This window comes from Harpia harpyja, chromosome 5 (assembly GCF_026419915.1).
Source record: "Harpia harpyja isolate bHarHar1 chromosome 5, bHarHar1 primary haplotype, whole genome shotgun sequence".
Taxonomy (NCBI): domain Eukaryota; kingdom Metazoa; phylum Chordata; class Aves; order Accipitriformes; family Accipitridae; genus Harpia; species Harpia harpyja.
Genome location: NC_068944.1, coordinates 45,994,232 through 46,138,410, shown reverse-complemented (window position 1 = coordinate 46,138,410; position 144,179 = coordinate 45,994,232). Strand labels below are relative to the sequence as shown.

General features: G+C 36.4%; 3 long non-coding RNA genes across 4 annotated transcripts; all 3 read right to left on the bottom strand.

The window, feature by feature from the left end:
* Window positions 1-51,326: 51,326 nt before the first annotated feature.
* LOC128142254 (uncharacterized) lies at window positions 51,327-73,006 on the bottom strand. The gene is made up of 5 exons (XR_008235327.1): window positions 72,157-73,006; window positions 71,626-71,768; window positions 60,403-60,540; window positions 52,777-52,860; window positions 51,327-51,490 (listed from the first exon to the last, which is right to left on the bottom strand). It is a non-coding gene; the product is annotated as an uncharacterized LOC128142254 (long non-coding RNA).
* Window positions 73,007-73,149: 143 nt separating this feature from the next.
* On the bottom strand, window positions 73,150-88,372 carry LOC128142185 (uncharacterized). Of its 2 annotated transcripts, XR_008235292.1 has the most exons (4): window positions 87,935-88,372; window positions 78,909-78,993; window positions 78,468-78,613; window positions 73,150-73,279 (listed from the first exon to the last, which is right to left on the bottom strand). It is a non-coding gene; the product is annotated as an uncharacterized LOC128142185 (long non-coding RNA). The 2 variants fall into 2 exon arrangements; XR_008235291.1 differs by lacking the exon at window positions 73,150-73,279 and having other exon boundaries at window positions 78,199-78,613.
* A 1,334-nt stretch (window positions 88,373-89,706) lies between these two features.
* Window positions 89,707-134,958, bottom strand: LOC128142453 (uncharacterized). Its single transcript, XR_008235404.1, has 2 exons — window positions 133,601-134,958; window positions 89,707-91,216 (listed from the first exon to the last, which is right to left on the bottom strand). It is a non-coding gene; the product is annotated as an uncharacterized LOC128142453 (long non-coding RNA).
* Between the last annotated feature and the right edge of the window lie 9,221 nt (window positions 134,959-144,179).

Here is a 144,179-nt window from a genome sequence, read left to right as displayed (position 1 = left end):
GCCATAGATTGTCAGCTACGAGGCTTATAACTTTAAAATATTCACTGGTTAATTCTAAAATTATTATGTTATGAATGTGTGTATGCAATGAAATTTAACAACACAAATATTAGTCATAGCTATTATTTTTTACACAAGCAAGGCAGAATTAACCCTCTCACACATAGACATTTATGATGGAGACACCTAAGTCTGAACGAGTCATTTACATTCCCTGTACGGTCAGTGAAGAAAAGTGAATATCTCTGAAAGGCAAATTGTTAGCCTAAAGGAGGCAGCCAAAGTAATCCAGAAACACCTCCTGTAGTATCCCTCAATTGCCTCTCTTTTCTTATCGTCTTTGAGTTAGACAACTCTGATATAGACATCCACTTGGTAAATGAGATGAACCTTTGTAAAAAGTTATACACCTTTATAAACCCAAGAGAAATATGTTATGTGTAATAAGAAATTATTCGTAAATATGCTTTATACACATTTCCTCTTGATCAGGTCTCTGTTTCTCTGAAACTATTGCAAATTCCATTTCTAATTGTTTCTTCTTTTCACTGCATTTTCTTGTGACATACAACTGGAGTTTCCTTCCCTGATTAAGTAAATTTTTTTGCAGAAGTTTCTACCTGAAAATTAACGAGGCATTAATTTGACCACAGGTTATGTTATTAATTTTATTGTTTTGCTAATCTATTTTTAAAATGTTACAGACATAAAAGAAGCAAAATAATTAATTTATAACAAGCACCTTAACAGTATCCATTAACCTCTTCATAGGTCTTGACTTTTTAGAAAAGACTGGAAATGTATTTTTACTTCTTGAATTACCTTGATATAAAAAAGACACCAGAGGGAATTGGCGGCTCTTGGTTTGTTTGGGGGATTTGGGTTATTTTTAACAAGGAGAATTTGCCAAGCATAGCAAAATTGGAAACAGACCCTAATGAAATCTCAAGCCTCAATGTAGGCTAATGATACTTGAAAGTGACATGGTTATATCTCAACAGGATAGCACTGGGCTTAGCCTAAATGTCAGAAGTTTGACAGGCAGGTATCATAAAGATACATCTTGGTCACCTCTAATGAAAGAATAAGTGATGAGCATTGTCAAGAATGTCCTTCATCTTTCCTTGGCAATGAAGGCAAACAGGGGGCCCAACGTCTGCTCTGCTGTTCCATTCACTTTCTCCTTTCTGCTATCTACTATCTAAGCACTTACTGTTCCGTTCTCCTGCTCAACAAAATGGTAAGGTGAAGACAAGAAAGGAAGAAGGAAATAGTTAAGTCTTCTTCACTTCAGTGGTACTGACCCATTATTTGGTATAGAGAGGGAAAAAGAAAATGGTTAAGTTCCAGAGTACTTGTAATGTTGTTATTTTTCATTGTTATTCTACTCACGCTCAAAGCTTGGTAGCTCTGTAATACTGACTTTGGCAGCAAAGGTGGTTCTGGTTCACAACCTAATCCTCACCATCATTTCTACCCTGAGTAGTTGAGGTACATAAGCAACAATGGATAACCGGCAGTAAGGTTGCTATCAGATAGAAGAGTAAGTTTAAAAACATGCTAATTTCATGTGGGAAGGAAACAAGACTGGGAAAGAGAAATAACCAGAAGGAGTAAAGGCTAAGAAGAGGCATAGAAATGAGAACTGTGACAGAGAGGTGAGAATACCAGTCAGCTATCCGAATCAACCACCAGCTTGTTTCAATCATCAGTCTCCCAGTGAGGGCTTGTGTTCCTGGAACTGTGTGAAATCAGAGGCACATTGCCAGGATGGCAAGAAACTGCCTCCATGCAGACTCCTACCTCAGTTGAATGTTCCCCCTCTTATTGTGTTGCAAGGGAATAGGTAGCTATGATAGTGGATTAGGGCCAAAGTCAAGGTGTATGCATCACCCAGGCAAACTGTGATTCATTATAGCTGGGAGCAGGATGTACAGCAGATGAGCAGCATTATTTCTAGCCAGAGCTATTCACTGGCTGATAATGAGAACAGCACCCTAGGGGAACTCAGCTGCTTTGATTTTTCCAGTTTCTGCACCAGCCTGATTCCTTCCTACCCTGCTAACTGTGGGCAGAGAAGAGATGATTCTTGCTTCCATGCCTTCATGCTTGATTTAACCCACAAACCAAAGCACCCCAAGGCTCTCCAAGTTTGGGTTACTAACTGTTCTTGCAATTACACATAGCACATTCCAGTGCTTCAGTTTCCTCAATGCTAGGGAAAGGAAATCTCCACAGAGCCCATCCACTCCAGCAAGCCCGTCATGTAGACAAACATTATCTCACTGAGAAAAGCAAACAAGGCACGTTGCCTTACAGACACACAAGCCTTAGAGTAAAAGGAATGTAAACAGATTCCCACCTGCCAATTTATCTTCACAGGAAAGATACCCCAGCATAGACCCTTGCCAGCAAACAGGAAAATGTAGTTGCTTTATAACAGGTAGTCAAGGCCTGAAAGCATCATCAGTGTCCCAGCAGCTTAAACTGCTGTAACTGTCTCTCCAATTCTATTATCCACATTTCAGACATGTTTCATACGTTCCTTTTCAAATGCATAACAGAAAACAATGGGCAATTAAAAGTAAGTAGATCTTATGGGCATCTGACCATCAGTTAATCTCAGCTGATCAAAGACTTAGTCTGTAGCTATTTTGTAGTTGCTCACGTTAATAGTTTAAGAGTTTTTCTTCTATGATCCAGTGTAAAGTTTAACTAGTCATGATAGCAATGATAAATAGCAACAATTCACATTTTTAATGTTATTACCCATGTCAACTAGTCTTTGATCATCAATGAAAACACTTAGCAGTTACTAAAATTTCTTGGAGCATGTTTTGCCAGAGTGTCCCACTTTAAAGCTGGTGTTCCATTAAAATTCACTAGGTCTGGAGTTCAAAAGTAACTGGACTCTGCAGCCTGAGAAGGAGAGAGGATAGAAAAAAGAGATGTGGTATATCCCATTCAGTTGGAGACACCATATTTGCAAAGCCATGAATACCTAGTGAAAGTTTACAGTCTTATGACAATAACAAGCCTTGCTTTAATTTTGGTGTTCAGCGTCTTCCTTGTGGATCTGCCAAGCCAATATGCCCATGCCAAACTAGTTACAGAAAACTAAGATCTCTCAGGGCTTGTTTGCTTCTGTAGTTATAGTCATTTAAGAGAAATCTGCTGGTGGTGAGAATTTTTGTAAGTAAGTCTGAAATTAATTCTGGATAGGTTTCTGTGAATCTTACCTTTCTCATACTACAGTTCTTACAGCACTGCTGGACATTTCATATCCACTGTATGGCTTTATACCATACTGTTTTCCAGATTTTGAATCAAAAAGTCTTGAACTTGAAACACTCCAGAGCAAGCACTCCTTGCTTGCTGCATGAATACTTTTATCATCACAGAGCATTTCACCAGCTGCCCATTGATAAACAATGGACAACTATTCATGACCATGTAACAAGATTGGTTAATGAGAATCCTTTGCTGTTACTCCTACAGATTTTACAATCACACACTGATATAGCTGAAGACTTCCAGTGAGGTACTTATATTTTTTCTTGCAGTGGTGCTGAGGTACAAGACATTCATGATGCTATTTGTATTGTCAAAAAGTTCTGTAATTTCCTTCCAGGGAAGAGGATGGTTGGGTAACTTTGGGATTTTGGGTAGTTGGATCCTGAAAGTTTAAAAACCCCACTGGAAAGGACTCCTGGGCACAAAAATTGCTTGCCGTTTACAGAACTCAGGACACTGAAATGTGAAAAATGTTTGTTGGTTGAGTGCAAAAGTAGGACTGATTACTCTTAACTCTTTTCAGGCTCTGAAGAATCCACACCTGGATTCTTGGGTATTGACTCAATATGTAAAAACCATAAGAATTATAAGTGAATGAAGATTAACAGAAACTGTACAGAGCTATAAGTATGGAACTGGACCTGTATTTGAATCTACACAGAAATATACACAAGGTGGCAGGGGAAGAGGCACCAGCATAAGGAAAATCAGTAGACTTAGGCCTTAATAACCTTTCTGAAGTTGTCTATAGTATTCCACATACCATCTCCAGTATTTTCAGTGGTCATTAAATGTTAGCTTTTCTAAGAAACTGAAGGGTGTTTTCTTTGAAAAGGCAACTGGGAACAGTTACTGCCCAGTTGTTAGGATTTTGCATACAATAGGCCCAAGCATTTATCTTCTCAGAACTTTCTGAAAAGGTAGAAATTCTGTCTGTAATTCATCCAAGTGAAGCTGCAGTGAAGAGAGAATGGTGCATGAAATACCTTCACAAATTATGGCCTCAGTATTCTTCTGTATGATACAGTGGCACATTATCTTCTTTTAGGTTCCTAAAGGGTTAATTGTCTCTTCTTTTTCCTTCTGTTCTGATGGGAAGTGACTATAAAATGGGATTCTGCAGCAACAGAAGGAAAGTTGGGTGAAAGAACAACTATCTACAGATGCTTTGAGGACTGCTTTCATCATGGAGCTTGGGAAGTTTTTATCATTTTTCTTTTCCTTTCTTTTTTTTTTCTGCTTCTGTTGCCTTAGCTTAAGATTTTTCACCACTGAACATACCTTACTGCAGGTTTGTGCAGCTGTGTTTCAGGACCCAATTCTAACATCTTGAATTCAGCAAGGACTTCTCAGGCTATCCCATCTCAGGTATTTTCAGCCATCCTCTTCTTTCCCCTCCCCAGTCCCGAATTCTTCTCAGTCTGTGCTCAATTGTTTGAAATGGAGGCAAAACAGTTAATGTAAACTTCTGAGAGGGAAAAAAATAGAAAAGCCTGAAAGTGGCATGTTGTTTGTGAGATGTGTGACATCAACTACAACTATCAGTAAGCCATCCATGTTTTTGTATTGGTCATACAGATAAAAGAAAAATCTATTTCTTAGAGATAAGTATTCCAAATGTGTATCTTTAAAGTAAACCATACAACTCAAATGAGAGCAAAAATGTAATAATAACTTGAATTGTAATAAGAGGACAGCAAGGAATTGTATAAGGCCTCCTATTAAATACATAAATAATTAAAAACCTTCAAAGAAAACAAGATATGGCCTAGAAATAAATTAATGCCTCTACAAAGTAGGGAAGCTTATTTTTCTTGACCCCCTCAAAATATATAAACATAAATAAATGAAGACCATTATGTTGTGAAATGATATTCAAGGAATTGTGTTTGGTAAATAAATGGGGGGGGAGGGGGAGGAGCGGAGCTAAAGCTAAATCCCAAATCTCTTCAGTGACCATATGCAGGCAAGTGGTAGAACAGAGGACTTGTTTCCCAGAGAACAAACCTTGCATATGGCTTGAATTTGAAGTCATCAACTTCATGCTGGGGATGCAATTAGCTCATCAGCTCCTGATGTATGTGTAGTACGATATCATCACAACTTTGAAATGAATTTAGGAGATTTCCATACTACTGCCTTGTCTTTGTGCTCAAGTATAATACATATTTCCCAAGAGATTCTTTTCTGTAAGAAGTACCACCTCAGAAGCATCAAGCATGTTTAAAAAGCCCTTCAGATGTTCAGTTTTCTTAATTAGTTATTTGCCAACCCATAACATGCAAAGATGCAGGGGAACAATAAAATAAATTATTCAAGCTTTTCCCAAGATTTCCATCTCAACAGATTTTCAGCATTAGGGCTTGTAATGTTTCAGCCTCAATGGAGGAAGGCGTGAGAGTTTCTGCTGCACAATAATAAACATAGCCTGTGACGAAGTCAGGAGGGAAAAAAAAAGAACAAGGATTCTAATAATCTATTGTGACAAACTTTGTATGCAAACAGAAGGGGATGCCAATAGCTGATCTCATCATGTTGATATATTAACTGGCACACAAAAAGAAGTTCCAAAAAAACTGTGTACCCAGAGTTTGAAAGAAGTAATCTTGATTCATATTGATTCTAGTCAAGCAGTTCAAGGCTTTTTTTGCTGCTTGAAAAAAAAGTCTGCCAGAAGTTACCTCTCTAAATGTAATTAACAGAACACATATTACATCCAGTTCTGAGGCACTATTCAAAAGCATCCTGAAAAATAAGAGCTCATGCAGATAAGAGCCAAAAATTATTCAACATTTTGTTTAACTCATCAAAAAGAAAATATTGAGATTTCACTTCAATACACTTTACAGGACTTTTGCAGAGATAAAATGCTGATAACTAAAGGACAATCTGAAAAAGGCATACCACGACCCAACAGTGGGAAGCTGAACACAAGCAACTTCACATTAGAAGAAGGGTACATTTTTTAATACTACAATGGTACTAACTCAGTGAAACAAGCTAACAGTGGAAGCCATATATCTGTTCAGCTCTTGAAGACTGCAGGTGTTTCTGGAAAAATATGTTTCTGCAAATAGAAGTTATTGGGTTAAAGACACAAGTAACTGGATGAAATTCTATGGCATTTGTTACAAAGGAAGTCAGATTAAGTGAATGAACTTCAGATCTACTTGTCTACAAAAAATATGCATCTGAGTATGTAATTATGCAATAGGGGCCCACATGTGACTTCTTTTAACTGAATGAGTTCCACAATAAAACTGTTCCACTATCTCCACTTCATCTAGCCAAGTAAGGGTTGGATATGACTTCACTACTAGTTTATTTAGTAGCTGGTTTTACCTCTTTTATTTATGTTGAAGGTAGACAGTCTTTCAGAGAATGTGAAGGGGTTTATTCATCTGATACCTCTATTGCCAAATGATTTTTAAATAAGTTATAAATGATTTTTAAATAAGTCATAAATGATAGCTTTGCTGCATGTTATGTATTAATCATGTATCAACACTTCAAACATGTTAACAATGGAAGTCTTCAATGTAAAATTCCTGAAGTAGAGTTGTATATACCTTTTATGACATGCCTCTCAAAAATATGTAGGCTTGACAAGTTGAGCATTGTCAGCAGGGAATAGTGGATGAATTGGTCCGGACAGTGGCCTGAGTGCAGAACTTCTCCATTTCCTTTCTCCCCTAGTAGTAGAGATTTTTAAAGAGTACACAAAAAGTGACTAAAAATATATTTCAGCTTTAAATATTTATAGTTCTTCATTTTATCATATTTTATATTCTGATTTTTTATATTTTATTTCTTCTCCTTTTATCATATTTCCCTCTCTCATAACCATTGTGGTTAAATTTTTTTGTATTTATTTTCTTTTCTTTTGGTCTCACACCCTCTGTTGGCTTTTACCCTGGCAACATGCCCTAACCCCTGCAATCTTTTTAAATAAATGGAGATGTTGAGATCCTGTCAGGCCGCAGTAAACTCAATAAAAAATTCTAGAACTTGGTTTGAAAAGAAACTTAGGTGGAAGTTTCAAGGTGAAGTCCTTCTCCTAGTGAAATTGATTAGAGTTTTTTCACTTCTTTTAGGGGTTGTTATTTTACCTTTATACTCATAATATGTATCTTCATTTCAGTGATGGTTTTTTATAAGAGAGGTATGAACAGTGCATCTGCTTTTGCTTGTTTAATTGCTAGAAGAAAAGGCATAGATTACCTAGGGGACATCTCCATTTAAATAACAGTACCATACACCAGTAAATTCAGGTTCCCTTCAAAGTAGTATTGAATATTTTATACCTAGTACATATAATTTGCTTTTATTTCTCATATTGCCTATTAGACTGTTTTCAAACAAAATGTTCATTCTATGCTTTACTGTAGTATCTCCATGTACAGTTCTCCCTATCCTGATTAGTAGCTGTTCAGCCTGATTCTCATCAGTGCTTTTCTGGAGTGGAAGAGATGACAGAAGCTTACGGACCTCTATCCTAAGTGACTGTATGTTCTTCCCAGCCTGATGCCCTATGTTCTCAAAAGAAATAAATAAAGCACAAATTGAATCTTAACTGGATTACAGATTTCTGTTTTCTTATGAGTTCAGGCCACTTACATTGAAGTTATGGTCATGGAGAAATAATTAAGCATTCCATCTCTCATAACAAAATAGTTACCCATGAAAGTACAGGTATAATAGCATAATAGCATAGTTAATAAACCATCTTTAAAATCAAGATTTTTAGTTATTGATACCTAACTCTTTCACAAACCACTTCCTGCATCGAGGTCTCTTGCCAGGGTATGAGATGCTCCATCATGAGGTTATATATAATTCTGTCAAAATAATCTTAGAAAGTGTATAATTTTGAATCACTGTTGGAAGCAGAGATATGAGCAACTGCAAATGTGTTCTTCTAAACTGGGAATGTAATATAGAATTAAATGCAAATGACTACATTAATGTAACATTATGATTGAGATATGACACAAACAAATGTCATTAAATTCAAAGTATGGTTCCCACAGCAACCATAATTCTGCTGCTTTGCACTTCCTTTACATATTATATTGTATTTCTATGCCATATACCGTGCAGTATTAACTTTACTGTATTTTCATATATTCACAGTGTGACTGAATGATGGTTGTTCTGGGAACCAAAACTGAGTTTCCTCTTTTTGTTAATGTAAAATCTCCACAATACTGTTGCATTTATTTTTTTTCCATGTTTAATTTCCTTTGATTTTGCTGGTTTGTTTTTTTGTTTGTTTTTTTTGTTGTTTTTTTTTTTAAAGAAGATGATGGTGTATTATTTCAATATATCTGGCCTGGCTAAAAGTCACTGCTTTTCCAGATAAGTATGTATTTGAGCTACAATCAGAGCCATGAATACATTTAAATTCATTTTATTTCACTAGGTTTTAGTCAACTTGAGGTTTTTTGCACTTTTGGCCTTTTCCTTCCCAATTTCACAGCTTGAGCCTTAGTTTCAAACCAAGAAGACAGAGGTCTTCTTTTTCCACCATGTTAACCTACATATAAGGAAAGATCAGCAGGAACTCAGCAGGCTATCTACTGAGGCCATGACACCAATTTAAATTTGACAGGTTCATTAAGGTGCAAATCTTGGACTGAGTGCCTAATTAACATTCACACATTCAAATGAATAACAAGAGAACAAGAAATATCTTGTATTGGCCAGCTGCTTTATTTTCGCCAATTTGTTTTCATATATATCTTCATATATACAGTAACCGATGAGAGAGACTAACCATATCATACATTAAACTTAGTACTTGCTAATATCAAATTAGAGCTCGCACACTATTGTGATAAGACTCAACAGGAAAACAGATCAGCAGTTTTAAACAGGTTTCTTTTCAGCAGTTTTCTGTTAAAATATAGATGTCTACCATCATAAGAAAGAAGCAATTTAAATTATTTTTTGAATTCCAGGAAAGACACATGCACAAAGTCATTTGAAAGATGGGTGGGGGGAAGGGATTACTGTTATTTCTACTTTTTCAGATCTTTAAGTTTTCCAGATAATACAGGGATTGACAACTCCTGAAGCATGATTTTTTTTTTTTTTTTTTTTTTGCTACTATTAAAATTTTGAATCACTAGTTTTTATTGGTACTTATTTCTATAAGATTGGGGAATGCCTATGCTTTGTATTTATTTCTTCAACTACTTTGAAACTGAATGTACCTCAAAAATTAAGGGAAGTTTTCTGAAATTTGTATATAGCAGCTTTCAGTATTTTTTCCATGTATATGCCTATTATGTCATGATATATAAGTAGTCTTCGCAAATTTTTCCTAACATCTACTCATGAAGACTATAATTCTGTTTGATTTAATTTTGCTGAAATTCCTTGGATGCAAGTTCATGCTAATGATGTTTTATAAGTAGAGGAGCACACATTGGACAACATTTGTCCCGGAGTCCTTCCCTAAAAAGTTCTGAAACGCTTCTTCCTATTTTTCCATTTCAGGGCTTACCTATGAAGAAAGCTAGAGAGAGAAAAAAAGTGTTTCACAAACTATGATAACTTGTGATTTACACTGGTCTGATTAGAGAATCTAACTCAGTGTAAGGCATAAGTAGTGAATACATAGTAAAGTACAGGTAAATTAAATTACAAGATTTTGAAGACTACAGTAAGACATATTTTTGAAAACAAATTACTGGGATATTATGAATGTCACTTTGGTTTATCCAATTTGAGATTCTGAGCATCGTTTTAATAATTCTGTTCTGAATAGCTCTTCAAGTCTAATAAAATTGCCTATGCTTTATTTCAAATTGTTGCCCATGGCAGACCTTGAATAATATTTCTAAAAGCAATGAATGAGATATTATGTATGATTTAAAAAAAAATTATGTTAAATTGAAAGCACACCTTTCAGTGCTAAAAATAGTGATAGATTCTTCTAAACTAATAGAATTATATTGTATGTTCTATCACCTTTAATTAAATGCAGCAAGTGAGCTGAGATACTATAAAACATGCATTTGTGTTCTCCCTATGTAAGTTTTCATTTGTGTTCCAAGACTGGTCTCAGTATATTATTATGCTCTATCTCAAAAGGGGTTTGGGGGGTTTCTTTAATGAAATGATGCTGTTCTTTTGTAACATTTACATATATTTGTTCTTGTCTTTTTTCCTTTATTTTCTCTATATTTATACACTGAAGCACAACTTAAGTTAGCAAAAGGATTACCTACTCATAACATGCAGAGTATTGGGACAGATCTAGCAACAGTTCTTGCCTAGAATTCCAAGTTTCTTTGTTTTGTGTAACAAATGGGAGAAAAAAATGAACCTATGTGGAAAAGGAAAAAATATTTAGGACTTTCCAAAATACAGGTGAAGTAGTAGCTTGTTGGCATTTTTTTATTCATTACAAAAATAAAAACAATTAAATCCCTAATTCTTACCTAACACCAGTACCATTAGAATCAAAGATTATACAATCAAAGAGCAAGTTCTAGTTACACACAGAAATGCCTGTGGATTAAAGTTAAACTCCACAAGTCACACAGAAATGTGTATCTGGTGGTACACATTCTAACAACACAGTTACCATACACACCTTGAAAGATCAAGACTAAAATGCACTTCAAGATTTAATCCTTGCAAAATAAATATGAAACAAAAATGTGGTGTAATGCTTGGATTTGCATCAATATCAAATCGGAGCAGAAACAATTCAAAACCATACACCTGAATGCATCGTGGCATTTTAGAACATTGCTTGAAGAAAACATAAAATACATGTCAAAAAATAAGGCAAAATATAGCATAAAAATTAATGCAATATAAATATGAAAAGGTAAAGTATAAGTTGAAACAGATACAGCATTTTAAAATCATTTAGTTCATGTAAATGAGATACTGGTGTCAATGAACACTTAAGAATGAATGAGCTCTTCAGGAGATTCAAACACAAATGCACCTTGTGTGCTATAAAAGGTTTCAATTTTGCTATTTTCTAAACACAGAAAAATGTATCCCCCCCCATTCAGAATATTGAATGTCTTATGAAAAGTGAAAGGTCATTTGTAACTGTCCAAAGGATTGATGGAGTTGAGATACCTCCTTGACCTTCACCCTGCACTCATAAAGAACAGTCTCAGATGACAGAGCATCAGGCAAGTTTTCAGAAAATGTCTTTTCTTATTTTATATTGCATAGCAGGCTTGTTATCTGATATTCTTCATAATTGTATGTCAAGATTTAATTACTTCATGTCTTCCCTCATTAAGAGTAAACTGTCATCTAATACCACTCAACTATGTTTGTGATTTTCACTAATTCAAGCATTTCTGTCTGCTTTTTTGCTATTGTTTTCCATCTCAGTTTCTACAATAATTGCTTTGGAGACCTACACAAACAATGTCAAGGTCAAACCTTACAAATACAAAAATTCTTTTCCAATTACTTATTGTCAGTTAAGGATGCACATTATAAAAACTGGTTCAGAGGAGTTTCTTTTTTTTTCTTCATATTATAATCTTCATGTAATGCAAGTGGGAATGCAAGCGGGAATGCAAGCTTAAGTTAAGATTTTAGAACAAAAAACTTCAGCAAGACTTGTGAAAACATGAAGCATATCACATTTTAATACTTCTACCACATTTTCAATCATGTAGTATATTAGGGAAATTGTATACAAAATATATTATTAACCATATGCTGGAAGTAAAATAAAATTTACTCAAAGGTAAATCCTTTTGTTGTTACATTCTTTCATCCTACCAACAGGGAGAGTCAAGGACATACAGCTTAATGGTCCACTTACCAAGAAACAAGAAGGCAAAGAATTCATTTATCAAGCTTCAGTATAAAGTGTCACTCTCCCTACTTCCCTGCAGAAAGCATGAGAGTACCAGGCAGCAAAAGACTGAAATGAGAAGGAAGATGCAAAGAACAACAAAAAAAGTGTCTTTGCTGAAGAGGATGGAGATATGTTGGGATAAAATGATAATGACAAAAAAAATTGAGAGTGACTATTGTTTCTTTGCTAATTATTTTCTCACTTGTTATAGAAGTACTAACATGAATATAGTACATTGTCTGGAAGCAAAAATTTTTTAATGCTGTTTTGGAGAAACCAAGCAAATCTTCACTGAAAAGTCAGAGATTTAACTTTTATTTGACATGTTACTTGCTTTATGAACATAAGTGAAAACTACTATACTGTTACCTAGCTGCAGAAGTAGTTTGGATCCACACGACGCGAAACAAGGACCACGGTAAGCAGTTGTTCTTGACCAAGCTTACTCTAATTTTTCAAATGCCAAATCTGTCACTTTTTGCCATCTCAAAATGCTTCCTTGACGCTGTCATAAAAAGGTCTGTGAACCTGTCATATGAAAGTACCTGTTTTCAGAAAATCCCCCCAAATCCTGTGTAATGTACATTTAACTTTCTTGTACATGGACTACAACATCAGAAACTATATTTTCATGAAAAGCAATTTTAGCATTTGGGTTTTATTCATTAATTTGTTAATTTTGTAGTATATAAAACAAATTACTATCCGATTTTTAGACCATTCTTCCACATTGTGAGAAACCTAGATTTAATTCCTTCTTTTCTCTCAAGAAACACAAACCAATTTCTCTCATCTCCTATCCTTGACTACCAACCAATAAACTCTGGTGGAGAACAGAATGGTGAAGGTCATCTTCCAATTTGTGAGAAGTTAATTCTGAATGGTTACTTCATTCCAGCAAAACTCACTCAAATATTTGTTACAATTCTCAGAATATTTAAAAAAAATATAAAAAAAAATTAAAACCCCCAAATCTTCTGCAAGGCAAAAAAGAGGTCTTGGTTTATTTCAGGAAGACACAGGACTATAAACCATTCAGATTGGACTCTTTGCTTAACTTTTCCATTATAGCTCAGCTGCCATATCACTAAAAAGGAACAGGAAACAGAAGCCATTGAAGTATTTCAGTCAGTGAAAGGAAAAAGCATCTAGAATCCCCAAGTTAATGAAGAAGCAGAAATCACTATAATGATTTGGGGAGGAGAGAGGTGCGGGGGAGGGGGGAGGAATAAAAATCTAAAACAACATCAGTTTGTACAAGAGCATTCAATATGCTTACATTAGCAGGAAGAGTATCTAGTATTAATATATACGGTCTCGGAAAACTATTTGGATCCACAGTGTCCAAGAGTCTAAACCAAGAGCATCTGGTACTACTGCACAGTTTCCCCAACCCCTGTGTTTCTGACTGGAGACATATGCAGGTTTTATTCTTTATCTTTTTTTTACAGACATTGTGCTTCCAGTATCTTAACTAGCTTTTAGTCAAGTCCCACATGATTTGCTATATGGATTCCCAAATTAAAAACATTTGAAGTATAAAACATTTTGGTTTACTATGTCTTTTTGGTCAGATGAGTGGAACCACCTCAAGGTGACAAAATATTTTTTTTTCTTCAGTCACGTATGGAAACGACGATTTTTTATTATCTATGGACAAATGCTTTGACTTAAAGAACAGTTGATTTTTTATTATCTTTTGTCATTGGCTATGAAATCACAGTTAATAAGTTTCACAGATGATTGCAATAAAACCCTTGAGAAACTGTGTGCTATCTGTCAAACATGTAATTTTAAGGTCTAATAATATGCAATATGTTTACATAGGTTATTGAAGTGCAGTTCTTTCCCAGCATAGATATTTATTAAAAAAGATAGAAGTGTAGCATCTCAAAACTAATAGAATTCAATATATTTATTTAAATACAAATATAAACGTTAGAATATATATTTATACAACATATGCAGCAAAATATGCTTCCGTAATGTACAAATATAAATGTTAGAATATATATTTATACAACATATGCAGCAAAATACGCTTCGGTAATGTAAGAAAATTGTTTGTGGAGACTGTCACTACTGCAAGATTTTAAGGACATATGACATTACCAGAACTGATCTAAAACTTGTTAAAGTCAAAGGAGCCCTTGGAGAGTCCTGTGCAGTTTAATCTACTGGAAAAATATTTAGTTGGATAGCATGTGTGGATCAGTGTATATGCAGGGGACTCATAACACGTAATTTTGTTCTTCTGGCTCTTCTGATCAACTTAAGTTCTTCCACATTTTTAATTCTTATTTTTAGATGTACCTTTACATTAGAACTTAATGTGATTGAATCCTTCCATTCTATGAAAGATTATAAGAGCATTTAGTGTGAGATAATGACTTTTTTATTTTTTGTTAAGGTACTAGCAAATATAAAATTGATGTTTATATGGTACTATGCCTTTTAATACACTACCAAATATAAACAACATCAGGGTAAAATGATAAACAACTAGCATTTTTTAACTACTTCTAACTGCTGTTTCCCATACTTTTTTTTTTTTTTGTATTTTGAATGCCTCCAGTGTAGTCTTAACTATTACAGAAGTACTTTTACTTGAATTTTATTTGTCCTTCTAGTACTCATGAAAAGAGTTGGCTTGGGTTCCCCAGCAGTGTAGTTAAAGCTGAATTTTGTTATCAAAAGGATGGGGCAGTATGGGAGATGGGTGAGAATGCGGATCATTCCTGTGAAACAAAGAATATAGTAGAGGGGTAGAGGAGGGAGCTCTGGTGACTCAGAGTTAGTGGTGTTGCCAGGCAGAAGAAAGAAACAGAGGCAACAATCTGCTGCTTCCGCTGTTCATTAGATGCTGTCCTCATTCCTATACACCCCGGTTGTCCCTTAGCAGCATCTACCACTCACCCGAATTTACGATGCGCTGACCTAGGTAAACAGCAGTACCTGTGGCCATTTTGCTATGCAAATTTCCATTGCTCTAAGCATAAGGGCAATGCTTTGCCTAGTCTTGCAGAAGTTTGAAAGTTATTCTAGAAAGTACTATATGATTGCCTATCCAAACCAAAACAACGCAAGTTTAATGACTTTTGATTACCAACACCATGTAAGGATAATAACAAAACATCCAAAATGTTTCCTTCATACTCACAATCCTTTTGGCTAGTAGAAGCAAAATAAATAGTACATATCAGTCCAATCTCTTCTCAAGAGAACAGTTCCTTCTGCAATACCGCCCTTAATCATTTTGTTTTATCCCTAAACAATCAAAAGTACATATGAATTTCTGAACTACATCTGCTGGCCATCTATCTTATAATGCAGATAATAGACCTTATTTTACTGGTTAAGATGACATTTACGTAATTTTTACATTGCAGTATCGCCCGAATTTCACTGTTGTTAAATCTAGTTTTCAAAGTGTCTTGAAAAGCACCCCACATCTTTATAACTGTCTTATAAGGATGCTTGATGTAACACATCCTTATTACCTCATTTGCAGACTTTCCATACCTAACACATTAGCCATAAAATTAATTGCTGCTGTACTCCATTAACAAACATGATTGATAGACTTTTTTTTTACCTCGATGTTAACCATTACATTTATTTCACTTATATATTTTAAGAGGAATTGTGACAGTAAGCAGTATCAGCCAATTCTGTGTAGCAGTGTTGGAAAACAATCACCACAAAAGTACATTAATCCTGTGCTGGAAGATTCATCTCTAGGTACAAGAGGGTAGCTCAGTTTCTTTGACCATTTATCTCTCTGAAATGATCAGCAAGGATGCCAATTAGAAACACTATTTATCACTGTGGCTTAACTTGTGATGTTTACACCTCCCTACCAGAAACCAGACTGAAACAATTTCTCTTTTCTTACAATTGCTCATTTGTATCTGTATCAAGATCAAAAGATTTGGATAGGTATTTTGTTCATCTGGCTCAGAATCCTGCCTCCACTATCAGCCTGTGTTGAATACTTATAAAAGTGTGCAGAAACATTTAAAGATACAGACAACTGTGTAGAGTTTCCATTTAAATCTTAATGGAAAATTAAAATATTGGTTTATCCCACAAATCCAAACAGCATATATTCCATTCATATACAGTATAACAATGTAAGATGATGGAAAAAGTGTCAATCCAAGCACATTTTACAATAGGTACTATCATACACATTCTCATATGTAGATACTGTCTCCCCAGATCACTGTAAATCTATGTCCTTAGTTACAACAGTCTTTCTAACTCTTTTGGTAAAAGAAAGCACCAAATGACACCAAATAAATTCATATTGTGGTAAAGACTAAGATAGCATAGCTAGTAGTGAATATAGATAGACTCCTTTCTGAGAAATCTTGCCTAAGTTCAAAGACTTAGATGTGATGACATTCCTGTTTGGAAAGCCTCTATATTCAAACAAACAGACTATCAGTACAAGAAAAGTTTCAAAAAGCCAATTCATAAAATCAAGTTTAAATTATCTTGTAAGAGATGGTAAGTTACAATATAATGCCTTATTACTCACAGTCCAGAATGTAGATCAAAAAGCAGAATGCCACAAATTAACTGAATACAAGGTTATGTTATATGATTGCTTCTTATGGAAATTCAGTAAGATTTTATGAAACTATAATATAATGGGAATTTTTTACTATCAAATGTTTAAGCACTTAATACCATTAAAGCCTATAACGTTTACATATTTACACAATTATGAGTATTTAGTCAAATAAACAATACAACATGTTAAGATAGCAACTGTACTTATGGCCTAAGCATTACCATACAAGACTAAAAGGTATTCTAGGAGATCTAAGGAGATTAACACATTTTCCTTTATGTGTTAGGATATGAATTTTATGTGAGCTTGTATAATTTATTTTCAATTTAAACTCAAACTGCATACTTGAAACTATGTTGGGAAGGTGTAAAGACATTCCTTTTCTCTATAGGGTTTGCATTGGATTGCACCTCCAAGTGGGTATCCAGTAAAGCAAATTCCACAAGTTCTGCTCAAAGCATTTTCTTCCACTTTGAATTGTATTTAACAGGGTAAGATTAAACTCAGTACCACCTTCAGGAAACTTTAGGTTCAGGTTAGTTTTTGCTGATTGCTGGTAGAAATATTCTTGACAGCTAATTCATACAATTTCATTTACTTTAATTATCAGTACTATATTAAGATGATTTTCATTTAACTTGCAATACATTTCATTTATATATTTCACGTATGTGAAACTTTAAAAAGCCTAAAAGCCTTCAAACTATGAGGTAAAATCAAATTACACGATCTTCCCTTTCACTGTGACTACATCTCCAACAACTTCTGGTATTAAAGTCTCTTGCAATGTTTCCTACCAGGCATCATGTATTATCCACAGACTCATCTCTTCAACATAGCCACCCTTCAGGATTTCCCAGCTCCAGAATTTCAAGACTCTATAGTTCTATAGGTAGAGGACTACAAAAGGACAAAAATAAGATGGGTACCTAAGTTTTTAAACCCATTTCCAGCTTGTGGAAACAAGACAAGGAAAAAAAATCAAAATCCTTGCTAGGAAAAAAGCCTCTGCTAGGAAAAGTTAGCCCAATGCCTGCAAAACATGATCTGAATAAGCAAGCCACTAAGCCAATGAGAAATCAGCAAAGCCGTGAACAAGATAAGAAGGGAACGGGAAGCCTGCTGATGGAAGAAGCAGGCCAGTTTTGGGGGGGGGTTGGAAGTGCAGACAGAGATTTTAACTTTGAAAACGTGGTTGGAGTAAAGAGATACAGAGATTGGATCAAGACCAGGAAACTGGTAGAGTATCCTGCTCTAAAATAAAGTGACTATTGTTTAAATCAATCAGTGCTTTAACACATTTAGACTTCAACACTAAGCTGCCAGATACCCACTCTCAATCAGTCAAGCTGACTGACATGAAGACAAGTAGGATGCAAAGAAGTTTGTGAGAATATGTGAGGAAGTATTAGAATTTCTTAATTTCAGCTTTCTCCTTTGTTATACCATTATATGATTTCATTGCAAGGGTTAATTTTACTGTATTGCCTCAAAGGTACTGACCTTTGAATTCCTTTGTACTGGTTAGTAACATCAGTAACTTCACAAGTGAAAACACCTTATGTACTGAACTCAGGGAGAACTTATTTCAACATGCCAAGAAAACAAATAGTTTAGGAGGTACTAGAATTAATAAATTTAATTTTCCATAAATTTGTGCCTTGTAGCAGATAAACCTTGGTGTCTAAGGTGCTATAGTCCCCCTCTTTTTCTTCCTACTTGCATGAAACCTGTAGGAACATAGCACTGAGACCTTATCTTTGATTTTTCCATCAAATTCCAATGAAATCAGTTAGCATCCAGTGATACCAAGTCATTAATATCTAGCTACAGAAAGACTTTATACTACATGAAAATCTATATACTACTTATATAGTACTATACATTTAAAATTTTCTCTGCTAAGTTGTTAAAAGTCTTCTTTAATGCCTAATTCTATATCCATTCATGGTGGAACTGAAACTGCAAGGGCTCACTGTTGTACTGCACAGTTCTGGCCTTCAGTCTTAAAATCTTTAACCTTTTCCTTATTTCTGAAGTTGTTTAGTAGTATGAAGAAATTAGCATACTCATCCAAAGATCAAATGAAAGTAAAATTCAAATCCTATGTACATAACTAATTGCCATATATAAAAGAGACCGTCTGTATGGCAAATATTTTTTCTTGAATGAGTTAATACTTATAGCTTTTGTAACCTGTCTTTTTCTTAATCAGGTACATGACTCTCTGTAAACTTTCTTTGCTTTCAAAGGCAAACATAACTAATAATTTCTGTAAAGGTCTTGAGCCCTTCCAACATCTGGTTTTGGTTTACTACAAAAACTGTGTCTCTGATCTCATGTGTTGAACTACTGTATGTTTGCCACTGTCTATTTCCTGTGAAAAAATACGCTGAACAATAATAGCTTTTGTTCCTAACCTTCCAGTCACTAAAGCAGCTGAACAAATAATTTTTGTGCTTTCATTTGAAATAATTTATTCCATGTATATGTTTGTGTAGGGTCATTTGGGTTATTGGATGTTTCACCATTTAAAAATCAAATATTAGAAACTTAAATTACTGAAAACTACATCTAATAGCTTCCTTATGCTTTTAGCAATTCTCTTGACAAAATTTCCTTCCAAAATATATTCCAGTCTATATATAGCTTTGTGTGAATGGAAGGAGCGAGGGAAAAAAAAAAAAGCAAACCCAAAAAAACATTATGAAGAAACACGTAAGCATCATAAATAATCCCACTCAATAATAAATCACAGGTGTCAACTTATAGTTCTGCTTAGAGGTTGATAATTTTGGTGTATTATCTACATCATGATTAGTATACTGTAAGATTAAATTGCTAAATTTAAATACTGGTTTCTTCCCTAAATGATAAAGAAAATATATTTATATCTGTACACACACACATATACACTTGAGTAACTCCTTTCTTGTTCAGCAACCCATCTATTTTCCTTCAGACTGCAGGAAGAGACTTGGCTCTTGCAACTGCTCGGGCTTGCAAATGCCCTTGCATTCCTCATCATTTTCTGCTCCTCGTCTCCCCAGCCCTTTCATTTGCAATGTGCAGATTCCTTCCTTCCTCTTCTTTTAAACAGAAACCTTTACAGTCATGATGCACTCTGTGTGCATGCACTATATCATGACCTGCTTTGTTTCCAGGGTTCTACATTTTTATCAAGTCATGGATTCTTACAGTGCACTTTTACAAGTAACTAATTTGTTTTATATTATTAAATCACTCAACACTGTCAGGTCCTGCTATGTCTTTGTCTTTTTTTCATTACAACTTCTTACTGAAGCCAGTGCAAACTTGGTGTTGCACCCAAATTGTTAAAATTAGGTTAAGAACAGCTTAAGTTCTAGGTTTTCAAATTTTTCATTATCAGTTTTGGGTAGCTCCATCCTACCTTAAATCTAAAAATAAATTTTTAAAGCATTAAATTCATACTTATATTTCTAGGTTTTATTTACATTATAAATTATATAGTCCTATTTTTATAGTCCTATTTATTTATATTCTATTTGCATTTAATGCATAGGAATGACATTATTTTCCCTTACTGTTTTTGATGTATTTCACACTATATTTTAACTTCATTAAGAAAAAAGTATATAAATGTTTGAAATTTATATTGTACACATAATAATGTATGTTTTATTTGGAAGGTAAACATCATATTTCTATTTATTTACTACCTGATTGGGATTTCTCATGTCTTTAAATTGGGATATTGGTATACACTGTATTAGTTATTCAGAATTTTACACGGTTTTCTAGCTCATATTTAAAATAAAAAATGTTGAGAAAGTCTTTTTTTAAGACTACTTAAAAAGGGCTAATTTTTACAAAACCTCGTGACTAGTTTCTATTTTAGCTATTACTGTGATAGAGGAGTTTTAAAATAATATTAACATGAAGGAGTAGAGTTGCATGTAACTGAAGTGATTCCAGTGCCCCAAGACTCTATGATCTTAAAAATATTATTGAATCAGAGAAACCATTAGTTTAATGTTAATTGGTAAACCTAAGCAAATTTGTAATTTAAGGTGAAAGTAAAAGCAAAAATAATCCAAGTAGTTTCAAGATGGAGCATGCTTAGTGTCCTGGTTTCAGCTGGGATAGAGTCGTCTTCCTAGTAGCTGGTATAGTGTTATATTTTGGGTTCAGTATGAGAAGAACGTTGATAACACACTGATGTTTTCAGTGGTTGCTAAGTAGCATTTAGTCTAAAGTCAAGGATTTTTCAGCTTCTCATGCCCAGCCAGCAAGAAGGCTGGAGGGGCACAAGGAGTTGGCACGGGACACAGCCAGGGCACCTGACCCAAACTGGCCAATGGGGTATTCCATACCATGTGATGACATGCCCAGTATATAAACTGGGGGGAGTGGGGGTGGTGGGATCACAGCTCGGAGACTAACTGGGCGTCAGTCGGCGGGTGGTGAGCAATTGCATTGTGCATCACTTGTATATTCCAAACTTTTATTATTACTATTGTCATTTTATTAGTGTTATCATTGTCATTATTAGTTTCTTCTTTTCTGTTCTACTAAACTGTTCTTATCTCAACCCATGAGTTTTACTTTTTTTTCTGATTCTCTCCCCCATCCCACTGGGTGTGGGGGGGAATTGAGTGAGCGGCTGCGTGGTGCTTAGTTGCTGGCTGAGGTTAAACCATGACACTTAGTTTCTAGGGTGTATTTTAAGACACATCTGCAACATCAGGGAATTATGCAATGACTTAGGATATGCCCTCCAGGGTATTTTCCTAAAGTAAAGAAAATGTAAACCAATAATTGAAAAATACTGCTATTCCTCTTTTTGCCTTGACTGAAAACTTCTGAATATAGAAGATAGTCCTTTTATAAACTGTGTAGACACATTTCAGTTAAGTTTAGCTGAACGACTCACTCTTGCCTGGCACATTGACTCTGTGTTAACTTCACAAAGGACAACTTGAAAACACATACAGTACTTAACTGACACCATGAAGATTGAGGCTTATGATATCACGAATTAAAAATAACTTTTTTTTTCCTCAAAGTTGCTACCTTATTTGCAGGAGTCTACATATTTTTAGCATCTCACTTACTGTACTCAGTAGGTACTGTTTCAGAAGTCAACATTTAAGATTTTTATAGTTGTCTTCTTTTCCCTACAAATTGTGTTTCAATAATCCAACCTTTAAACTTAATACATTTTATTTCTTCACTGATATTGGAAAACAAAAAGCATATATTGAAATCATTTCAGTTAAGACCTTGAAAGCTATACAAACAGCTTGCGTAGGTTTTACAGTGGAATACAAACTGCACATAGTTTATATTGTAAATACATAACACATTTTACCCAAGTCTACTTAAAATTTAGTATTTTTCCTATATTCAGTGTATATATGAATGTATTCAGTTTATGCAACCATAAAAATAGCAAAGATCTATTTTCCTGAGACAACATACTGTGGTGGGCTAACCTCGTCGAACAGCTGAACTCCCACCCAGCTGCTCACTCACTCTCCCTCTCAGCAGGACAGGGGAGAAAATAAAAAAACCAGAATGTCCTGGTTTCAGCTGGGATAGAGTTAACTGTCTTCCTAGTAGCTGGTACAGTGCTATGTTTTGAGTTCAGAGCGAAGAATGTTGATAACACTGATGTTTTCAGTTGTTGCTCAGTAGTGTTTAGACTAATGTCAAGGATTTTTCAGCTTCTCATGCCCAGCCAGTGAGAAAGCTGGAGGGGCACAAGAAGTTGGCACAGGACACAGCCAGGGCACCTGACCCAAACTGGCCAACGGGGTATTCCATACCATGGGACGTCCCATCCAGTATAGGAACGGGGAAGTGGGGGGGGCAGGGATTCACCGCTCGGGGACTGGCGGGGTGTCAGTCGGCGGGTGGTGAGCAATTGCACTGCGCATCATTTGTACATTCCAATCCTTTCATTATTGCTGTTGTCATTTTATTAGTGTTATCATTATCATTATTAGTTTCTTCTTTTCTGTTCTATTAAACCGTTCTTATCTCAACCCACGGGTTTTGCTTCTTTTCCCGATTTTCTCCCCCATCCCACTGGGTGGGGGGGAGTGAGTGAGCGGCTGCGTGGTGTTTAGTTGCTGGCTGGGGTTAAACCACGACAATCCTTTTTGGCGCCCAACGTGGGGCACGAAGGGTTGAGATAACGACAAACCTGACCAGAGCTTGTTAAAACAAATTTGTTATAAGCATTCATTATATCGGTCTAATAGTCGCTGGTCATTATGTTGATTTATGTGTTCTTAGAGTTGTTGCTCTGGTTTTTAAAGTTCTGTTATGTATCACCTCGCTTGCTGTATGTAGTCCCTCTTCTGCTGCTCATCATCCGTGGGAGGTGGATTAAGGTTTTCGCTTTGATGTATTGTATAACACTGGTTTATGGTATGATAAAGTCATCAGCTGTGGGATTAATCCGGTACTTGCACCCAGCATTGTCACCTTTATACTGTGGAAGCCATCTGTGGGAAACTATTAATAATTATACCATTTACCTTTCCTCCTTGGAAAACCAGTCTATGGGTGGGATACCTTTCTTCCCCTCTCCTTTCTCCTTCAGTCCAGTTACAATGGTGTTTGAGAATTTTGAAAAATTTGAATACTCTTGGGATGTTGGGACCAGCACGGTCCTAGCCCTACTGCTAGGAATTAGCATGCTTCTGAATGTGGTTCAGCTCTCGTTTAAGGTTAAACAACTATTTAAGAAAATCACCCAGAGATCTGCCCCAAGGCTGGATAATTATGAGTGGCAGGGTGTGTGGGGTAGTATGGGCAAGTACCTAGAAAAGTGGGCACCTCCAATGTTTTGGAAATTCACCCCTGAACAAGTGCAGAATCCAGAAGAACTAGTAAAATATTTGGAAAAGGTATGCTGTCACCCCGGCAGCTCCAGAGAGATACAAATTACTGCAACGTGCTGGGGCCTGGCCCATGCCTATCGAGCCCTGTTCGACACCACTCAGTACCCTCAAGGGGAAGAGAAGGTCTCTGGACCTAACAACAAAACGATGAGCACTGCGGTCACTCAAACCTCGGCAACGGGCACTGCGGCCCCTCCAGCCCCGGCGACGAGCACTGCGGCTACCCAAACCTCAGTGACAGACACTGCAACCCCTCCAGCCTCGGCAATGAGCACGGCAGCTACCCAAACCTCGGCAACGGGCACTGAGGTCCCTCCAGCCCCAGCAACGAGCACAGCAGCTACCCAAACCTTGGCAACAGACACTGCAGTTATCCAAGACCCAGCAAGCGGTACTGCAACTGAACCAGCGGACCAACCTGCACCAGTATCAGTTGCCCCCGTACAGAAAAAGAAATATACAAAAAAATCAGTTCGCTTAGCGAAGGATGAAGGCGAACCAGGGTCATCACAGGAACAGGAGGAAGAGGCAGAACCAGAGGTAATAACCCGGTCCCTATCCTTGAGTGAGCTGCGGGATATGCGAAAAGATTTTGGCCGCCGTATAGGTGAGCATATTATCACCTGGCTCCTCCGATGCTGGGACAATGGGGCTAATAGCTTGGAATTAGAAGGTAGGGAAGCCAAGCAGCTGGGATCGCTTGCCAGGGAAGGTGGCATTGACAAGGCAATTGGAAGAGGGACACAAGCCATCAGCCTCTGGAGGCGACTCTTGTCAAGTGTGAAGGAAAGGTACCCCTTTAAGGAAGATGTTATATGTCAATCAAGCAAGTGGACAACCATGGAAAAAGGTATCCAATATCTGAGGGAATTAGCTGTGCTAGAGACAATTCATCATGATCCGGACAACCCACAATTACCCAAAGATCCAGACGAAGTCCAATGCACACGACCCATGTGGCGGAAGTTTGTACAGAGCGCACCATCGTCCTATGCCAACTCACTGGCAATAATGACCTGGAAAGACGAAGAGGCACCGACAGTGGATGAAGTGGCTCGCCAACTCCATCAATACGAAGAAAATCTCTCCTCCTCCCTACAAGCATTTCGGCTGTGGAGAAGCTGTCCGAGGATTTCCAGCAATTCAAAGAGGAGATGTCCTGTTGCCCACCTGTAAGGACCAATGTCTCAGCTATTAGGAGTGAGTGCTCCTCTGCCCAAGAGAGAGAATATAGAAGGTACACACCGCGAGGTGCCCTGTGGTTTTACTTATGTGATCATGGAGAGGACATGAGGAAATGGGATGGAAAACCTACCTCGGTCCTAAATGCACGGGTACGTGAGCTGCGAGGAAAAAACACCACAAAAGGGGATTCTACCAGGAAAAATGCCGCTCCGGTTTCCAAACAGAGTAGAAGGGCTGATCTTATTTCTGATCCTCTTGAAGGGACTTCTGAGCCAATTTTACGAGAAGTGAATACTGGATACTCTGACCAGAATTAGAGGGGCTCTGCCTCCAGCCAGGTGGAGGAAAGGGATAACCGGGTCTATTGGACTGTGTGGATTCGATGGCCTGGCACGTTAGGCCCAGAGGAGTATAAGGCTCTAGTAGACACCGGCGCACAGTGTACTTTAATGCCATCAAGTTATGAAGGGGCAGAACCCATTTCTATTTCTGGTGTGACAGGGGGATCCCAAGACTTAACTGTATTGGAAGCTGAAGTAAGCCTAACTGGGAATGAATGGCAGAAACACCCCATTGTGACTGGTCCAGAGGCTCCGTGCATCCTTGGCATAGACTATCTCAGGAGAGGGTATTTTAAGGACCCAAAGGGGTATCGATGGGCTTTTGGTATAGCTGCCTTGGAGACGGAGGGCACGGAACAGCTGTCTACCCTGCCTGGTCTCTCTCAAGACCCTTCGATTGTGGGGTTGCTGAGGGTTGAAGAACAACAAGTACCAATTGCTACCACGACGGTGCACCGACGGCAATATCGCACCAACCAAGACTCTCTGATTCCCATCCACAAGTTGATTCTCCAACTGGAGAGCCAAGGAGTGATCAGCAAAACTCGCTCACCTTTTAATAGTCCCATATGGCCCGTGCGAAAGTCTAATGGGGAGTGGAGACTAACAGTTGACTATCGCGGCCTGAATGAAGTTACGCCACCGCTGAGTGCTGCCGTTCCAGATATGCTAGAACTTCAATACGAACTAGAGTCAAAGGCAGCCAAGTGGTATGCTACAATTGACATTGCTAATGCGTTTTTCTCAATCCCTCTGGCAGCAGAGTGTCGTCCACAATTTGCCTTTACTTGGAGGGGTGTCCAGTACACTTGGAATCGATTGCCCCAGGGGTGGAAACACAGCCCCACCATTTGCCATGGACTAATCCAGACTGCACTGGAAAAAGGTGAAGCTCCGGAACACCTGCAATACATTGATGACATCATCGTATGGGGCAACACCGCAGAAGAAGTCTTTGAGAAAGGGAAGAAAATAATCCAAATCCTTCTGAAAGCCGGTTTTGCCATAAAAGAAAGTAAGGTCAAGGGACCTGCACGGGAGATCCAGTTTTTAGGAATAAAATGGCAAGATGGGCGTCGTCAGATCCCAATGGATGTGATTAACAAAATAGCAGCTATGTCTCCACCAACTAATAAAAAGGAAACACAGGCCTTCTTAGGTGTCGTGGGGTTTTGGAGAATGCATATTCCAAATTACAGTCTGATTGTAAGCCCTCTCTATCAAGTGACCAGAAAGAAGAATGATTTTCAATGGGGCCCTGAGCAACAACAAGCCTTTGAACAAATTAAACGGGAGATTGTTCATGCAGTAGCCCTTGGACCAGTCCGGACAGGACAAGATGTTAAAAATGTGCTCTATACTGCAGCTGGGGAGAATGGCCCTACCTGGAGCCTCTGGCAGAAAGCACCTGGGGAGACCCGAGGCCGACCCCTGGGGTTTTGGAGTCGAGGATATCGGGGATCCGAAGCTCGCTATACTCCAACTGAAAAAGAGATATTGGCAGCATATGAAGGAGTTCAAGCTGCCTCAGAAGTTGTTGGTACTGAAACACAGCTCCTCTTAGCACCCCGACTGCCAGTGCTGCGCTGGATGTTCAAAGGGAAGGTCTCCTCTACACATCACGCGACTGATGCCACGTGGAGTAAGTGGATTGCACTGATCACACAACGGGCTCGCATAGGAAACCCCAGTCGCCCAGGAATTTTGGAAGTGATCACGGACTGGCCAGAAGGCAAAGATTTTGGAATGTCGCCAGAGGAGGAGGTGGCACGTGCTGAAGAGGCCCCGCTGTATAATAAACTGCCAGAAAATGAGAGGCAATATGCCCTGTTCACTGATGGATCCTGTCGCATCGTGGGAAAGCATCGGAGGTGGAAAGCTGCCGTATGGAGTCCTACACGACAAGTTGCAGAAACTGCTGAAGGAGAAGGTGAATCGAGTCAGTTTGCAGAGGTGAAAGCCATCCAGCTAGCATTAGATATTGCTGAAAGAGAAAAGTGGCCACTGCTCTATCTCTATACTGACTCATGGATGGTGGCAAATGCCCTGTGGGGGTGGCTACAGCAATGGAAGCAGAGCAACTGGCAGCGCAGAGGTAAACCCATCTGGGCTGCCGCACTGTGGCAAGATATTGCATCCTGGCTAGAGAATCTGGTTGTAAAAGTACGTCATGTAGATGCTCACATACCCAAGAGTCGGGCCACTGAAGAACATCAAAACAACCAACAGGTGGATCAGGCTGCCAAGATTGAAGTGGCTCAGGTGGACCTGGACTGGCAACATAGGGGTGAGCTATTTATGGCTCGGTGGGCCCATGATGCTTCAGGCCCTCAGGGAAGAGATGCAACATATAGATGGGCTCGTGATCGAGGGGTGGACTTGACCATGGACACTATCGCACAGGTTATCCATGAATGTGAAACATGTGCTGCAATTAAGCAAGCCAAGCGGTTAAAGCCCCTGTGGTATGGAGGGCGATGGCTGAAATATAAATACGGAGAAGCCTGGCAGATTGACTATATCACACTCCCACAAACTCGCCAAGGCAAGCACTATGTGCTCACGATGGTGGAAGCAACCACTGGATGGCTGGAAACATATTCTGTGCCCCATGCCACCGCCCGGAACACTATCCTGGGCCTAGAAAAGCAAGTCTTGTGGCGACATGGCACCCCAGAATGAATTGAGTCAGACAACGGGACTCATTTCCGAAACAACCTCATAGACACCTGGGCCAAAGAGCATGGCATTGAGTGGGTGTATCATATCCCCTATCATGCACCAGCCTCTGGGAAAATTGAGCGATACAATGGACTGTTAAAGACTACATTGAGAGCAATGGGGGATGGAACTTTCAAACATTGGGATACACATTTAGCAAAAGCCACCTGGTTAGTCAACACCAGAGGATCTGCCAATCGGGGTGGCCCTGCCCGGTCAGAATTTTTACATACTGTAGAAGGGGATAAAGTCCCTGTAGTGCACATAAAAAATATGTTAGGGAAGACAGTCTGGGTTACTCCTGCCTCAGGCAAAGGTAAACCCATTCGTGGGATTGCTTTTGCTCAAGGGCCTGGGTGCACTTGGTGGGTGATGCGAAAAGATGGGGAAGTCCGATGTGTGCCTCAAGGGGATTTAATTTTAGGTGAGAACAGCCAGAATTAAACTGTATATTAGTTGCTATATAACCCTGCTACTGTATGTTATCCTTACTATAATTATGTGCTATATCCATAGTACTATAGTAAGAATCACTTAGATCAAGCAAGAAAAGAACTGTGATAAAACTGAGCAAAGCGCAGTAGTGATGGAACCAGAACTGACTCCAGCTTGCAACAATCCAACGGTGCACACCATCCTCCTGCTGCGCCAAATGTCACCTGCTTGTCACACTGCACTGAAGCCCAATTCTGCTCTACCGACTGAGAGGACTTTGCACCATCCCTCCTGCCCAGAAAGACTGGTATGACAGATGGAGCCCAGAGTCGGAAACTAAATGAACTCAATGAACATTTTATGAACATGACCCATGAACTAAAGGAATGATATCTCTGTGTGTGTATACATATATATATATCATTGCTCATATGTCTTAAAGGAATGGAAAGGTGATGATTGATCAGGATGTAACTAAAGGTATGGGAACTGTGCATGACGTCAATGGTATAGAATAAGGGGTGGATACTGTCCTGGTTTCAGCTGGGATAGAGTTAACTGTCTTCCTAGTAGCTGGTACAGTGCTATGTTTTGAGTTCAGAGCGAAGAATGTTGATAACACTGATGTTTTCAGTTGTTGCTCAGTAGTGTTTAGACTAATGTCAAGGATTTTTCAGCTTCTCATGCCCAGCCAGTGAGAAAGCTGGAGGGGCACAAGAAGTTGGCACAGGACACAGCCAGGGCACCTGACCCAAACTGGCCAACGGGGTATTCCATACCATGGGACGTCCCATCCAGTATAGGAACGGGGAAGTGGGGGGGGCAGGGATTCGCCGCTCGGGGACTGGCAGGGTGTCAGTCGGCGGGTGGTGAGCAATTGCACTGCGCATCATTTGTACATTCCAATCCTTTCATTATTGCTGTTGTCATTTTATTAGTGTTATCATTATCATTATTAGTTTCTTCTTTTCTGTTCTATTAAACCATTCTTATCTCAACCCACGGGTTTTGCTTCTTTTCCCGATTTTCTCCCCCATCCCACTGGGTGGGGGGGAGTGAGTGAGCGGCTGCGTGGTGTTTAGTTGCTGGCTGGGGTTAAACCACGACACAGAAACAAGAAATACTGTCGAGATAAAGACAGGGAGATCACTTGCCAATTACTGTCACAGACAGAACAGACTCAACATGGGGAAAATTAATTTATATCCAATTAAAATAGATTTGGGTAGTGAGAAACAAAAAGACAAACATGAAAACAACACCTTTCCACCCCCACTTTCCCAGGCTTAATTTGTTCCTTCATTGCCAACTTCAGTATGTCCCCTGACAAGCAACATAGTGGGGATGGGACGGGGAGGGTTATGACCAGTACATAACGGCTTCTCTCTACTGCTCCTTCCTCCTCACACTTTTCCCCCACTCTAGTGTGGGTCCGCTCCACAGGCTGCAGTCCTTCAGGAGAAAATCTGCTCCAGTGTGGACTGCCCACGGGCCACAGTTCCTTCAGGGAATATCTATCTGCTCCAGTGTGGGGTCCTCCACAAGTTGCGGTGTGGACATCTGCACTAGCACCTGGAGCACCTCCACCTCCTCCCTTCTTTTTTCCTCCTCCCTTCTTTCTTCCTCTTTCTCCTGCTCTTCTCCCTTTTCCCCCTCTCTGATCTTGGTGTCCCATCTACAATTTCTCATTTCTTTCCCCCCCCCCCACTCCTCTGCCAGTGCAGTGGTTTTGCCCTTTCTTAAATATGTTTTACCAGAAGCTCCACCTGCTTGACTGACTGGCTCAGCTCTGTCCTGTGGTGGGTCTGTTGAAGTTGGCTGAAATCAGCTGTGTCCAGCATGGGGCAGTCCCTGCACCCTCCCTGCTGCCGGCACCTTTACACTTACACCCAATAACCATGCAAAGGAGAAAGAATGTCAATGCTTATCTACCTCCTTCTGACAATGCAACAAAATATTTAAATACGCCAGGATGAAAAAAATTTTAACAGTGCCATTAGGAAATATTTTAATTAAAAGAAAAATAAAATTGCCTGCATAAGATAGAAAAGACCTAAATTTTTCTATACATGTTTCTATTGTTGGAAGCAAAATTACATAACTCTAAATTAGAGTGACAAGAAAAACCTTTCTGTTCCATCCATTAGAGATATGTTAGATGACAGTAGTCAAATTTAAGTTTTATTAATTGTCAGGATTGGGTAACTTTTACTTAGGGAAATTTTTTTGATTTTTTGAGGACTCTTCTAAATAATTAATCTCAATTATCAATTAATCATTATTACTTTTCAATTTCAGAATTCTGGGGAAGCTTCCAGGGGACTAGAAAAAAAGAAAATAGTTTACCATTATTTTTAATAGTAAATGGGATAAATAGGTTAAGTCTGTGTCAGTTAGTTTCATACTGATCCCAAGCAAAATCGCGTATAAACCAGCAGAATCAATAAAAATGTAAATTGCAGAAGCATTAGCAATGACAAACTATAAAGACTAAATGAAAAATAGCTCTTGTCATACATTTTATAACTTGTTAGAAGTGTTTGATAAAAATAAATGTATTGATTCAATATTTTGATATAGAGATATATATAAAAATAATTAATAATATAAAAAAGAATTTGGCTTTGTTTAAAGTAGAGAAGCAACAACCTATGCCATTATTTTAAAAGAAATCTTGCAGATATGTGTTCTTGTCTCAGTACTATTCAATAACGTGAAAGAACATAAAAAGTAATTGTTCATAAAGTTCAGAAATGGCATAAAAAGAGTGGAGTTGTTAATACTCACAGTGGTATGATTAACATGGCTGATTTGGTAGTGTGAGTGCCTTTGGAAAAGGTGCATTTTAAGTAACAGTCAAAGTTACAGTCAGGCAGACAGAAGACTGAAAGTGATCTCAAGCTCAAGATGGGATACTGGAGAAGTTGCTTTCATTTTCTAATTTGGTATTCATTTTTGTTCTGGAATGGAGGACAACTGCAAGTGAAGAACAACTATATTAGAAAAGTCAAGATGATATAATAGTGTTTCAAATAGTTTAAAACATAAAAATTAAAAAAATGTAGAACATAAAATAATGTTGAGTGAATAGTAATTTAATTTCAAAGCATGATTCAGCACCTCTGCTCCCGTAGAAAGGAGTAAGCCATATGCCTGTCCTCTGAGGCATGTTCTCATAGGAGAATCTTCAACAGAATAACTTGACTTGTATTTTCAAAGAACTATAGGTTTACCAAATATGTTATTCAATTACCCTTGAGAACTTTGTGACTGAAATAATGGAAAGAAACAAGATGGAAGTATAAGTCAGATTTATAGAAAATTCTTTGTATGTGATTTAAAACACAGTATCTTACAGAATCTTCAGAATCCTTCTGAAAAGCTAATCAAGATTTTATATACATATAAATAGTTATAAAAAAATTTTAAAATCTTCAGTGTGCACATATCCATAATTACATATGTTTACATGTGTTCATATTTATATTGTGTTGATAATTATGTGTCAAAATAAAATACATTAAGGATTCATGGTTTTTCTATTAATGATTAAAATCATTCCAATGATTTGCATATTCTAGAATAAAGTCAGTTCTTTCATTTTCTTTTGTCCCTCAGTTGTGTGTTGTGAAAGTGGAAGGTGTTACCTTTAAGCCAATTTGCAATGAGAAGAAATATTGAGTAATAATAAGGGTTCATCCATCAATGTAAAAATCTTTCTCGTAGAAATTGTCAGGTTGTACACAGTGGTTTTATTATTTAAGTAGTAGACATATATTAGGAAATCATAACATGTATTCATACAAGTTAGGGAAAACTTACATCAACCTTTCAACATAAACATGTATTACAACAGTATCTAAATATCCTCATTCAGGATTATGATTCTATTGTATCATCTGCTGTACAAATGTACAGATAGAAAAGGCCTATTCCTCCTCCCAGCCCAAAATTTATAATCTAATTATATGTGTATAAGGATTTACTTATCTTACAGTAGTTCATCATGAGGAAGTCCAGAAGTAATTTTATTTCAATTATAAATTATTAGCAAAAAGTGAAAGATGAAATCCTGTCACTTTAAGATTACGGTAATTAACCACATAGTTTAAACTGGGATAAAATATAAATAACATTTTAAAATGAGACTCTTAGCTGCTTAATCTGCCTATCAATTTTTCTCTCTCCATATCTCCGTTAAATAACAACTCTACTTCAGGCTGGAAGCACCCACAAAATGACTAGTGGGGGCTGGAACCCAGTACTGGCTCCCACAGGAACAAGATTTGAAAGCAAACACCACCAGTAGTTTTGCTATCACTTCCCTAACTGAGAAAACCAAAACAAAATAAAAACCACCCTCTTTTATATTATCTTGTATCAGAATAAACTTGCTTGGAATTATGTGTGTATATATATATATATATAATTTCACAGACATACTACACATTTGAATAATTTGACAAGAAACAAATAGGGTATTATCTTTTATTTTCATTTAGGAAATAGGCATTTTATACATCATATTTAAATATAAAATATACACTGTGTTTAAGGGTACCAAAACCATGGACAGTTAAATAGAAGTCTTGATGTTATGTGATGACAGGAGTTAATATTACCTTATGGAGATAAAATAAAGTAAAAAGAAGAAATTGTGTTAAATTAAAAATTGATAGAATAGAAAGGAATTCACATTTAGTCATAGGTAAGCCCAGAGGCAGCCATAGAGTTTATATACATTTTCATGCATACATCAGAAAGTTTTACACTACAGTATAAAAACATACCTTTCTGGTGCCCACAGAATGTCATTGCTGGCGTTCAAAAATAATACAAAATTTTCACCCTAACCTTAGGCAATGTTAAGCAATGCATGGCTACTCTGGAAAAAACCCATATTATAGAGATGAGGCAAACCATGGGGAAACAGGAGAGCAAAACAACAGTGGGAAATGATAAAAGATAGGTAGACAAAAATCTGAACAATGGCTTGAAGAAAATAATGAGAGAAAGTTAAAGCCTTTGGAAAGGCTACAGACAGATGAATTGATAAAGATATTCCTTCTCTATGGCTAGAACAGATTGTAAGAGTCAATATAAACTTATTTATGTATAGCCCATATCTATTAGATTTTTTACACCCTTAGTTAAAATAGCCTTAACTTCTTTTCCATCTCAGCTTATCCTTTTCTCCTCCTACAAATTTTGGTAGACAACAATATCACTTCTCCTCTTCTCTTAAGAAAGGATCTGCATTTACTTATGGATTGGAGAAGTTGTTCTCTACACCTGTTCTGAATTTCAAATCTTTTGTGAATATAAATCAAGATTGTGCTAAGCATTTCAGACAGGTCTCATCAGCAAAAGACTGAAAATTCAGAGAGGATTCTGACCTATGCAAGATATTGTACTTACTCACTTAAACATAACTTTTTGCTGGAGTTTAAATTTTTTTTAAAAGGAAACTGATGCATTGCAGAGCTTTAGTATATACACCAATGCTGAATCAGTGGATCTAATGGTTACTCTGCAATTGTTAACATAGACAGTGGACTTGATTCATCACAGGGTACCTAGATGTAGAAGGATACAGAGGCCCAGAAATACTGATGAATGCTTGCTGGCATAATATGTCTTGTAATTTTATGATAAAACTATTGTCAGGTATAATTGCACACAGGATGAACTAAGATTATAGAAACAAATTTAATATTGGCAAATTATGGCTTTGAGTGCCTGACTGTAATTTGCCAGTTTTTTCAATAGGCAAACAGAAATATACATTCTGTTGGTGCTCAGCAGATAAAACGATGTCTCTGCCATTACAGGTGAAGGCCCAATATTATAAGCATGGGATATAGTTAGGAATTAGTCTCTAAAAGTGAAGCTTATATCATCTTGTCAAACTAGTAGTGGTTTTTCTGAAGGGTGAGGTTCCATGGTCACCAAGAATACCTTCCTCAAAAGTGTGTTACTTAAAATAAGAGACAAGGACAGATATTCTGGAAGATAAAGTTTCTCAAAGTGCATCATCTACTCAAACTCATATGAAGAGAGAAGTAATACAAAAGATGCAGGTTTTTATTACCATCTTTTTTTTTTTTTCTGAGAAGATGTGCTCATGAGTTTAAAAAACTGCTCTAGGCTACTGGCAGGCAGGGTGAAAAATAAGGAAGAAAAGGGAAACCAAGTGCTCAAATACTACTTCCTACAGGTGAAACAACACAGCTCATAGCAAAGACTGGTAACATTTATGACATAAGTAAAAAATGATAATCATTCATGACACAAACCTAATTGTTTTTCAGTTTGGATTTTTTTTCTTAGTTTTAGATTATCATAAAAAGAGCTAGAGGAAAGAACTTGCAAAGTAAAGTTTGTTAGAATTCATGAGTTAAGATATTGTTCACCTTTACTTCATATTTTATGAGCTAAAAATAGGGCCAAGAATCAATACTCTATATTATAAGGAGAAACTCTCTTTATGTTAAAAGAGTAATCAAAGAATATAGAAAACTTCTAGGAGTTTATTTTCTTCAAATTCTCTTTGTGTGTTTCCAATTTACTAGCTTGTTTTTATAGAACTAGTATTGGCTTTCTAGTAGGCTATAAAATCTTCCAAATTACCATTATTTAACTCCAAATAGGAATTAAAATACATACTAGGTTTATTCACTCTTTTGCTTACTCTAGTGAATGCCATAAATTGGCATATTTTACATTTATACATAATAAGATACTGGTTTTAACATAAAAACACTAATATTAGTTATGCCACTTCTCTTCATCATAAATACTTTTGTTGAGGCTGCCACTGATCGAGGAGAAAGAAGGAAGAACTCTTAGGGCTTTACACATGAAGATCATTTGGTCTACCATTTGAGTGCATATGTGTCAAACAGTCACCTCAGGCACTGATATGTGGCTAATGACTAAGGAGCAATATACAACTCACTAAGATAGGAATAGGGAAAATCCAAGCAAAGCTATTTCAAAATACTGAAGACCAATGAAAAAGTTATTGAGTAGGGCTACTCGTAGAACTAAAACAAAACCATTCACATTTCCAGTCAAGCAAGGTTTAAAATGTGGTTGTTTAAAGGTAAATGTTTTGGCGAAATGTTAAAAGATATGAGTTTGGTACTTATCACTCATACTAAGCAATGCACTGGTTGCTCAGAACTGAAAATTAGATTTATGAACAAATTAAGGTCCTATTTAAAAAAAAATAAATCCATGTGTGGTTCTTTTTTTTTAAGAACAATTTAAATACTTCATATGAGGTTATTCAAAAAATAGCTGAGAAATGTCTCGATGACATGTGCATCTAATGGCAAACCTGTGACATTAATCACACACAATATGTTAGTAGTACAAAAACTAAATAATGACTCTTCATTGTGATCAAGACAGAGGTTTTTCTCAAATAAATCCTAGAAGATTTGTGTCCTGAAAGTTGTTTCAAATATGTTTGTGAAAGTGATGCACAGAAGTTTCAGTGGATCAAAACCAACACCAAAAATCTTTGAAGAGCTGTGGCAGTTCAACTTCTAGGATTAGTGAACTCTGAGGTGTATTGACTGTCCATGGCAAAGTGTTGGCAGCAGGCGCTGCAGGGCGGCCTTTGTGAGGGGAGGCCAGGGGCTGCCCCATGTCAGACATAGCTGGTTCCAACCAGTTCCAGCCAGTTCCAATGCACCCACTGCAGGACACAGCTGAGCCCCTCAGCCAAGCTGGTGGCACCTCTGGGAAAACATATTTTAGAAAGGGCAGTACACTGGACAAGCAGAGGAGTCAGAAAAAAAGAAAAAAAAAGTGTGAGAAACAACAGTGTGAACATCCAGGTGAGAGAAGGAGGAGGAGGTGCTGCAGGTGCTGGACCAGAGCTTCACCTGCAGCCTGTTCTTATGGGTAACTTGCACAAATCACTGCTCTCCTCTGTACCTCAGCTTCCCCACTTTGTGAAATTATTTTGGGAAGTGCTTTGAAATACAGGGAGAAAAATGTATAACATGAATTTTTCATGTCACCATGTGTCATAAAATTTTGTGTAATCTTATCTTTAATCATCAGTACAATTAATCTTTTCAGGTAACTAACTTGAATAATAACATGAATCAACATTTTCAGGGATTATAGCTTTCGATCTGCTGAGCTGGAAGAATTTTCATATCAATAATAACAAAGACCAAAAAGTGGACTGTTTCCAGTCCCTTCAAATACTAACATATGATTCAAATAAGCTTTAAAAGTAATAGAAATACTGAAAACAAACAAGAAAGAAACTGCTTATGTGATCAGAGTACTGGAATATGTTCAACAACTGAAGAAACACCATGAAATTTGGTGTAACCAAAGTACTAGAAGTTAAGCTAAATAAGAAGCTCAGTGAACCAGCTGTATGAAGTCAAAAAATAAACATGCTCATTATTCCAGCTCCATAGATCCAAAGTTTTGTGTTAAATAAAACTGTATAGAAGGCCCAGGAGTATTCTAGGGAGTTCAGACATTTGAACCATTTCTCCTAAGACTTGTCCAGGGCAAACACATTGAGAGAGAGTGGGTATATAAAATTCCATAGCCTCCTATTATCAGTTTTTTATTGATCCCTCTCAACAATCCCTGAAAAATCTCAACCATGGACACTAGCATATGGAGTTACAACGGATTTATAAAGAATATCCCAATGGAAAATATTCAGTTACAATTAAATGTCCTGTATTTCATATAGCTTTTCACTGACCTTCAGCCTTTGAAAAGTGTATCTATAGAAGGAATTACAAAAAGGCACTCATGATATCAAGATTTTTCAATTATATTCAACTGTTTCTTTGTTTTATCATGGTACATACACACATTTACCTACAATCATATCCATGCTAAAACTCGTTATATATTATCAAGACATAAGGCATTACGAAACCTTCTAAATACGTGGTGGTGTTCTGTGATAGCAGTTTAAGGCCAGAAAATGCACAGAATTACATAAACACTAGAGCGCATTTACAGGAAACAATTTTGTGTTAGATACTGTTAAGCACAGAAATTAAGCTTAATCTTCACATAATATTCCTTAGATTACGTAATACATTTTTTGATTAAGCCCTTTATAAATCAGTCTGTAAGAATTTCATCAGCAGTCATTATATGCGCACCTTAAGCAAGACTGTAAAGTTTGAAAACATTCCCATTTCACGAGGAAACTGAACACTCATCTGAAAACGCTACGTGTATGTGACTCAACTGTAAAAGTACTGAAGCACTGAAAATGCAAATAACATAGCTGGGCAATCATCCATCACCACCATGATCAAACAGTGGGAAATACACATTGCCTGCACACAGTAAAAAAGACATCTACTTACTATACAGATATTTTAAATGTATGAAATGTGTTGGCCAAATGTATCCTATTTCTGCTGTGCTTGAACCCTTTGCACAAGAGTTGTTGGTTGGGGGTCTACCAACGAGAACAAACTAAATTTGCCAGGAACCAGGCAAATGAAGTTATCTGTGTAAATAGAGTTAGAGATATTTTTGCTTGCTTTATTTTTTTTCCTGTGAGTTAAGTTTAGCTATAATGTAATTGTTAGAAAGAGTTGCTTATTTATAATTAACATGGAAAAATCCTGACCTTCTTTTGAGTATTTCATATCTGATATGAAATCGAAGACATTTAATTAGACTACTATATTTATTTTTGTTTGATGAATCAGTGATTTCTGTAAATGTAACACATGTAAACTATATTAATTTAATCATGCAGTAGGAACACAAAAATGTGTTTTTACTGATTAAATGATTACTGCAACATCTTGCAGACTCAGCGTCAGGAAAAATTATGGGAGCGATTACAGGAAAAGCACTTGATTGCAGTGAACGGGGGGGGGAACTTATAAAGCAGGAGCTGGAAAAAGTTGTAAAGCAACTCTAGAGGTAATTTTACAATGCTTTAGGATGATTTCAGTGTGAGAAAAAACACATACTTTTAAGGAACACAATTGGCTGCAGTAAAAACTAACTTTTAAAAATATTGGTTGATTTTAATAATGTAACCTTCATGGGCTATTCATTGCACTACTCCTGGCATCAGTGAGTCTGAAAAGCCATCCATACATACATCATATGTATCTTTTTCTGTTGACTGTTTTTCTAAATATTTACTTTTGTATAGATGGAAAAAATGCAAACATTGGCATTTTCATAACTTTACAGTGCATGTAATCTAACAACAAACTTTTTTTAGGAAGCATATTGGGGTTTTTCTTCTGAATAATGAGTGACTCTTAGATGAACAACATAGGAAAGCACTGACATGAGCATTCTGCATCTATTAGAATTCCATTTTCAGGCAATGAAGAGAGAGTTTACAAGGGAATAACAAGGGAAGAGTTATTCAGTAAATAATAAAATGACTATAAGAAACATTTACTCTTTAAATTAAGAAAATATAAATAGAAATAAACTATATACAAGATATAAGAATGCTTCAGGAAAGGATGTGAAAAATACTTGATAGCTATCATCTGATTTTTAAAGAAGAAAAATTGTTATTTTGTATTAGTTTGTTGGATCTCAGTTGCAAAATCTTAATGTGAAGAAACCAATTAGAAATGAAGAGGTCAAACAATCTCTTCTTTAAGTTGCATTTTGAAAAAAACAATGCTAAAACCCCACATTTCATATGCATTTATATTAAATCACAAATTCAGCAAACCATTTAAGCACATAATTAGTTATAGGCAAGTGGTTAAGTACTATTGACTTCAAGTTAAGCTCATGCTTAATTGCTTTGCTGAATCAGAGTCTCCAAGAAGATGTTTAATAAGTGTTGGATTTTTTTAGAAAACAGGATAAAATCATCATAGCTTTGTGATTCTCTTGGTTTTAGTTACATAAATACCTGCTCTTATTATGTATTTCAGTACTTGTCTCATAGTCTTTGGTGTGTTTATCTGCTCAACTAGCCTTTCACTTTACAGGTAAGAAAAGAAGTACAGAGAAGCTGTCAATATGCCTACACTGATAGCTCAGTCAGATTTGAACTAGATGCAGTCTGGCTGATGTAGGTGGAAAGTCTGTGCAGCATACGTTACTGCTGCTGAAGAACACAGGATCCCAGACAGGCTTGTGTAAACTTGTCCAGAAAAACACATCTTGCTTTAGGGATGTAATAATTCAGAAGATAAAATTTATATACATATGTATTTATAGCTGTATTGTACATACACATATGTACATACATACAATGTATATACACATATACCTCTGTGTATACATTTATATATTCAAATATTTATATGTATATATCCTTATACACATACACATGCAAAACTGAAACTTAGTAAAAAAAAAACCAAAGTAATTAATGTTTCTGAGGCCAAAGAACAGCCCAATCAATTGATTTATTAAAGACTGGAGTGGTTAAAGCACATGATAATATCACATACGTATTGAAAGACCAATACAGTAACACTCTGGGGGTTTTCTTTCTATAATAGCCCTTCTTTCTATAATAAGATGAAATGCAGATGGATTTTTTTAAGTCATCATTTATTTATGAGATAGCTTAAGTCTAATGCAAAACTACTTAAGAAACCCAAATGTCCCATCTAAATTTCCAAATGAGTAGCAAGTATTATTAAAGCATTAGTCTTCCAAATGTAGACGTAACTGGCAAAAGGAAAGGAAACTGAAATCTCAGACAATCTATGTCTATCCTTTCTTTCTCTCTGAACAAGGGAACTGTCTGGTTTAAACATACAATTTCTTTCTTTGTTTCTATATGCCTCTACTGTGGACCATAGGAAGCCTCTGCAGAAATGAGCTCCACAGCATTAACTAATTAATCTTAAAGTTGCCACGCAAGGTAAATTGGTTTTATTATTGCCTATTTTCCAGATGAAAAGTAGACAGATTGGTTTACAGTAATGCAGTAAGGCAATGGCAAAGGAGAGGGAAGTACTCATGTTTTGTGTTCAAAGTTCAGACAATCTCTGCAGTAACCTGATCTATTTTAGGCATCAGTGCAATATCAATGTGCATAATGCCGTGTGGTCTCAGTCTGGACTGAGCTATCACATCAGCAAAAGCAATGTTGTAGAGAAAGGGTATGAAAACTCAGGCAGGCTACACACCCATCTGCACACATTACTGTCTTCTCAAACTGTGCTTCAAGGACAAACCCTAAAGGCACCATACCCAGTCTGATTTTAAATGTCAATAGATACCATAAAGTCCAACTGTTATCCCTCTTATCTTTTCCCTTGCTCTTTATAGGAGACAATTTCCATTTCTTCTGAATTGGCTTCTCACATATTTTAGTTGCTCCTGTAGAACAGCCTTAGAGCTGTACTCACTGCTAGATTCATTTTGCGATAAAGTTGGCTTTTGATATCATAAAAATTTGGTGATGTTGCCTGCACTGTCAGTATGGCTCACAGAGTGTCAGGACCATCTTTATGGCATACTCCACCCTTCAAAACACACAGCTGAGCCCGAGGCACAGTCTGGGGCTGACAAATAGGAGGCACACCTCTTTCTATATAAGTATGAGAAATTCTAGGAGGAAGAGCTGGCTGAAGAGTAAACTTCCAGGAAGATTTTTAGAGCTAAAGCAAAAGGTCACCATTCATTCACACTGGCAGACCCAGGAGGCAGAGCAGCAGATTGCTGGTATGGTGACAGATAGTGCTGAAGAACACTCAAGGCACTGCTATGAGTGCTAGTTCACTAGAAGTGAAGAATGATCAGTTTACAGAATAAAGGGACTTCTGAAAATCACCTTGTCCGACTGCCTGCTCAAAGCAGAGCTAACTACAAATTTAGATTATGCTGCCTAGAACCTTCATCCAGGTGAAGGGGTTGGTTGAGGTGGGGGCTATGTCCATGGCCTGTCTCTTTTTATCTACAGTCTGTGGAGTGGGACACTTCTACAAGGTTGGTGGAAGGAACGACTTGAGTTTCTGGAGAGGTAGGCAGTATGTCAGGGCCTATGCAGGGGCAAACTTCAGTCTTGGGAAGTGTTGTAGAAGAGGAGAGCCTGATCATGGAGGCCCAGTGAGCAGATGGGTGAACATATTTTTCTTGTTAAGAGAGAGACAGAAAGAATTGCTGTTGCCCTATCCTTTTCTAGAGAAGAGTCCTTATGAGGAAGCAGCAAATGGAACTGGAGGAAAAGATGTTGGTGGACGCCTGGCATATAGTAGCTGGTATGGTTAAGCTATAATTCACCATATCATGTGTGACTGGTAGATGTGGTATTTGGAGTCAGGATGTGCAGCACTAGCCAACCTTGTCTTCTTTGCCATGGGATGCAAAATAAGCTTGAGATATGTCAAAGAAACAGAAAGATGTGTTTCTGCTTTTAGTACTGTTTAACTGGTAATACACTTTGCTGTCTGTAAATAGAATCCCTACTGTTTTCCATGGCAAAAGAATGTGTAGACTGACAGGTATGATGGAATGAGAATGTATACAGAATTATGAAAAGGCTTTCAACGTATTGACTTGTGCCTGCATTTAAGCAGGCATGTAGACCTCTGGATAAATTACTGAGGAGCAGAGTGACTCCAGCTAAAGCCAAAAGCTGTAGAAGTGTTTTCCAAGGCAAAGAAGTGGACGTTAGATGGGGGCAGATAAATTTAACTGAATGAACATGTCTGTTTTGGAAGAGACATTCGCCTCAGTTTGAATGTGTTTGGTATAAATCATGGTTTCACACTATGTACTGTTGCAAACACATTTTGCTGTTACAGTCTGTTCAACTTTCATAGCTCTACAAAGTTGGCAAGATGGTGCATCCTTTGGTGTATGATATCTTGAGTACTTCGACAGCTCCAGTCAGTTTCCACAGTGAATTACCTGTGTCGTTAAAGATTTATGTTTAAAGAGTTCTTGTAATAAAAAAGTGTTAACAACAAAAGCCAAATTCACAAAATAATAGAATCATGGAATAATTTAGGTTGGAAGGGACATATGGCCCCCTGCTTAAAGAAGGTCTAACTAGAGCAGGTTGCTCAGGGCTGTGTCCAGTCAAGTCTCAGACGCCTCCAAGGATGGTGATTGCACAGACTCTCAGGGCAACCAGTTTCAGAGTTTGAGAACCCTCATGGTAAAACCAGTTTTTCCCTATATCTAGTTGTCACTTCCCATGTTCCAGCTTGTATCCATTGCCTCCCATGCTATTGCTGTGCGCTTCTGGTAAGAGTCTGGCTCCATCCACTCAGGTAGTTGCAGACAGAAACAAGGACTTCCCTGAGCCTTCTCTTGTTAAGGCAAAAAAAATCTTGTTCCCTCAGTCTGTCCACATCCATCATGAGTTCCAGCTCCTTGACCATCTTGGTCACCCTCCACTTGATTCACCTTAGTATGCTAATATCTTTCCTGAAATGAGGAGCCCAAAGCCAGATATAGCACTTCAGATGCAGTCTCACAAGTGCCAAACAGGGGGGGGAAGGATCATGCCCCTGGACCTGCTGACCACGTTCTTAATAATAGAGCTCAGGATGCAGTTGACCTTCTTGCTGCTGAATAGCATTCAACTTGATGTCCACCAGAACCCTGAATGTTTTTTTTTCAAAGGTGCTTTTTCAGCCAGCTGGCCTGCCACCAGCCTCTACTGTCGCATGAGGTTACTCCTCCCCTGGCATAGGACTTTGCACCAGCTTGTGTTGAACTTCATGAGGTTCCTGTTAACACATTTCTTCAGCCTGACCAGGTCCTACTGAACAGCAGCCCTGCCCTCCAGTGTATTGACCACTTGTCCCAATTTGGTACCATGAGCAAAGTTGCCGAGAATGCATTCTGTCCCACCATCCAGGCCATTAATGCAGACATTGAACAGAGTTGGTCCCATTACTGACCCCTGAAGGATGCCATTTGCTACTGACCACCAGATAAACTGCACCACTCATCACAGCAATTTGAGCTTGGCAGTCCAACCAATTTTCCTTCTACCTCATTATCCATTTATCCAGCATGTATGTCAGCAGTTTGGTGATAAGGAGACTCTGTAAGAGTGTGTCAAAGGCCTTGTTAAAGTCAAGGTATACACCATCCACTGCCCCCTGTCTCCCCCTTTGTCTGCAGCACCAGCACTCATCTTGTCATAGGAAGTTGGTCTGGCATGATTTGTGCATGCTAAATCTATGTTGGCTGCTCCCAATCACCTTTTTGTCCTTCAAGTGTCTGAAAACAGCTTCCAAGAGGATTTATTCCATCACCTATCCAGTCACCGAGTTGAGGCAGACTAGCTCATAGTCCCCTGGATCTTCCTTCTTGCCATTTTTGATGATGGGTCTGACATTTCGGTTTTTTGTCATTGGGAACCTCCTACAAAATTCATGACCTTTTGAAGAGGCTAGACAACAGCCTTGCAATGACATCAGCCAGCTCCATCAGCACCCTCAGATGCATTCCATCTGCTTGCACAGATTTGTGTATGCCTAATTGGCTAATCCTGGTTTTGGATAACGGAGTTGGTATTTCACCCTCTTTTCTCTCTTGAAAAGGGAAAAAGGTAAAGTAGACATTCAAGCATTATTAGAAAACAATGCAGCACACACTCAGATGTAATGTTAATGATACATTTTCCATCTCTTTGCCCAGTTAGGCCCAAATGCCACTGAAACAAATCTGACAACTTCTATCAGGAGATTGTAGTATTTTAAGGCTTTTGAAAAGAAATACAAAGCAGCTATTAAGACTTCAATGTACATATTCTGTGAAACTCAAGGGCAGTGAAGAGATTTGTCAGTGAATGTATACAACACAAAAAGATAGAGCCCTTGGTAAAAGGAGCTGAAGAATCTGGGATATTCACATATGCTGATAAAACCACTGTGATTAACAACCTTCACCTGCTCAGATAAATAAGAAATACTTCTGGCTGGAATTAATGAATAAAGAAAAGCCAACAAAACTGAGATGGCAAGTTTGTGCTTGAAAAAGTGACTACATTAAAAGAAGAATGAGGTTTGGATAAATCCATATGTGCACAGTCAATAAACCCAGTTACAGAATATCTTTTAAGCAACACACATTTTACATACCTTATTTTTCTTGTTAATAGCATTACGTATTTTCATAACTTCAGTTCTCCTCTGTCCAATTTGTACATTAAACTTACTAGGTTGTCTTTTTTAGTTCAGCTCCTAATTTATGATCATTAGGTTTTGTTCATGTTCTACTTTTGCAAGGCAAATCATGTTATCTTCATATAACACTTGTAGTTTAGAAATAAGAAAAATTTGATTACTACTAAATATACCATTATTTCTGTCCACAAGAATGTTTCAGCACTCACCTTAAAGATACAACTTTTTGAACTTTTCTTTTACAAAGGCAGTACAGCTCAGTAAAGGAAAATGACATTAATTACAATAAGAAAATTATATAACAGGAACAAACCATAGCATAAAAACACAAGGTAAGATTACAGATCAAACTACTGTAAAAATATCGTAACCAGCAATATTAAATAATTGTAATAAATGTTAATCAATTAACTCACTTTTATGTAAAGTTTAGGATAGGCTATTCAGGAATTTTATGGATTTTGGTTTCTGTTTTTTCATTTTAATATAAGCAATCAGAAGTAGACAAGTGAAGTCATGTGTTAACCTTCCAAATGTTTATTATTAAAATGAAAAAATCTTGGTTTAAGAGTGTCTGTTATCTTTATAAGACAGAACTAAAATATTAATCAAACTTTGGGAAAATATCCAAATTATTTTAGGATGTTTGGAGTTTATCAGGTACAGTTGAGATTCTGAAAATACATGGGTCTAAATAAAGGAAGAGTTATCTTACAAATCTACAGTTTTATAAATACATGCATCTTTTACACACACATACAGAAACAATTTCAGAAACTGGATCCAAATTGTGGGTAAGGTAACCATTATTTGCTCATAATCGTGCGATACAAATAAAAATGCTCAGAAAAAACTATATATTTTATATTATATGTTTTGTATTTTATTTTCCATGTAATGGTCTACTATTGAGTTCATTAAAACAATTAGCATTAGGATTCTGACAAACTCAAAAGTACTACGGTGTTAAAATAAAAAAAAAAAAAAAAGACATAACTCTGAAGAAGCCTTTGGTGAGCACATACCCAAAATGAAGTACTTTTCTGCCAACATTATGAGCCTTTGTTCATTTGTTTCTGGTAGGCAGAACTGTAGTGCTTACTCCACAGTATATACTGTAGCAGAGCAGATGCAAAGATGTGCCCACATCACATAACTGGAAGTGATGAATTCGATATAGTCCTGTTTGCCCTTCCTTTCATTGCTTTTTCTTCTGAACCATCACAGATAATCTTTTATTCTGTCCTTAATTTTCTGATGACACTCCATAACTAGGTTTATGAATCTTTGATTCATGCAATCCTTCATCTTTCTAATGGCTGGGGGAACCACCATTTTTTACAGGATTCATAAGCTAACAAATCATGCCCAGAAGTCATATGGATCTTTAATTATTGTGTGATTAACACTGAAAATTAGTTGGCTCTAATAAAATCATTTGGGCAAATATAATCCCTGAATCCTTTTAAAATACAATAAATCAATACTGTTTAGCATTTCATCAATTCTGAAACATCTGGGCAAATGTCATCCACCTTGGTATTGGTGTGTTGTACTTTCCACCAGTTAATTGAATGGAAAGCTCAAAAGTTGTTAAACTGAATGAGGAAGCAAACACCTGGAAAAAGCAAGGAAGACATAATAAAGTGTCTATTATTTGATTGGCAATGCACAAATTAATGTTTTCAGCACACCGCCAAGTGTGTCAATAGCAAAATACTTTACACCCTGAATAAATTCACTAAAATACTATTTCTAAATTATATATTTTAATCTTAGTAGGAAATATTTTTAATCACTTATTTTAATATGCCTTTTAGCTTATACTTCTCACATAAGTACCAACATGTATTAGATGTCTAAGCTTCATAACCATTGGAGACCTAGGCAGTAAACTGAACAGAAATGTTCTGAACAGCTAGCTATTCAGCTGACCAAAGTGTCTGCTTAAGAATGAGAAAAATTGGTCTAATTTCCATTAAACATTTTGTCTCTTCATGGGAACACAAGCATATTCCCCATGTGTCAATAACTACAGGTAGACACCTAAATACAGAGGTGAATTTAGAGATGAATCCCATCAGCATGAATTCAAAAGACTCTAAAAGTATATAAATTATTTATATCTTTCAGGCACCAAGGTGTTTTTCCTTCAGTTATTTATCCTGCATGCTTAACTCTTCCACATTCACCTTTACTCTTCAGTGTCCACATTAAATAACAGACTGTGAACTGTCAAAGTTTAAATCTTTGTCTAAAAATCATTTCTGTTTTCATAGTTGTGATGAAATGTGCAGCAAAGGTGTTTGCAAGTCCCTTAAGCAATCCTTGTATAATACCAAGGATGTAATTTGCCTCAACTTTAGCAAAGGTTTCAACACTGCCTCCCACAATATCTGCATTAAGTCATTTTGGTCTGCATAGATGTACAGCTAGATGGATAAAAACTGGTTGAATGTTTGGACTAATAGGGTAGTAGTTAGTGGGTCATCCTCTAACTGGACACCAGTAACCAGTGTAGTACCACAGGAGTCTGTACTGGGACATCTCTTTAATATCTTAATCAACAACCCAGAGAAGGCAATGGAGTGCACTCTCATCAAGTTGCTAGATGACACCAAACTGGGGAGACAAGTCAATAGAGTTGAGAGCAGGGCTGCTATTCAGTGGGATCTGAATATGCTGAAGGAATGGACAGACATGAACCTTATGATATTCTACAAAGCTAAGGCCAAGTCCTACACCTAGGAAGCTAGAACTCCTTGCACTGATAGACGCTGGGGATGGGCTGCCTGAGAAGCAGCTCTGCTGGAAATGACCTGCAGCTTTTGGCAAGTTGAACATGAGCCACCACTGTGCCCAGGTAGCAAAAAAAGGCCAACAGCATCCTGGGCTGTATTAGCAGGAGCACAGGCAGAAGACTGAGGGAACTTATTATCCCCCTTTACTCAGCACTCATGAGATGACATCTGTGTCTAGTTCTGAGTTCCCCAGCAGAAAAAAATACAAAGATCAACTAGAATGAGTTAATTGACGGGCGACTGTCAGAGACCTGGAGCTCTTGCCCTGTGAGGAGAGGCTGACAGGGCCTTTTGTTACGGTTGGAGAAGAGATGGCTTTGGAGGTACCTCACAGCAGCTTTCCAATAACTACAGCGAGGTTATTAAGATGGAGTCAGGCTCTTTGCAATAGTGCATGGTGAGAGGATGAAAGGCAACAGACATTATTTGGAACAAGGCAGCTTTAGAATGAAGAATCTTCATGAGGAGAATCAAGCACTGGAAGAAGTTGTGTTAGGCTGTGCAAAGCCCTGCACAACTTGTTCTGACCTCATAGCTGAGCCTGTTTTGAGCAGTAGGTTGGACCAGAGACCTTCTGAGGTCCCTTCCAAGTTGAATTTTCCTATAATCCTATCATTTGATGATTTTATATAATTTAATTTTGTTAAAGACACGGTCTTCTTGTGATTGTCAGACATACTAGCATAAAGAGTTCACATCTGTCAGCACATATTGCAGTTCTTTTCTGTGCTTAAGATAACAAAACAACCATAGGACCATGTGGTTTCCATTAGAAACTGGTGACTTTTTAATAGAGCAAAACAAGGATGACTTGTACAGTACAGCTTCCTGTCACATTTACAAGGATTCCCTGTACAGGACACTGTTCTCAGGTACTGGCTGTTTGTAAATGTGAAACACAGTTACTTGAGTGTCTGTTTAAATTAAGCCCATATGCTGAGATATCAGCTCCCTGAGGTCCAGAACGTATGGATACCTACTGTCATTCCCAACACTGACAGACATTCCACATGTAATGTAATTAAATTTAGATGTCTAGCCTTAAATAAAGATGGTTCATGGGCTGCAACCAAGTCAAAGATGTTGCAGTATTACTTAATCCACTCTCTGTGATATGAGGACCCCAAAATAGCTCACATTACCTGGACTTGCTTGGTATACAGAAACTACTGTTCTGGAAATACGCGACAGATAAAATAAATATAATTTTGATTATACTAGAACCAACATCTACATCATAAATTTTCCTAGTAACTGCTTTTCTGCCAGTCATACAAGATCCTGCATAGCAAGCAGGAGAACAAACAGATACAAGAATGCAGACTTCATCTTATGAAAGCTTCTCTCCATAAAAATGTTCTCCTCTGCATGCACAGGTTTTTAGAGAAGACACACACTTGATGAAAAAAATCAAGAAACTCAACAAAAACTACCCAGTCAATTTTTTCCTTCCACAGCTCCCTTAGATATTTAGCCAGAAAATATTATTTTACTACCAAAAGAGGTTATAGTTGTTTCTAGTATCAGAAAACCCAAATTGCAATGAGGAGTCTAGAAGGACTACCAAATCCAGTTTCAAATGCAATCATATACTACAGGCAAAAAGTCCTCTGGTACAAATGGCTGCATATGCCAATGCCATTGGGTGGAAAGATTCATATCCTCAACAGAAGGAAGTAAATCTGATAGCCTGTAAGACATGGCATAGCATTTAGAAAAAAATACTTGTCCAGCAGGGTTCAGTAGCTTTTCAGGATATGTTTATTTCAGGGGAATTGTGGCTTTACAAGAAATGATATGAAATATTTTGTTGAGATGAGGGTACCCTACAATTAGGCTGCATATAACACACAACTACTATGATGCAGCCTACTAAGAAGCCTCTTCTGACTCATGTAAGATGCTCAAAATTCAAGAGTATTAGTGCTGCAGATTTGACATTTTCAAAGTAGTCTTATGAAAAGCTAGATATCCAGTGTAGTAGGCCTTCTTTTTCCTTTGTTATTTTTTTCCTCAAAAGAAATATCAATCTTTTCATTACATGTCAATGTACTCATTGATAGAAATTTTGTGAGAAAATTTTAAAAACAACTGCTACATGTATATGTTGTTATATATGCTATATGTAGCCTACACAAGAGCAACTTTCTTATCCTACCTCACCTAGCTAAAGCTTAAAATACAAAGATGAGAAGGAAACAGTTAACTAATGAACAGTAGTGATACATTTACTTACTTTTCTACATATTTTTACCTACTTAGATAAAGGATAATGGGAAATTGAAAATGGAATCATTCAAGTTGCATTGAAGAGAGAGAAATAGCCTGAGAAGACATACTTGAAAGGATATTAATTGTTATGACAAAAGGAAGATCCACCTACCCAACAGCAGACACCTACTCAACAGCACAACCTCAGACACTATTAACTTCTGTTTGACTTAAATTTGTACAGATTTTTTACAATTGTCTCCCTAGCACCATCTGGTGTCCGCCAACTTGTAACTTGTGAGAATGCACCAAACACAAAATGAATTCAGCTCATAGCCTCATGGGACAGAAAAATTTACAGCAGGCATCTCCACATAGACTCAGAAGAATATTAGGCAGGCTGGAATGACCATACATTATGTTTATGATTTTCACCAACCTAAGTTGGTGAAACATTGAGCAAACAAATATTTGCCCATGTCTCACATATTCCCTCTGTTGGAATATGAAGGATGATAGGCGCATGGATGTTCATGTTAGCTGGATTTCACATATGCAATATTTCGTTCTTCAGTCCAAATTTTACTTAGAAGATATACTAACTAACTACATTTCAGCTAAATGGTACTTTAACCACCTTCAGCTTACATGGCATATGAAAAAAAATCACATATAATATACACTTTTCCAATAAAAACATATTGAAAAGATATTCAGTATAGCCTTAAGAACTGGAATACTAATTTTTTTTTTACAATGCATAGCTGTCGACAGCAATATCAGGGCACAGCTGTGCAGAAAATGATTCAACCTCCATATGCTGCCACTGTGTATACTATACCGTAATTCATAAATATGAAGAGTGAAAGTATCATTATTCAATGTGCCTGAAGAAAATGAGAGCCTATGGTTTTTTAGTATTCATCCATTTTGCAGAATGGTTTAATTTAATTTTAATGTATGCATTATTTTGTCTTAGGGAAAAAAAAGCAACCTTGAAATGGTAAAATAATCAAATACTGAATCAATATGCAATAAACTGTTCTGATATCACTTTCAATTTGTTTTAGTACAATTAAAATAATATATTTTCTAAATACTTTTAGAGACGTGCACCTGTTATATCTTCCTATTATTACCGAATATATCACTATTTGATAGTTTCATCAAAAAATCCTAGATAGTAGTCTATCTGAATTATGTTAAATAAAATATGGCCACTGTCTTAATTAGTCTGCAAGATTAAAATCAAATGGATCTGGGATAAAAACTGAAGTCTAAACATGCCGTATATATCATGTGTACAACAGGGCACATAGAAGTCAAAAGGTCATTATTTTTTCTGAAAATTACATATTCTCATGCAAAATCTGATAGTCTTTATTGATGGACAATGTCATAAAGCCATCACTGTGTTTATAGACATTTAATTGAAGACAGCATAAAACGATAAACTAAGAAACATGCATGGTTGACTCCTCCAATTCAAACCATAAATCATACTGATGTTCAGACAAGTCGCCCAGACACAAATTCTGATGATAGATGAACCATTTAACTTTGATTTTTGAAAGCAATGAGCTCGCTAGCAATACCTCACACTGACTAATACCACATATGGTCATATAAGAACTCATCAAAAATCCATTTTTCCCTTGTGTGGATGCTAAAATTATCTTCTAAATGATCATTATTAAAAGTGTGCAGTGTGTAACATCCTTCTAATGTGCATAGCCGGCTTCAAAGTCTGCTTGCTTCAGTAAGCAATGATTTTATTGCTGTTTCTTATCTTAAAGGCTCTTAAAATATAAATAAAAGAGATGAGACAATATGTAATATTAATTTATAAAAAACATTATAGAAAAGCTAACAAAACAAATGAAGGGAAAGAAACTTTTTTTAAAATTCCTTAGCATAATGTAATTTCTCCAGATGATAAAATATACCATACAGCACACAGTTATGACAAAACCTGAATCAAAGTATTCCCTTCTTATATTACAGTCAGCATCCAACAGTGTATTTTTGGGGACTATTTAATATTATATGCTGGTGTTACAGTAGCAGGATCCAAAACAGTACCTAAATAAATAAATAAACAAACTAACACTGGATTATATTAATGTTTGATACAATTAAATCATTACCAGATTTTAATTATAATGCTAGATTTGCACAGATTTGTGAAGAGACAAGTGACTATATCTGTGTAGTATTACAAACATACGCAAACTTTTTGTACCTACTGAATCCATTAAATCTCTTTTTTAAACTGCAGATATGAAATTTTCACTAATCAGAGGATATCTGGGTAAATTAAAATCCATTAACATCAGCCATATGGCAGATTCAGGATTTATTTTATTAAGTTGTATTTCTATTACTTCATTAGAAATATTTAAGAATATTGTGCTTTAGCCCTTGAGTAAAAATTCAACAAGCTAAAGAATCAGGCCTAACTCTGAGTTTTGGAATAAGTTAATACAGATATTTTTGCATTATTTTCCTCTGCTTACTAAGGTATGAGTCTCCAATCACTGGCTGAGTTTTGTAGCAACACGAATACCTAATAAAATAAGCTAACGATAGAAATGTTAGTGCAATTAGAACACATCAAAAGGAGATTTTCAACGGAACTGAAAGAGCTTAATATATTTGTTATTGATTATTTGCAATGAAGGATGAAAAATAAATATATGAATTCTTATTCAATAATTACTCTTCTAAACTATCAGGAGTCTAGAATTATTTTGATTTGTCTAACTATATGAATGTATTATAAATATTATAAATGTTTGAAATTTTTTGCCATTTTACTGCTACTACTAGTGGCTTCCTTCAGCTAGAAAAAGCAGCTGAATGTTTTCAGAGTATTTGAAATTAAGTTGGAACATGTAATATTATTGGGGGTGGGGGGGAATCAGCATTTCTCTGTTATAAGCAGACTTGCTATACAGCTGATACTACACAGCGTTAATGAATGAACTAGATTTATCAACAAAACTCCTCTATTTCAGTCCTCCTTTTCACAATACCAAAAGTCACATTATGAAAGTGTTCAGGTTTTTTTTTAATTTGAAGCTTTTTATTTAAACAAAATCATCATGAATAAATGGAGTTTGCAAGTTTACATATGAAGAGCTGTATCCTGATCTTATATATATGCAAATATACAATAGTGCCACTGAAATCAGTTAGTCTGTACCACTAGGAGGAAAACTGGACAGTAAGAATAACATTGCCTTCTTTTATTAAAAAAAAAGTAATAAAATTATAAGAAGCATTCATTAACCACCACCACAAAGAGGACAAACAACCAGCTGGTATTGCAGCGTTCATTCAGACGATGCTCACACACATTGTCTTACCTCAGCTCTTGCCAAATCAAGTTCCTGCATGACCATGACAAGATCAGCATGCACCTCCTCCAGTTCCTTTTTGGTATCATCCAACTGTAATAAATGAAAGAGCAGTGATATTTAGATGGATGAGTTGTGCGCCAGGAAGAGAAAACTACCAAACAAGGACCTAAAGCGATCCCCTGTCTTCACATGCTTGATTTCATTCCTTAATTAGAGCCATTAATCAATAGGTATGAGATATGAGGCTTTAGAAGGGCTTGGTGACACGACACCTTGCCACCTGTCAAAATTACAGCTTTCTGTTCATGCACCATCCCTCAAATAGTTATTTTCTGCAAGCCTGGCTGCATCCCACAATTCATTATTTACTGTATAGTTCTATCCCTGTGCAATGTCAGAAGATAACCCTTTGATAATAAGGAATGGTTTACATAAAATGGTTAAAACTCACAAAGTACTTCAATACTTTCAACAGTAGTTAAACCTTAAAAAATATAAGGCTATTGTACTATGACTTTACCAGCAAAGAAATCTTGTATGCAAAATGTTCTCTTTCCATTTTCATTTTTAAAAAGTAGTGCTTTTCCAATATGAAAGAGCAGTTTAGTATTAAAGGGAGCAGATTAAATGTTAAACAATTAGTTACTGTGAACTTCTCCTATGCTATGTTTATCCAAACATCTAGATACATTCATACTATTGCCTAAGTTTTATCCAGCCACCAACATCCATATACACATACCTATTACAGTAAACAATAAATCCAGCATATCAATATAAGGAATTTTAAACCACTTCTTAAAATCACATTGGTGAAGAGAAAAATAGCAAGCGTGTATGAACTGTGAATAAATTTCAGAGCAGTAACACTTAGATGTATATTCACTGTATCATATACATGCAAAGAAAGGCAAAGTGTTGCTTGCAGATGCTCAAGTATCTGATTCAGGGGAGTAAAAGCATAGCTGCTTCAGAGAAATGTTCATTGTACTCTCCCACTGACATGATTCAATCCTGGCCCACAGGGATCACCACCTATTCACCTGGAGTTAGGCTAAGACTAGCAACACATTTCACATAGGCCAACGACAACTGTCACATGGCAGCAACCTTCAGTCACAACTGACTCAGGTCAGACTGAAACTGGTCACTCGGAGGTTAAAGGCTCTGTATTGTATTATCAGTGATAGCCATCCAGTCACCACACTATAAATATTTAATATAATTACAGTTTGCTCCTCATAAACGTCATTCACTTGTGGATGCCACTAGTTTCCAATTTCTTGATGACAGAAACTGAAACTCAGCTGAAACTGAACCTAAAAGTCTTGCTTTCCTTGTCTTCAGGAAATTGTAATTCACTCCAGTTTGAAAATGCATATACAGAAGAGTTGCTCCTGTAAAATGGAAAAAGGTCTATTTCAAATTCTGGACAATGTCAATTGTCTGTCTCTGTTTACTTTCTCCCTACAAATTCTCTGAAGTCACACACTGAATTATAGAGTAAATCTTCTGTGCTGTAAATAAGAACATGGTCCTGGCTGGAGAGGGGACAATTAAGAAGGTATTTTCACATGTTAGTGATGACAACATATAATTGACTTCTTGCTCTGTTTTGTTATGCTACTCAGTGGTTACGCTGTCATCAATGACTTATGAAATTAACTCACTCTCTTTGCATGTATGTCCTCTTTAAATGCTTTGGGTAAAGGAAAAAAGTGGCTTACACCACCCTGGAAATATTTGACACATATGCTGTCATCACTTTAGAAATATGGTGGAACTAAACAACAAAAATGTGGAAAATGTGGTGGCTGTTTTGCATTATTCAGTGCAATTTTTAGAAAAATCTTCATTCTTCACAGAACTAAATCACAAAACTAAATATGCATTTAATATTAATAATGAAGATTTTGTCTTCACAGTCCAGAAGTGTAACTGTTGCACCTTCACAGGAGAAGATTCTGTCAGATGAGACTTTATTTCAAAGTCCTTTTGTACACACACACACACACACATATATCTTGCTACTATTACAGAGTAGCCATGGCCAAAACACAATCTAAGTTGGAGTTCCTGTTACATATTTGAGTATATAAATGCCAAAATCAAACAGATAGGGTGTTAGAATCAATTTAACAAAATTAAATAACTCCTCAAGTTACAACAAACTAATCCTGGTAAACGAGGACAAAGACTTACCAGTGGTTGCAATTCTTCAAGTGAAAGAGAATATACATGCTCATAAATATGTCCTATCATCAGAGATCTGAGAAGTTTTTCCATTGCAGTCCTTGCAGAAGTTAACACTCAAAGCCATGATCCCTTCCTTAGTATGAAGAAACACAGTGTGGAATGCATTTGGCATTGTTTCAGTTTTACTTCAACCACAGAAATAATATCCTAGAAACACTGGAGGACTTTGAAGGAGAACCAAAATTGGACTACAGCTGCAATTACAGGGTGTTATGCTATGTGTGCCATAGCAAAGCAGTCAGATTCCTTTTCCATCTTAACCAGAACATCTGATCACAGTGGAAATAATGGAAATATATACACCGATATGATGATGGAATAAGGAATGTCCTCCCAAAAGAGCCTGTATGCTCATGCAAATGGGAGCACAGGAACTGATGCCTTCTCTTCATGGTGGGAAGCAAGCAGATCTAAACAAAGTTGGTCACACACATCAAGATCACCAAGAACACTATGGAGCAGATCTCCCATTGTCTGTTTGCTATAGAACTCTACACCACTAGTGATCTTGTAAAGGGTTATTGAGTTAGCTATCATTGATTGTATGTGACAATTTTGGATATGAAATAGGAACGCTTTGCCTGAACTACAAAGATGGGACTCTGGAATACTGAAATGCAATTTCCGTTCCTTCTGAATCCAAGGCCCACATACAACAAAGATGCCCAAACAACCTTGCAATTTCACTACAGACACACTTGACATCATTGTTCTAGGAAGACACAGTAGGTGGAGGGGCATTTCTTATGAACATTGAGCTGATTTCATCACCACAGCTGAGAAACCCAACAGTGTGAAAACCAGTGACCTGCTACTTGGTGAGAAAGTACACTGAGTGTAATCATACTTGGAGACAAGCAAAGCTAAAAATGAGCATGAGACATTAGGTATATATTGGTTCTAAGAAGGCCAGGTGCTATTTTACTGAGGTGGTTAGACAACAAATAAAACAGATTCTGCTAGGAACTAGAAAAGCTCTCATCACTAAGAATCATTTTACAAATCTCCATAGTTTATGACAGTACAGATTCAATTTTTGAATGTTCACTGAGACAGAGATGTGTCAACAGAATCTGTGTTTTCCTCAGGGACTGATAATTCTTTCTGAAAAGAAAGCAATTACTGGGAAAAAACTAATATACAGAGAGCATGCAGAACCTTGAACTGGTAATGATCCCATCAGAAATCAAAACAGAAATAACAACACTGAGGTGATCTTCTCTCTATATAAAATATATGCCCCCTGGAAATCTCAAATTACAGATTGGATTTTCCTGAAGAACTCCAGAAAGTTGCCATCCTTAACTTGACTATCACATACAAAAGCTGATTTTGAAGTCCAGAACAACTGGTCAGCTCCACTTAAAAAAAATTAAAAAAAAAACCAACACACCCAGCATTGAAAGAAGTGTTGCATCTTATAGAAACCTGTATTCCACATTACATATCCTTTTGTTGAGCAAGAGCAAGGAATTAACACAACCTTTATAAATCCTCTAAAAAGGCAAAAGTTCTACAAACTGACATAATAGGGCACATTTCTGCCCATACTCTGCACAGGCAGTGTGTAAGCTCCAGTTACTGGAGGGATCCACACCGTATGTATGTACATATATGTATATATTTGCCACTAATTGGCTTTCATACTGATCAGGCAGAGAGGGGAAACAGGGTAAGACATTTAGTGCTGTATGTGTCTGTATAAGTGCTGTGTTTCCCGTCTGCATTAATCTGTGTGGCTGGCCACTTACATAGGTACATGAATTGTGCTTATGCGTGCTTGTGTGCCTATTGCAAATCTGTGCTCAGTCTTGCTGTTAGCTGGGCCTGGGGACACCCACTGCAGCAGCTTCACCTCTATGGAATGAATCAGTGTATCCAAAAGTTTCTTTGTCTACAAAAAAACCCCCCAAAACCCAAGGGGTTTACAAAACGCATAAACTCATCAATCAGAATAAACTTCTTCAAGGCATTGTAAACTGTTGAAGTACATCTGAGAAGAGATAATTAAAATCTCTATAAATTAAAATGATCACTTTTCTAAGAAGTATAACAGTCCAAATCAACACACAATTCAGAAAAATCAACTGCGATCTGCTGTATAACTTTGTAGGAAAAAACAAAGGCTGTGGGATGCCACAATAAGGCAATTTCCATTCTGTTGTTTCATCTTTTTTCAAGGACTCTGCAATTAATTACAAAAAAGGAAAGAAATCTAACCTTCCTATATCCCAAATCCACAAGGAGTGTTTCCAGAGTCTTGGTATCAAGGAATTAATTCTGCCATTGAGGCAATTTTGTTGCCATTCTGCCACTAAGTAAAATAAGTGTTAAAGAAAAAATGTGAAAGAAAATGGAAAACTTTAGAAATATAGGCTCCCTGTTCATCCTAGTTACTAACTTAGCTGGCTGAAACTGAGCCAGACCTCCATCATTCTGTTCTTCCTTCTAAAGCAAACTGCCCCAAAAGAGTAAATTGAAAAGTCCAGCAGCAGGCAATAGTATTAGAGAGGTATGGGCATTTCTGATATCATTCTTCACATTCATCCGTTTTGTCTGCAATACATAATAGCCATGACATTTATGATGAAAGGTTTAAATGGGTATAGGAGCAAGGATGAAAAAAAAGGGAGGAGAAAGACTATATAAAAGCTAGGAATTATAGCTGCAATCTGCTTCTTGATGGGGAGACAGAAAAGCAAAAATATTTATATTCATATCTTGACCTTGACTGATAATCTGGCAGGTCCATCACGTGGAGCAAGTGCAGTTGGTAACATGCTTTGCAGTCCTAATTCCCTCAACAATCAAAATTATTTGCTTTGTTTTCTTCTTATGGAAGGGCAAGGGTATGCAATTTTGTCCTGGTAGGGAGATGGGACACTGCTGAGAAATGCATATGGACATAGACCTGTGACTACACTTGTATTAGCAGTGTCACGTAGAGCTTGGCAATGACCTCTCAGCTCCATTGTAGAGATGTGGCCATTTTCTCCCCACAAATCTGTAGGGAACAATTGTCCTGTATACAGATCCCTATATCCACTCTATCTTTGCTTCCCCATTTACAACAAGGGTATGTAAAAGGAATTAAAAAAAAAAAAAATTAAGGAGAGAATCAAAGTTTCCTGTTTTAAGACAAGAGTCTCATTTGACTGACTATATATATCACAAGATATTAATCCCTTTACCACTGATTCACATTTCACAGCCAAATGATAAAGTTTTGCAATACTAGAGGAAAAATCATGAATCAGTCTTTAAGATGAAGAAAATAATAATCCACAAGTTATACACCATTCAGATTCCTGTATTCTTACACATAATAATGTATCTTGAATTATGATAGATATAGGATATTACATGTACATTTCATAGAGCAACCGAATCTACAAAATGTTTGAGTTCTTCCATCACATTTTGAAAGGATTCTCTTCTAGCACTCTCCTCAGCTGCCACTACTCAGACCATAGAAAAAAATGACCAGAGGAAAGAACACCACTTAGTAAGTGGCAGGATATTGAAAGGAAGAACAATCCATGACACCAAATTCTCACTTGTAAGACAGACAGTTGACTCACCTGGTATCTCAACTGTATTATTTTTTCTTTTACCCTGATCTATCATATGCCTAACAACGGAAAACAAAGGTTTTGGTGTCACTTAAATATTCTGGGTGACCATAATATAAAATAGTCTTGCCTGAACAAAAACAAAACAGTGGGTGCTCCTCACACAACCAAGAGGTGTTATCGCCTCTTGTTAATACAGTAGCACATAGGAGGAACTTAAAGTACATGACTGCTATCAGTTCCAAATGAAAACATAAGTAGGGTATACTGCTTGAAAGTGCTGCCATCCACAGTGGTAGCTTGTACCATGGTTCAGTCAAGCCATTCAATTTCTGTAAACATGTATCGAGAACCCATCCAGAAGACAAGAAGTGGTTGCTCCAGATGCTTATTGTGAGTAGCTGTGGATCTTATATTGCAACACTGTAGAAATGTTCCAAGTGAGTTTAAGAAAAAACAAAATAAAATTGAAAATTTTCACCAGCTATAAAAAAGTGTAAGTTTTGAAGTGACATTTATACTAGCTGAAAACTAAAGTTAATGAATGTACACTTTTCACAATGTCATTCTTTACAGCAAGTGAAAATTCAGAGACATTATGATCTAGGTTATACTGCATACACATTGTATGTAGACAAAACCAACTCAGGCTGAGAAATTGCCCTGATGATGTGTGTACACTCAGGTGAACTCTTTCTCATTTCCTCAGTGAAGCAGTTACCCAGAAGCTGATAACCTTGGATGGTGCAGTCTATGCATACTACATGTACTGGAGACAAATGTCCATCAATTTAATAATCCTAGTCTCTGTAGATTTTATTTATTAAAATTATATTTTTCCTAATTTGTTAGTTTCTGTTGGTATTGTTACCTAATTAAAAATTATTAGGTATTTTCAATAGCTTTTAGAACATTTATTCCATCTACCCAGTTGCTAGATTGCAACAAGTAGATATTTTCATTTTTATGAAATAAAAAAAAATTACTACTTTGCAGTGAAGCCTCTATGCCTTAACCAAATGCATCACGGGTAGCAGTAGTGCATAATATTATTCATTATTTAGACAATCTGCCACTAGCTTATTGTGATATGGTGGAGGTCTTGGGGGTTTAGGTTGTCAAAGATTGTGAACAGCACTGTACACAATTTCAGTGACACATCACTAGTCCATTACTTACAGCAAAGGCATCACCAACTCATTTCGCAGAGGGAAAGCAATCTATACCAACTTGATTCTGTAAAATAGTCCCAGCTTGACAGTTTTAATTACATTTTTAATTTTATTTATTCTGGTATAAATAAATGGATGTAAATAATCTGTAATAAAAGTCTAGTCCTTAAACTGGTAAGTTCGTAGACCTATTTTTAAAAAATGATTTAATTTAAATAGAGAGAAACATGCCATTCTCATATATTGCCACATTTTCTATGCTTCAAAAGTAGACAAAGTCTACACCCAGGTCTATTAATTTTACTCAGTATAAACATGAGTTACACAGTGGCACATCTTCCTTTGTAATAACTCTAGGTGTTAGGTCATAAAAGTCATATGATATTTTTACAGTAAACTAAGCAGGAAAAAAGTGGTGGTTTTAATTACAGTTTTTTCCCCACTATGTATAAATATACTTCAGTGTAATTAATGCTGTTTCCACAGTCAAAAATAAATAAAATGAAAATTTATTTAGGCTTTATACACAGTATCATTTTCAAAATACTTTGCATGTTGCTTTTGATAGTTCTGCTATGAGCTCTTTTGTCACTCCTATTTTGTGGCTGAGCTGTATTAAAGCTTTGACGTACCTTCTTTTCAAGTTCTGTGAAATCAGATTTAAGAGTGACAAAGGCATCGCGCCAGAGAGCTTCTTCAGCTGTAGGCACATTCTGATTGTCCACTGAAGGCTGCCTGTGCTGCTAAACAATTGTCTTTTGGTCTTCCAGCTGTGTATTTAAATCAACAGAAAAGACAGAAATAAGAATAAGTAATGAGATAAATATGCTACAAAGAAGTTAACCTTTCTGTCATTCTATATTGTTCCTTACTATTTAATACATATTTACTTCTACCAAGGTACCTTATTGTTCCATTAACTTATACATTATATGCACCAGAGAAATCTTTTTGTAATGAGCTTTTTAATAAATCTTTAACAAGCATTTCTTGATCTATTACAAAAATCTAAATTGGTCAGACTTATTATCTCATTATTCCACCGTATTCCTATTATAGCATGTCAAAAAAGTGCTGCCAAAATATATTTGTCTATCACCTACCATATTTTGATTTTCCATCACTGAAATACCGACTTCCAAGGATATTTTTTCTCATCAGGAAACAATTTTTTATTTTATTTGAGAATATTTTTCATTTTAGGATTTCCAACTTCTATGTCTTTGTATTTGTTTTTTCAAATCCTTTTCTTCTGTGCAAGAAAAGAAACTATTCTATGTGGCAATCTCCAGTCTGCAAAGGTCATTTATTATGAAGCTTACTGTATACGCCTAATTTTATATTGCATAATAAATCTTCAGCTACCCCTATACGTGACAACTCTGAAGGTTCAATCAGAGGTTGGAAGTATCAATGTTTAATGTATTTCTTAATAAAAAATTAGCACAAGCCTTCAATGAAAATAAGTGTTCTTGGTTTATGTGGTCCGCTTCACAGGACTATTAAAATGATTTTTATTACAGTGTTAGTATTCATATAGGCATAATAACAAAGTTAACTATTAGGTTTAACATAGCAAAATAGGCACTGAAACATGTTTGCCCTCGCAAGGAATATGTCCTCAAACACTGGCAAGCTACAAAGTACAATGAAATTCTTTACAAAGAAGAAAGAATTGACTATCTATATAAAACAATCACTCACTGTAATATAGCTTAGAAAAAATGTCATGTTTTATTCTATATTATTGTAAAAAATATGTGGTCAGCATGTTTTAAATAAGACAGTGACCAAAAAAAGGACAATTATATACCCTTAAATTTTGTATTTGACAAATTACTAAACCTGTGGTGAATACCAGTGTGTTTCATTTTCATGTAACAGATTCTGTTGTAAGGGTCTCTGATTTAATAGTCAATATTTTATTTTCAAAATAAATAGAATCAAGAAAAAAAAAAAAGTCATTTTGGACTTCCTAGAACAAAATCTTAAAATACTTAAAAATTTATTTATATTAATGTAAGTATTCTAACTGAATCTACTATGCAGAGTGTTTACAAATGAACTTTCTTCTTTTGTACTTAAATGCAAGATAGTATTTTGATGAAAAGAGATGACTCTTACATCCAGCTATTTAAGACAATAAAATTTCTTATGGTTTCACTTGTGCTGCAGTGAATTTACTGTAAATTCCACCAGTCTGACAGATTCAATCAGCCCATTTGTTGAAACGACAGGTCGTATTTGCAGCACCAAATATTTCAAGAATCACCAAAGATATTAAAAGTGACAAAGAATGCGAAAAGCAAAAAGAAGTGCATTCTGGTTGTAAAATAAAATTTCAGAGACAACCACCCTGCCCAGTCCATGCATGTCGTATGGAAATGTGTTCAAATAACATTAAGGTTAAATTCACTAAATGAAAAAATCAACAAGATATTTTAAAGTTTGTCTTTGCCATCAGCCTGATTAACCAAGCCCCTGTTATTTGCTAATCTTTTATGAACTCCAGTAATTATTCCTTAATTTAGTGTTAATGCAAGAAAACAATTTATTCATTATTTTTTGCAATAATTTATTTTTGCTATTTAGAATGTTAAATTTGCTCTTACTTTCAGAGAATGAGTAGTGTCTGTGTAGAAGCTCTAAGAAGATATCTGGGGCAGAATATCCACTGCAGACTGGTTATAGTTACAATTGTATTTGTCTCAGGAGTCTGTCATCCTGAGTGATCTAGCACAGCACCTAAACACTACTTAGCTACCAGCTTCAAAAGGGTAATTTATCTTCAAAAATAATTGATGCACAATCTTAAGCATTAAGCAGTATTTTTCATAATCAAGCTGTATGTAGCTAACATACACTTGAGAACCTAGTTTTGTGCATCCAAGTTTAAGAAATGCTGATGCTTTTAAAATTAAAATATTCTGAAAACAATTTCTAGAAAAACATTACATTATAGTTATCATTAACAAACACACTTCTGAAACTTAATCTTTAAACAGTATTACATTTTGTGGATTAAAAGGTACATTTCTCAACTCTCTTCACATTGTTCAAATTAAATAAGAATGTAGCGCTTCGATATAATTTTCCCATGAAAAGAGTTTATTCTCAATGGAGTTGTCTAACAAAGGCTAATTTTACAGTCTTGATTGTTTTTCCTCTAAGACATTAAGCATGCTAAAAACCACAACTGAGCAAAAAGAAGTTTGCAAGTACCATGACCATTTCTAAAAAAGAATTAAAAGTCTGGTAAATGACATGTCAATTAGCAACATTTTGCAACAGGCTTTACTGCAAAACTTATGTTAATTTGTTATAAATAAGCAGTCAAAAACTTCTGTAAAATCTAAGACACAAATACTGACTTCTGAAGTCAGTAGAATTTCAAAGATGGTAGCAAGGTGTATCTTGCTAAAAGTTCCAAGGTATGTATAGTTTTAAACTTAGCTGAAGTATAAATATTGTTTTTTCTAAATATATAGGTGTGAAAGAAGGCAAATAATCAAAAACATCAGAATACCTAAAAAATAAAAAGCCATTTATTGATGCCTGGGTATTGTCCCCATTACTTGAGCTCAAGATCTCCAAATACAATAAAAGTAATAGAAAGAGAAAAGCTGCATTCAGCCCAAAGTTCCTTTGATTCTAATACAACTCCTGAAATAGCAGTAAAATACTTTGTATTGTCGAGACATGATATTACCCTTCTGGTTTAAAGAAAAAAAAAACAAGGAAAGAAAAAAAACCCAAAAACCAACCAAAAAAACCCAGTCAGAATAATCATATGAACTATTGGTTTCACAAGAAGAAAGAGTAATGAAGCCTAACTTACTATAAAGTTTTATCATTCATTACCTACTTCATCTCTTTGACTCCACTGAGTTGGAAAGACTACAGCAAGGTCCAGTCTTTCACTACCCTGCGTTGGTGGGTGAGCCAGAGAGGGGCTGCTACATGGACTGTGTAATGCTGCAGTTAGAGGTAGATGAATTTGATGGACTTCAGAACTTCTCTTGTCCCATCCCCACAGATACAAGGCTCCTGCAGCTCCATGTCCCCATGTCCAGCCAGTAGCGAGGTAGAGCATGTGTTCCCAATAGGTGCATGCGCACACACACACGATGCAAACAATGCATACGTGGCTACCCACACAGATTGCAGAGTGAGAAGGGCCTATGCCGCTACCCACATCAACACAAACAGCTTTCATATAAGCATGAACAGCACAGACAGTCCCACCTTCTCTCTCCTCTCCCTCTGACCAGGACTGAAGTTCAACGTACACACATAACACAGGATTGTCCCATAGCTGGCCCCTGGATCCTGGTCTCCTCTGGTTGCTCAGCCCCTAGACTCTCAGCTTTCTGACTTGTGGTCCCACTCACAAGGCTGGCACTCTGACCTCTCTTCCTACCTGTCAGCTAGTCTGACTTAAGTTTGATAGCTGGCTTACACGCACACACACACATTACAGGCTCTCCAGAATCAGGCCTTAGACATTCTGTTTAAGTGTGTTCCCAGATCCTGGTCTATCCACTTTTTGGCAGCCAGGCCCATGGGTCCCTCAGACCGCACTCTCTCTCTCTCTCTCGTGGCTGGCACTCACACCTCTTATCCTACTCATCAGCTAGTCCAGTTTGGAGTTTGCTACTATTCACATGTACAGGCTCAGGATAGAGAGCATACCCACATATAAGGTAGTTAATTAGGATTAAATAGGATTTAATACAAATGCAGAATATGCCGAGGTGACAAAGCACAGGGCTTAGTCAGAAAAGTGTACATATGCTTCTTTATCCTCTTTTCTCTCTACTGTTCCACACTTGTTCCTACCCAGTCTACCTTGATCCCTTCCTTTCCCCACAGTCATTCCTTCTCAGCACATCCCATCATAAATTCTACACAATCCCAAAACTCTCTTTGTTGCCCTGGCATCTCACAATAAGACCCACACGTCTTTACTGCATGGCACTACAGGGATAGGATCTTTGTTGAGTCACCTTGGTGGCTGTCACCTCAAGGACAATAGGCTAATTGTTCTCCTCTGAAAGTCTAAGGAACAGCCAGTTCAATATGCTCCATTAGGTTACAAAGGCTTCTCTACCTTTCACGTTGCTCTTTTGAGCCTCACCAGGTCCCTGTGTGTAATTTGCTTAGCTTTCAGTCAGACAACCTAACACCTACCCTTCTTTCAAAGGGTGTCATATTCTGAGTTTCTATGTAGCTTCTAGTTTTCACAAAACTTTTATAAAATTATCTTTGAGATTTTTATTTCAGTTTTGAATTTGAAACCACTAGAGGATGGATTGAAAGTGTGATCACATATGCCTAATTTTCTTAGGAAATGAGGAACAAAATATTAGTGATCTTCCTTCTCTTCTCCCTTTACTACTCCACTTTCTTCCTTACCTCTCATTAACTAATTCATTTCTCCCATTGCCAGTAAATCTAAGGGCTATCATTTTCTATCTAGTCCAGAAATTCCTTTCGAGCCCATATTACTTACCTTTTATTACCATCAGCCTTTGTCCTGCTGTTGGTATTTTCCATGTCTTCTCTCATTCTCTTTCAGTTTATTACTTCAGTAGTACATATACACTACAAACTGGATTCTTCACCTTTAATCTCATTGAACACAGATCTAGAATTGTTGCCTGAATTCTTTTATGCAGTTCCACCACCCTAGATTTTTGTCAAACTTAAACCTTGAAAATACACTGAAACTAGTCAGTAGCTACTTGCCTTTTTACAAACAGTATTTCATCCCATCATTCTTAATTTGTTTGCTGTTCTTGCAGAGCTAGGAAACAAGTTCTGTTTTTCTTCCATTTTCCCCTAGTGAAAACAGATCATGGCTTGTTGCTACCAAGTGCTGGTGATATAAAAGGTAAACTACCCTTGTCAAGTCCTTTATTCTCAAATTGCTAAATGCCTAGAATACTTCTGTGGAAATATATTTCAAAACAGATTATTTAAGAAAAAGAATTCTAAAACAAGGAGGAGTGTCTTGCACTCTGAAGAGATTTGAATCTTTTGTGGGGCAAATGGTGATCTTGCTATCCTGAGTGCCCAAAATAATTAGATCTTGACAACATCAAATTTCATCAGGACAAGTGGAAAAGAAAGTAGGGTCTGCAAAGTTTTAAGATCCGTGAGATCTTTGTCTCTGACATGCATCTGCATCTTGTACAATAGTCTTCCCTTGGTTAGACTGATAAACTGCCACAGATGTTGACCTACTTCAGTTATCTGCTTGGTTTTTTATAATCTCTACTGAAAAAATACACACTATATGTGCAATGTCCTCAATCATATTTAAAACAAATATTGTGTTAAAAATACAGGCATGCAGTATTTTGATGGGTTTGAGAATATCTCATCTTAAATCCATTTTGTAAAATTTTTGAACAGTTATATATGAGATCCAAACTAAAGTCATACGCAGATTGCTTTAAATTTAATATGAAGAAATGAATATGACAAACGGCTATCATAATGAGGTTTTTCTGTAACTCAGCTAGTTAAAATAATGTGAAAAGATTGCTGGTTTTTTCTAATGCATCATCTGTATTGTCTAATGATAGACATTAAAGATGTTTGTTACAATCATTGTATTCACAGTTACTCTGATCTCCATTATAGACCTTACAATAACATATCATGATTTTTTTAAGTGTTTTGTGATTGCTGTTGGAAACAGTTAATAAATATTGCATTATTGTGATACCATAAATATAAATATTACTGAGATACCTGAAAATCAGAATGGGTGTGAATAGCCCAGGAAAAAAACTCAAATATAAAGAGAAGGAAAAAAAAGTATGAAAAAGAAAGCTGTGCCATTGATCTCTTAAGTCTGAAAGAACTTTAAAAGAATTCAAAATCTCTCCACTGGGGCTTGAAAAGCTCTTGACAAACTCTACAGATTACTCACACAGCCCACCACAGTCTTTACCAAAGTATTGAAGTATTAATTTTTACTGTTCATAAATGAGTAGAGAACTCATCAAACTATAGTTTAAAAAAAAACACTTAGAAGATGGCAGGTCATTGTGAGAAATTGGAAAATGATATGAAAATAATTCCAAACAAAATATGATGCAGTCATCACAAGAAAGTTACAATCCTGGCATATCTCACTGAAAACATTAAAAATAAGGACATTTATAATAAATACATGCTGTCATTCATTACTCAATTTAACTCATTAATTTTGTCAAAAGCACTACCTAGAATCATAGGAAAGTCTAGGTCAGGAGGGACCTTGAGCAATCATCTATTCAAACTTCCTGTTGAAAACACGTCCGTAGATTAGATTATTGAGGGCCTTGTTAAGCCAAGTCTTGAATATTTCTGATGAGGAATATTCCATCATTTTGCTGGGCAACCTATTCCAAATTTTACTTGTTCCCAAGGTGAAGAATTTTTTTCTTGTATCAGCTGACATTTTCCTGGAAGTCATCTGTGCCCTTTGCCTCTTGTCCTGTCACTGTTCACCCTTATGAAGAGGGAACCTCCATCTTGTCTATACTTAACCTTTGAGGTATTAGAAAACTGTGATTAGGTTGCACCAAGCCTTCTCTTCTGCAGGCTGAAAAAACCCAAATACTTCAACCTTTCTTTATATACCAAGTTCTCCAATACTGTAATCATCTTGATGGCCCTCCCATTGAATCCTCTCCAATTTTTCAATTTTTCTCTGGAATTGAAGGAAACCAAAACTGAACATAATTTTACAGGTGTAGCCTAACAAGCAGCAAGTTCACTGAAATAATTACATCCATTGATCCTGGCCAAAATTCTGCTCATGCAGCCCAGGACATGTTTGCCTTCATTGCTGTAAGGGTACACTACTGGTTCACATTCAGGTTTGTCTCCACTGGGATTCCCACATGTGATTCTTGCTGGCCCAGCCTTTCAACCTGTTGAGGTCTCTCTGAATGGTGGTTCTTCCTCCTGGCATATCTACCTCTCTCCTCAGTTTGGTGTCATCTGCAAACTTCGTGAGGGTGCATTCAATACATTCAATATATTCAATACTTTGTTCAATGTTTGGGGGTTTTTAAAAATATTGTTAGATTTTAGCACTTACTGAGTACAAATGTAAGAAGGTCAATTCTGTGTTAAGGAAGTACTGATAAATATTTTAAATAAATAAATAAATATGAACAAATAAATAAAAATCTACTATTCAGTGTGGGTTCCCCGTTTTGGCCCCTCTGTATACTAAAATTTGATTAACATATTCCTCTCCCAGACATTCACATTTTCAGTATGATCTGAGAAGGGGGATTAATATCATCTCAGCATATTCTCTCTCAAAAAAACTTCTACTTCCTTAAGCAGGATTACAGTATCTCATGATGAAAGATACTTTCAATGCTCTTCTGTTCCATTTCTCCAATTCCTTTTCCAAAAGGACTTACATACTGTGATGACTTCCCAAAACAGCTCTCGGGTCTCACTGACCTCTCTCACAAGTCTTCCTTCCCATGTATCACTTGCAAACCCCTGTTGTTTCCTTAGCTTGTGTTTAGTTTTAAGATTCTTGAGTTCCCTGTGTCACTTATATTTCTATGACGCCATCGTGCTTCTCTCTGCTGTCAAGCTGACTACTGTAAATTCAGGAACTCTGAGAAGGGGAGTGTCAATATAGTGTATGAGAACTGATTTTAGAATATAATTTCGACAAAAGAGAATCCAAACCAAACACAAAAAGATGGGATGGGATGGGATGGGATGGGATGGGATGGGATGGGTAGTTTCTCACTCAACCCACACAGCACTAAAATGTCTTTAAAAAGAGACTTTATTTTATTATTCCTTTTCTTATTTTATCTTTAAAACATCTAATATTTTCCCCCTTCAGGTTTTTGGTCACCCTTAATACCAGTCTGTTTGATCTTGATAGTTCTCAATTCATTACAGAAAAGTAGTGTAAGTCAATTTTTTAGCAGATTTTTTATTCACAGAAAAATCCAGTTTGGACATATCTGCACTGATTCATAAACTCAATTAAAATACAGTGATTGGCTTCAGCAACAACTGTGGAAAGGTTCTGAAATCTGATAACTATTTATTTTGATATAACTTTTCCAGACATATTTCAGGAAAGAACTGAAGTCTTTTATTCAGTCAGATGTGAGGGAGAGATGATACTTTCTCCTTCTTTGTTTGATACTGGTAAAAGTACTTGCTCGTGCAGCAAGAGTCTTGGATGCAAATCTTCCCTTGTTTCAGATGGGGGATTAGAAAGCTAGTGTGATGGTAGATAGGAGAACTAACATATATTTTTCTTTTCCTCTGTGTACCATATTGTCATGGTTCATTTCAAAGGCTGTGCAGCATGTAAGGTGCCCTAATGATGCTGTCCTGGCTGCTGCCCACTCTAAGTGGGACATTTGGGAACAGTGAAGAAAGAGGAAGGAGAAATGGAGGAGAGACAAAGGGATTGCATCTTCCCTGAAAAGACCTGTACATGGTCCAGTAGGAGAACCCTGGCAATTCTAAAAGCCACTGAAAGATTCTGGATTGGAAACCACCCTAGATGAAAAAACCTACTCTGCAAAGAAACAGTGTGTAGGGTTTAGCATGCATTTAGCATTTTTCTTGTTTAAACAATTATCTCTTTTTATTTAATTAGTTTGGGAGGCAAAAAAACCCCTAACACCATAGTTCTAAACATTAGAGTACTGTGGCAGTACACTCCCCCCCTGTCCTCCCCGCAGGAAACAAAACTTCTCCAGGCAGGGAGAAGAGGAAAAAAAACCTAAACCCTGGAGGCCGCAAGTTGAAATTTGAACTGGCCAATCGAGTGCCAGGTACAGTGAGGTGACCTTCTTGGCCAATAGGGATTAAATGACCACAGATCAGATTCGACAAGGGTATAAACGGAGTCCCGCCGAAGGACATGTTGGAATCAGTCCTCCTGGGAGCAGCGGGTCTGCAGTTGGGGACTCCCCCTCGGGTCAGGGCACCGCTTGAGGTAACTCCTCAAGGGAGAGAGACCTCAGCTTTTAGGTGAGTGATATGCGCATTTTGAGTCATCCTTTTTAAATCTCAAGGATTCTTAAGTCGGCTATGTAGTACTAATTCCCCTTACATCATTGAGCCTGTAGTTCACTACTGTTATCGGAGTTCTAACTAACTTTTCTACTGAAGAATAAATCTGAGCTTTAACACCTGTTGGGTTTGAGTGTGCGTGCATCTGTAACAAGTACTTGTGATATCTTCTGTGTATTTATTTTAAAGAAAAGGTAGAGCATTTCCACTTCAAGTGTCTGTTCACATTGAGTCACATCTCATCTCCTAGCTCCCAATAACTGCTATAACCACTACAACGTATGCACAGGAGGAAAAGATACAGTTTCTTTTCTTCAATTTTGTGAAACTAGCCCTTTTTTTTCTCTGTCTTAAAAATGAATAAAATTGTAAAAGCTCATAGGAGAAACAAGAGTTTCCTTTCCTGATGTGGTGGGTTGACCCCAGCCAGCAGCTAGGCACCACACAGCCACTCGTTCACTCACACACAAACACCACTCCCCCACCAGGACAGGAAGAGAATAAAAAGAGCAAAAGCTAGAAAACTTGTGGGTTGAGATTAAGACAGTTTAATAAGTAAGTGAAAGAAAGTGGAAGAAAAAAATAAAATAAGTCATCACATAAAAGACAATCACTCACCACCTCTCTCAAGTAGACCGATGCCCAACCAGTCTCCAATCAATGGCTACCTCTCTGTCCTAGTTTCAGCTGGGATAGAGTTAACTGTCTTCCTAGTAGCTGGTACAGTGCTATGTTTTGAGTTCAGTATGTGAAGAATGTTGATAACACTGATGTTTTCAGTTGTTGCTAAGTAGTGTTTAGACTAAAGTCAAGGATTTTTCAGCTCCTCATGCCCAGCCAGCGAGAAAGCTGGAGGGGCACAAGAAGCTGGCACAGGACACAGCCAGGGCACCTGACCCAAAGTGGCCAACAGGGTATTCCATACCATGTGACGTCCCATCTAGTATAGGAACTGGGAAGTAGGGGCGGGGAATCGCCGCTCGGGGACTAGCTGGGCGTCGGTCGGCGGGTGGTGAGCAATTGCACTGCGCATCATTTGTACATTCCAATCCTTTCATTATTGCTGTTGTCATTTTATTAGTGTTATCATTATTAGTTTCTTCTTTTCTGTTCTATTAAACCGTTCTTATCTCAACCCGCGGGTTTTGCTTCTTTTTCCTGATTTTCTCCTCCATCCCACTGTGGGGGGGTGGGAGTGAGTGAGCGGCTGCATGGTGCTTAGTTGCTGGCTGGGGTTAAACCACGACACTCTCCCAAACTCCTCTCTCCTCAATTTTTATTGATGAGCATGATGTTACATGGAATATCCCTGTGTTCACTTCAGGTCAGTTGTCCTGGCTGTGCCCCCTCCCAACTTCTTGCCCCCTCCCAGCCTACTCCCTGGTGAGTCAGAGTGAGAAACACAGAATGCCTTGATGCTGTGGAAGGACTGTTCAGCAATAACTAAAACACTGGTGTGTTATCAGCACTATTTTGCTCACCAATATAAAACACAGCATTGTATAGGCTGCTATGAAGACAATTAACTTCATGCCATCCAGACCCAGCACATTCCAGCAGTATTTTTTTTTTAGTTTTGTGAGGCAACTCAAAATGTTTTCTTTATATTTTGATGATTCAACCATTGGTTAAGATATCCATCTTACCTTCCATCCAGCTGATGCCTGTATAGTAATTTTATCTGTAAAGGTATAAGTTAGGTGTAACTCAAGTAAATCAATGAAGAATACTAGTGAAAATCCAGGCAATACTTTTGTCTGGGAAAGGCTCAAAATTCATGTACTTACATGCACAGAGCTTGGGCCTTTTTGCAGTATATTAATTTTCTTGTAGTTATGCTGTGCAGCATTCTTTGTAAGATGATATTTTGTCAGTACATGATACAATCTGACAAACTAAATGAGTATTTTGTATCTGATTCTTCTGAATGCTTATAAAAAAGGAATCAAAAAAGTTGCAGAAATGTGAGCTTCATGACTGTATGTACACCTTTTATACAGCAACATATAAAACACTAATGCTCACTTTAAAAATTGATACATCTGTCAATAAACTATCCTGATTTGTACAGCAACATATTAGTACATTGAAAAACACATATATTATAGAAGGCTTATATTAAAAGATTAAAATAATTATTCTTCTCTCCCATAACTTTTCACTATTATGGAAAAGTATGTGTGGGGAACATGTATGATGATGAAATTATGAGTAAGTTAGCCCAGAATAATAATTTTTTCAGTTATGATTATGAAAAATAGTTTAATAAAAATGCATAACTGTATAACATTTCTTTACTGTAACATCAGTGCCATTACCTATGGTTCCAGGAGTCCTCTGGAATGTTTTTTGATACAAATGTTGATAATCCATACCATATTTGTAATACAATTCTTTCATAACGACCACAGAAATTTTTTGCCAGACTAGTCCTTCACTCATTATAACTTCAAATAAATCAATGAAAAGCATTACTTCCAATGATCATATGGGAGAAATTAGGTCTCTAAAAGTAAAAGAACTAAAAAACTGAAAAAAAATCCTAGTTTTTCTATAATCAAATGAAAGGAAGAGCAAAGTTGGGAAACTGGGGGTATGCTTTTAAGCATTCTAAGAAAATGCATCTCCCAGTGGAATACACTGGGCAAGAATACAGGAAAAATTCTGAGGTCTGAGTTAAATAACTATTGGGTACAGAACCTGTATATTGTAACGGAATTCTGGATAGATTTAAATGTAGTTCTGGATGATAGAGTGGTATTATTACTTATCTGTTATGTAACTGAAGAAAAGTTACTAGTATTTCTTCGAGAAGTGTTTCTGTATAGCCTTAAAACATTGGTGGTTGGATCATAAAACACTTCAGACAATGGTTTTTTGCCAAACTCATATTTTAGGTTACATGATATATTGCACCTTGTCCAAAGCTTTCTATTTTTTTCTTAAGCGTGGGGGTTTTATTATTTTCTCTGTCAAGTTACTTAAAGCTGCTAAATCACCTTTTAGTAATTAATTGTTGTTTATTTCTTTTCTTGCTCTATTGTCTTGCAATTTTTTAATTATCTAATTGGGTTTTTCTTGTCTGATATGTCACCCTTCAGTAGTACCTCTCATAAGGCCTAAATCTGCTCTTCATTATACTTGTAGCTCAGCTTTTGAACCAGTGAACCACTCATTGATGAACTAGCTACGAACATGTCTTTGTAACTGTCACTTCTGTATTCTCCCCTAAATACTGAAGATACCTGAAGTTCTGGGTCAATTTTATTGGAATTCAGTTTGAGTCAAGAGAGCAACTTACCATTTACCTTTTTATCCTCTTGGTCCAATGCCTGGAAGGCCAAAGTGACTTTGTATCCTTTGGACAATCATACCTTTCTTTTCTGTTTTCCATTAAGGGAGTTCAAAGGACATGGACGTCTCTAGGTAGATATTGTCCAACTGAACAACAGAAAACATGATGATTTGCTGTAAGAGAAATCTGCCACAATGCTAACCACAATAGCGGCTTCACTGAAGGCTGCCAGCATTACAGAGACTGGCAGAGCTGTAACTTGGAACCGCATATTCAGTTTCACCAGTTACTCTGCCAAGATACGACATTCAAAGGATGCATTTCCTAGAGCTGTCCTATGGTTCTGCTTTTCTAAGAAGATTTCAAGATCCATTTCCAGGTAACTTTCACTACAAAGGAAATGTATTGCTAAGAACAATCCACCACGTGAACATATCTGTGAAGACGCTGCACTTGAAAGAGAAGGATACTTTTCAGTTATTATAGCTCTTCAATTGTGTTGCTTATTTATAAACTCACTACCCACATTTTTCTTCCTCCCCTTTTCAAAATCTCTCTCAGATACTTCTGAATTGCTAAGAAAAAAAATCTGTGTGCTAGTCATTAACTTTTATTATTTTGTATAATTTGAAAGATTAGACAGAACCACTGAGTACTCCTAAGTCAATGTGCCTGCAATGCAAATTCACAGAGTGTGAATATATAGATGGACAAGCATTCAAAGGATGCTACTCATGTAAAATCATGATATAATATAGCATTCAACAGCTAGTTAGTAGAAAAACCCCATCAGTGAAATGCAAATTGAGAGTTCAAATGACGGTGTGAAATCTTGTTCAGCTCTTCACAAAGCAGAGGTATTTCAGGTTTTTTCGGCTGGTTTCTTGCTGGAGAATTTTAGGAGAACATTTGCAGCATATCTGAGGGAAAACCTCCCAGGCAAACTGCTCACTTCTCTGGGAGGAAATCATACATACCCATTAGGGATAAGGTCCAACTATACCTGTATTATCTCATTTAAGAAAAATGCTTGGAAGATACATTAAATAAATAAAAAAAAACAATGTAAAGAAAACAGCCGTAGAGAAATAGAGAGTTTGTTGTGTAGAAGTGCATAAACTGATGCCTTAGGCATCTCATATTAGACATGAAGCAACTGTTTCAAAGGGAGGTTAGGAAGAAGATCATAAAGCCCTGGACATGTTCACAATACTTTGTTGCAGAGTCAAACTCTGGGCTGAAGAGTAGCTATCCAAAGTTACAGCAAAAGTTTTCGGAAAGAGAGAAATACGGTGATAAAAGGGTAATATACATGGCAACACATCCATCTGTGGGGCAAAAGCAAGATTTAAGGGTAGACAACTGAAGAAGAGAGTATTAAAGTAAAAGGCATAAATAGTTTCCTTTGTTGCATTTTCCAGTGAGCATTTTTTTTCATTGTCATATTTCCTTATCTCTTACCTAACTGACAGAAACATTCAGGAACAGACAACAGATGTAATGAGCTGCAACCTGAAAAGTTGAGTTTCTGTAGTGCACCTCTTCAAGAAATCTACAGCCCAAGAACTACAACCTAGGATGCAGGGTGATACAGCTCTAAGAGTTTTGTCAGAATGAAGGAATGATATGTTTGTTATTCAGTTTGAAAGCCTACACCCATCACTTCCTGTGATGCTGAAATATCCTTCAAGGGCAACTACAGAATTCTGATGACCTTAGCTTACATGTCAAAACTGTGCTTGAAAAGGGATTTTGGAAGCAGTCCTCCATTTCTGACAGGCATGCAAAAATCTAGGCAGAAATAATTACGTATCATTCTCTGAAAAATATATACTTCATGTGCTACACATAGAGAAACTTGTTAATCATTTAAGATGGCTTATGGTCAGACCTATTCTCAGTTTATGAAAATAATATTACAAATTCAATTTCATCTTCTCTCAGCCTAAATTGTTGCAATTGTTAGTGGAACTACTATTTTTTGTGCAAAGGAAGTGATCAAAAGTCAATCAAGATCAAGACAGACTACATCCATGCCAGTAAATTAAACGTGCCAGGAACTACTCTTTGTCGCTGAGGCCAATGATCATGGATCAGCCAGCATCCATGGTATAAAACATGTAGACTGCCTACTGGAAATGAGCTTATGCCCATACAAACTCCTGAACCATTCCTGAGAATTACTGGGGGAAGTACAGGTAGCACGAGAATCCCTACAACCAGCAGACCCTACTACTGTTACATTTATAAATAAAAGTGCAGCCTGTTATGCTGGACCAATAAAAAAATCACAAAAGTAGGCATGATTCTTGACCTAATTAATCTGTAATCCAATTTGAAGTTAACCATAAGTGAGTGTGATAAATAGGAAGAAGAGAGAACTGAACACAGTAATTAAAATATGACAACGTGAATATGCGAGCTGTAAAACATGATGGTCACACACTATGCAAAAGTCTAAATTCTTGTCAGGGAGACAAGAGTGAGAGGAAAGGGTCATTCATCAGCTTTCTTCCACTGATGCAAAATTTTGCAATCACTGACTGGCAAATTTATTTAAAGATCACTGTAAGGTGGACTAACAGGAAAAAGTTTAAGAAAAAGATGAATCCAAGAAGAATACAGCACGCTTCAGGATTCTAACAGAAGAAAGTATAAAGACAGCCAGTGAAGGAGCAGACAAATAAATTGCTATTTCACTCTGACATCACTGGAAAAAGGAGGAATTTGAAATACGTGACATAGAAAGTGACATAGCAAAAGACAAGTGTCAGAAATGAGAAAAAACCCATGAAGGTTAAGGAAAATATTTTTAATTTCATGAGACAGAAAATGAGAAGAATAGAAAGTGGCATGGTCCAAATGATGGAACAGGAAAACGATCTTACTACTTTAGTTGGAAATGTTTGCTCAGTGAGATTATGGTAGTAAATGAGAAAAGAAAAGGGATGACAGTCATGAGCATTTGGAGAGATTTCTCAGGTAACTGGGAAAAGAAGCTAAGGAAGTAAACAGTGTGGATAGCTTAAGGCTGTGAGCGGGTGGCAAGAGTTTGTGACGCCAGGGAAAAGAAACAAGATGGGTGAGGTGAATGAACTGCTTCAAATCAATTAAAAGAGAAAAGGGAGAGAAAAATAGCATAGCAGAAAAGTGTCATTTCTGACCATCTTGTATATGAAGAATCCACAGAGTAAGACCTCCTACAGAAACAGATCTAAGTCATAGATATGAGGCTTAAAAAATGAGTCAGATAATTAGAAATGGGAATGAGAAACAGGAGAGAGAAAAGGAGGCAAAGGCCTGGACAAATGTTAACAGGGAGAGGATAAAGGGAGAAAGATGCTCTAAGAGGGAAAGATCTGAGGTACAAGAAGTGAATATAAATTAACTGGTGAAGAATGCAGATAAAACAGGTGTTAGGCGAGTGGTAGAACTCATAAGCCATTTACCAATAACACAATAAATGAATCAGTAAACAAGTCAACAAAACAGTTATGGAAATTATCATATAGGAGAATAACAAGTTGCACGTGTTAATGCACGTGTCAATAAGGGGGACAAAACAGAGACTTGCTTGGTCAGTCAGTGATAGTCAAAGCAGCTGGACAGCAGCTGAGCACCAGATGTTGGGGCTGCCACTGTAGTCTAACTGTAGTGAAGTCAAGGACCTATATCAATTAACCACAATGCGTTTTGTGTTCCATGTATGACCAGTACGTACCAAAGGCTTATGGACCACATTTGAAGTCAAAGTAAGTGCTGCATATGTAGACAATGTAGTCATCTTCAATATAGGCTGGGAAAACCTCAGGAAGTATTTTAATAAGGTGATCACTGAATTACAAAGGGCAAGTTTAACCATAAATCCTCAGACGAATGCTGTGGCATAAGGTAACTGAATATCATAGGCATGCATCAAGATGAAAAACTCAAATCAAAGAATCATTACCATTTTAAAAGCCGAAAATTAATCTTATAAAAATATAGTTACATATTATAATCTATGTATATACAATTTGAAATTTTTTACAAGCTTAAAGAGAACTACATGAATAAAGACAGCAACCTAGTCCCAGGGGATGATAAGACTGTACATATCCTTCCATTTAGTGTACCATTTTTGAAAAAACGCAGATTTTAGATTAACTTTGGTCATAGAAATGTATCTTGGACAATTAAAATCCATAGAGCAGGTACCTTACCCCCAAAATTTATACTAAGAATGAGCTAAAGAAAATTTGGTTCAGGGACTCAAACATGAGTAGTCAGGGTCTTTTTTGCTAAGCACACATGATGTTCTATTTTTCTTGGTATATTAATAAACAATCTTATCTGTAGGTTTTTTTATTATTTTCTTTATGTTTAAAATAAATCTCTTTTAAAATAGAAACATTATACAAGATTCATCAGCCTGATGTAACAGTTCTACTATTACATGCTAACATTTTAAAGCTTATTACTTTTCCCCAAAATTTGCAGTAGTATTACTAATTAATAGCTATATTTTTTTCCTATCTTTGGTTTCTAACTGCATGATTTTTTCAAAGCATGTTTACAGCAGAAGTAAATTTGTAACTAAATACTAATTGACTCTGTAGTTCTGCATAATAATAATCCCTACATTAGACAAATGCACATTTTCCTTTGAACAAAATCTGTAAATATATTACTGAGATTATTTAATACACTTAGTAAATTGCTATCAGGTAATGTACGTAAGACTGTAGAAACTTCTTTTTCAAATGGAGCTTAACTAAAATGACAGCCAATGTACTTTTTTTTGAAAGAAAATATGTAACTCAGTTTATAATAAAGTGATCAGATTTTTGTGGCAATTTTCCTTGCATTTCTTTAAAGTATTCTTTTAAACAAATAATTTTATAATTAATTTCTAAAACTATTATGACTAAAATTTGGAGATGACTAGTATTTTGGAGATGATTAATCAATACTTATAATAAGTCATAAGAGCAATTTCAAAGACAAATACTGTATATGTGTTAATCAGCCATGAGGCAAAAATTATAGATTTAGATGAATAAACAATTTTCACTGGATCATTTTTCAAATAATTTGAGAGCATACAAACAGAACATTTTCAAATAACTTACTAATTTAAAAACCTGCTACAAAACATAAAAGTAAACTCCTTTTCTAAGTAGTCTCAGTCAATAGTAGAACTAATTGAAAACCTATAAATTTAGTACAGTGCAGCATGTAGTCTCTATCTTGCTCTGCCTATACATCAATAGGTCATTCTCAGTTAATTAAGTGAAGGCATAATCAGCTTAATTTATGTAGTTCAGGGCAGTTAATGATATCTTAGTACAGTACCTGAACATTTGGCCTGCCCATATAACTAGCTGGATATACCCAGTTCATTCTGTAGCTCTTCAACTTCAGTGCTCCATTTTTTATCTCAGATTTCACTTTACACAGCTTAGTCTGGAGCCACTAAGTCTAATTTCCTGAGGCTAGAGCTGAAATAAAACCAGAACAAATTAACAGGTTAACAAAGCAATATGATTGGATTGTAGTCTGTGATAGTATTTTATGCAGAAAAATCATAAAAGAAGGTGATAGTTCCAAATTAACTACTTGTATCTTTAAGTATGTAATATTTTTAAATAGTGTAATAACAACACACAAAGGAATAATAATAGACAAAGAGATAGGACTGAAAAGCATATTATTTTTCCCATAAATCATGTAGTTAAAAAAGGCCATAAAAAGCCAGAATTTTACAGAACACACTTACAACATATAGTGTGGTACCTCAATAAGAAGATCATCTTTTTTTCTGTCGCAGAGGAAGTGTTTCCTTCTGCTGTGACTGTAGCCCATCTTCTCTTTTCTGAAGCTGCAGGTTTACACACAAAGACAAACCACAATGTCAACCAATTGGACCTCACTTAAGGAACCAAGGAGATCGATTTGTAAAGCAAAGGATGAACAGGACCCCATTTCTGAAGTACGTTGCTCAAACTGCTCTTTCATTAAAAGATGCTCTCTCTTATTGATTTTGGCTTAAGTAATGAGAAAGCTTATCCAAAAATCTTTAGCATTTGGGCTCAAGTTAAGGAAATCAATAGAGTCATTTCCCATTTGAACTGCATATGTGAGTTTTATGTACGAGAGACAAGACAAAGCCCAAATCGGATAAATCGATAACATTGTCAATAGAACATGAAGCTGACAAATAGCATTTTGAAGCAATTAAAGAGCGCTGTAAACATAGAGAAGCTAATCAATTACAGTGTTCTGCTATTAACAGTTTTTAATTTATACAAACATTATTAGGAATCCCAGGAAATGAAGATAACAAAACATGTTTCTTGCTACTGTTTAGGGATTATGACAGTAAAGCTTTTCTTGTCTCCATATGTAAATCTGCCGATGCTCACAGGAAGAAAAGGAAATAATCATTGAATTCCTATACTATCATGCCTACATGTGTAATAAACACAGTGGTCACAGTCCCTGACTGCATTTTTTCACCCAATCTGGAGTACAAGGACAACTGAATTATGCACGTATCCAGTAGTACAAGGCATAGAATCATAGAAATGTTGATTACAAGGGATGTCTAGAGGTCATCTAGTTGAACATCTCACTCAAAGTAGGAACACAACCAATACTAGATTGGGTCAGCTTTGGTTTTGTCTAGACAAGTTTCAAAACACCCCAAGGATGGAAATTCCATCACCCAGCTTCATAAACTGTTCCAGTGCTGCATGACCCTCCTGGTGAAGCACTTTTTCTAATATCCATGCTGAAGCTGAAACTTGTGGCTTTTGCCTTTTATTATACCAAATGCCATTACTAAGAACAGTTAGCTCCATCACCCTTGTTGTTTACCTTCAAATTTCACTGCTATTAAATGTCTCTTTAGCCTTTCTTTTGCCAAGCTAAGCCACCTCTCATTGAAGATCATGTGCTCCAGGTCTCTAACCACATTATACTTTTGATAGCCCTCTTTAGGACCCTTTCCAGTTTTTCAACATCTTTCTTGAACTGTACGGCCAATATGAACAAAATACTCCAGTTACAGCCCCCTCAGTGTGAAGTATAAAGGAATAATAACTTCCTTTGATATATTCTCCACACTCCTTCCAATGTAGCCCAGTTTGCCTTATTTGTGATGATAGCATTCCGTTCATACTCAGCTTGCAATCCATTATAACCTCTCCTTTCAGCAGAGCTGCTACTACAGGCTGTACTGATGCACTTGGTTATTCTGTCTGAAGTGCAGGACTTTGCACTTCTCCTTTTAAACTTTATTAGGTTTCTGTTGCCCCAACCCCTAAGTTTGTCAACATTTTTCTGTCCAGCATGTCACTTAATGTTCCCTTCCCAATTTAGCCTCATGTGCAAATTTGCTGAGGGTCCATTCTATCTCGTCACTCTGATCATTGATGAAAATAACTGAATAAGAAAGACTGCAGTATTGACTGGTTGTCATCTAGAAGCTGAGCCATTAATTACTATCCTCCGAGTCCAAACGCCTGCTCATTTTTCAGTCCATCTACCAACCCATTCATCCAACACATTCATCTCAGCTTATAAATAAAAATACTGTTGAAAAGGATGTTAAAAATCTTGCTAAAGTTGAGTTATATTACGTTACAGGCTCTCTGGCCCACATAACCAATCATTCCAACATAGAAGGCAATGAGATTAGTAATCATGATGCCCATGCTGACTGTTCAGGTGCAACAAGTGCATGTGCATAACTCAACACGTGCAACCCTTCCTCATAACATAATTCTCAAAATCCAAAGACACATATTAAACTTGAAGATAACTTAGCCAAAAAATATTGAGCCTCATCAGCAATAAGAGCAGTATTTAAAGAAATGAGAGCTCTTGAAATGACCATATGTACACTAACATAAAGCTTGCACTTACACTTTGTTACTTGAAAACAGCCTTCTTTTCCTTTTCCTACTCACATAGGATGAATTCATATTCTACAATTGCTCATGCCCAGCATATAGCTATATAAAGTAACAGCATTTCTATTCCTGTTCATCTAAAAAAATGTACTTATAGAAACATCAAAGAGCTTTGAAAGAGAAAAGCAGCCAGAAAACTTGTACCTTTTGACCCAAAATCTCAAACATTTTTCTTTACAGGTATGTAACTTCTCTTTCTTCTATTGATAGTCCAAATGTACATTCACACTTCAGATAACTCCAAGAAAATGCTTTATCAACTACCTAGCGGGGCAGTGTTGAAGAACTTACAGCAATCAGCAAATGTAGAAACATACTGGCCCTCAGCAACCCAAAATAATATTGCATTTGGTGATGGTATGACAGAAAATGAAGAAAAATTTTCCCAACAGTGCCAGTAATATTGCCTGACCTCTGGTGGATTATGCCCTGATTTTATTAGGGGATCCATTTCAGCAGTTTCATAGCAAAACTCAGTTCACGCCACTATCCATTTGGACAGCCATTGAGTAGAAATGGCTAAATTTGGAAAATGAACAGCATAGGAAATTTCCTGATGTCTGTGGACCTGTGAATATCAACAATGTTCTTGACTTTGAACATATGAAAGGTAAATGCTTATTTCAGAAGTCTCAAGTTCAGGAAGGAAAACTGGAAGTTTAATTTAACCATTACAGACAAAAAGAGAGAAATTTTGGCATATTAGAAGTGAGATTCTCCCTCTGAAAACCAGATGCAAGAAGGGTCATCCTTCATATAGTTGAATTTGTCCTCCTCTTAGCACCAGTAATGGCAAGATGAAAGCAGCTTTCATAGCTAAAGGAAGAAATAAACAGGTACTTAATATTTCAAAACAAGACTCATTAATATATATAGTTCTAATTTTAAATCCCACAGGACCGTAGGGTCTTTAAAGGCTGATAATTTTAAAATACTCCTTCAGAAATGTCTGAACTGCAGGCTGAGAGAAAAGCAGAAGCCTGACCAATAGAAGAGTGGTAGATTAAAACAGACCTTGAGTGGACCTTAAAAGAGTTGAGTGAGAATGGACTCTTATCAGTTTAGGCAGATGACTCAAAATTGTGGGAACCTAAAGGGAAAAAGTAAGTCAGAAGAGCACACAAAGCTGTGAACTGATCTGCAAGAAACTTGTTTCTATTATTGTTAGCATAGAAGACTACGTTCTCATCTGTCTTGTGCAGGAGATGCACCTTTTAATTGTAGTTGTTGGCCAAAAGGTCAATTGAGCAACTGCATTTGGCAGAACAGAACATTTCTACAAGCAAAGAAGCTCTAATAACTATTGACTCTTCAGTCACTTCAACAAACTCTGTGATCTGCAAAGACATACAACTTGACTTTGAACATTCAACTTCACACCTAGATGCTTAAAAAGAACCTTAGCCTTCTACAGAGGTGTGTGTACAGTGAGTACTACTCTGTTAATCTCTTTATTGACCACTCATTTGGATAGGCATCAAGGGACATCTTTATATGTCAGTGTTCACGGGTAATTATTGTTAATGTCTTGTTGAAAACTAACAGCATAAAGGAAGACTAAAATGAAAGACCTTGAAATGATAATGATCCCTGCTGAGAACAACTGAATATATGAAAAAAGACACTTTAGAGACCAAGAGCTGTAAAACAGTTTTCAATATTTCATAGGGGTTTTTTCTGTATTTTTTATTCTTTCACTTTTCTCTTTACTGTTTTTATATTCTAATTTTATATCCTATGTTAGTTTTTATTCTCAATAGAAAGAATTTTGGTTAGTTTTAACTTCTTGACCATGAACTGGAAGATATAAAGTTTTAGCTTTCTTATATCCAAAATGGTTTGCTAACTTCTTTCTCCTCTGATATCAAAATACAGTCACTGAAGAAGACTCTTATGAGGTGTATAGGTTTAAATTCTCCAAAGGTTTATAAATGTAGGAATCATCAGTGGCCTCCACCACTAGTATAAGTAAGGTATGTATAATGCAGTCTCCTTTCTTACAGAAAACAGAAAGATGTCTACAGTGGCACAACATCCTGAACATACCATCAATGGGTATTGCAAAAATTAAAGCAGTTTTCTAATGTTTAGTGATGGGATGGAAATGTAACATCAACAGCTAAAGCTACAACAGAAAAAAACAACTGCAAATGAAAAAGAATTTTGGCTACTCCTGAATTTTCTTGCCTTAAGAGCAGGGCAGCCCCTCTGCCACCCTGCAAATGAAAAGACTGTGGTCTTAGCTGAGGATGAATACATTTTATTGGATAGGCTTCAAAGGTACTTTCTCTTTATACACATTTCTCTAGCCTAAAATGAGCTTAAGATGCCTGTATTTCATGCTGGTCTCTATAAATCGGAAAAATAACTAGCACTGAACTGATATTAGATCACAAACAATCAACAAGGAAATAGCATAGACTGGGTTATGCCTTCTTACTGAAGGCACATGGCCTTCTTGCACATCACAGTGAATAAAACAGGTGGCAAAAATAAGCCCTAAAGAGAAGGACATAAAATACATTGTTCATCATTATATTCCGGGATTCCTCAAAAAAAAAAAAAAAAAAAAAAAAGAAAGAATTTGGCTTAGCTTTTTTTCCCATCAGAACTTAAAAATACAATTCACCAGAATATAACAATCCATGGATGACACTGATTTTTTCTGTTTTCCTAACAGCTCTAAAATATGAAAAACTTAAAGATGATCAGCCATCCATGCAATTCCCACTGCATGCATGACACAACCAAACTGAAAGACTGAAAAGTTAGGAGATATTTGTGAAAGTATCCTTTCTCGATACACTTTCATAAGGGAGATACTGTACAAGACCAGACAATGGTAAGTAAAATTACTTATGTCAAGAAATATTGATATTTTAAAAATTAATTACTATCATCAGCTTCCAGTTTTTCAGCGAGGCTTTCTTGATCCCGTGAATGTCTTCTTTTAATCTGTCTTCAACTCCTTACCAGATATCTTCTACTATCTCAAAACAAACTGAGAATACAACTCTAATCTCTGACTGGTGTAGTTAACTACTTCAGTTAGCATAGTTAAGTTCTTCCTTGAGTCTTCTCAGGACAGAGAACGAGAACAAAATGAGGCGTTTACAGAAAACAGAACAAAATAAGGAGTTTACAAAATCATGTAGGTACACCTCATTACAAATCCAGCCAAGTCCAGGAGGAAACACTGGTCCTCTTAAGACAGAGAAGCAGAATTCACTTCTGTCACAGAGCCTGGTTTTCTTGAGCATGTAATTAATTGTTTTATGCCTTTCTTCCTTATCAATAAATTCCTGACAAGATTTCCCTAGATGAGAGAGCTCTTGTGTAACAGTATCCATGAATACCTGGAAAGCACTCAGATAAAATAAGAACTTTATAGTCTGCTTTTTTGAAAATTTAGTGCACAGTATATCAATTCTGAGTCCTCACATTAAGATTTCTGTAATGGTAGAATTTTACAGAAGTTTGCATCAGTATGCAATTTTCTCTTCCTTTTCTAGTATAGTCTACAGAATTTGAAGGATTAAGTGTGATTAAGCTTGTTAGAAAACTTCTGGAAGACAAACAGCTGAAGACAGGAATTTATGCTCCATTTGAAATTACCAGAAGTCTCAGAGAAACCCTGAATTTAACATTTTAGTCTTATCTCAGAAGCTGACAAAAGACTTTTTCTGATTTCTTTAGGTTTCTTGGCTACCTTGTTTAAAACAGAAAAAAGCTGTTGTATTGTATTGTATATTTCACAATATAAGTTAATTGGCTCAGAAAAAACGCATTCTCCAAAACAGCTTGCCAGTTTAAGTCTGACGCTCTAACTGTTAGCAAAGGGAGAACTCCAGGGATTGGGAGTTGAATACTTATATGCTGCTGCTAAATGAAGCAGTTGTGCTTGAGAAGCCTCTGCCTGAATGCAATTCATTTTACAACATCATCTGGGGACAAAGCATAGTTTAAGATGTAAACTGAAATGGCATCTTCTGGTAATGCAGAAATACCCCTCAGCTGACTTGAAGAAAGAAATGAAGCTGAAAACTGCTCTAGTATAAAACAATTGATCATTTTGGTTTTGGTAGGAGTAGTCTTACAAATGCTTCTTAGGCTGAAAGTCATTCTGTGTATGGGAATGCAGTAAGCGTGTCACTAAGGGTAACCATATCTGAACTGCTTAAGGACACAATGCCAGCAATGCAATTCAAATAAACTTTTTCTAAGAAAGGAACATGGATTCAAAAGATGAGCTGTAAATCCAGGTGTGCTTTCCAAAATCTATATATTCTTGAATGTACAGATACGCAGATTGAAACAAATATCAGAAAAAGCAAACAGCTCAAGTATATGAAACATGTATCCTAGTTCAGCCTCTGCTGTTCATTAATACATTTTTATTTTCTGCATTTTGCTGCTAATATAGGAGTGAATCCCAAAATACAAACCAGCTTAACTAACATGAAATGAAATAGGACCTAGTTTACATATTGGTTTCAATATTTGTAACTGGACCCGTCTACAAAAGGGATCCTGATCCATTACTGATTAACTCTAAACTTCAGAAAAACTCTGTTTATAAGCCAGGAAAAGATGTTAAATGAATCAACAGTAAGTTATCAATATCAATATTAATAGCATAAAAGCTAAGGATAAATAAACAGAAGTCAAAAGAATAAGACACAAACATGAGGACTTGTGTACTTTTTTGTATAGAAGTAAAAATGATTTTTTTTTTGTAAGCAGGAAAGGGCAAAGTCCACAAACACAGAAAAAGCCCACAATGAAACTGACTAAATAAATAACTATGTCAATAAATAAAACCTTTAAAAGTTCAATTCTACTACATCCAGGGATTTTGATCTTTGCTTTTGATGAGCTTTTCACTGACGGTTTTTCTTCATGTTTATGAACGAATACAAGGGGACTTGTGAAAGTGAATATAAAGGTGAGCACTAAGGGCAACCAAAGCATTTGGTGTAGAAATAATATGATGAAAAGCAAGGTTACCTGGGATGCAAAATAAGCACTAATAAAACAAGAGGTGGAAGACAAGGATAGAAAAAGAACTGGCACTCACAGACTCAAAGACAGATATGTAAACACAGAGATTTGGGGGGAATTTAGAAGGTAAAAGATACACCTAAGGAAAACTGACATTTAGGGTGAAGGTGTGGAAAAGTTGGACAAAGAAGGGATACAAAGTAGGTAGAAAGTGTCAGCGGAAAAGGTACTTGAGTGGGGATATACTATATCTCAGCCATTCAAGGGTCTATGTGAAGCTCCATTTTCTTTAGGTTACAGTTTGCTTCCTTTCTCCTTCAATTATAAACTCATCTCTTCTTTACATCCATACTTGACAGACAAGCCCCTTCCCTACTGTTATTTTATAATCCACTTCTCTTTCTAAATTTACGGCTTCAAATTGCTTCCATCTGAAGTTTGCTAAGATAGTTTCTCTCTTGAAGATAAAATCATAATTTGGATTATAAAATTTAGAGAAAAGCAAAGTCAACTGCACAGTTCTCTAAGTGGAATTAGGTACTTGTATGTAGCTTACTCATTACCTGATTCAGCTCCTGTAGCTAGGAACTTAAGCAGAAGGACCCTTTGCATCACATTACTGTTATGTCACATGACCAGGTTGTGCTAACAGAGGAGAGTTGGAAGGATACAGACTCCTTCATCTACCTACTAAATCTGTGCCGGCAAAACAATACGTTCCTACTCTGTCCATATATAACAGAGTCATCTTTGGAAATGCAAAATCTACATTTAAATAGACCTTGATTTTATATTTAGATTTAAATACTTTTCTAGAATTTTATCTTCTCAACTTAAGCAACCCTCCTCCCCCAAATTATGCAACTAATTTATGTATTTAAATAATTTATTGCACAGATTACTCTTATTTTAGTTATAGTTAAGCTTTTTCTATTAAAAATATTTCAGAGGCTTAATCTTTTAGGCATTTTAAACTGCATCAAGTTAATTCTTCACATATAGGTCATCAGAGTATAATATGAATATACTACTAATGCATTAATAGCTAAAATAAGTTTTTGTTTACACAGTACAAGAAAAACCGAATCAGTGCTGCTCAATTATTTTCTTTATAGCCTTCGGAATTATAAAACACATCCTATTTATAAAATTTCTTTTTGCAGAATTCAGTGTTCATGCCTTTCTGTATTTTTAAATACAATTCTTTCAAAAACTTGGTTAGCTGCACCACTTAAACATGAGTTTGGCAGCAATGTTGGTGTCACAGAGATTACATGCTTGGACTTCAAGGAAGTCAATGAGATGACTGCAGAGCTCACTGTACAATAGCCTTCACTAGCTAATCCATAATGCAGCACTGTCAAATTATGAACATGCACCTGCAGCTTTCCAAGGAAGAGAATTCAAAATGAGAAATGGTCTGGAACATTCTTTTTTTTTTTTTTTTTTTTTAAAAAAAGCCTTCTTCATAATGAAAACAACAATGACATTCACAAAGAAAGACCCTTATGATAAGTATTAGATGTTGTTATAGAATGCAACATCTATCCACTAAATACACTTTATAAAGTGCATACACATTTAACTGAAAATACTTATTCAGAAGTCTTTGCCAAATCTTTGGAAGCTGTATGAAGTATTACCATTATATGTACTGCCAATTCAGGAGATCTGTAGTAAAAAAACCCTGCAATCAGAGAAAAACACATAGATCAGAAAAAGACAGAAGGATTATGAGAAAGAAAGTGCCTTTAGAAAATTAACACTTCCCAAAAGTTTTGACTTTTGAGGGTATTACTGTATTCAAGTTTCATCTTCCCCTAAATATAGGTGATGACGTCTTACTTTAAATATATTACTATTAAATGGCTGCAACCGTCTTCTTCCCATGTTCAGTGCTGCATATATAACTCAAGAGACACAGGAGATCTGCCATAGCTGTAGCACTTTTAATGGGTTGCATGTGATCCTTAGTGTACAAAGATTCTTCTTTCTCTTCCCTTTCTCTCTCCACATGGCCATGAATTCCAGTTATGTAGCTGTAAGAAGAAGGGAGGATTTATCTCCAGTTTAACATGCTATTTTTGTTCATTTATGTTTTTATGTTTGTTGCTTGCTTTGATTTGTGCTTATACTCTCTCCTGCTGAACAAAGGTTACTGCCTGTTGCTGTGTTTTGTTTCTTTTCCACCAGCACATAGTTTGTACGCACTTAAGTATTAAATATAATTACATTATCAAAAAGAGTCTTACTGAGAAAACTCCCTCCACATTCAGTTAGTAATTTCTATAGTGCATATACCCCTACTACCTAGATGCTATTTACAGTTTCAAAGTTGTTGCGGTTTAACCCCAGCCAGCAACTAAGCCCCACGCAGCCGCTCGCTCACTCCTCCCCACCCAGTGGGATGGGGGAGGGAATCGGAAGGTAAAAGTGAGAAAACTTGTGGGCTGAGATAAAGACAGTTTAATAGGTAAAGCAAAAGCTGTGTGCGCAAGCAAAGCAAAACAAGGAATTCATTCACCACTTCCCATGGGCAGGCAGGTGTTCAGCCATCTCCCGGAAAGCAGGGCTCCATCATGCGTAACGGTGACTTGGGAAGACAAACGCCATCACTCCGAATGTCCCCCCTTCCTTCTTCTTCCCCCAGCTGTATATGCTGAGCATGATGTCATATGGTCTGGAATATGCCTTTGGTCAGTTGGGGTCAGCTGTCCCAGCTGTGTCGCCTCCCAACTCCTTGTGCCCCCCCAGCCTCCTCGCTGGTGGGGTGGGGTGAGGAGCAGAAAAGGCCTTGCTGCTGTGTAAGCACTGCTCAGCAGTAAGGAAAACATCCCTGTGTTATCAACACTGTTTTCAGCAAAATTCCAAAACATAGCCCCCTACTAGCTTCTATGAAGAAAATTAACTTTATCCCAGCCAAAAGCAGCACAAAAGTATTAATTGGACAAAAGCAATCCACAAAAAGATATTTTGTCAGATCAAAAAGTCACAGCTTCCACCAATAAATACATGGATGGTGAAACTGTGAAGTAAACAATAAGATATCCTAAAAATTAAACTAAAGCCATATTCTCTTCATAGTATTTAAAGAGAAGCAAAATCCTAGAAATGGCAGAAAAGGAAGATAAGTTCCAAAAAAGGTAGTCCTTTGAGACCAATATGTATTTTAATAGCCTCACAAATGTTTAATGGTTGAGAATCTCTTTTATGAAAACAGATATAGTTCTGAATATTATCAGTTGTATTTGGGATTGCTTCCAAATGCAAAAATAGAATCTACAGGTAATAATGTGTAATGCATCACACTGCTGCCAGTCATTTTTGGTGCAAAGTGAACATCCCCTTCCAATACATGAGGCTTCACCTTCATATATTCTTCTAAATGATTCAGTGGCCAAAAAAAAAAAAAAATCACTGAAATCTTATCTACTTAGTATCACCACCTTTTCAGTTTAATACAGATACCTAAATTGCTTACTTAGACAACTGCTATATAAAGAGGAAAACAAGAGTGCTCAGTGACTTTGATGTTTTTTTAGCATTATAGTTAATCTGACCTCTAATACTTTTGATAATTGAAAGTGAAGGAGAGTGGAATCAAAATGCAAAATCTCACTAAACAAAGTATACTTAAATTTTATTGTTAATTTAATAAATATAAATATATTTTGCCATACTCGGTTGTTCAGTTGGAAGCCTGACATCTGAATCAAATTCAGCACTAATTCAAATATTTAATTGCCCTGGTCCATAATGATTAGAAAACCATTTTTTTCTTAGTCTTGTGTCAATCAGATGGACTATTTAAACATCTTGGGTAGGTGCAGTTCAAAGAAACAAAGACAGGAGAAAAGCCCTGTTATATATTGAATGAAGAAATGAGAATATCTCCAGAAGATTTCCAGGACGTAATTAGATGCCCATAGTAGCCATTGTAAATGTCTAATACCTTCAGTAAGCAAAGGAGCCTGAAAACGGAGACAAAAATTAAAAATCTTGATATTCTAGAGCATTAAAACATGGGTTAACTTTCTGAAGGTTCACTATGCCTGCTTTATTGAGCTCATTTTTTCTGGCAAATTTTTAATTTCTCTTTAAAAACCTATTACAAATTTCTCTTTAAATCAATCTTGAGTAAACAACAGATGTAACCTATGCGTTTCTGACCACCAGAGGGATTTCCATGTTTTACACATTCATTCCCATTGTAGTTGTAACACAATACTAAGCCATCTAGCCTATGTTTTTCTGATCGTGAAATATAACTTCACTTATCAGTTGCCAATGGCCATGAGATAGATCAAAAATTTGGCATTTCTTAGTCTGTGTATTTTTAGTTTCTGGTTTTTGAGTCTCTATGCACCATTCAAAACCTAATATTGCTTGTCAGTCATTTGGTAATCTGACAACAGTCCCAGTAGTGTAACGATCTGGCCATCATACAACTGGCAGTCTAACTGGCTCTCCTTTATAAAGTACGGGAACTTTGTGTGATGTGTCCTACAAGCAAATGGAAGAGTTTTCACCAGTGAGTACATGCCCCACAGTTTTCAATGTTTGCTCCATAACATTCCAGGGGAGCTGGAGGATGCACTTCAGGATCATTTGCTGTTTCTCTGTGCACAGCAACAAGGCCGCCTTTGATTTCTGCCACTTTGCAGAGCTAAGTAGTGGCTCTAGCAGCCTGCCACTAACAATCAATTGAATAGAAGTGCTCTGACATGATGCTCAGTTGGGACCACCATTCACAGCAGCATACTCAACTTCAGCTGAGCCTGGTATCTTAAAGTACTTATTTAGCTACTTTTAATAAAGAACAGAAGATAAGAAGTCTTTTATTTCCTGCCAAGAGGCTTGCTGGGTCTAGTGATGAAGGGTGGAATCAGGTTAGGTTCAAGAATTTCACCTTCCCTGTGTGCTGTGTCTTATCAAGATGTCCACAGGTTCTCCATGATTTGGCTCACTAACTCAATTAGTAGCCCTTAGACAAATGTTTTCAGCTCTGAATAATTTCTTTAGCATGAGGTAGATCTTGCCTTGAATCTTTTCCCACACATATTCACTCCTGTCTTTTGTTGGTCTGGTAAGATCAGCAAACGAATGTCTTAAGAAAGTCTGCACCTACTAATTATTAAAAAGAGAAAAAAAGAGAGAAAAAAAGAAAATCCAGTGAACCCTGATATTCTGGAATTAAAAGCAGGCAATAATAAGTTTCCAATCTTTTTTTTCTTTCCCTTTTTTATTTTTTTTTTTAAATGGGAAAGTAGACACAAGGTCAGGTGATATATTGTATCCTCTATTAGAGATCCCTCATAATCATAGACACTTCAGGGATTTATTAAGAACACAGCTCTAAACTTTTCTTAGGTTGGTATATATTTCAAGCGTAAATTAAGAAGATCAAAACCACACTGAAATTTTGGTATACTACCACCCAATATGCTTGAATGTGTTGAAAAAACCCATTCTTTCGCAACACTTTTAATAGATAGTTGTGTTCATTGTGTTAAAAGCTATAGTTAAAAGTATCACCCTCTTTTATTCTCCGTATTTTGAAAGGTACTTTTTCTGCAGATTCAACAATAGCAGCCTGTATCAAATTAATATTGTTTCTATGCTGTATGTGAGAGTTCAAGCACTGCTTTAAATGCATAGAGTTCTCCACAAAAACGAGATTAGCAGTTTCAGCACTGCAATGTAACAGTATTATGAAATTATTATAGAAATCAATAACGCTTTCATTTCCAGAACTAATCTGACAGTAGGATCTTGTTTATAAAGATATTAAACAAATGCATTATTCACATTTTGTAATGATTTTCAAGAAAAAGGACATTTTTTTAATTATCACATGGAAGTGGTGTAATAAATGAGTGTAATTTTTATTAACAGGAGTTAATTTACATAAAACAAATGCTCATTGAATTATTAAGTATGATAATATCTACATGCCTAGTCCTGTTTGTCATATTTTGTGCCTTTTGGCGACATCAGAATTATAACAACCTGATTTATGCACTAAATTTAATGCATAATATGACAACATACCGATAGGTATGCCTTATAATGTATAATTTAAACATGATTGCTATATATTTCACCCATATTTTCTTGGCTTTACAAAGATTTCTCATGCATCTAGAAATCTCAATTGTAATGCAGGTTGCCAGATATGAATGTCTGTTTGAATTAATGAACATTTTTATAAAAATACTCTGACTATGAATGTTTTAAAAACCTTGTCATAACATTCACCAAACTTACACATGACAGCTAGCATGTGTTACTGCATTTTCATCTTAAATATTTGATGACTGCCTCTTTAAATCCAAGATTCATAACCCAAAGGGTTTCATTTTCTTACAGCATATGTAATTCAAGAGACATTTATTAGTATAGTTCTCATTTTATGCATCAACAAAATATTTTTCAGAGAACCATTAGATGAAGTCCCTGCTTTTCAGACTTTTTTCTGAACATTTTAATTATAATTGTATGTTTTCTTTGACAATATTTGTACACAGACTATTTGCAATGCACCCTGCTTCCCCATCTCCAGCCCCATTGGAACTGAAAGAAGAATTCTGCAATATACAATAATGCAGAGTCAGAAAATATGAAAAGCATCAACTAGAATCTCATACACACTAGATTAAATATCTGAAAACCCTTGGTAAGCTTTTTTTAACCTCTGAACATACCCAAAGAAACACTACTGTATACAATTACAATTCATAAAAATTTGCTAAACACAGATGTTCATCTAATGCTGTTAAACTACTATTACTGAAGCATAAAATGAAGATTTCTGTATTCATTATTGTCCACATGTAAAAAATTCAGCAATGAAAAAATATCAAATATTAAAATGTTTATAATTATTTAAGAAGCAGATCAACAAACCATTGTTGGTGCAATATATTACTATGTTAGCACTGAAGGTTGTCCACTGACAGGTCACTCTCACTTGACCTTGTATGCACAGAAAGGTAGTTCACCATGGTAACCTTGGTCTTCTGGCTTTCCATACAGTAAATCATTTCAGCCCTCTTCATGTAATTCTTTTATTGGCTGTGCAATTGAAATGTCATGCTTCATGAACAGAGAAGCTAGTAATTTCTTATGGGTGATTAAACTACCTCTGTAATATACGAGCATGGATGGAACTGTATGCAACAGACTTAAGCATACACTTCATTTTTTTAAATCCTTGATATTTTTCTGATACTTGCAAGGAAGTTTGCTGTGAGAATAAAAACCAATTCTTTTTCATAAATGCATTCTAAACAAACACCAAACAGTACCCCTTTTAGATTGCCTTCAGGAGCAAAAGGAAAACAGCAGCCTAGAAAAAATAAATATTTCACATTGGTTTTAAAATTAATGCCTAATTTTTAATCATACTGACAAATTCCAAAAGTCAAGCTAGTTTATAAAGGCCAAGTTAGGCCCAAAGCAGGAGCTGACATTCTTATTTTAATTGTATTAATATATAAAGGTGAGATATTGTAGAAAAAAAAAACAGAAGAAAAATCTGGAGGTAGGCAGACTCCTTCAGCTATTCTTTCATTTTAGTATTTACATTCATTGTAATCTTGATATAGAATTGAACAAATAAGCTTAATGCTTTCTTTGGAGAATTACTACTTTGAATTCAAACTATAATCTAACAGCAGAAACCAAATGGGCTTTTTAAATGATAGAGATGCACTCAGAGGAACTTCATACCTTCTAAGTTTTCTTTTATAAAATGGCACACTTCCTTATATAACTGTAATATAAAACACTTGCTGTAATTCTAATTGCATGAAGTTCATACTAGGGTTTTTTTGTCTTTTTCTGTTTTTACATCTGTCAGGTTGAAATGAGTCTGAATGGCAGACATACACAAGTATGTGTACATGCAGTACACAAACGTATGTCTTTCAAAAATATTAGCAAAAAGACTTTGATAGCACCGTTTTTACATTGTTTTCTAAAAAAAAAAAAATCCAAACCACCATGCCTTTTATACAGTGATAATAATATGTTATGGTTTTCATAATTTTAATTAACAATAGATTATGATAATCCTGACTCTTATTTTAGTTTCCCAGTTGTACCCATTCCTGCACACAATGAAAAAATAACATTAATCAGTGATTTATTAAAAATTAAAGTAAATGACAACTGAAAATGCAGTGATAAATAGAGAAACCATTTGACTGCTGAGTTCTGGAACAAATCTAATAATTTAACCACCTCCAATCATAGCATCAAAAAAAGAATGTGGAATAAGCTTATTAAGGAGATGGTGGAAGGATCTAACAGATGCTAGAAAATTCTTCTTTAGTGTTTTTACAAGATCACAGAAACCAGTTTCTGTTGATCTTAAGAACCCAGATCTGCTATCAGGGGATCTATTTGTAAAGGTATAAAAGTGGTAATATGGTAGACTGACACCCCATTCAGCTGGATTAATGACCTCATGATGAGAATGGCAGCTGCTAGTCAGAAAAATGAAAACAGTCCCAGTTCAAATTGAGAATTTTCTATCTTGACTACTTTCTACAGGATATTTACTGTCTTATTTATGGCAAAGATACCAGTGCAGAAAGATAGTTGCATGCAGACTTAAGGAAAGAATTTCACCTAAGCAGCAGCGTTATTATTAAGCAGTAGGGCACCTCAAAAATATAAAAGAGAGCATAGAAAACATACAAAATGCTTCTAATGCCTCTTTGCCGTTCAGTTACCAGTGGTACAAAATCAAGGTTGTGATTTCCTTTGTAAAGTGTAGTAATGGAAGAAATCTGATCTTCTGTCTTTTTATACAGGGCTGGTATCTCATACAATGTCTGAGCATTGGCCCAAGTCCCATTTCATTTTAGAAAAAAATCTCAGATAAACTTATTTTTGAGGTGGGGAGAGAGCAAACACCTTCTCAAATGAACACACTGAGGGCTGCCTCCTGTTTGAATCTGCCAAAAAAAAAGAGAATGGATTTCATTTGGACTCATTTTATCTTATTTCTCTTCTGCTCCATTGTGGAACATTGCTGGAATTCCCTTATGTCTGAGAAAAGTTCCAGTGTTAACTACAAATCTTTAGCATGAAATTGCAAGCTACATCAAGATGGGCAGAATGAAAAATCACAAAGAGGAAGACTGCAATCCCTTATTCTTCTGCTGGTCACTTTCTGTATTTTCCTTTGACTATCCAGTAAGTCAGACTACATTCTTCATTTTTCTTAAACAGAAAAAGGATTTCTATTAGACCATGTTCTTCTAGGTAGCTTTTGAGAAAATCTGTATATTCTTATTTGTCCCACAGATTTCCTCTAAATTTAAAAATAACAGCTAAAACAGTGACAATATAGTAATAACTCCGTAAAATGGCATGGTGTCTTTTAAAAAGAAAAAAAAAAAGTTTCTTTACAGCCATAATCATCAAAGAGAAAACCTAAAGGAAATACTTGTAGCATCACAACTAGTATGGTCTTACAAGGGAAAAAAAGAGGTGTGTTTACCTCCCTGGCAGGAAATAAACAAATCAAATACTTTAGAGATAAACTTTTCAGAAAAAAAAGAGTAAGGATTCTATAATGACTAGAAGCACAGACATCAGGGCTGTAGGTGCTTGCTAGATTAAAGAATACTTTCTTTTAAAAAAAAATTCTAAACTCTCTGCTATGGTTGAGAAACAGAGCTAGATTTGAATTTTTTCCACATTTGTATGGGTGACTTTATACTACATCTAAGCTCTACTGACCATACAACTTAGGCCCTGCATTCACAAAGAGATGTGCATGATCTTAACATTCAGTAGGAATCTTCTGTCCATTTTACTGGTACATTAACTGAGAATTCTAGTCTACTGTCTTTTTATTTCCTTGCAAGAAACCCCTTCACTACCCCACATTGTGACAGACTCTCAAGATATCCACGTAGCCTGTCTGTTATCTAACACTTCGACTTAGAGTCAGATGCAAACTGCCATCAGGAATTGCATTTTGCTTCTTAAGAGAATTACTATTTCTTTCACATCATAGCAAGGGAACACAAACAGCCAGGAAGTTTTTAAGATTATACTTTTAGGGCCCACTTCTCTAAGGTTATAGTCTCTTGATTTTTAAGAAAATGCTTTTTTTTTCCCATGTGAAAATATTGTCTAATGTCAGGTAGTTTGAACTGACTTTCCAGGGACGCATGATTTCTGTATGAATGTGAGAAGGTGGACCAATTAACTTGGAAACAGTAAGGATCTAACTACGAGAAGTTGTTAGTTAACCTTGAAGCTCAAAGGACAGCCTGGACAATTCTATCCAACATTGCTTGTTCACAACAGAAGCAAGACATACCCAGGAGGACTCACACTTCTTTCCACCCTTTACCTGCCACCCTCCCTTAAGTAGTTAGTATTTGTAAAGCAGTTTAAAACCAACTTATTAGTGATACAGTTATCTCAAATGTTAACTACAAAAAAATCATTTTTGCATTTGTGCAGTACTTTGTTTTAATTGAAGGAAATTTAAAATTTGACCAATTTTTTCTCCTAAGTAGCATCATAACGTACCAATCATGATAATAAACTTTAGGTGTCTCTGTAAGAACAAAAGATTTAGAAATTGTATTTGCCAAGCTAGTGTTTTGCAGGTACCTTACTACCTCTTTACAGTAACTTTAACTGATAAAACATTACATTTTCTTGCCTTCAAATTTAATTTATCATCTAATAACCTATAAATGCTTTAACAACACACTCTGCCTCTCTAAACCATTCCTGTTTCCAAATGCTATCCCACTACAAGAAATTAAATACCATCACAACTGTTTTCTGCACTTAATCTTCTCAGCTATACAAAACCTACCTTCCTACTATTGAAAACTACCCTTGAATTCACTCAGCATATGAGTTCAACTTTATCAAATAGTTTTTCTCTGTTTCTTGGTCTATGTATTTTGGTCCTTCCTTCTCAACACAAGATTTTTCCATTCCCAGTAACCCCTCTGTGCATTTGCCTGTTTCCACTTATAAGATTTAGGGGACAGCTAAAGGGAATAACCATGTTTCAATGAACTGCTCCATTTTTCTTGGACTACTCTCCTATACTTAGTCCTTTACACATTATTTAATCTCCCTTCAAACAATTATATCAAATCATTTTCTAATATTTTTCTGGAACTCTCTTCACCAACTGTTCTGAAATAATCTGCTGTTTATTTGTACATGAATACGTTGGCATCTGAGAGACAGAATACATAGCATGTAACTGAGAAAACATTTGTGAAAATGCCAAAATGTCATATGTACTAATACTGTGCCATATATGTATAGAAGTCAGTGAACTTTATTGGAAAAGGAAACAATATTATTTTACTTAACATTGCAAGGCACTTGAAAGCTATAAAAATACACAGAGAAAGTCTGAGTCTCAAATCACATTTATATACTTCTACTATTCCTGAGATTCCTTATCCTCACCTATGTTACCTGAATTCAAAGTTTCTAGTATTTTTCCACTTCAGACTGCTTAACATTAGTTAAGGTATCAAGTTATATATTAAAAGAAATACTTCAATTTTCTTCAAAAACACATTCAATTCATTTTTATGCTACTTCTCTTTTTCTGCAGTCTCTCCTAGACATACCAATTTGTGAGGCACTTTTTAGATACAGATTCCGTTGCAGGGCTTTGAGTTTCCTGAAAAAATTTGAGAGATTCCTTGACTTTGAATTTATCCTACATCAGAAAACATAAGTAGTGTTATAGTCAGCAGAGCCTCATTAGTCCCAGAAATCACAATAGTAGAGGTTTCAGTCAACTGAGAGTCTTCAGTCTGAGAAAGACCTATTATATGCTTTAAGTAACTGCCAAGGATACAGGCTGCTCTCATTGTGAATTGAAGGGTTAAAGAATGCAACATTTGGACTGCAGTCTGTTGTATCTTCAAAAGATGTCCTCCTGCAATTACTTCTCTTATAGAATGCTTGATAATTGGAGAATTAGTTGGCACTGCAAAGAATAAAGGTCTGAGGGGAAAAAAAGTTAGCACTGCAAGATTGGATGATATGGTAATGAGCCTGCACCCTGGAGTTCTCCTTTTAGAGACACTGCTGGGACCTATGGGAACCTTGCTCTGTAAGGGTTTATTGAGAATTGGTGCCTCTTCTTCATAGCCAGAGCTATGAAAGATGATTGCAGAGAACCAATCATGCCTGCTAGTCCAGCCATTGTATACACCTGATGCTTCTTGGAAAAGAAGTTGGACAGGTGTCTAGTAATAGACTCAGAACTTACAGGGCCCTCAGGTGTCGTATCACATGGAGACCTCCTGCTGTTTGAGACCATAAGTAACACGAAAGTATTTGCCTTCTCAATCCATTTTCTTTGCTGTAAAAGAGAGATTCCTGCAGTGCTCATAAGGATAGGAGAAATGTAAAGATAGCAGACATGCAAGGTATTCTACTTTTTCTATCAATATTGTATAGTAGTGAAGCATATGTGTTTCCCAATGTCTTTTTTTTCTGCTTTTGAATGTAAGGCATGCAGCTCTGCAAATGTGGAAAAAGCAAGTTATTTTGGGATTATTTTGTCTGCTTACAGAACATGATATAAATTCTAAGTAGAGAAAAGAAAAGGTTCTATGCATCTTATTAACAACTTTTTGGCTTTGGCAGAGGGAGAGGAGATATCCTTACCTGTTTTCCATGATACATAATAACTTCACAGTTTTTAAATGTCAAGATCAAAACCAAGAAATTCAACTGCAGGCTATTTGACTTTTATTTTTACTTCCTTCCCAATACTAACAAAAATAAATAATTCAGTTCTTTCAAAGAACAGCAAAATAACTACAACAGAAAGCTAAGACACAAGATCCCTGAAATAATTTTCTGTCTTTCATTAATTACCCTTCTATAAATAGCACACTGTACAAGTACAAGGTGAAGTTAGCTATGTCATACGTAAAACAGTAATATAAAAATACTGGGAAGTTGTAACTATTAGTAATTCTTAAAATAAAAACTTCCAAAAATGTTTCATCTTCATATATTGACCACAACACTTAGCCAACTCCAAAGTGTTAAGCAGCACTAACTACTTCTCTATAAGGAGGAGGAACTTCTCTTCTTGATCTACCTAAAATGAAAATTAAGTCCTGTCTAGTGAGTGTCATAGGCTCTCAAGTGAAACCGAACTACTGCATCTCCTCATCAAAAGACCAATGTTGATTCAGATTCTGTTCCTTTGATCTAAATATATCTCAAGATTAATTTCAATTGCAAAGGCAAAAGGCTTATCTACAATTTAAGGTTAATTTTATCATTTAATCATTTGCATATTTAATCTTGTTTATTGTTAAGTGTGAGCACTGTTTATTCAATTTGCTCCTCTTCCTGCTTCGCCTACTGCAGACAAAACCAAAGACGGAAAAAAAAGACTTATAAAGAAAACCAAAACCAGCACAGGATCATAAAATTTGCCAAATCACATGCTATCAAATGCCTCTTCTATCTAAAAAAACCCTAATACTCTTTAATCTTCATTATCATTATTCTTCTTCATAAGTACAGTACTAGATGTAAGAAGCACATATGAAGTACTTTGACTACTTCTACTCTATGCATCAATGGAGTATTTAAATTTAATGTGTCCCTCTGAATGACAACTTGCTTCTCCTTAGTACTCAGTTACTTTCTCTGAAATTAAACAATTAATAAGCCAGGAGCTGTATGAGTTATACATTATTCATCTAAATGAACATTAATCAATCATAAAGAGATACAGGAATAAAAAAAAAAAAAGAGACAGCTATATCCTTTTAATATTAAAACTACTCTAGCCAAAATGTCTTTAAACAGATGTAATTTGCATAATGGCAATGCAAGCAAAGCTATATTATGGCTATTTATATTAAAATATATATATTTGTCAAACAAAATAACAAATCCATGACCAGTTACCAATAATCAGATGGCAAGAAAAGTATTACAATTCTGTGCTCTCTGCGTGAATAGAAAAGTATATCAAAACTCCCCTAAATTATTAGTTTTATCAATATTTAAGAATCTTACCTCTTGTATTCATACAGAAAGTAAAATACAGTCTTAAACTTTCCCAAGTTCTTTGGAAAATATTCAGTGTTCACACAAACACGTCAAATAATTTTCCTGACACTTGCTAGAAGAAAGCAAGACAATGGGCACAGTCAAATTTTGGCTTAGCCATGACATGCAACGAGATATGTGAGAAGCACAGAATGATTCTTACTTCTTGATTTAAGTTAGATTTATTCCAGATGTGGGCATTTGTAGCCAGAAGGAGGCCAGAACTCTTCTTTTGAAAAAGTTGTTCTTTGTGAATAATGTGTGCAGTCATTTATAGGATCTTTGGAAAAGCTGCATATCTAAATTTTTTCTGGAATTGAAGTACCAGGGCGCTACCACAATATAGCAGAGGTAACAATAAGGTCAAAACAGGCAGGAAGAGATACCCTCTATCTAGCAGTGCAAGAATACCTACACTCTTATTATGGATTCAATATGTCACAGATGAGCCATCATTCTTTAATTTTCTATCTAATTCTCCATACTTCATCTATGTTATTTGTGTAAATTTTAAGCTCTTAAATATAAAACTGTCACCTACTTAATACTGGTACAATGCAACACCTTCAGTCTTCTGGGACTTAGAAAAAAGGAAAGTAAAATATTACTTGTAGTTCTCTAACAAAAAGAAAGAATTTTTAATAGGATCAAATCTTACTCTGCAAATGTATAGCTCTGTTCCATGTTAAAAAATTTTCACTGAAACATAGATTCCAGTTCTCCACATAGAGGGCCACTTCTTTTAACATCATTCCAGCATTAACCTCTCACAAAGACAACATTTTATTTCAAAGTTTTTCACAATACCCCAAGGAACTCCAAAGCAAACTGCTGCTTTTACTTGTAAACTCAGCTTTTCCTTATTTTCTAACACCCTACACCAAGTTACCCAGTCCAATTCAGCATAATGAACAGGAAAAAAAATAATTGTAAATTCATATTCATGCAGAATAGCTGCAGTAAAGCTACAATCTCTAAAAGGTAAGCAAGCCAACTCCTGACAGTTTGTTTCATTAATCAGTCATATTCAGGTCTACAATTTCCCATTTTGCCTACGTTGTTTTATGGATTAATTTAACTAATCTTAACTGCTTGAACTGAGATTGTGACAAAAACCCCTGCAAATTCTGAAGACTATACTCCATTCTGGGAGCATCTGGAGAAAACTGTAGGAGTTCCAAGAACTGTTTTAGCTTATGTAGGGATTGTTATAGATATAGTAGGAGGGGAATGGCACCTGTCTACAGTGAGCACAGGAAATGATGCTCCCTGGTACAAGAGAGGCATGGACATACTGGAGTGAGTCCAGCAAAGAGCCACAAAGAGGAATAAGGGACTGGAGCATCTCTCCTATGAGGAGAGGTTGAGGGCACTGACTACCTGGAAACTACCCAGTCCCTGAAATCATCAGGGAGAAGGCTCAGGGGGATCCTATCAATATGTATAAATATCTGATGTGGGGGAATAAAGAAAATTAAGAAAATGGAGCCGCCTCTTCTCAGTTGTGCCCATTGACGGGGCAGCTCATGATATTACATGTAATTCCATGATATTACAATTTGAAAAACTCTGCAAGTTAGCAACAGTATTTAAATTCACAGTTTAGTATCATGTTCCTTGCAGTACGAACACTTACTATGAATATTAACAAAAATATATAGTTGGCATCAAGCTAATAATAAATATTCTTGCAATTTATAGTAAAATCCACAGTTCTCTAGTATGGGAAATATTAATTGAAAATATACCTTCCAACTATAACATAATAAAATTATTGATATTGAATAACAAAAGATCGTGTTCAGATCAACTAAACATATGGAAGAGAAGTAGCCAAAATCAATATAACTGTTTCAGTAAGCTTCAGCCAAACCAAATTTTTATTATTTCTTGAAGGTTGTTTTTACTCTTCCTTGTTTTAAAAAACATCTGAAACAATTCTAGATGGTAATTAAAGATGAATATGCCAAGCACTCACATACGTCAAAACTGTATCAACCTCACCCACAAAGTAAAGGATTTTTCCATACTGCAGTATTGTTGATGTGGCAGCATGAAACTATTTAGCTGTACTTCTGCATGAGGAAAAATTTGAGATAGAAAAATTATCAGTAATGGTATTTGTTGTTCTCCCCACCCCCCCGCCCATCATGTACAACAGAATCTCTTGGAGACAGCTTTATTTTTACACCCACTACTAATCAGAACAGCAAAAATTCCTCAAAACCAAAAGGTCTTGTTAATCAAGACAAGCATAAAGACAACTTGTTCACTTCTTCCATAGTCCAAAAGTTTCCAAAGTAAATTAGTATCTAGAAATAAGCATAGAAATATCTAGAAATCAGCATAGCATGAAATATATTTTTTAAAAGGTAGCATATAGGGGAAAGAGAAAGAAAAAGGAAAAAGACAGGAAAGATAAGGATAGGTAAATGAAAACTATATGTAAACCATGTTTCCCTGATTTGTATTTCTTATGACTGCTACATGCTCACCAGAATTCCTTAAATATAAATGAACTGTATATGAATAGGAATGTATATGAACATACACACTGCAAAGTAGGGTGGAAGAAATTTCCAATGGAAGCAGTGTAGAAATCAAGATTCAGCTAGTAATAGCTGCTAACTCTAAACACTGGCTACCCAGATTTCAGTCCTCTTAATGTAAGATTCCACTGAACATACTCTTCTTTCCACCTTTCAGACAGACTTTAAACAGTCTGTATAAACCCACAAAAAAACTTAAGAGTATAAGACCTCAAATATTTTCTATAACTGTGAAGTGATAATACAAAAAACCAGAAAATATATTTTATGAAAATTTTTATATGGTTCCTATCAAAAAAAGTGATGTGACTTACATTCTGACATGGATCTTTATGCGAGAAAACAGTGTATGATAGAAGCCTGATTAAATGACAAAAAGACATTAACTTCTATGCTCTGAAAAGCAAAGGAACCTACTGAAAGGAATAAAAAAAAAAAATTGCTCCAACAAGAACCTGTTTAGAAAAGATAGAGCATATGGATTCCCTATGAAGTTAAAACTGCAGTATATTATATTAAGAGATATTGAGAAAAAGAAGTAATAGTAATAGTATTGGCTAGGAAAATTCCTATGATTATGAGATCTGGAATTTGATACAAGAAATGTGTAACTGAGAGCTCACCTACCTGCAGGAAGGAATAAGGAGGAGTCAAATACATCCAGACTACAAATCGAGAATAACCTCAGTGTAGAAGAACCTTCGTTGGTACGTCCTGAAAGAGGAACATTAACCATAATCTTAATTGCATTTTGTTAATTTAACTTTTCAGTCTTATAAATTCTTGGCAGATTTGTCTACTTTGTTTTCCACCTGGAGCTCAGGAAGGCACCAGATTAGGTATATACTGAGAGTACAGATGGCAAAGCACTGAAGCTCAGCTGTTACAGTTAAAAAAAAAAAAAAGAAGAAAAGAAGACAAGGAAATGAGTGGACAAAACCTCATAATGGCCTTGACTGACATGCCTTTTTGCAACATAGTAAGTGGATTTTTTACTGCTTTTCTTCCATGAGGAATTCTTTGAAGGACAGAGAAGGCAGGAATAGAGGATTTTCACTTACAACAATAATTAAATTAAACCTAATCAAACCATTTTATTATTTTCTGCTGAAGGCCAATATATTTAGCATCTTCTTCCATGCATAATAAATTACATTAGCTCTAGGCATTTTCAGAATGTTGATTTGTTAAAGATGTTCATATATATTCAGTGACATTCTTTGTAATATCCAGGTAAATATAACCAGTTGAGTCTTTTTGTTTTTGAAAGGAAATAAGGCATTAAGTTCATTTGGTTTATTTAAAAGGTAAAAATTATAAATCTATCCAGTGAGATGTCTTTTTCACGTGAGACTTTGTTAAGGTCATTCCTACTGTAGTAGTCACATTGTCCCTTGCTGCAACTGTAACATCAGAGGCTCAACACCAGTCTTCATGTTTTCATCTGATTTCTTTATAAATCAGAATCTCTTCACAAAATAAAAAAAAAAAAAGAAAAAGAAAGTAGTTTTGGCAGTAAGGTTCCACATCTAAATTGCAAAAAAAATATTGACCAATAACCACAGTTTTAGAATGTAAATGTACTGCACGCACTTCAATTATGTAGTGATCTACTGGAAGATTATATTCAATTGCACAGATTGCAGTATTTAAATACTTTGCATAAAACATATCAGTACTAGTCATAAAAACAAATATTACTGAAATAATTTCATTATATGTTGGAAATATTTTGCATATAAACAAAGTAGATGGAGTACAAATGTTTCTACTGACTACATACAAGACCAAGTATAAACTATACACAGTACAATATTCCTCCATGAAGAAAGCATTACATTTTTATAAACAGATTTATACATCAGTCAACAATTACCAAATATTATAAAGAAGTTTTGAATCTCAAGTTTCATCCAGCATATTAAAAATTTCCTTTAATTTTACAACAATAAAGCACACAAACAACTGAAACTCTACCTCAGTTTCTTCTAATTCCCTCTGTTGTGCCCAAGTTTTGACAATCTCATCTACTGTTTCTAAGATTAACCAATACACTAATGAACCAAGGGTGCATCCCTCCGAGAAAAGTTTACCATCAGTTTACAGTGTAATCTAGGCCTGCTACATGTTCAAGTAATTTAGATTTCAAAATTACTTAAGACCTATTGAAAATCTTATTTCTGGCCTTCCTTCATGAGCTTTATATCATGTCTGGTATCACTATCAACTTTTTCAGTATTTTAAAAAGATTAAGCCAGTTAATTTCAAAATTTTCAGAGACCGCTAATATTTTAATGTATGCGATCTATGGTAATGTTTTCTAGAGTATTAGTCAAGTCTATGGAACAGTATGAAAAAAGGGAATAAGAAATGACATTCTATAAATTTGGAAGAGTAAACCATTAATAACTTACAGTGGAACTGAGGTACAATCTTCCTGAAGAGGCAGGTCTATTTTTGTACTGTTGCATAAATATACATGACAAAAATGCATTTCATTTGAAGTTTTGAGATATTTACACCTACATGCTGGATTGTAACTCAGCCTAAATTGAGTATATCACTATTTTTGGATTTAGAATCTATAGACCTGGTATGGTATTACTTGACAACTTCTTAAACCAACCTGCAATCCCAACACTCTAGAAACAGGGGGCTTAATGGGAATGTAAAAACATTAGCTAAATCAGTACGTAGCAACATGATCATAATAGAGATTTCTCATCAACTTCTCGTTTATGTTATATTAACATCTGAAAAAGCTATTTAAACATTAAAATTAATACATCATAAAACAATAGAAATACTTCATACAAAATAGTTTTATTTGAATCACAGCTACTCACAATAGCTATGAATAACCCCATTCGAATTGCTACCATGAATACTGTATGAAATGAGAATAAACTAAAAGTAAAATTAGAATACTCCTTTATAAATTACTATATGTCAAGATAACAAATGGTAGATTTGTCATATTGAACAACTAAATGTCTAAATGATCATTCAGCACTCATAGTGTAGGGAAAAAACACTAGCTTTGTTGGCTATAAAGCAGTTGCTCGATTTTTCATACTGTCATTCTGCTCTATTAGCAAAGCCTAACACAATTAGGTATGAATATGCAGTAATAACATGCAAATTGTTCCCTCTCGATTGCCCCAAGGCAGCAGTCTCAGCCTTTCAAAGCTTGATTTCTTCTACATCATTACAGGCTTGGCATAATTCATCAGAATAAAAAAAAAAAATACCTCAGCCTTATTGCATGTGGCCAGCTAGTAAAATCATCAGTAGTTGTTAACCATTCTCCCTCAATAGGTTTGTTAGCAACGCTGTCCCCAGCTCCCTGCCACTCCTGCACTTGTACATGTTTCCCTTGGGTAATGTTAGACACTACATTTGAGCCTGCCAGAACAATTAACCCTACTGTTAATTAGAATGAAATGTCAGGCGCACAGATGGTACAAGCTGGCACCCTGCCATCCCGCCAACTGCTGCTGAAAGCAGCTACCCCACTGCTGACAGCTGTTCAGCTATGTCCCAAACCAGCAGATGTCAAAACCTTCCAGCTGAGGAAAGCTAAAAAAAGCAATGATGGGGGTTTCTAGTCCCAGCAGTCATGATCACTGTTTTACTGTTATTGTATCTATTACCTGTTGTCATACTGTACCAATCAAGTGGAGTCATCAAGCAGCAACATGCAAATTAAAAACGATACCAAAAGTGAATAAATGTAAAACTGTTTTCCAAGCTAATACTGTACAAATGGAAAAAAAGAATGAAAGAAAAACATATCTATACGATTTCTTTAGAATCTGCATTTTTTCAATTCAGGGTTTATTTTAAAGAAAGTTATATGATGATACATTGTATTAGAAAGTGTTACTCTGGATATTTGTACACTGGAGTATGAAAGCCTTTCCTGAAGAAAAATGTAAGGTCTTAGTAGCATGAGCAATTTTCACACTTTATTTTTCTTAACTATGCCAATTGGATTGAATATTTTTACCACTATGAGATACGAAGCAATCAAGATAAAGTCATAGAAGTCAGAACGTATCCAAATTCTCTCTGAGTCTAGGCACCCAATACTTCGAATGAACAATTTAACCCTAAATATGTGAATGAAAGATCCCAGAATATTTTCTGGTGTGCATCAGGATTCTAATTCTGTTAACTACGCTTTGGTTACTTAAATCCCTCTTTGATTTTAGAAAATATGCTTTGGCTTTCAATTTTTAAAAAAATTAAAAAATATAGTGGGAAAGCAGATACATTTCTGTACTGTGAAAAGTTCTCTCTTTTGTCCTTCATAGCTGCATAAAGATGGAATGAGTAGATTCTCCAGGATTCCTTTAAAAGATTCTATCATGTAAGTTTTGGCAATGAAAATATAAATCCAATACTTTTAAAAAAATATTAAAAATAGAATGTATTTTGTTCTTATGTACTTTCTTATTCAAACTAACTGTTCAGCAATAAGATAAGACTATGTTCTTACATAAAAAAGATGATCAGAGGGGGCTGAATACAAAAGAAAATATCACATACTATTACAAACACAATTAGAATATATTTGGTTTACAATTTATTAATAAGATTACACTAATATCTGTTTAAAAATGTCCATAAATTAGAAAGCTTGCACAAATAACTTTGGTTTCCCTAGAAATTTTGGGGAAAGAAATTATTGCGAAGAAGATACACAAGGTTAGAATTCATTAAAAATAGATGCAAAATGTATAAATAACAAAAATCAGTTAAGTCTAGTAAGATGCAACCATTTATGTCTTTTTTTTCTCTAAAAACTTATTTCCTGTATTCCTATATACATTCACTCTCAAATATATTGTTTCTGACTCTGTCTCATCTATCCATAAGACAGTTATATGGTAACATTTGTGAAAATTATATTTAGCATAGGCTTTTAATGTCAAATTAATATCTTTGATTTAGATTTGTTTGGACTCACACATAGTCTCAGTTTATGTGGTGTTAATAAGAAAGTAATTGCTTGCATATTTTAATATTAGTTTGGTTCTGGCTTAGATCAGGGTTTTTTCTACATGTAGGTAGTTAATATACTAACTTTAGGAGGGAGGTATCTTAAGAAATAAATGTTACTAATACATCATCAGACTGCTAATGGTTAATTGTACTTCTGGGGTCAGAAGTTTCACATAAACATATGCACTAAAAAGAAATTTTTTTACTAGAAATATTTACTGGACTGAATGAAAGTATACTATAGAATTTAGTTGAAAAAAACCAAATTATTGGATTTTATTTTGCTGACTGCAGCAAAATCACAGTTTGCTAGAGACTACTTAGCCATTTTCTTGGCTGATGAAAACCTATATATGCTAAAACTTCAGAAGGCAGTCTTTGATATGAATACTTACACCAGAATCTTGCCAGATATGGGAGCTCCAGCTTTACAAACAATAACTGTCAGGGATAGACTACCCAAAGTAATTCAGAAGACAAAACAGACACAGTTGTCTTCAATGACCATAGTAACATTTAGCTCTGAGGATAGGTATCAGCCCAAAGCACCTCAGTCTTGCCAAAGTATGTAACTGGATACAAGACTCCCGATTCACTTCCCTTTTTCAGGTCAGGGAGCTTTACTAAGTTATTGCCTGTCCTTGGTCTGGTGAGGAGATATGTTTGTTGGAGGTCTCAAGCATTACTTTGAGGGGTATATTGTATCTTTTGAGAAGAATTTAGTAGCAGACCTTGTTGATATGGTGTATGTGGTGCTTGCAGGTAGCTGCTACTCTGGCCACAAAGGCCTATATGGTATATGTTGAGCTGCAATTAGCCTGGATGTGCAGGTGGCACTGTATCGTCATCTCTCTCTCTCTTTCTCTCTCTCTCTCTTCATGTATTACTTCTGATGCAGACAACAGGTCTGCTAGACACAAGAGTAACGAGGCACGCTGCAAAAACTCCAGAACAAAGTTTGGCGGCTTCCTAACACAGATTTTGCTAGTAGAGTAGCAGTGACTCTCACATGACCTCAAGGCTGCCATCCCACCACAACCCTGCAGTAGTGCAGGACCAAGCTGAAAGTCTGTAAGGTCCTGTGCTGTGCTGTCTGGGCAAGTGGTGCTCAGTACCATGCATCCCATATGGCCTGCAGCAACAGCCACAATTCCTGCTGACAAACACATAATGGTCAACTGCTACAAACGATGCAACTGTAAGACCATGTGACAGGCTTCATATAGAGCTACGAATGACGTCTATGGGCCCCTATGCATTTAAGGATAACTTTGAGGATATAACCAGTGAAGAGAGAGGCAGTTGCAAATCTGCAGCACAGCAGTGCACATCTCTATAACCAGAAGAATTACAGTGGATCCATCTCAAATTGATAGCTAACTGATCAGGAGGAATCTGCTACTGCCATACTCCACAGAAACAAGCATGTCAATCTTCGTGAGCTTGTGCCAAAGGTATGTGCAACAGATTTCAGCAGAAGACTTTGAAGGGGGTAATGGCTGCCAACTACAGTTATTCCAGATATGCAGGACTTAACAGTCCCCTCACCAGGTAATAGTTTCCCTTGACCTAAATCCCCCCTCTACAAGAAGGACAGTCACCTGATTCATGACTCTGAAACTCAGAGGATGCTGAGGCAAAGGACCATGAACTGAAGGTCTACAGGACCAGTAGCTCCTTAAAGGCACAACTTGTCCTTCAAACTACACTCATCTGGAACCATTCATCTGGATAAGATTTTCCCATAGTGTCCCTCTGCCATCATTTGCTAAGGAGCAGAAGCACCAGTAGCAGCAGAAAGAGCAGAAAGCATTTGTTGATAAAAAAATCTATATAGTCTCTATAGATGTGCAGGGAGTATAGCTCCCTTTTAAGATGTGCTGGTTTTGGCTGGGATATAGTTCATTTTCTTCATAGTAGCTGGTACGGGGCTATGTTTTGGAATTTTGCTGAAAACAGTGTTGATAACACAGGGATGTTTTCCTTACTGCTGAGCAGTGCTTACACAGAGCCAAGGCCTTTTCTGCTTCTCACCCCACCCCACCAGCGAGGAGGCTGGGGGGGCACAAGGAGTTGGGAGGCGACACAGCTGGGACAGCTGCCCCCAACTGACCAAAGGGGTATCCCACACCATATGTCATGCTCAGCATACACAGCTGGGGGAAGAAGAAGGAAGGGGAGACATTCGGAGTGATGGCGTTTGTCTTCCCAAGTAACCGTTACGCATGATGGAGCCCTGCTTTCCGGGAGATGGCTGAACACCTGCCTGCCGATGGGAAGTGGTGAATCAATTCCTTGTTTTGCTTTGCTTGTGTGTGCAGCTTTTGCTTTACCTATTATGCTGTCTCTATCTCAACCTACAAGTGTTCTCACTTTCACCCTTCCGATTCCCTCCCCCATCCCACTGGGTGGGGAGGAGTAAGCGAGCGGCTGCGTGGGGCTTAGTTGCCGGCTAGGGTTAAACCACGACAGATGTGTTTACATTATCATGCATGGAGCCGGCAAGAGGGGGAACTAGGCATGCCTACTGTGCTGCAGCAGTGTGTGGCTGAGCACCATTATGGTTTGCTCCTTGTAACATGCACTGTGGGTAGCCCGTTCCAGAGTGTGCTGGCATCAACACTGTCAGCGCAGGGCAATCTGCACCAATGGGAACTAAGCTGTTCCCTGGATAAAGCGTGAGTTGGCTGTGGACATTAGAAGTGTCTCTTTTTGTTCACTTGGCATCTTAATTTCTTCAGCATCAGCAAATAGTATTTCATATGCTACAAGGAAGTTGCCTGTCTTTTCAGAACTGAATCGAATGACCAGTACAGGCACTAACTAACTCCAAACTCCAGACTGGATGAGGACTACCAAAAAAATCTGAGGAATTTCAGAAGGTCTGTACAAAGGTGGCATAACAGCAGACTAGATTATATTTGCTCTTGTTACAAATTAAGTGTAACAGAATTGAAGGAATGCTTTGAAGTACTTCTAAGACTTTCTTAGATATGAAATTAATCCTTGAGGAGTACAATTCAGACAACATAATAGACAACCAGTGAAGACTCACTGCTTCATATACACAAGAATGACACAGACACATGATGCTGATTAAAGTGTCAGGCTGCATCTTTCTTTTTAATAAGAATATGTTCCCAAATACAATACTTTCTACAGCCCATGGCCAGGAAACACTAGAATCCCCTGTCAATTTATGAGGTAAGCTGGGCAAAGCCCTAGTCACTGGATCAAAAGGCCCTTCCTAAAATTCAGGGTCCATCAGCAAGTATTAGGCCCAGAGTCATGGTTTGTCTGGCACAAGAGCTCTTAAATCTGGTTGACAGTTCTTTGGCAGCACAGAAACTCACTTGCTAACACTCTCCACAGTCAACACTTTCTCTGAGCTGAGACAATACATAAGAAACTTTTGTACCTGATAGCTTTGGTTTCCCTAACTCTATGAAACTGGAAAATCTGACTGGACAACATGGCTCTTCCCTCCCCAAAGGAAAAAGAAAATAAACAAACAAAAAACCTTGCAGCTGTTCCTTCAGGCACGTGGCTTTCCTTTATCCTTATTGCTGTCCCTTCATGTGTCCTAACTGATGGTAGCTAATTCAGTCACTGCTGATCTGTATGGCTTCAAGAGCCAAATGAATTAGTCAGGACCAATAAGCTCTCCTGCTTTTCCCCTTTGATCAGTAATTTCCCACCTAGCTGCTCCAACCAAGGAGGGAGCAGCACTGACTCATTTTGATAAGCTCTTACCCCTTTTTCCCATCCTTTTTATCTTTACCATGCAAATCCTTCATTTCTCCAATAAGGAAGGTATTGTGCAAGGGCAAAATATACCATGCATATAAAATGAAAAAGAATGCTGAAATTATAACTACCTAAACATCCTCACAGAAGGTTCAAGGTTTAGGTCAGTGAACTATTATTCCACAGATGAAGAGAAGTACTGCTAAAAGAAAGAAGGAATGAAAGTAACACCAATTTAAAAAAAAAAAAAATTCTCAGAAACTTTTCTTCTTTTTATCACAGAACAAAAAAAAGTAATACCAAAGAAAATAACATCAAAGATAGTAACCTCTTTTCTACAGAATTACTTTAAGGAAAATTCAAAGTTCAGAATTAGACACTGAACATTGCCATAGCAAGAGTAATGATGCAGTAGCATACATATAACTTGGCTAACAGCCAGTCTAGTAAAACTAAAGTCAAGGGTTAAATTTCTGTTGCCTTCCGCTGGGCCAAGATTCAACTAAACTGTACATAAGATTTCTTTTTATTTGTTTCTCTCACACAATAAGAAAGACATGATGGAGCACTTACCATACTAATGAAGAGACACCCCATTTTAAACAAGTTGCTTTCTCAACTTTGGTAAATGAAGGACGAAAAATTGATTTGAAAACCCTAGCAGAAGTGTCTCCCCCTGACTCGCTGCTAAGAAAGGTACTTGAACTCATGCCACCTCACAAACAACTGTCAGATGTTTCAAACCCACACAGCTCCTCAGGGCATTCAGTACATTTATACAAATCAAGGACATTGGTTATGTGCTTTGGATCAGAGGGCTGATAATATGCATACTGAATGCATCTCAGACACAAAGGATCTCATTTATGTTCTCAGGGTATACTGCTTCAAGCACAAAACAAAGTATCTTCTCTGGGATTCAAGCTGCATATACTCCCCTAAGTATAGTCTGTTGTTGCAATGTATGTTCACTGTATCTGAGAACTACACATAGTTCTTACCATAATGAAGTTTCTGATCAATACGTACTCTCCTACATTTAGATTACTACACATAATTTTCAAGCTTCTGTTCAGATCTCATCCAAAACCTAAAATTTTAAATACCATAGGCAATGACAATCATTTAAGCATTTCCTATTAATAATTACTGATTTTACTGAATCTGACAATTACTAATTATCTAGTGAAAAACACTCAAAAGAATTATTCCCAAGCCTTAAGTGCCTCAAACAAACCACTAAAAGCAACCATTAAAAAGGTAAATCATTTTAACAGATTTTATTCTCACTGTACAGTACCTAAGTACATATTCTGAACACGAGCTCTTCTGTCTATAAGCTCAAGAAAAAAATGAAATTTCAGTGGCTACTATCAATTTAAGTCTACATTAATGCTGTAGATTTTCTTCAAGTACTTGTTTAAATTAGAGTTGACACCTATTTCAAATCATGCCTTTCTGAAATCCTTATTAATAAGTCACCACTATTTTAAAATATTCATCATCAAAATTAGGTCAGATGATTAAGGGATTATTCCTACAAAGCCTGAAATTTACAGTGTCTGAACACCCACAGTTTCAGTGACTTAAGTGGAAGAGGTACTTCCTCAAAAGCCACATGATTTCAGGGATTAAGTTTAGGCCTGGGAGCCCTAAGGTTCTGAGCTCCATTTCCTCATATTTACTTATTTACATTAACAATTTTTTGTACTTAGCATTAATACTATTTAGTTAGAAGTTAGGTCTATATCATTTATTCTGATTTACTGATTGGGACACTGACAACTCTGATGTAAAATTATATCCTCAAGGTGTGAGAAACAATGTACCAAATTCTCCTCTGCCATTCTGTATTCTCTTCCACACCACACTGTGCACCTAAGTGTGTGGTGGGAGAGGTGGGGGGAAAACACAGGGACCCCACTATTTGGAATGTCTTTGTCCCACCAAAATATAACCAAAACAAACAAACAAACAAACAAAATCCAAAAAAGAAAGCAAGCAGCCTTTGAGCTTTCTTAGTGACAAACATATAATTACTACAGAATAAATAGTGGAAGACTGGCAAAATAAAGTTCTGGTCTGTCCAACACTTATCATTAATAGATGTACTATACTTCACTTTGAAAACATCACATGCTCCACAAAGAACCTATGAGGTATCGAGTCAGACCTTTTAAAAATATGGATATACAAAAAAATATATTCATTTACACTTAAAACTTTAACATACAAAAATTTTTCTCTGAACAGTATTTTTGTTGAAAATAAGAATGTGGCATACTTCTCCCCATCACCTTAGATTTTTTTCTAATCTCTTCTTGGAGCCAAAAGGATTTCCACTAATTTTTGCTGCTTATACAAACAAGATCCTGAATTCTGCAATAATATTCCCCTTCTCTTCCCACTAGCCAGTTCCTTCTTCTCCAAAAGCTCATTACATACTTACACGATGTGTTCCCATCTCCCTTTGGGTTTATAAACACAATTCCTCATAAACATAAAAGTGAATGGATACCATGGTTGAATAACACATTGTAACAACAGTGTATTACTAAATTTGAAAGTGTGACTTATTTGGTATATTCACAGATTACTATAAAGTGCTGTACAAAATGTAAAATTTACAAAATGTGGTAACATACATAAACACACATGCACACAGCAATAAATTGCATGTACATCCAGACACATAAATAGAATATTGTATTTATAAATATAGATTAATGCACTTTACAATATTTAAACTGAATAATTTCTGAAAAATGATCTAATCAACCAGGAAGGTTTAAAGGTGCCACATAACTACACATGTAAGTATGCCCTTACTGCTGACCTTACAATGCACTTAGTATCTTGTACTTCCCTAATGCTGTTTCTACCACTACAAGCAATTTATTCTACCTCACATTCATCAAGTGCTCATAAATCAGCATTAGGCCACTTTTTTACTGAGTTGCTGATTTTTAGCCAGCAGACAGCAGCAGCGTTTGGATTCAAAGTCTAATATTGGCACACATATTGATTTTAATTAGTCTAATTAGTTCATTACACTAAAAATCAAACAGACCATTTATTACATTCCCAACTAATGACATATGATCAAGGATTTAATATGATAATGAGCAAGATCAATTATCACTCATAAAGGAAGTCATTAACAAGTGTAAACACTGCCTAACTGAATACCATTACAAATTATGAAGTCATAGCTAGGTCATTTGCATAAGCATACTAATTTTATTTCATTATATTCCTTCCATTTAATACTCCGAATACCTTTCATAAAGCTCCTTTTTTCATGAGACTTGATTCATAGCTGTAAACTCAATTCTTACTGTCAGTAATGCAATTGTTCACTACATAGTCCTTAAACTTTATGCTATTAAACCAAGGTTCAAGCAAACCAGACAATGTCTATGGACTCTCTCAGAAAATATGGAATATTACAAGAAGGAAATGAGGTTTCCAGGTGTACCAAAGTGGATTCAGAAGTACTTCTCTACTGGGGGAAATACAAGAACTACTTTCTTTGTGCAAATTCAGCCCTGCCACGGTTGTTTAGCAGTATAAAGAGGAGGAAGCAATATCCACCAGAGTATTTTCACTTTACTGTAGAAACTGCAGATTTCAAACTTTTAAAATAAAATTTACAAATTGAGCTGTAAGTAGTTAAATAGTCTACTATCCTTGAAGTCTCAGTACTTAATTCTAACCTTAATTCTATCTGAATTTTTCCAAGGTCCCTGTCACCATCATTATGTATTCTATGTCTTACAATAGCATGCAAGATGTCAATCAAAATCATACTAATTATACTTTCTATTATAGCAGAATCATATCTATGTGGTGCACAACAATCAAGAATGTAAACGATAAGCCCTCAATCTGCCCAAATTATTTTCCTCCTGTTCTAGTTTACACTGGTTACTTCGGAATACTTTTCATATGCGCTTCCCTATACTAGAATACGTTCAGTGAATACATGATTAGAGACCTACATATCACATGTATGTATCATACGTAGATCAGTATTTATGAAATGCATAAGGAAATTTTTTCATTTGTTGTATTTTTTTATAAGAAACGGGAAGAAGTCTCCATTTTCATGAACCTCTTAAAAGATTTCTAAGTGTAGAAGCTGTAACTAACACACACAGCCCAGTCAGCAGGTGTTTAAATTTGATGGATACAGGAAAAATTGAATTTACTACTACTCAGATTAGAACTTCACTCAAGAAGCAAAAGCTTTTCAGTATAAAACTGTATTTTTATTTCATAAAAATATCTTGCTGATTCTGAAGTCTGCTTGTTCTAGAGGCAGCACATACTAACACATTTAACAGCATCTGATCTGCATCAGTAATAACTGACTTCTACAGATACCATGTTCACAAATAACTGAAAGCTGTATCTTCAGATCCTTTGATTAAGTTTCTTACAAGGCTTCAATCTTTGATGGCATCATCAAACAGTATTCAGCACTTCTCAAAAATAAACTCAATAGCATCAAACCTCATTTTTTCCCTAAAATATACTAATAATACAAAAACATAGGTGCATGTTCCTTCTACTAAATTTCAAAGTAAATAAAAATTCAATAATAATTCTTATGTTAGTACATCCCTGTACCTAGTAATTTAGCAAATGTGTAAAACACAAAGAAGTCAAACTAGCTATATAGCCTTGGGGCCATAAAGATCGGAACAGGTCTTCAAGACACTGGGAGGCCAAAGCTGCAGCTCCCACTATCCAGCTCCATTAAGTTTGAGACTGGTGGAAGACAACTGATTTATAGCAGAGTCATTAAGTGTTTCATGACTTCAGGTTTTATGTGCTTATATGCATTAGTACTTAAAATTTTGTATACTTATGTGCTTAGTACTTAACTGGATATATTCTGGATTCTACTATTTAAATAACTATGTCATTGATCTTGTTCAATACATAATTTCTTAATGTCATTTTTGTTCCACCACGTAGTATGTCTGCTGTCTTTTCACTTTCATTTTTTTCCTTTCTTCTCACTTCTACCCACTTGATCTTCCTTTCCACTTCTTTACTCTGAACTCTGCCATTTTTTCCCTCCCTTTTTCCCAAACTTTCTTACATATCTCTGTGTCTTAGCCACTTCTCCTCTTTGCAAATCAGAGTTTGTGCTGGCATCAAATACGAATGGAAGATGACATTGAATTTAAGTATATGTTCAAATCCGCACTGGAAAACAAAATGGACGTAGCCATAAATGCTGAACTAATCACTATTATTATTCTGTACAGGATTTATAGGAATGATTTGGATCCAAGATTCATGACTCTTTTTTTAAAAAAAATTAGCTATCACCACCCACCATAGGAAGGGCAACCCTGTGCCATGAACTCTATGGTAGGTACACAGTCTGGTTCTCTTTGATCTAGAGAACAAATATCAGTGTGGATGTCAGACTGACTAAACAGCAAAGCAAAGGAGGCAATTAAAAAAAAAAAAAGGCAAAAAACCCAGCAAAAATTGCATTTAAACAAAGACAATAGAAATAAATTCTAACAGATTAAAAATGTAAAAACATAAAAAAGCAAGTCAAGAGGAAGAAAAAACAAAAACCCCAGAGATCTTAACAATTTATCATAACTAGCTGGAGGAATCAAATCTTCTAATGCTAAATTTTTCTTTCTAAAACATCAGGAGCAAAAAATCTGTCACGGAGTTTGTAAGACCAGCTGACAACCTTGATACAACAGCAGCACTCAGAGTCATTGCCCAGAAGGTAAATGAGGCCTTTGCACTGGCATTTGTTGTAGAAGTTGAGGAGATGACTGTATTGGAACCCTTTGGGGCAGAAGGGGCTGCAACAGAGGGTTTGTCTGAAAATGAACTGTGAAAGAGATTATAGTACAAACAGGCAGGAGAGACTTTTACCAGTCACCAGGACTAGGCAGTATTCATCCACATACTCTATTACAACTCAGGAATGAACAATCTGAATTACTAATGGTAGTATGTAACCTTTCGTTTTTCTTTGGTACAGGAATGCAGGAAAACAAAAGCAATGACTATCCTCCTAAAAGGTACCAGGGAAATTTCAGCAACCACAGACCTCTAAGCCAGTTGTCATATTGGACACATTAGCAGAGGCTATAATTAAGATCAGAATTAGGGGACTTCTGGATATGTATGAATTACTCGAGTCTTTCTTTTCTCCTTCCCAAGGACCTCTTACAAATCCTTTAGGAGCAGAACATTGAATTAAACAGACTCCATCTGTTGATATGGTAGTTTGTTCTTATAGCACTCATTCATCCACATGCTTATATTCTGTTCCTACTGCTTTCCACCGCAAAACAATATCTAATCTTGCAAAATGCAAATGAAGGGTAAACAAGGTATAGAACAGCTTCCAGACAGCCAGAGATAAACTCGACATCCATCCGGAAAAAAGCCAACTCAGAAGAGATGTGACAAAGACCTATAAAATCACAACTAGTATGAAGAAAGAGAGCAAGGAATATTTTATATATTTTTGTAACAAAAGAATTAGAAATCTTCAAAGGAAATAATCAAAATGATTCAAAACAAGAAAATACTATTCTTTGTACCATAATGATAGAAGTGTGGTAATATTTACCAATGCATACAGGTTTATAGGTTTAAAAAGTAATTCAATAAGAAAAATAGAAAATAAAATTTTAAAGGATACAAAACACAGTAATATTACTTGTAACTAAGATGAACATTGCTAGGAGCTTGGAGAATATTACCCCCAAAAGAATCACAACATTCTTGCTTTATTATATTTCTAGCCCTTCAGTACTGGCCACTCTTTGAGAGTTTGGGTGTGATCCAGTGAGACAATTCAAATATCTACACACCGATGTCTACAAAGTCTACAGAACAAAGGCATGTGGCCTTTCAACACAGGCACCAGCATTTTAAATGTTGTTTTAAATATACAGGCTAGCATGCCCTTAAAATATAACGCTGTCAGGATGCTACTCTCATTAAGATTTCAGGATTTTTCCCAAACCAGTCATCTAACTTGATTCTCAAGTTGAAAATGTATGCAATGGTTTTAATTGTCACTTCACATATAAATGCTAGAGAATTTATTTCTAAGAATTCTACTAATATTACTGGTCTAAGGGCCTTAACAGAGCATGGATAAATTGGAAAAAAACGTGAGCAGTTTAGATAAGTCCTCTGACCAAAAGCTATTTCCTTTTGGTAAACAGTGCAAAAGCAGTATTCTACATAAAATCATATTACTAAGAAATCATGGTGCACGCCTAGATGAAAAGCATTAAGAACATCATAGTTCTGCTATCGCAGAACAATAAGGCAGAATAGGAGTCTGAAATACACTTTCAGTATATTTGTCTCATAATTTAGGTTGGGAGGGACATTTTCAGGTCATCTGGCTCAGCCCTATGCTTAACACAGGGCTAACTTCAAAGTTAGATGAGGTTTCTGTATTTGTCAGACATTCCATTAGAAAGCAGAAATCCTACTCTCAAACTGTAACATGACAAATCCTAGTGTGAACAACAGGAGAAAGAGTTCTGAGGGGTTTTCTTCTTATTTTTTTAAGAGAGATTCTCACTAAGTCTTACCACTGGAATGAGATGACTGAACTGGAGGAAAGAAAAAACAAAAAGTCGGAACCAGAAAAGGATATTGAATAGCACCCAAAGCCTTTTAGTGTTTGGCAAAGAAACTGGGGCAGGGAATTGTATGTAGATGTTTTTAAGGTTTACCATTGATCTACAGCACTCTTGCACCTTTTATTGATGCTGATGACACTCCACTGCAAAGCTGGCATGTTCCTTGCTTTAACTGTTATGTGGTCCCTGGACAGTTAAGACTGTAAACCAGAAGTGCCCAGAAGGTTGGAGTGCAAGGGTCAATGTACTTAAGTTAGTACATTCAACATTGGTCTTAGGCGCTAAGGTAATTGGCATACAAGCCACGTATTCCAAGATAAAAGCATCAAACTCTGCACTTTGGCAGAATGTTCTTTAGAGGCCATACCTAGAGGTAGCATCCAAATATTACTTCAGAGTACATACAGCATGGATATTAAAATTGATATAGTAACTTGATGACCACTGGCAGCAAAGAGTTCCATCAAGTCCTTAATAAACTCTTAACAAATCCTTCTTGTTACCTTGTTTTACAATCTTTTTTTATTTCAGGAAATAACTGTATAGGAAATAACTTACTAGTGAACTGCATTTCCAGTAAGAGACTGAAATTACAAATAATGTTTAGTGACTGATATTACAAAGCATTTCAAATGCTAACATTCTTTCTTTAAAGTTATAGTTAAAGAAATACATGATTTTTATGCATGTTACTCTGACATTGCCTGTCTTAAAAATAGCTTTTCTTCAAAGAGTTGGCAAAATAGGCAGCTAAGGTCAGTCAGATCACTTGCTGTTTCAGCAAATTGCTTAGAAGCTCCAAATTCTTGGGAGATTTTACTCCACTGATTACGAGGGAAACAAAGTAAGCATTGCAACTTTGAAAGGAATACCTCTTAGATAGTCTGATAGTTGCTTTCAACAAAGGATAGTAGGTCTATGACTCATAATGGATGGCCAAAGGCAATGTTTTTTGATTCTACTGACCTTTCAACACTCTATGGACAGGAAGTATAAATCTAGTAATTAAGTCACAGGCTGCTAGGCTAGACACTAGAAGACTGCTTTTTATAGGAAATAAAATGAAAGAGAGCAAATTAGTAATATAATATGGAATTTCACACAATAGTTTTAATTTTAATGAGCTCTTCTGTGAAGCTTAAATATTTGTAATAGCAAATGAAGATTGTTTTTAACTCTCTTACAGTCTAACTGCTCTCACAGGAACTCAAATAATGACAAAATCACAAGTTATAGACTAAGTGGTAAAAAAAAAATTTCTGTTCTAATATATTTGCCATACATTTCACTAAATACATGATTGATTACATCTATATACTTCATCATACTTATATCCTGCAGGTCAGTCAGCAGTATCATTACTTAGTAACACATATTTTGTTCAATGCCTAATTCAAAATATGTATGAAACAACCCTTTTTGTGTTAACATTTTTAGTACTGCATTAAATGAAACAAAAACATGAATTACGTTTCTTATAATGGATTTGATTTTCCCAGTCAGTTGTTATACTTCTTGTACCACTTCACCCAACAGATCTTCAATTCTGTTCTGATTACTGGGACAGCTTCAATAGGAAGAGTGATGCCAACCTGGAAGAGCTTATCCTGATACAATAGACAAAGTGTAGGTCAGCTGGGGAAGGACTGCGAATCCTGTTAAGAAGAGTAAGTGATTGAACTTAAGTTTCCCCATGTTTTAAGTACATTAATATACAAAGAATGCCCTTTATTTATTTCCTAGTTTATTTCTGTGGTTATGTTCACTGGTATGCTTTGAACAACACAAACATAACTGATTTTACAGCAGCAGAGCAGCCTCATACAACTAGATCCTGAATAGCCACACAATCTAGCCAATAACATGTTGTTAAAGCCCCTTTTTAAACTCTTCACTTGTAATGTTTTTCCTCATAATTTAAAAAACTTCTAATGTCAGAGGTCTTCTCCTCTGTCTTTATCAGTACTTCCCCACCAACCTGACTGCCAAGAGTTGTAAGGCAGTAAAAAGCAAAGGTGCAAAGAAGATTGAGAAAGACCACAGGCAGAAAAGAAACCGAAGAGAAAAGAAAACCACAAACTTTTATGATTGGATTTAAGACCAGAGTTCTTGAAGGTTTTTTGTCAATATATCCAGCCTTAAGAAACTGCAGGGACACCAGAGAAGTAATCACAGAAGCCACTCTCATGGGCTCACAGCCTGTAACAAGAATCGGCCATGTTGGAAGGTTTATGGAGACAGTACCTGTTTTTCAACATGTCAGTGGTTTCAACAATAACAAATCAAAGACCACTTCTCTCTTTTACCATGACAACACTGAGATAACATGTTGAAAGCCACTCAAAATAAAAATGAAAAATTGTATTTTGGGTTTAACAAATATGAGACAAGACGTATGAATAAGAAATACCTCAAAAAGAAACTGGTTTGAATCCTAGCAGTGTACATGGCATGAGTTGCTTTTATGTCAGCCACCTTCTCTGAACAGCTCCACTAGTCAGCTAACAGTTCATCTAATCCAGGCTGAGCTAAAGATCATACGTCTCATCCAACTTGCAGTCAGATGATCTAAAGAACCACCTGCTTTGCCTATACCATCTGAAAGACACGAAAAAAAGACAGTGACAGACTCGAAATTCTAATTCCTTTTAAATAGTAGTATCAACCTTGCACTGCAATATAGGATTATAATACTATAAATGTATGTTGAAAAAACCCTAATTATAGAATCATAGAATGGTTTGGGTTGGAGGGGACCTTAAAGATCATCTAGTTCCAAGCCCCCTGCCATGGGCACGGACACCTTCCACTAGACCAGGTTGCTCAAAGCCCCATCCAACCTGGCCTTGAACACTTCCAGGGATTGGCCAGTCACAACCTCTCTGGGCAACCTGTTCCAGTGCCTCACCACCCTCACAGTAAAAAATTTCTTCCTTACATCTAATCTAAATCTACCCTCTTTCAGTTCAAAATCATTACCCCTCATCCTATCACTACACTCCCTGATAAGAGTCCTTCCCCATCTTTCCTGTAGGCCCCCTTTAAGTACTGGAAGGTCACTATAAGGTCTCCCCAGAGCCTTCTCTCCTCTATTCTAAACAACCCCAACTCTCCAGCCTGTCCTCATCAGGGAGGTGCTCCAGCCCTCGATCATCTTTGTGGCCCTCCTCTGGAACTGCTCAAACAGGTCCACGTCTTTCTTATGCTGAGGGCCTCAGAGCTGAACACAGTACTTCAGGTGGGGTCTCACAACCTAACCTTGGACCTTCAAGATATCTATATGTGAGCATCACAGTAACTGTACACAAATAATTTCTGAATTTCAGAAAGTCTTACTCAGAAGTTTTTATAACATATGTATACACAAGAATAAAACCCATAGCAATCTCAACCATCATCCAGTTCCTTCTTCCCCCACAATTCAGATGGTAAAATTATGAGCTCTGGCAAAGGGCAGGCTGTTGAAAATACCTGTACAGAACAACTAAAAAAAAAAATCTAACTTACTGAAAGGTAAATAACCCTACTGGCTTGTTTGTCCATTTTTAAAATATCTGTACAAGACTTGAAAATAGACCTTCTACATAAACATGATATAAAGAGTTCTACAAGGCTGAGTTTTGCTACTTGGAAAGAAATAAGGCTTTGGTAAAAACACAGTATACCAATCAGAATGAAAACATATGACCATTTTGGCATAAACAGAGGCTGCAAATTCTTTCTTAGCATATCCAAATGGAGTACTGTGAATGTCAAGTCAAAATGATGCATTTATTTTAATGGAAGTTCTGCCATACTGAAAGAAAAAAAAAAAAGTTTAAGTTTCAGCAAGCTGTGTTTTCCTGACAAGAAAAGAAATATAAGCCAGCCCTTCAAAAAAACATTTGGTAAAACAGATAAATAATATGCAGGAAATAGAATGCCTTGATTTGGTGAAAAGCAAGTCAAGAGCACTGCTTTTGTTTTAAAAGTAATAATGGAAGAATAATCAACAGCAACAAAAGACTGCCTCAGTTCACAGATTTTTCAGGTTCTCAGAAGAAAATCACTTCCTTGTTCCTGCATGCATTTTCATGTCAGAAAGCTTCCTATTCTTCTATGGGTCTGTCATGGTTTAAACCCAGCCGGTAACAAAGAACCACACAGCCGCTTGCTCACTCATCCCCCCAGCCATGGTGGGATGAGGAGAAAATAGAAAGACAGGCTCATGGGTCGAGACAAGGACAGGGAGGGAATCACTCACCAATTATGGTCACGGGCAAAAGACAGGCTCAACTTGGGGAAGAAACAAAATCAATCTAATTTACTACCAATCAAATCAAAACAAGGATATTGAGAAGTAAAACCAAAGAGTTCCAACAAGTCCTTAACACCTTCCCCCCACCCCTCCCTCCTTCCTGGCTCAACCCCACTCCTGGTTGTCTCCACCTCCTCCCCCCGGCAGCACAGTGGACGGGGAATGGGGTTTGCGGTCAGTTCATCACAGCTTGTCTCTGCCGCTCCTTCCTCCTCAGGGGCAGGACTCCTCACACTTTCCCTGCTCCAGCATGGGGTCCCTCCCACGGGAGACAGTCCCCCATGAACTTCTCCGAGTCCTTCCCACAGGCTGCAGTCCTTCACGAACTTCTCTGGCACAGGTCCTTCCCGCGGGATGATCTTCAGTCACAGTCTGCTCCAGCGCGGGCTTTCCCATGGAGTCACGGCCATCTTAGGGGGCATCCACCTGCTCCGGCGTGGGCTCCTCCCTGGGCTGCAGGTGGGCATCTGCTCCCCCGCTCCCCTCCATGGGCTGGGGGGGACAGCCTGCCGTCTCACCACGGGTTGCAGGGGCATCCCCTCCTCCGGCGCACCTCCTCCCCTCCTTCTTCACTGACCTCGGTGTCTGCAGAGGTGTTCCTCTCACATTCCAATCCCAATACTCTCTGTAGGTTCCCCTTCTTAAATACGTTATCCCAGAGGTGCTACCACCATCACTCATTGGGTCGGCCTGGGTCAGAGGTGGGTCTGTCTTGGAGCTGGGGAAGCTTCTAGCAGCTTCTCACAGGAGCCGTCCCTGCAGCCCCTCCCCCGCTACCAAAAAAAATGTGCCACACAAACCCATAACAGGGTTGTTCCAAACTCAGTGTATGTGAATACCAGATGACAGGTTTTAAATACATTTTGGATGAACTGGAGGCTTTCATACTCAAATATACCCTAAGTCTATGATCTCTGTCAAGGGATACTAAACTATCAAATTGCTCCAAGCAGCGATGCAGCAGCCCTAAACAGCTTATCTGCAAATCATAAACAATTTGGCTTCACACACATTTGTTTGTATAAAGATGGCTATTATTTTGCCCACCAGGGTATGGTCTGTCTTCCAGATAGAAACAATGGAAAAATCCTGAATGGCATCAATGTTGTTCTTCGTCCCAGGACATTTAAACTGTGTATGGGATCCACTGTTGACCAGCAAACTTTAAACACTGTCTCTGGCAATATTCTTGTATCCAACACAAGATGTTTGAATGCATGGACAACTACACAAATGAAAAAACTGGTTGGATAGTCAGGCTCAGAGGGTAGTGGTTAATGTGTCAAACTCTACCAGAAGGCCAGCAACAAGTGGAGTACCACAGGGGTCTGTATTGGGATCTCTCCTCTCCATCTTCCCAATCAATGACACAGAGGAGGCAAGAGATTAGGCTCTCCTTGAGTCTGCAGATGACACCGAACTGGAGGGAGTTCGGTAGATATGCTTGAGGGTGAAGCTGCTAGTCAGAGGGACCTGGACAGGCCAAAGGAATGGCCAAACACAAACTGTAAGATATGAAAAAATGACAAAGGCCAAGCCCTGCAGCTGGGAAAGAAGAACGCCTGGCACCATTACAGGCTGGCGATGGAGTGCCTGGGGAGCAGCTCTTCTGGGAAAGACCTGTCTTGGCAAACAGCAAGCTGAAATAAGCCAGCAGTGTATCCTGGCAGCAAAGGCAGCCAGCACCACCTTAGGCCATATGGAGCACAGCCAGTAGACCAGGAAAATTATTATTACCCTTCAGCACTTTATCCCAGTACTTGCTAGTTGGCATCTAGAGTAGCACATCCTATTTTGCCACCTCCTCCACTAAAAGAAAGCCATTGATAAACTGGACTATGCTCAATGGAGAGTCACCAAGATGGTCAGGGGTCAGAGCACACACCCTGTGACACACAATGAACATTTAAATTGAAACAAGAAAGGTTGTGACTGGATATAAGGTAATTTCTTTTCACCCTAAGGGCCAGTCCAGCACTGGAACAGGTTGCTCAGACAGGTTATGCAGACTCCATCCTTGGACGTTTTCAAGCCCAGACTGGGTAAAGTCCAACTTACAGCCTATCCTGCTTTGAGCAGGGAGTTGGCCTCTTGAAGCCCATTCTAACCTGAACCATTACATGATTCTATGATAATCGCTAAATTTGAAACTGATCTAAACAATCAGTCTCAAGATCTAAAGATTTAAGTCGTAACAGGCATCAGAAAAGCATTTCTATGTAAATATTATTGCCATTCATTCACTTAAGTGGGAAGAAATCCTTTCACTAGAATTTTTACTAAAAACCACTTTGCACTATGGTTTTGGATTGTCTACTGACTTGAACAATGCTTGAAATGGCCTCATGTATAATCCATCATATAACATCACAAATGCACAAGCCATCATAGGCCCCCAGAGACTAGTTAGACTTTTGTAAGCATTCAGCTGTGTACCTTAGACATTTTGATTAAGACACTAAAAAGATACAAAAAGAAAAGTGCTCCTAGTCCTTCAATCACAAGGATGTTAAAAAATATCTGTCAGTGTTGGAGGCTTGCTTTTGATGACATTATTTCATCATCATCTTGTGTATTAGTACTTCACAGAACAGAAATACTTAGAACAGAAATGCTTATTCACTGCATCTGCCTTTTTGTAAAAGACAGATATTTCCTTAAAAGGTTGGGTTTTTTTCAGGTGATTTTTTAATGGCGAAAGACAATGCTGTGTCTTTGAAAATACCCAGCCAAACCAGCTTAACAGACTTTTTTTGTTCTTCTCTGGGTTTGGGGTTTATTTGGTGTTTTCTTTCTTTTTTTTTTTCCCCAAGACATCTTTTCAATAAACTGTGACTTCACTTTACAAGAGGAAACTGTAGCTTCTGGAAAAGGAGCAAAAGGTTATTTGTACTTTTCTAGCTATGTACCTGGTCTTCAGCTACATTCAGTCCACCAGTTGAAATCCGTACTAAACAGGCATTCTGGGAAATGTAAATCCTGACAGAAACAGAAAGTATATATATAAATAAAATGTCTAAATTATCTTTATTAACCTTAGCCTGTACTTCAATCTTCTATCTTCATAGCAATTACTAGAATTAATTTACCTTAATAACTCAAAGTACCCTTTAGTGCCTTAACACATTCTTTTGTCTCCAACAAGTTAGAAAGAAAAGTTTGATTAGAACCTGTCAAAACATTACTTAATAAAATAGTACAGCAAGGCTTGATTTACGAAATGGCATTTATTATAAATTAGCTCTGCATCTGTACGATATAAATGAATTTGCAGACCTAGGGTGACACCAAGGTCCATGAAATTAGACATCTTTATACCAGAGATATAATTACACAGAACATAAACTTGTGGCAAGACAAAACAAAACTCTCAAGAACAAAAAGAAGACTGGAGAAAAAAAAGGATTTTACTTATTCTTTTGCCAACAGAAGTTCAAACACATAAAGGACTCTAGCAGAAGAGAAAGTCAGGCTGTTGAAGCAGTGGAACAACAGAGGCCTCAAAACATATTTAATCTAACCTGATACATCACTTACATCCAGACAACCTTTTGTTCTCGTTAACCTGCTCATGCAATTCTCCCTGAAAAAAAGTAGTCAGCCACTCTCGGCAGCAACCCAAAAGCACTACCACATGCATATATGTATGCACTCACACAAGGTTTCTTTATCTTTAGTCTTTCTTTATCTTTCAGCTGTGAAATCAGAACATTTTCCTGAATTATGGCTTTCTTAACTAGTTAAGGCAGTTTTCGTGGGTTCTGAGAACCACTTTAACTGAAAAACAGTGAGAAACACATTATTCATGTTTTACTATGGTAGATGGCTACTCTTAGAATGATTGGCTTTATTTTTAATTAATTCCTGGGATGTGTTGTTTTTTTGTTGTTTTTGTGGGTTTTTTTTAAGATCCTAATGAATGCTTTGGTACCTCTTCAGTTTTAGATATTTGCACCATAGCTGCAATCAATTCAGTGAAAAATAGCTGTCTAAAGTTGGTTACAATATTACAGAGAAGCTACATTTAAATATATTTATTTAGGAAAAAAAACTCCACACCAAAAAACCCCCTGACAATTACTAAGTTTAGCCTTGACCTTCACTGACACCTAAGAAACCTAACATATATTTCTCCATCTTAAATAAGCAACATACATCTTTGTTTTGGATTCTTTTTCAGACGTTTGTTTGTTCATATTATTTTTTTCTCTCTTGTCCAAAACATGTGCTGGAAGGATCTTGCGAGTGCCTGAAATACTGTTCCCATTCTTCTTTTCTGTCTCTCAAGCACTCACCCTGCCATTACAGTGAACACTACTTGCTTTCCCATGTGCTGTGTAAAAATTTAAAGTGATTTGGATCTCTCTCTAAATTATTTGATAGAGACTTAAGAATTTGACATTCATATTGGTGCTACATAGAAAAAGGGCCCTAAACAATTATTCTGTTTCTCTCAGTGATCAGTATAATACATGTCAGTGCAAAATGGAAAAGAGCATGAAGTATATATTTTGGGAAAAACATGCCTGTAGAAAAAGCTTTCTGTAACTAAAAAACTGGCACCTGACACCTGGAACACATCATGACTGAATACGGGAACTTCAAAGGACAGATGAACCACCACAAGATACAATTCTTATATTCCTATAATTTATTTTATTTTCCCCTTGAAAATAAATGTTACTAAAACAGATTTTTAAGATGTGCATTTTTCTATGAAATCATTCTTCAGAAATAGATACATTCAAGTTGGAGCTTAGAACAGCTTTACTTGAAAGAAAACATAAAATTATGAAAATTCTGCACATGTTTATGATACATGCTATCCAAGGAATTCAAAGTACTTTAAAATATCTCTTTGAAGTTGGAATCTGAATGTAAAGTTTAAAAGTCAGAATTTACTTCTGAAATATTTACACTGATATTTCCAGTGAAATTATTTAAATAACTCCCCAATATGTGCTTATTTAAAATTCATTTATTCTTCTTAAAATCATTACAAGTAAGCACACATTAGCACTTAGAGGAAAATACTACTTACAACAGTATTGTAAAGTTCGGTACTTTAAAAAATATCCACTAAATCAATCTAGATTTTCCTTATTCTTTAAACATTTATTAGTTTTATGTGCAGGTCAGATATTTCAAAACTATACAAAGTATAGTTTATATTAAAAATTCAAGCTATTGATAAAAACAAGTGAAATTAATGTTATACTTGGAAATGAATCCTCCCCCACCCTGAAACAGAGTTGATTCTATTAAAAGTGATAAATGAAATGGAAATTAAAATTTTAATGAGGTGCTTGTTAATCCATTTGTTCACATCTAATTTGAACTTGGTTAAATTGCTACTTATTATGAATACTATAGATATGATTCCTTCTAAATCTCAAGGGCAAACAAAATGTTAGAGGACTGCTTGTCCCAAGATAGGTCCACAGTATATTATCCAAGCTTCTGAAATTAAGCACTGGAGCTATTTCCTGTGATACATTTCATTTAAGAAAATTAATGACATTTTAAAGCAGTTGGTTAAGTCCTTTGACATGGTAATTGTCCATACCAGAACAATAGAAGAAATATAACCAAAAGGAGACTGCCTACCTGCCGTTGATCATTTCCAAGACTGGAGGGTTTATTTGTACCTATTGCAATTCCCAAGGACTTTATCAAGCACTATCATTTCTCTTAGTAGGATTTGGGGTCATTTTATCTTATTTATTTCTACTTGATGTGTGTACAAGAATTTGGTACAGACACATATCAATGATTTTTTCTGCTTGACTTTAACAAGCAGTAAAAAAATATAACCTCACCTAGAAGACAGCACCGGAATTACAATAGAGATAGCATAGCTCTGGATGTGATTTTTACAAAAAAACAAAATACAGAGCAATTGCAGTAATGAATAATGCACAATTTTATAATAATTCCATAAAAATTTGTATATTAAAAGGAAAATGCGCAGGACTATGAACAAAGAAATGCTACAATCAAGGTTGCATAGACAAGTCCCAAAATGGGTCCCTTCGACTTATGTATTATAATACCTCCTTTATTTAAATGGTCACATATGATTTTTCAAATAGGTCAATGTGTTTATTTTTAACCCACAACCTTAAATTCATTTAAAACAAGTAGCACTTTGTAATATTTCATTCAACATTGCAACTTTGCGTTTGTCTTATCGTCAGGATGTTAACAATAACAGAACACTTACATTTCTTAACATTAGTGCAAGTCAGCTGAGTTCAAGTTATAGAGTTTGGAAGTTTTGCTTTATATATGATAAACTCACTGGACTGTATTTTAACGTTACTAACATCATTTGCTACACTTCTGAGAATCTCATCATATAATACACTATATCTGTAATATGATTCAATAAATTGCTATCTTAAAAAATAGCTATGTTTCTTGACATGAGAGTCCATTTTTTAAGGCTTTCCTGAAGTTTCTTTTTTTTCTGAAGAGTTTATGTCCAGCTACGTTCATGGACAGTCTATGTAGCTTGTTCTGGTGACCATGTAATATTTAACCTAAAAAGGCTTTTTCCTTTCTTGGCACTTTCACCAGTATATGTTATCAGAAAATAAAATTTTAGGAACCACCTACTTCTTTATACAGAAATAATTCACCAAATTATCAAACCCAAAACTCACCAAAGAACAATCCTTAGTGAATTCTACTAATGATGTACTTACAGTCTGATAGTTGACCTTTCAGCATAACCTGTTGTCTTGCTTTACTAAATCTTTAGCCACCTTAAATTCCTTTCTGTTCTCTCCACTTCATATTTTCCCAACTGTATCCTCTAAAACTTAATCAGAATTCTAAATCATCTTAGGTATGTCTGTTGTGCCACAATCTAGGAAAAGGAAAAGGAAAAGATATAGAGGAAGGATCCTTTTAGATGAAATCTAGAAGAAAGGTTTGGCACATATTGCCCTCATTTTACTACCTCTTCTGAGCAATAGGATTTGATTTTTCCTCTTCCTAGTACGGTTTGTATTTAATTCCCAATCTCAAATAATCTAAACAAAATACATTAGGAATAAAGTTTAAAATTGCAAGGAAAGACACTGTTTTGATAATCAGCAAACCTCAGTTAAATAAAGGCAGTTTAATTTTGGGGCACCCACTTAGATAAGAAAGAAAAACACATTGACAAAACAGTAGCTATTTAATAGTACTGATACTACTTTATGCGAACATGTTTCACTCAGTACTGAAGTGAACTCGAAGCACTTACAAATTCATATATCCTATCTCAGTGGAGGAGGGTGTAATGAACAGCTGCAGGGTAATAAATCTCTAAAACCACAACATACGTTTTGTAAGTAAGCATCTGTTTACACAGTTACAACCTTACTCTGTCCATTCCCCAGGTACCCTCTTCTCTTATAATATAAGTTGTTCTTTGTGACTTCCAAAGAATGTGAATGCACATCTACTATGACAGTAAATCTGGATACTTGTCATGAAGGAGAATTCCCTCAAATTGACTTAGAATCATATTAATTTTTGCTTTGTTCCAGTTTTCTTGCAACAAATGCTAACATACAGATTGAAGGGAGAAGGGATACCAAAGAAAGGAAGAACAGAGCACTGGAGTGCACTGTCATATCCCCCAAGCCCCTGCATCTATGATATGAAAAACCATTTCTGGAAATATTTATATGTTGAATAAATAGCTTAGTCTAACTTTGTTTACCTATTTTGATACATACAATTTATACAATTCAATTCCCTATATTAGATAAAAAATGTTACACAGATTAACAGATTTCTCACGGAACCTATTGACACAAATCCCCTTCTCTGTCATATTGCCCTGAATATATGAAAATGTATTTTCTTTTCCAGAAAGCATTTTAAAAAATCCTACCGGAATCCAACTCAAAGCAAGTTCATACACGATCAGGGAGAGTCAAGGGTTAAGTAGGCAGTAGCCAACTGCTGAGTCCCATGCTCAGAGGACTTTGAACTAAGCAGCTGCACACCTGCACATTCAAAATGGCCCATCTGGAAAGTAGATCATCACATGAGAAAAAAGGCAGGTGAACTAAGGGGCACACATAGGGTTGGAAGTTTTACCTATGAAGAGTAATTTTTCATGACTGCTGAGATTTTTGTTGTGGTTTTCCTAAGTTTTTTTTGAGGATTGCACTATACTGGAGGCAGCTTCAGTGAATAAAATATGTATGTTCTAACATTGTGCTAACAACTACAGCATACCAAGTGTAAGCAAAAGTTTCAAAGCCAAGCTGCGCTGTTAAGTACTGGGGATGAGAAGCTGAACGTTCTTTGCAAATTTTAGACTCAAAGAGGACAAGCTCAGGATTTCCATTAAATTACAGAGAGACTGCTAGAGACAGCCAAACACCTGCAGTGGAGTAAATCAGTGGGATTGAGAAGAAGCCTCTAAGAGCAGTCAGTCATGGGTAGAAAAATCTTCTGTCTAATGTTGTAGTTCAGTATATTGAAGAGTAATATTCTCCTAGAACAAGATTTAAGTGGCAAGTCTGAATTCAGTTGACATCCTACCTTCCCCCAGGTTTGAGTCCCACTGCCTGCATTTCTACACAAATATGCACACAGCAGTCAATCTGCAAATGCACAATAAATTCACTGAGTCCTGACAACATTTGATTTATAAAGTTCAACTGTACTCTGTGTGCACAGTAAATATCTAATCCCTTCCCATAACTGAGGAGTAAACAACAAAGAAATAGGTAAGAGCAGACTGCCTTCCTCAAAGTAATTCATTCAGCCCACAGCTAGTTTTTGGCTGACATCTTTTTTGACAACATATCAAACTTCAGCAACTGATGCAAGGTAGATGAATAACACTGGTGGCAGCAGCTAACCCTTTCCATCACTCCTCCAAGTAGCCAATCCCATTGTGCTTCACAGAAGATAATAACTAAAGGCAAACTACAGAGCAATCCAACTGTGTGGGCACGTTGGATGCAAATGAATCCTGAAGGTGAAGCACCATGATACAGGTGGAGCATCTGCCTTTCTTTGTTCCTGATTTTTTTGAGCACTTCTGACCAAAAATCATCTTCTGGGTTTATATTCTTGCATTAGCTTTAGAGCAGAAACCTGATCCATGACCACAAATTATTTGATAATAACCCACACCAATAATCTATTGTTTGTTATTGCTAAGAAGAGCTCTCCCTTGCTGCTGATCTGGGGAGGGGGGAATTACTTCAGTACTACCAAAGAGATAAGCTCATTAGCACTATCACTTCTCAGTCCTATGCTATGTAATGCTTCCTATCACTCCAGTCAGGCTCTCTTGAAAGGATATCGTCTTTCACAGGTGGTGGGGAAGTGCTGGTGCACTTTAATCTGGCTGCATTTATATTGGAAATCCCTACAAACAATGTGGAAGTGTTTTCACTAAGAAAGAACAATTACAGTTCACCATAGGTCAAAAGGCCACATATTATAGGTGTTCAATATTATTATTCATTTAATCCTTTTCAAATCCAATAAACATCATTGAAGAAAATGATAAATATTTATGCTTTCAACAGTGAAAGGTCAAATTTTTTTTTCTGCTTTTCATCTCTCAATATTAATGCATACTCAAAAGGAATATATTTTATTAAAAAACAAAACAAAACAAAACAAAACTCAGCAGAAATTGAAACTTGCAGAGAAATTACAGATTCCTTCACCAAACCATATTAAAATAACTATTTTAACCTTTACAGCAACCACCAGCCATCAACAACTTCAGTAACAGTAAGCAAAATCTGTCAAAACACTGTATATTAATCACTTTCTAAGCTACACATGCTTATGTATCCTAAGTCATCATTACTGAAAATCCTAGCAGTCTCTGTAAACATAAGAAATTCTAGTTTCATTTTCATGTTCATCCTCTGAAAATTAGACTTATCAAATTCCATCTTTGGAAAAAGATACCAAGATTAACAAAAATCAGCCATGAATGATGTGCACAGCATTGAAAAAGATGTGTTGCGAAAATTCTCTCAGATGAAAAAAGAATTCGACAGTTAGATGCAAAAGATGATCATTCAATGGGAAAGAAATCTCTTTTTAGCCCATTTTCTGTTCTTAATAACAGAAATATTTAACAGCAGATCAAAACCTAAATTATGTAAATGATACCACCACATACCTGAGAATTTTGGCAGACACGGGTTATGAGGATGGAGCAGAGGGACCAGGCTAAAGTACACTTCAGCCTTCAAGGTGGGGACTGCAAGGTGCAACCAAATGATTTGTGGATGCCAGGCTACTTCACGTACATTCATGTGGAACTTTAACACTTTCCCATTAAACTGAAAAGGTAAAAAAAAAGAAAAAAAAAGTGAGGAGGAGTATAGACATACCCTTTAAGGATTTTCTCTTTCTTTGGCCCTCAATTCAGAAAAGGTACAAACATAAACAATATCCAAAGGGTGCTGGATGTATTAGTCAAAGGTGGGGAGGAAGAGCACAAGTATGTGGGGCAGTATTTTGGTATGAGTGAGTAGGTTTCCCACCTACAGATTTTAAGCACCAGATATCACAAATGGAGATTGTGTTTTTCACAGAAAAGGGTTATTTGATTTAGTCAAGTGCAGGAATCCCTCTAAGACCCCCAACAACCACAGCATCTGTGCGTAGTCAGGGACATTAACTCCACTGCTCCAAGATTTCAGATTATATTATGGAAAGCAAACGCATACAATTTTCTCAAATCTCAATATATTTGAGAGACAGCAGAAATACACATAATACTCTGTTTTATTTGCCATGCAATTATACATAAGTTATAATCAGCGCTTTCATCCCGTGTCTAAACAGGGCACAGAGGAGTTGCAAGGACATGGCTGAATGTAACCTACAACACAGTATTTATCTAAGTGAATAATAACATGAATTCAGGGGCATCTATTGCAAGTAGAAGCTAGTTGGGTATTTTTCTCAAAATCAAAAAGGATAAACTCTGTAGGAGGGGACACACTGAGAATATATACACAAGGTAGATTAAACTGATCAAAGATGTGCTGCCTTAAAAAAACTGCAATCCTCATGTTGTAGAAGGTGTTGAGAAAGTCCTTGTGCTGCAGTAGTCATCATGTGCCCACATGAAGAATATCAATTTCATTTTTCTGGACTTTTAGCCAGATAAGCAAGCTTCTCTGTGTTACTGTGTAGAAGAGAAAAGAAAGACAGCAAGCAATGCTTTAAGCTAACTATGAAGTTACACCCTTAAACTGTTTTCCTTATTGTTACAGAAAATGGTCCTGCTGTTTACAGCAGGCCTGTTTCCTGCAGATGAAGGAAAAGAGACCACACATTTGACACAAATATTTTGCACTGGACATCAGTACTCTATACTTACATGGCTGTGTTACATTGGAAAGGGATGGAACTAGCTCAGTCCTTAAGTAAAGCACAAGAAGACATCATGAAGAACTGTAGTTCATGCAGGACCACAAATCAGGTCCATCGTGACATGGAACTTCAAGACAGAATTGCACCTGAGTGTAATTAAGGATTGTCATTATAATTAAGGTTAATAATTGTGCCCCATTAAATAAGAACTGACAGACAGACAGGCTTTTGCAGCAAGAAAATTGCCTAGCATTTGAAGCTGGCAGCTTGCAGCTCACTTAAAAAGAACACGTGGATGCGAGAAGTCAATGAGTCAGAACAGAAAAAGGTAAAATTGCAAAGAAAAACTGCAACGGTTCAAAGCAGGATTGACAGCCATGACTGTTGCACCTTAGAAGTCTTTTTTAAAGCCTGTAGTCTAAGAAAGTAACGCATCATACCTGTTCACAGAAACTGTTGGTGGCAAGTCAATCCACTTTTTCTTGGTACACCTCTGCAATTTCCACTTGAGAATTTAAGGGTGGCTGTTTGGTTTTTTTTATTATTATTATTTTTCAGACAAGACTCACATGACATGGAATTTTCATTTCTTTCTCCATATTCAGATGCATATTTCTGGCACATATCATGGATCAGGAAGTGGGTCTGCTTCAGATAACACATTACCCTATGACTTTCAGCTTGTGGGTGGGTTTGAGATCAAACAACTAGGTAAAATCAAGTCAATCATGGTTGCACCAGAAATCTAAAGGAACAACATGAAGGCCTGGTCCAGAACTGTTTATATATTTAGGAATAACTGGATATATGTGTTCAACAAGACAAATCAGCACCATGATCTTTGGGAGACAAAGTAGATGAGAAAGGCATTACCGAAGCAGCTGTAGTTTGCGTTCAAATGCGCACGGTGCACGCACACATCTGTGATAGAAGAGTAATGGCCAATTACTACCAACTGCCATTTAATTAAAAATTACAAGGTAATGGGAGGAGGACACGGACATACAAATTCTTTCCTGGGTCACTGCACCATTTTCAGTGTTAGGATACAAGGGAAATTCCACTTACAGTCAAACGTACCCAGAGTACTGAACTGCAGCATGTACTTGAAAGAGAAATTACATACTTAATATTGACCAAATCACTGAAAATTAGAACATGATCAATAATCAATTTAATAATAATAATAATCTCCCTTCCAGTGGCACATAACTGAAGTACTGTGTTTGTCAACATTAAACAGAAAACTAAGTCCTTTAAACTTAGTGAGTACCTTCAAACTTGCTTTCTGCGCTATAACATCCCTTTTTCAAGTAACATAGGTGTTATAAGGGAATTATGGCCTGGAAGATGCAAGGTAACATCCAAGAAAATGTCTGCTTGGCTTAGGGAAGGGGTAGAAAATACCCCTTCTCCAAGAACTTGCAGCAAACCCACTCTCATTTCTGCAACTTCAGGGGATAGAAAGAAATGGACACACGCATAGACAATCAGTTGCAAAGATGCCATACTGTCCTGAAAAGGTGACAGAAATATGATAACAGCTAACATTGTCAACAATATATTTGGCCATGCAGCAGGAATGTTCCAGGATATTCACAGTTCAGGAGAGCTCTCACTTGTTTTTACAGTGTTGTGTTATGGACTTTTTTGATATAGATTGTGTGAGCTGGTGGCCTTATCTTCATCAGAGATGCTGAACAAAGCCACTGTGATAGCAAATGCATGAGCTATCCTGGAAAGCAGTCCAAAATAGCCAATAAAAAGGAGTTGTCTCAGTTGGTTGATGGAGCAGATAGAAAGTGCTGCCTACTGTCAGGATTTTGGAGCTCTGCTAGGCTTCTCCTATTTGCACATATGAACAAACCCCTTCAAACTGATTACAGCCTCCAGCAGTGAAAAAAAACACCCATGTTGTGCTGATCAAAATCCCCATGATTTTAGTCTTACTGTTTTGACAAGACGAGCTGCTTCAAGGGCATAAATGGAATAAAGTCTGACTCAGGTGAGTATGAAATGGAGGCCTAACTATTACAATTAACATTTGCCTCATAACAATTAACTCCTCCTTTCCTACATAAACATAGCTGATTTTATTTTCTGGTTTGCAGGAAGGAGACAGCAGTAAATAATATGTTCCCAATTCAGTGGCTATAAAAAGAGTTGAGAAGGCTAAGCAGACTGCATGCAAGAAATATACCCTCTGCTGTACTAGAAGCAGTATGATTGTTGGCACGTATCATACTTATCATCTCCATCCAGGCAGCCACAGCTATTTAATGTCCTGTGTCACCGCTTAGACTTAAGAACTCCAGAACATGGAGCTCAAGGAACACAGATGCATTCTTGGTTACCTCGTATATTTGTGTTTCATAAAAACACCATCTTATCTCTCCAGTGTTGAGTTGGGCTGGGTATCGAAGTATGCTACCCGACATGAAGGCTGAATGATTTTTTTGCCTTTTTTTTTTTTTTTTTTTTTTTTTTTTTTTAAGGAACGTTGCATAAAAGAAGGTCGATGTAGTACCATGGTTATTTCTCATGGGATAATACAATGCACACTGGTAGAGCAGTTCACAAATTATGATATGCCTTTATTGGATTTGGGGTATGATCTTTGAGTAACTTTATGAATCTAATGTCCTGAATAACATGTATTGGAAAGTGCAGCCATGCTTCATGTTACATCCCCAGGCATGGTCAAACGCATCCAGTTCTGAGTTTCAAGAAAAGCTTATTCCTTTTCAACTGCACTGAAAAGACTTCCTTTTGGCTGAAAATTAGACTAAAGTGTCTAATGTTCCCAATTAAGATAGATTAAGCTCTGTATATATGAACTGGAGAGAAACAAAATTAATGCCTGCCATTCAAACCACATATTTCACTATCTGTGTCATCATTTGTGCCTAAGTCAGAGAGACAATTTCAGATAGCTAACTCACTAATACAGAATTCAAAGATCAATGACATCAAATCAGCAGCATCATATGGTTAATTTAGAGTCTCTCTTGGGATATGGGTTTGGTTGGTGGAATTCTTATATATCAACCTCTCGATTTCTGCATAGCATGTCCATTCTGTGCACAAAGAATATGAAAACAAGTTTGGTATTAGAATCCTTAATCATATGAAACTCAAACCTAAAGCAAAATGTAAACAACTTCTTTGGAAACAGAAAAACCACGAGAAACTTACGCCAAGCTGCATCAAGAAACCAATAAAGTGGCTTACATGGGGATATCTTCCTTTCAGAATAGACTAATGCACAGCTCTGGAAAACAGTTTTGCAAAAAGAACACAGAGTCCAAAACCTGGTGAAGGAGACAGACCTCCTGCCTTTTTGATTTTTAGAAGTTAAATGTCAGGATTTTCTAATTTTAACACATCAACAGAGTGGCAATAAAAGAAAAGACTTTCTTTATTTGACTTCTAAGAAAAGGTTTAGAAAATCTTAAGTTGGCCTGACCACCACTCCCTAATGATACCTCACACCAAAACATCATCACCCATGACCCTGAGACTAAAAGTCTCATGCTCTACCAACTGAGCTAGCCGGGCTCTTAATGTCATATAACAGTCAACAGTATTTCAAGAGCCACATCGCAACTGGTCAAACTGTTGATTGAGCCTAATGAATTCATCACCTGTCCAAATAATAAATGCATGTGTGAATTGGTGTCTGTACTAAGTTTAAAGATAAAACACAACTACTCTCTATTATGAGTTACTATGCTTGACACCAGCATCACAAAAAAAATTGTGGGAAAAGAGCTAATTATCAGGAAACACTCTGACTCTCAAATTAATGCCACAACATCAGTTTATAAGTGTCTGTAACAGTGGCAACCTACATCTGTATGCTGTAACTGTAAAGTTTATACCTGAAGTTGTACAGCAAAAAGTCATTTATGCATTCAGGAGTTACTTCCACATTGCTTACATATTGTTACAGAGGAATACCACTAATGTACATGCATGAACACTCAGAATAGTTGAACTACAACTACTCCTTCTTCCCTTTGTTGCACTGTCACTATGCATCTTTGAAATAACATGGAAACCCTAATCACAGGCCCATACCAATGCACCTGAAGTATTTCCTAACACTTCATCCATCCATGAGGAAATGGTAAAAGTTCACTGTGAAGAAGTGTTCACATGCACTGATAAGTAAGCGTAAGTAAGTGTACTGAGAAGGCCAACGGAAGTGATTAGAGAGGTGGCAATGTTGACATGGAAAGAAAAACATTTGAAAATTAAAAATACACAATTTCACTACAGAAGGAGTCATCATAGACAGCCACTGTGATACTAATAATTACACATAATATTTATATGACTGATTTTTAGAATTATTAAAGAATTACATTGAAAAGAAAAAGAAATTACAAGGAGTAATAAAAAAAAAACCAAACAAGTAAAGAAAACACTGCAGCTGAGTATCATGAAAAACTACTTGGCAATGAGGTCTGCAAAGCAGTACAAAAGCATCCCATGGGAGGTAGTGGAATCTCCATCATTTGGGATATTTAAAACCAAACTGGACAAAATGTTGGAAAATGTTCTGTAGGGAATAGTCCTGAATTTGTAAGGAGACAGACTGGATGATCTAACAGGTCTTTTTCCATCTGTAACGTCTATTACTCTGTAATTGTCTCATGTCCTCAGTCCACACATTAAGCAATCGTCACATAGCTCCAGTGCCAAATGGTTTGGTTCCAAAGCTCCCACTCTTTCTTTACTCATCATTTAAGACTAGCAGAGCAAATCCTACTTAGGAATGAAAATGTTCATAACAACATCAACAACAAGGAAAAGAAGTAGTTCTGAGGCCAAACCATGTCATTTCTCTCACACCAGCAGTTCTCAAGCTGTGCTAATATGTACCATTCATAGAAGGGTACCATTAGTAGAATACAGCTTCAAAATGGTATGCAGCACATCTCAATGCTTCTGCTTTTTAGTATGACTTGTATTTGTGAAATCAGCATTTGTTAAATCCTGTTGCAAACTACGAGCATCTCAGAAACTGATGAAAAATAATTCTGTAAAATTTCAACCCAGTTTTCTCAAGCTGTATGTTGATGACAGTTTCTTTCAGCTACAATAATAATCTAAGCAGTATCTACTTCTGCCTTATCCTCATCACTCAAACTAGACTGTTTACAAGTCTTATTTACATATTGTAGGAAGCAGCAGGGAAGAGGGAGTGCATTCATTATTACAGACTTCTTCCCTAAAGTTCTTTTCTGTAGCTCCATAATCCATAGTATTACTTAAATTTGGAAGAATCAGAAAAAGCATTCTTTGATCAGGGCCAGCTATTTTGTTTTCATAATGGAGAAACAGCATCAGGTTTCACATTTACAAATCAATATCTTTCTGAGCATGAGTTTGATAAAGTTGGAGAAAGACTTTCAGACATTTCTATCCTGCACACGGAGATTTACAGATTTGGGAAAATGAGCAGAGTTGTCAGATCACAGTCACACGTTGCTGAACACCTGTGAGATTCTTGGGTTTGTCTTTTTGTTTAACAAGAGGTGGTACTTTAAATGTTCGTGTTTAAGGGCCCTGTTATTCCCACAATTGCTCTATTTTGTTGTCCATCAAAAGGAACATGCCATATTAAGAACATCCAAAAGTAAGAAATTCACTTGTTTTGAACTACATTTTATTAAATAACAGTTCAAATCTACGGATTTTGAATTGATTGATTTCAATTTCCTAAATATAAAGGCTTTATTTTGAAAAGTTTTCAAAATACTGAATTAAGTACTATAAAATCAAGTCATGATTTTATTGTCTCTTTGTAGAGCAGGTAAAATTTAAGAAATAATTGATGCTTTTTACTTTTTATAGCAATGTTAACATGCTTTTTACATTGTTTTCCACTTTGCTTCCTTTTATATTCACAGAGGGAGAATTAACCTGTTAGCATAGGCCAGCTTAGATCCTTTCCTAGCATAGTGCACAGAAGTTTGCACATGGCACATGTACTTCCAACTGGTTTACATAATGTAACTTACCAATGGATGTATATCACTAGAAGTTTGTCTATGGCCATGCTTATTCCAGAATAAAAATATCCATACATAGACTTATAAAGATATGCAATAGTTATAAATTTAGGATATATATAGCCACAGTCTTTATTGTATCTGGTCTAAATTCCACATTTTTAAAACAGGGATACTCCCATACATCTCAAGACACTTTGTTTTCTCTGTAAGTATAAATTAATGTTACATACTCCTCTCATACAGGGCAAAGCACCAAAAAAAAAAAAAAAAATTGTATTTTCTAAACAGTATTGCACATTTAACTAAATACCTAAAATATTCAACTTAATTACATACATATATCATTTATATCTAAGGGCAATTGATAAAAAATATTTCCTACTTCCATTTGAAAGCATAAAAAAATACTACTTTAAAAAATGTATCAAAAAGATGAGATGTGTGATGTGAAAAAATACAGGATAAAATCTCAATATTAAAAATTGACAAAAGAGGTACACAATGAGGTTATCTCTACTATCATGTTTGAAATAAATAGAGAAACATTAGAACTGCTAAAATAAATCTTGTGATTGTCCTAAAAGAAAAGCAATACAGGTAGAAAAGCTTTTACTATCTGCACAAAACAACAAGAAGTTTACTAAACCAAACTGCTATAAAAATACCAAATAAACTAAAACTGAATAAAAATTAAAATCCCAAATGACAGAATTTATGTTTTCTATATTACCACCTTTGAAGGGTAAATGAAAGCAAAATAACTGGGATGTTATATTGGTTTTTAACAGTACTTATTCCCAGTTACTTCATACTGTTAGTTATGTGTGCCAGGAATCATTCCGAGAGAAGCACCATGTAATATGGCAATGATGGCTTACAAAAGATAAGTAAACAAACAAACAAAAAATTTAACTACTAACAACATACAGCAACACGCAGCAGAAACTCTGTGGCTTTGCATGCATAAGATTAAGTACTTCCTGAAAATTGTTTATCTTGGTTTTAACATATTAGGAAGAACAACAAATGTCAACATTTTAAACACAGAAATTATAATAAATACACTAGCCATGCCTGGTTTTGACACTAAAGAATAAAAATACCATGCTGCATCCACTCTTGATTTTGCTTCATAGAAAGAAGCACAATCTTTGACTATCTCATTGATACACCCTGACTTCCAAGTGTAAATCACAGAAATAGTGTATCCATATAAGATGATGAATATATGTATGTTACTTACATATGTATAAGTTAACTGGCAAATTCAAAATGTATTTTAAAGTTTAAATTAAGATTTAACCTTGAGTATTCATGCTATTTGACCTTTAAATGGAGGGACCTAAAAGAAGTTTTTATTTTTGGAATTTTTTTTTTTTACATGTTTTACATTTTAAATTTTTCCAGACTTCGGGGTTAAAACAGGCAAACTGTTTGTTTATGTGGTGCATTATCTTCCTAAATCCACTACCAACACCTTCCACCCCCACCCCACCATTACAATACATTAGTGGCAAAAAGCATAAACAGCTAATAGTAGAAGTGCATCTTGTCACTGTGTGGAGGAAGTATTAAGCAGCACCAAGGGCAAGCACTGGATATCACTAAGTAAACAGTAAATTAAGAACAAGCAAAAAAGAAATACCTTTTGACATCAAAATATGAGTCACCTCACAGATCTAACTTTAAACTTACCCAGATCAACACATGTATGCAAGGGCATTAGCTTTAGAGGAGTTTCAGCTGTCCTCATCAGCTGGCAAAGCTATCTCCTACAGCTCTAGAAAATGGTCCCAGGGTAGAAACATCAGACATGGCCGAGTGATACGCTACTTGTCAGCTCGGCTAGAATTTACACAACACAGAGCTAGAGCTAAAGAAAACTCCAACAAATTATATGGCACCTGGATAGCATACTCTATCTAGTAACTCATAAGCATGACAAAATTTGTTTCAGATGAAGAACAACTTGCCTGTGCATGATATTTCAGTTACTTTTTAGATTCCTGGGTTTTTAGCTATTCATTTTGGAAGTTTCATTTGAGGAAATCACATTACAATTAAATGTAGAGGTAAGCATTACTACCTTCATGCAAATGCAAGTCAAGACCTTTGTTTGTTTGTTTGTTTTTTCAGAAGACTGTTCTAAAACCACCCGTTATCCCATATTCACATTCTGCTTTATGCATAAGTATACATGATTGAGAAGCTGCAAGACCTGGCTGACTATCAACTCTTGCCGCCTCCAAGAGGAGGAAGCATTTGTTTGAAAAGATGCTGCTGCTTGCAGCTGACAGCTGCTTCCTTTTCGAGGGCTCGGATGGCTGCCTCTAATCTCTACTGCCACTGACTTCCATTTTAGGAGAATGAAGGCACCTCCCAAGGAGGACAGGAGCATTTCTCTCTTTCTCACCATAGAAGAATGACATAGGATGAAGATGAAGCACTGTTCAATGATGCCAATACTTAGCACCAACTTTTTTTCCCTTACTTCATACTCCCATCCTTCCTATCTGTTGTTGCACTGTGAACTGACAGGCCAGGTTTCCCATCTTTCAGTAAGGTGGTCATTTTTATATACCTATCCACAGGAAACAAGGCAAAGGTTTCACCATACCATGCGAATGCCCTAACAAAAGCAGACATGCTCAGGCTGTAAATGAAGGATGGAGCAAGTGACTTCTTTCCACCTGCAGCCCAGGTACTGTGCTGTATTATTTGAGAAAGATATACTGAAGGGGCTAAAGAGGTGCTGGAGTGGTCACCTTACATTCACAATCAAACCTTTCTCCTACTAAAAAGATAAAACAGGTATGGTTAACTATACTGGTAGTCTATACATCTACCAACTGCACACAAGTCAAAATATGAGAGGCAGAGTCATACAAACTAATGCTAGCATTATTTTTAGCTGGTTACTTTTCTGTTGACTTGACCAGCAGTAATTAAAGTGAATTTGTCTGTCAGAGACAACATAGGCACAAAATCCATTAAGAAACTGAACTAATGAACTCTAGTTAAAAGCAAAAACTCCCTAGCAAAATATTAATGCAGTTGCTCCAAAACAAATCAAAATGCATTATACATTTAATTGTCATTTCTTTCAAATAGGAGAAGTTCCTCAAAAATAAAATCCTTCCAAGAAAGCCAACTGCAACTCCAAGGGTACACTGAGGCCATGCAATGCAGTATTAATGTTAGAAACTACTGAACTAGTACTAAATCAGCCATACATTTACATGGCATATTAAAATACTATACAGAAACACTAGCTTCAGTCCTAATAACAGAATATTTTCACTTACAGCACGCTGCACATAGGCTAATTACTTTTGCATTGCAAGCTGCAGA